This window comes from Spermophilus citellus (genome assembly GCF_964194105.1).
Source record: "Spermophilus citellus genome assembly, chromosome: 6".
Taxonomy (NCBI): domain Eukaryota; kingdom Metazoa; phylum Chordata; class Mammalia; order Rodentia; family Sciuridae; genus Spermophilus; species Spermophilus citellus.
The window spans coordinates 114706281-114850459 of NC_138187.1; the positions used below are offsets into that span (position 1 = coordinate 114706281).

Here is a 144179-nt window from a genome sequence, read left to right on the forward strand (position 1 = left end):
TTTTAAAGAGAGAGAGAGAATTTTTTTTAATATTTATTTTTAGTTTTCAGTGGACAAAACATCTTTACACAACATCTTTATTTTCATGTGGTGCTGAGGATCGAACCCAGCGCCCCGTGCATGCCAGGCAAGTGCGCTGCCACTTTAGCCACATCCCCAGCTCTTAATCACCAAATCTTATTGTGTAATGCTGAGTTTATCATTACCAAGCTCAGAGTTTCAAAGGCCTGGAAGACAAAGGGTTAAACTGGTCTTCCACAGGGAGAAGATGTTATACCCTTCCCTCCAGACCCTCCCAGGACCTCTGAGGAGACTTGAATGAAACATTTGTTTTCCCTGACTTAATTAGTGCCAATCTATCCCAGAAGAGCCTTGAGCAAGAAATAGGAAGATAGGTTACCCTTTAGTTTCTGATGCCATAGGGAAGTCAAAAAGTACCCATTTAAATTTGTTATTTAAGACCAATAATTGCTAAGCATTAATAGCATTGAAAAAGTAAATATTACCAGTGCTGTAAGAACTAAAATACACTGTGCAACAACAAACAAAATCAAAACATTTCCAGAGAGCAACTCACATAATCCTGCTGTATTTTCTTTTGTTGATGTAATTAGTTCTGTTTGGTGTTGGAAGTACAGCAACATTTGGTTCTACACTTGTTTGATAGATGATAAACTAGGCTGAGGCCAAACAGAGCCCCTGAGTATGCTGACGTGGAAGTGTTCTCCTGTGTTTGTCTTGTAGGGTGGGACGGGATTGAGTTGTGGAAAGGTCTGTAGGATTTACACAGTCACCATTAACAATACTCAGTGGCTCTCAAACTTGTCTTTATATTAGAATCAGTGAGGGAGCTTTGAAAAACATTCCAAACATGGGCCACAGTCCAGACTACTTAAATCACCATCTCTGGGGATGAGATGCAGACATCATTATTTTTTTAAAGGCTGCTCAGATGAACCCACCATGTAGACAAGTTTGGAGCCCAATGCCCTAAGAAGCGAGAGGAAAGAAACTGAAGTTGAAACAGAAAGTCTTGTGTGATTCAGTAACTTGTATTACAGAAAGCTTAAACAGTAAACTGGGTCCAAAACACCTTCCATGAAGGTTTCTTGCTTTCTGTTTCCTAAGCCTCCTTCTGCTCCACCCTACTTAAAAAGCTTAAATATAAAAAAAAATTTAAAAAAGGGCTGGAGTTTTAGCTCAATAGTTAGCACTTGCCTTACATGCATGAGGCACTGGGTTCAATCTTCAGCACCACATTAAATAAATAAATAAATAAACAAAGATATCTTATACATCTACAACTATAAAAAATTTTAAAAGAAGGATTTTAATCTCATTATAGTTGATTTACTCCTCTTAAGACCATCCAAACCCATGCATTTCCAAACCAAATAAAACATACATGTGCTCACATCCCATCCTTCACATATCTGGTTCAATCCTGTTATGTTGGCTCTCTAAATGAAACACTAGTCTCTGTTCCTCATAATAGTTATATACATCAAACAGACAGAGACATGTTTTAATTCAGAGGTTTTTAGGGAGGTTTTAAAGGAGCAGGGAAGAGATCTAGCTCACAGTTGATTTAGTAAATGTTTTTTCTGCCACCTAATGGGCGTTTTAGAATATACTATGCAGAATCCATCCTTGTCATCACAAGGCCTGTCATAGAAAGGGGGCTCTATAGCTGACTGAAATCTGTTTTCATAAACCTTGGGAGCACTGCTAACTTCACACCACTACCTAGACATGAATATTCTAGAAGTGCTCTTTCAGTGGACCAAATACTCTCTGTATCAAGCTCTTTTGACTTTAGTTTAGTTCTTATGAACACCTCTGCCTTAAAAACTCCAATCTAGGTTATCAAGGATAAAACATATAATTAGCAGATCGTATACTCTGTCCAACTGTACAATATTGGAGTAACCCAGGGCTCAGAGACTGGGCCTTTTTTCTTTGCATCCCTTGATGCTCCTCTTTGACCCTGTGGTTTAAATACTGTCTACACACAGATGACTTGGACAATTACATTCTCCACATCAGGGTTTTCCTCTGAATCTAATTTACATGTGCAACTGCATGCTTGACACCTCTTCTTGGATGTCTAATAGACTTTATGATTCTGATTTGTCTAAATCTTTGCTCATGTTTTGAGTGCAAACCCCTCCAATCCACCCCATCCCCCAACCTCCATTCACAGACAAATTTACATCTACTCCTCTGGCAGTCTTCCCATATCAATAAATGGCAACTCTATTCTTCCAGGTGCTATGGCCAAAAACATAGTCATTCTTGATTCTTTTCCTTTAATCACACCTAACATTAAATCTGTCAGGAAATTTTCTCAAATATTTCCAGAATTCTAATACTTCTCACCACTTCATTGCCACCACCTGCTCTAAGCCATCACCTCTCACCTATATTATTGCAATGGTCTTATTAAGCCCCCTACATTCTACAGTTAAAAAGCAGTTAGAATTGTTAAAATTACGTCAGACAGATCCTGCTACTTGTCTGCTTAAAACTCACCAGTGAGTCACTCAGAGTAAAAGATGAAGCCCTTATGATGGCCTACCAGGCTGTCATTGGACTTCCATCTTGTATGACTCTCCTCTTAGTGACATTTCTCCAACCACATGGCCTCCTTTCTACAGTCACTTGAGGGAACACCATTCCTGCAGGGACCTTTGTGCTCGCTGCTCTCTCCACCGTTCTTTTTTCTATTAGACTTTGTTCCCTTGTTTACTTCAGGTGTTTAACTCAAGTAGCACCTTCCCTGAGCTCCTGTAACTCCTCCCAGGCAACTTACCATTCCTTTCGCCACCACCCTCCACCACTGAACTTCTTACCTCCAGCTTCATTTTTCTCCTTAGTACTTATCAACATCAAACACATTTCACCCATCTTTCCTCCCTCTTCCCTTCCCTCCCTGTGCCCTTTAGCAGAGTAGGAAAGGTTTTTAATTGTATGTTCACTGGTCTATCTTCTGCTGCTATCTTCTGATGCATAGCTGGAACTCAGTGTACGTTTGATGAATGAATCACGTATTTAATTTTAATGGGTGGGAGAAGGTACTCTATAATAGGTTGGAAAAATAAGAACAGCCTTGCAACTGTTTTATTTCCTGATTTTGAAAATGAATATTTTCTCATTACATCTGTGCACTACTCATTTAACTCCTTTGCTGAAACACATAATTGTAATCTATATTAACACTATTAATAGTTCTACAGCTTGGCATTTAACTTCAAAGTGTAATATCTAAAATTTGCAAAGAGTTCTTTCAGTTTTATCTACACAATGTTTTCAAATGCATAAGGTTAAATTGCAGCAAAGAACCAGTGCCAGGCAATTTACACAAGAGCTCATTGGCACTGTTTGCCTGGGCTACCGCTGGCACCCCTTCTGGTTTCCACTTTTCCCTCTTGCCTTGAGATTGTCTTAAAGGTCTAACCTCTGTGAGAGCAGGGCAGGGACCATCAAAACCCCACTTCTCATGCTTAGACACAGTGCTTCAGAGACAACTGGCCCTAGGGTCTGTATGTGCATGTGTGCGCGCGCATGCACGCATATGTGCAGCAGCAGCAGGATAGTGACAGAAAACCCATGAAATATGAATAAACACAATGTATAAGCAAACCACTGCTGCTCACTCCTTGAAAATTATTGACAGAGTAGCACTTGGCAAGATTTTTTAATCTTTTTTTTTCCTTCAGTGTTAAACTGTGTACATGCACCAAATTACTTAACCTGCTTCCCCACTGGGGTGTTTCCCAACTTTTTCTATATGACACTATATAGAAAACTTGTTTGAAATTCTGAAGGTGACTAGCCTAGGAGCTCTAGCCACCTCAGGTCCTAGCCAGTTAGGCTCCCAGAAGGCTAAAAACCAACATGAAGATTCAAGATACTGGGTCATCTACCATTTTCTTAGGGAAATACTAAGTGACTATATGAGCTTAGGACTATCTCAAGTACATCACGGGAATCAGATGCACTGGGTTGTGTGACAGCTAAGGCCTTTAGATGAGCATGATCAAATATGTTTTCTGTTCTGTAATTCATAAACTATTAACTATTTAATTGAATTTAAAAAATTAAGTTTTAAGCAATTACTCAAATGACAAATAAAAAAGTTTTTAGACAGTTATGGTAACCCAATGTGACATGAGTTTACTATTATATATGAGATTAGAAATGCAGTATTTTCTGAAGCACCAGAATTAAACTCTGGAAAGTAAGGAAATATTTCCAAGTGGTTTTATTTAAATGCCACCTCAAGTGTGCAAAGTACAAAAGCTTTTCAACAGATTATGGCACAACAATGATAAGCTCCCCAATTTAGCTTACCACAGTACACAAATGCTGCATCATTCTTTATATTTTTGCATCAAAAATAAACAGGTCCATCAAAATCCTACTTTGAGATTAAGAAGTGATAGGTACCAATAAACATAAGTATAAACCAAACAGGTCAAGGAGTGATTAAGGTTTATTAGTAAGCACACAAAGCAAAAAACAAATGAATCTGTCATTTTTAAAAAAATTTTCTGCAATTCTGGGGGTTGAACCCAGAGCCTATGCATGCTAATCAAGCGCTCTACTACTCAGCTGTACCCCAGCTCTGTATTTGTCCTTTTAATCATTAATGTGAATATTAACATTTCACAAATTGCTACTGGCTTAGGAAGTATAAAAATATTCATCAAAAAGCAAAAATTCTGGGCTGGGGTTGTGGCTCAGTGGTAGAGCACCTGCCTTGCATGTGTAAGGCACTGCGATCAATTCTCAGCACCACATATAAATAAATGAATAAGAAAAGGTCTATCAACAACTAAAAAAAAAATTTAAAAAAACCCCAAAAAGTCCAATGAAAATGTAGGTAAAATTGCTTTTATTTTCATAAATAAAAAGATAATTCATTATACAAACAATACTTAGCAGAAGCAATATGTAAGCTGTCATAGCCTGGTATGAAATTTATGCAACGGTTAATACAAATAGTTACATCTCCCTCTAGCCTTCATGCAACTTCTTTACATTTGATCATTTCCAACACCATTTTCAAAAAATCTTATATATAATGGGGTATTAAAAGGATAAAATGTTACCTTTGCTGAGTCAAAAAATACTATTTGAACATGTCAAAATTGACAATTATTTATTTAAATACCAGTATTAACTGCGTTTTACAGAAGCACTGAGCATACTGCATATTTCTATTTCATACATGGTAGTATAATCCACAAAAATATCAATGTGAAAATTTAGTAACTAGGTTAAATAAGCACTAGTACCTAAGATAAATAGGTCCTTAAGTATGGTTTAAAATTGTCAGCAGATAACATACAGAAACAAGTCAATTTGTAGTGACTGTTTACAGTGAAATTTAATATTTCCCATAAGCAGCAAAATAAAACTATTCATTTATTGCTCCAAATATTCTGGAAACTGTAGCTTCAAATATTAAATATTTTATATACTGAAAATAGTAGTTAGCATTTCCACATATTAAAAAAAAAAAACAAAACTTGATTTCTATACAGCTTTTTAAAAGCGGTGAAAGCTATGATATCTGATTTAAGCAATTATTTATTTGAACACAATCTTGGTTCAGCTAGACATAATTTGTTCATTCTTCAAAATGAAATGCATATATTCCTATTTTGACACTTTATGCAGATTTTACATATTTATTAAAGGTGCGTTATGGTGTATCTATATATGTGCTCAGCACAGTGACTGGCACATAGTAAGCTCTCAAAATACACTACTTTTATTATTTCTGGTAAAAACCAATGTGTCATTTATAATAGCAAATTATCTAACACTCTAGGAGAATAATCAACACAAGATAAATCTACAGATGTGTGAATTTTGTTTAAGTATTATGCATTATTTCTCAATTCTGTGTATATACTAAACTGTTTCAAATGATTATAATCTTTTTCCCCCCAACAGTGGGAACTGGACCCAGTGCTCTAGCAATATCTCCAGCCTTATTAAATCCATTTTTTAAGATTATATTGTATCTGTTCTCTAAATTTTTGCTTTGGCCTTTGACCTAAAACAATGCAATTCTGATAGGAGATATGTATATAGATATATATATTAGAAAACCATATAAAAACAATGTACACTAAAATCAGCTAACAAAGGTATTTTACTAAAACTTCTCTAACAAAGTAGTAGTTACCAGTGTAATAACAGGACAACCTATCTCATTCACGTTTAGTTTTTTTTTATTATCATGCAATATTACTTCTTCAAAAAACATTCTTCATTCTTACTGTCTTCCCTTACATATAAACATTAAACACTTACAAAGTTCTATCCTCTAAGTAAAAAACCCATTAGAAAAGGTATTTGTAAAAAAACATTGTAGGGTTTTTGAGACTGAATGAAGCAGATACAAGAATAAGAAAAAGTTCTTAGAGGTCTCAACTTATTTATAAACACTAATTTTTGAGTAAATTATAGATTCCAATATATTTGAGGGATTTTGCAGGAACATTTTCTGATCTTCAACTATTAAGAGCTTTTTTCCCCCACCAGAAAAGATAAATGACTCAGAACATAACAAGTGTGTGTTATAATTAACACAATGGTGAGGGGAAAAAGACCATCTCTGCTCAAAATTCATTCTTGCCATTCTTCTGGTATCAAATGAGAGAAAAAAAATAAACATTTTTGTGAAGATAGAAAAACATACCTGAAAAACAATTCAGGCCTATAATACATTAAGCTGAAACTTACTAACCAGAATTCAAAAAAGATCTAACCCTCAAATACACCTGTCAGAGGCACAATATAACCTTTCAAATGTTGTCCTGATTAAAAACATGTCTACCACCTTAAAAATCAAGAATGAACTAAAGGCAGATTCCCTCTGAATGTAATAATTATGCTATAAGCTTCAGAGAAATCATTTCAAGAAATGTGTACCAAAGTTCTACAGTTTTCTCTTCTACTTGTAGAGTTCTCAGTTTTCTCCTCTACTTGTACAATTCTAAGCACATATTGTGTTTTAGGAGATGTAGCACCCCGTGTCTTTTTGAGGTTTGATATCTGGTTCTTTCACAGGTTTTACTTCTTCATCTGGCTTAGGTTTGGCCTAAAGAAGGAAAAATACAATATTAAGCACTTACATAAACTCAGAAAACAAACAGGAGATCTTTTCTACTTTAGACTTTCAAAAGGTACAATACTGAATGAAGTAACATTGAGAATAAAAAGCTGTCCCAGAAGCTACAAATCAACTCATTTTAAGAAACAGTTACTTTTGCCTATAGTCAAGCAAATGGTCTTCCTAACCTATACTCTCCAAGGAAGAAATGAATAATCAGTCTATGCCTATGGAACCCCTAAGTTTGGAATGAACTTATGATAGTAATAGGCTATTTCTTAAGAGTCTGATCAGGATATAAAGATTGTTATTTTAAAGAATAATGATTTTAGTATGGTAAGGGAATTACATAAAAAATGCAGTTTGAAGGGAGGAGCTATTCTTGCAAAATTATTCCCATTCTTTTTGTCATAGATTTCTAGTTTGCTGGCAGTTAAATCTCAAAATTTCCTCTTGAGCTTGATTTAGAACACCAAGATTTACTTAAATATAAATGAATAAAAGTATTTTACTCCTGGATGATTCATGGAATGCTGGAATTAGATACCCTGCAATATGCTAAATGAAAAAAAGAGTATTGTTATGGTAATACAAACAAGGATAATCTTTCCTCCCACTCTCTTTTAAGGAAGAAGCACTGACAAGTTGTAAAAAGGCAAGATAATGTGTTGATGTCATTCAGTTATGTTTAAAATCAGAGGCCACTGAGGATCTAAAGGCTTTATCTCACAGTGCTCTACAAAAGATTACACTATAATTAGCTGATTTAACATAGACAAACAGGTATCTATTTAAATAGAGAAAAACATCAAAATGCTAACTCTGAGTTAGCATTTTTAAAGTTTCGTGAGCAGAAGAAAAAATCTCTCTCATACACTGTCATCCTTAGGTCTCTTGGTGAGATCAAATGCAGCCAGCGTTTCTGGTGTCCAGTGAGCACTTGTAGGAGGAAATTCAAAAGGCACCGGTTCTACCAGCCCATAATTTGCTTTGAGTTCCAGCTGTGGTGCTTCTGTTGGAATTTTTTGAAAGTAACTGCAAAAAAGCAATTTAAATAGTGATTCATTCATTTATTCAGTAACTGAGCTCCTAATATAATCATCAATGTAATGAGGGGTCAGAGATTTCCCTGTCTCATGTAGTTCACAGATGAGTAGGTGAGAAAGTTAAGAAACCTTGTCAATACAATGCAGAGTTAACTGAAGCTATTATGATATAAAGTGCCATGAGAATACAAAGAGGATCATTAACACAGATTAGTAACTATTTCCAAAGGAAGTGATGAAATGTGAACTTGACATGTTTAAGAAAGTGCAAAGTTTGGAAAGATCATATGTAGAATATAAAGAGGAAAATGTACAGAGATTAAAAACAAGGACAAGAGCAATTCTACAAACCAACGAAGGTGGTGGTTCACAGTTTGAACACAAATAAGGGAAACTATTTTAAAGGAATAGGAAGGATTGGAAAAAATTAATTATCCTGCTTAACAGGTAGCCAAAACCAGAGTGAGGTGAACATGCAAAGGGAGTTGAGAAGATGTATAGTTGTATATGTATATGTATGTGCGTGTGTTTGTGTGTGGGAAGGTACACATAAAACATGCAGAGAAAACAAGAACATCATGGGAGTATCCTAAAGAAGTAAGCTACATGTCAGTAATTAAAAGGTTCTAAACTGGGCACAGTCACACATGCTTATAATCCCAGTGGCTCAGGAAACAGAGGTAGAAGGATTGCAGGGTCAAAGATAACCTCAGCAATTTAGTGAGGCTGTAAGCAATCTAGAGAGACTCCATCTCAACACAAATAAAAAGGGCTGAGAGGTGGCTTAGTGGTTAAGAGCCCCTGGGTTCAATCTCCAGTACCACAAAAGGTTCTACACACTTGAACTTTATCACTACTATAAAGAAGAAAAAAAATAATGCTAAACTTAAGTGCACTTTAACATAAACCCTTTGAGAACACAGACTAATAGAAACCATGATATTACTAATTAATATTTCAATATAACTATAAACTGATATAATGTTAATATTATATATTAAGTTAGTCTCACATAAATCCATTTTCTCGTTGACATTTTTCTAGGGTATTCTTCACAAGGTTTCCAAGTTTCCTAAAGAACAAGTGTCCTGATGGTTTGACTGTTGGTCCAGGTCCTTTAGTTTCTCCATATTCTTTACATAATGCTTCTGCTTTTGCATATACTGCATATGAAAGGAATAAAAGCTGTTTAATAATAATAAAACGTTCCTTATTTATGCTTAAAAAGCTTTAAATCAGAAGATAAGATTTCTGCTGCTTTCTCTTCCATAGAGTAATAGAAATATCAATAATAATACTCTAATGGAAAGATGGGCATTTTCTACATGTTCTAAGTTTGAAACACTTTTTCTTCCTCCAATTACCTCACCTGTCCTCATTCCCTTTCATGATCTTGGCCAAAACCTCTTAACCGCCTATTTATCCCCCTTTATGGTAAAATACCTATTTTAATAAAAGAATTAAAATTCTGATAGGAATACTTACATTTTTCTGCTTCTTGCAGAGACCTGATTGCTTCACCACATTTATCACTAGCCAACAAAGTCTGACCATGATAACAATAAGCCTAATAAAAAGAGAAACACGCTTTTATTCACTCTCCCTATCCTTATACATGTGTCAGATAAATGCCTTTATCCATTCTTTTAAGTATAAATAATCTATTAGATCTCTTTACTTGAGTAAGCTTTTCCCATCTCTATTCATATAAAAGATAGAATTATATCAAGCCTTTAGCTGAACTTAGCCTTCTAACCATTTCCTGAGATCAAAAGTTACTTGTTAAAATCTGTTAAATCAGGACATGGCAGATAAAGGAGGAAATTACTGTGCTAATGCAGAGCAACTGTTTTGAGGTTAAGGACTAAAGAAGTTTTAAAAGAAATGTATCAGCCTGAAAGTTTACTCTTTAAATGTGCAGAGATTACATGTGGTCCCAAGTAGTAAATGTAAAACAGATTATAAACTATAAGAAATAAATACATTTATTTAGATTTGAAAAAAGGGTTTTGACTCTCTCACATAGCACTTAATCAATAAAATAATAATTAAGTTTGGTGGCTATAATAAGCAGATAAATAGTGTGTAGTAATGGTTCACCAATCTAGGTGATATATAGTGTATGATATGCCTTAAGACTGGACTTAGTCAACTGTACTTGAGAAAATTTATGTTAAGCACATAGAAGGCTATAGGGAGTTTTGAATCAAACAGCAACTCCACTGCTATAATCTAGGTCTACAATTCTACATCATCTCTTTCCACCCGTGTTAGTTCACAATGGCTACAATGTCAGTGAACATTTACTGAGAACTGCTTGTTATTTGCAAAATGCTAAGACTTTCGTAAGATGAGAGACCTGGCGCTTAAGGGGATGGAAAGAGTAATTTACATCATATTTAGGGCTATTAATACTTACGTAAGCTGTGTAGAAACACATTTTCAAGTGAAGATATTTTCTCCATTTTGCAGAATATGCAGGCTCCAAACTGGATAAAGTATGATCTAAAGTTACATTTTAAAAAGCAAAATATAATTTCACCCTGATTCACTAGAAGACTTTTAGTTCATGTATTTTCATGCTAAAAGCAGAATGCCATTCAAGTCTAAGACTCAAGCATTTATAGATTTTAAAAAACCTTTATTAAAAATGACTTAGCTTCCCATAATTATATTTCAAGCTACATAATAGGGTTAGTTAAATACCATGGCATTTCTTTGATTTGATGATTAAGACAAAAACATAGATAAAAATAGATATGGACCAAGAATTTTAAATAATGTTGCTTCCAAATTTTCTCCTTTTCCAAAGGCAGAATTTTTTCTTAAGTGCTAAGTCAGCCTACTACTTCATGCAGCAAGCCTATCTCATACTGCAACCAGAAAGATCTTTCTTAAATTCAAATCAAATCCAGTCAGACTCACTGGTTAAGATAAAATGGATTCCAAATATCTATAGAATCAAGGCCAAACTTTTTAGGTAGGCTTACAAATCACTTCTTTATCTCACAAAAATGTATTTTCCCAATCTCTTCTCGTTTTACTCATTCTGTGTTTCAGCTACAACTGTCTGAAAGTGCCAAAATGTGCTAAGTTCTTTCTTAAATTGTAAATAGCACAAAATGTTCTATTCTCACACACTAATGCTTTCTAAGAAACATAACAAAAAGTTCTATGTGTATTTCAAAATGAGGCTAAGATGTAACCTTCCTTTAGAAAGCCTTCTCTAGCATGCCCAGACTGTTGAGGTTCTCATCTCACTGCTGTAACATCATCATAAAACTCATGATACAACAATGTAATTACATGTTTGTCTACGCCCCTTAGCTGTGAATTTATTCAACTTATCTCTACTCAGCAAGTAAAACAGTAACCATCTCATAAAAAGAAACACATGCAAATATCTTAAATTAGTAAATGAAAAGAATAATAGAATAATTAGAGAAACTGTGTTCTGGTCTCAACCTCCCACCTGCTAGCAGTTAAGTTTTGGGTTGATCATGTTAACTCTTTGGTTTGTTTCTCATCTAAGAAAGGATAGTAATTACAAGATTACAGTAAAGATCAAAAACTTAAAAGCAAAAGACCATATAGTTATCAGATGACTGGTTAAAAAGTACAGCACTGTCCTTTCCATTAAAAGTTATGTAGCATATTAACTGTGAGCAACTCTAATTCTTTAAACATCAATGAAGTAATGAAGATACTATTCTAGTTTTGCAAATAATGGAAAACTTAGAATCTTTTTGTTCTGTTTCCTATTCAATCAAATGCAAATAAATCTGAAAATATAAAGAATAAAAGTATAACAACAGAATTAGCTTACCAGCTTTTTGATAAAAATTGGCTGTTTCATATGCCAGTGCAGCAATTAGTCCAGGAGCATGTTTAAGTTCAATTGCTCGGGCAATTGTTACTAAAACCAACACACAATAAAAGGAACCTATAATTACATTCTTTTCCACTCAGAGTAAGTTCAGTTTTAATAGCAAAAGAAAGTCTGATAATCTTTTTGGGTTTTCATACAATTATTGTTAAGTTTTACTATGAAAAGAATAGAAAATGCAAATACAAACAGAAAACACAGCTTGTTGGCTCTGTTACCATTTCATTAAATAAATCAATAGCCAACTACTAGTTAATTGCAGAGAATTACTACAATGTAGATTGATATAAAAAATACTTTCAGAGCACTGGCATTTGGAAAAAATCCAAAAGCTTAGAAAGTTGTTTCCTGTTATCACATAAGTCCCACTGTTTCTTGCCACTGAAAAGATAGACTTCAAACTAAACCAAACAGTGGACGAGAAAAAAGAATGAACGTGGTAGTTGGGGAAACAAAGAGTTAAAGAACTAGTTTTGTATTGTCAGAAATGGCAGGGAATCAAAATCCTCTTTAAAAAAAAGAGTCAGTAAGTTGTAAGATCTGTTCCTGCTAGCTCAATGTCAAAGGTAGAATTATTCCTCCTGAAATTTCTAAAAACTGAAACTCAATTGCAGCTAATTCTGATTATTTAAAAAAAGATTAATTAAATGCAAATGTAGACTTTCTTAAAAATAAAAACAAGAAAAATCTTACAATATTTAGGATACCTTCTTGAGCTTCAGCCTGACATTGGATAATATAAGCTTCTATGAGCCGTGCCTCTAGATCCCTTCCCTTTTCTGCAGGTGTAATAAGTTTTGGGATATGGCTTTCCTGAAAGAAAACAGAAGATGCCAAATTTCATGTTAACCCGTTGTTAAGAGATGAAAAAATGAAACTAACGAGACATTCAATTGACAAATTTGCCAGAAATTTAATATACAAACAAAAATTGTAAAAAAGGAGCAACAGTAAGCTTACAGATAATATCAGCCCCTGTACACTAAAATTTAGCTTTTATAAGAAAAAGAAACTCAAGAGCAAAATTTTGGTTATAGTAGACTATTCCATATGTAATCCACACTTTCACCTCAGAAAATATTTCACTGAAATAGTAAACAAAATTCCTTTTTGTATGATAGCCTGAATTGCTCATTTATATTAATAATTAAAGATACAAAGAAAATACTACAATTTTCCACCTAAATTCAGTATCCTAGCTTTTTCATCACTGTAGACGCATCTTATTTTATCATGGGAAAAAACTCTGACATTGAGCCTCCATGAGTTCTTTAATAAATAGTAGTTTAATTAGAATGAAGAGAAGGGGAATTCTAGTTGGAAAACACATTCTTCTTTCTCCTAATGCCCACTATAGCTCCAGGCAATTTAATGTATGAGTGCCATAATCGCCTCTCCAGCATTTTCATTGATGTACTGAGAATATGTCAGAAGTTCAGTTCTGTGGAATTGTGACTGCTGCTGACACCTGCTTCAGAGAACAATGAGAAACGCTTTGTTTTTGTCTATAACTTTTCAGAAGAGACAGAAAAATAAACAGTGTATTACAACTGAAAATTTCTAATTGTAAGAGTCTCTGATGTTTTTAAAAGTAAAATGCAGAAACCGACAGTAATTGGCTGAACTCATCAATAAGGTACTATTAAATATGGAAAACAGAACATATGCAGTTAGCCCTACATATTCAGTTTCCACAACCACATCCTCACACACACACCTTGGACTGAAAAGATTTGAAAAAAAGACTCTGCATGTGTGCTGAACACGTATACTATTTTCTTGTCGTTATTCTCTAAACAACACAGTGTAATAACTACCGATACAACATTTGCATTTACATTGTATTAGATACTATAAGCAAACTTAAGATGATTTTTTTTAAGAGAGAGAATTTTTTTAATATTTATTTTTTAGTTTTTGGTGGACACAACATCTTTTTATTTTTTTTATTTTTACGTGGTGCTGAGGATCGAACCCAGCGCACCGTGCATGCCAGGCGAGCACGCTACCACTTTAGCCACATCCCCAGCCCTTAAGATGATTTAATACGAGAGGGAGTACATACATTATATGCAAACACTGTGCCATTTTATAAAAGGGACTTGGAACATCCACATATTTTAGCATCCCTAGGGAAAGGGAGCAGTTTGAATCCTGCAGATACTGGAGGGACAGTACCAGCTCTTTATACATAATGAAGTGTGTAAACATTCTTCCTCTCTTGCCAGAAAGGAAAAATTATTTAAAAATTAAAGCATTAGAAATTCTACATAAAATTTTATATTTTTACCTTTAAATGTTTGAAAATCCCAGCAGCAATTTTCAGGCTTCGATGGACTTCCTTTGCTTCATCTTCTGTTATACTTAAAGACAGTGTTAAATTGTTAGAGGATGAATTGAATTTCAGGTACTAGGAACAACAACTAACACATTATCATTAAGCCAAATTAATTGTTTGCATTTCTCATCACTAGTTTTCTTCCATTTAATTAAAATATCTAATCCTGATACTTTTAAGTGTCAAAGCAACAAATGCAAATGAGATCCAAAGAGAAGATGCTTCCAAAAAAAAAAAAAAGACCTGCCTAGATGTGCACTCTGAACTCTGAAATGAAGTCTTCTGGTCTTACCTTCAACATTCTTCTGTTATAAACAAGCACTTATACATATGAAATGAATGAAATGATAGCTATCTATATTCGCTACTCTACTAATTTTAATCACTTTAGAGATAATTTTATATCAGTACACAAGATTCAACTTCATTTTTCAATGGTATCATACTATTCCTATGTATGGATAAATTATAACAATTTTGCCAATTTCCTATTGCTCTAGACACTTTAGCTATTATAAAAAATTTCACCTCATTTTATTTTGTAATTCTTTTAGTCCTTCAAGATCTTTTCATATACTTAAAACCTTTTGCATTTCTTTTTCTATGAATAGCCTATTCATGTCCATTGCTTATTTGTAACTAATTTGATGGTCTTTGTTTATCTGTATGATTTGTAAGAGTATACATTTTAAGAAATGAATAATTTATCATAGGCATTGCAATGTTTTAACCAATTCTGTCACGTGCTTCTTAAACTATGTTCATAGGACTTCTAAGCGGACAAATATTCAATCCTTCCTTTTACAGTTTCTTGGTATGGAGTCTTATTTAGGGAAACCTTTCACATTACAAGATTATTTAAAAAATTTTTTCCTCTCTTAACACTAGGCTCCCTAATTCTAAAACTTAAAATATGTGCACTCACTCAACATGGTACTCTTTAATCAGCAGCCTAAACTTTTCATAATGAAACTCAAAATATTTGAAAAACATCATATTACATACATAAACCCTTTCTCTTTTAACTTACTTTTCTTTTCCCGCCAGTCTTGAAGCATATTTGGTATACCACAGAGCTACATTAAATCCCATGGAAATTAATTCAAAAACAGCATCCTGCTGGGCACTGAAATTAAAAACATAATTATTATTTTCTGTAAATTTTTTGTTTTTGTTTTTTTTTAACTGGAGATTTTACCATTGAGGGGCACTTTACCATTGAGCTACATCCCTGGGCATTTCTATTTATTTATTTTATTCTGAGACATGGTGTCACTAAATTGATGAGGATGGCCTCCAACTTCCAATTTTCCTGCCCTCCCGAGTTGCTGGAATTACAGGCATGTGCCACCACACCCAACTAAGTTCTATAAAATTATTGAGATATTGCTACATGAAGCCTATTGAATATCCAACTCAGAATTACAAAGATCTATATGCTAAGTGGTTGAGTGTGTGTTCATGTGTGAGTAGGAATAATGAAAATGGTTCTGTGTTTAATATAGATGGGGAGATAAGACCCAATAATTATCAATGAATGGCTAAATATAGTAACGCAATATGTACTATACAACTGAATAACATAAGAATAGTACTTCCCAAAGATTACTGTAGATAGAGTAGCTTTAAAAACACAGATTTCTGGGACTTACCCTCAAAAACTTAGAAAGTCTAGAATGGAGCCCAGAATCTATAAAATACTCAATTGATTCTGAAATGGATAGTTCTTATACCATATATTAAGAAAACAGAATTAAGAGGAGAGGTAGTTTTAGGCTAGGATGATTAAAAAAGGATTAATGGTATATATAAAAGTTGAATTGTGCCTTGAGAGATGATTAGAAGGGAAGCAAAAGACATTCTAGGTGAGAAACTTAAGCTGTCAAAGCACAAGAAAGTATAAAGATTTTTCTGATAAAACTGACCCAAACTGCTTGATTAGAGCAGAGAGTGTAAAAAGAAATGGATGAAAAGAAAGATGAAATGTCAAAATGAAGTAAACTATAGAAGATTTTGAATCAGTATTTTACAAAGGAAAAGGTCCTGAAAACAAGTATATGTACTTATTTCCTTCCTATTCTATTACTATAACATTAAAAGATGGCAAATGGCATTAAGTAAATGATATGAACACCAATTTATTCACCATCATTTTAAGAACTTGCAAATTCATTACACACTATCTCATTAATTTCAACTGGTGAAATAAGAAAGCAAAAATAGCATCCTTATGCAAAATAAGATAGATACTGAAAAGTTACCAAAAGGGAAAAGCTTTGAAGGATGTCTCTACTTTGTATTTTATTTATTGATTTTGGCCAGGCAAAATGGCACACACCTGTAATCCCAGGAAAAAGGATTACAAATTTGAGACCAGTTTGGCAAATTAGCAAGACCTGTTCTCAAAATAAAAATTAAAGAGCTGAGGATGTAGCTCAGTGTAGAGAGCTTGCCTATCATGTGCAAGGCCTTGGGGTTCCCAGTACCACAAAAACAAAACAAACAAAATTTATGAGGTGTGAGCCCTTGCCTAGTATGTGTAAGGCCTTGGGTTTAATCCCTAGCACCAGCACAACATACACACACAGAAAGCTAGAAAACATTGTAATTAAAATAAGTTATAGATAGTTAATTTATAAATAATTTTAAATATAAATATAATTTAATTTAAAAATTATAGTCATAAATTGATGTAATTTTCATGTACATTACATGAAAAAGTTTATGAACAAACCTCACAAAACAGTTTTACCATCTTAAATAAAAGTTATTCACAGTTAAATAGCTTATTCTTTTTGAAACTTGAGAAATTTCAAATGAATTACACCCTGTGATCTACTGTGTATTTCTAATTTATAACTTTACTTTTAAATCACATGACAGTTTTCTTAATTTACATGAAACCTAATGAATAACTCTTTTCTTTTTATACTCATTTTTTCAATCCACCTTGTTCCAAAACACTCCATTTCTGTGACACCACATCTAAGTAGCAGTCAGAGCATGTATAATCCAAGAAATAATTTTTCCGAGCAGATAAGATTCACAGCACAATCTCAGCTGAATAAGTAGAAATAAAGCATAAAGTAAATTAGAAATCTCACATGTACTAAGTTTTCAGTGTTACTTAAGGTTTTCATCACATAATTTTTCACTCTCTCATAAAATGCTAAAAAAAAAACAATAAATAGTAGCTTGCTGGAACATGGAATAAAAATTTGGTAGGTAGGCCAAATTTACACAATGCAAAACATTTTAGAATCTGCCAAAGTCTGTAGTAATAATAAAGGTTTGAATATTAACTTGAAACTATGAATATTTAGAAAGGATCCATCTTCCCTACTTCCTATCCAATTATGAATTCTACACGAGATATTCCCAAGGAAAAAAATGAATTAACATTTGGTGAATGTCTTCTTAAATGCCTGGCATTATAATGTTATTCACGTAACCTAAGTTTTCTTATTTGTTCCTCACAAAGTCTTATAATACCAAAATCTAGTTGAAGAAGCAGATGTTTCCTTTGCAGAAAACATGGAATAGCATCTAGGTATGATGCTATGCTACATACCTAGATGCTATGTGTAAATTCAACCTCCATTCTCTTTCTATATAATGCACTATTTGCCCTGTTCTTCCAGCAATTGTCCAGCCCTTTCTTTCTTACAAAACAGTAATTCTACAGCAAATTGAGATGAAAATATACAGGTATTTTTAACAATTCAAAGATGTTTAAAAACAAAAAAAGTAGTTGAATAAAGTTAATACTATGACATATTTCCTGCTATTATTTCATCTACGATAGTTTCAAGTGAGTGATGAGAAAGCTCTGAAGGAAAGTTTGTAAACAGAGTAGAAACAGTAAAAAAAAAAATAAAAAAAATCAAATATCTAGAATCAAAAGACTATGGAGTTAAGAAGACAGATACAGACTGACCAAAGTATTCTGAACTATCCCTTAGAAAAAGAAAGTAGGGGAAAACCAAAATTCTGCTTGGCTTGAAGGTAGGCAAAGACTGAAAGTCAGTTTAGGTTTCAAATTTCTAAAACATTCTTTGTGTCTTATTAAAATAAGACTGTTCAATTTTTATTAGTATTTGTATTGAGTTTATAAAAAATAGACATGCTCTGGGAGAAACAACTAATAATTTTACTTAATATATATATTAGAATTAGAATCCAATGCTTCTAATTAATTTCCTGACAAGAGAAAATGCTGATCAGACCTTATTTTTATTCTTCAAATACAGAATCTATGAGTTAATGGCTGGCTATATAGTTACAAAAACTGGCTTCCATTTAGTACATTAATATTGCTTACCTTGGAACATGTCCTTGTAACGTATCAGTCCACTTGAAATTTTGAATATATCGCAACTTGCTTTCCTGGGTAGATTCATCCAGTGAATTTATGAAACCTACAAAAAGATACAAGACATTTTAGATTTAGAATAAATATCATGTGTTCTATTTGGACATATTTTCAGATAATTACTTTTCCAGGTGCCTGAATGAATTTTTTTGGCCCCCTTCTCTCTTCCCAAATCCCACACCTTTTTCTGAGATAATGTAATATAAAATATGTACATATTTAATTCTCAAAATGTTAAACCACACACTACCATTACACTCTCACATTTTTGAAATTCAAGCATACAAGTATGGACTAGAAATTAAACTGTCCAAATTTGAAAAGTGTATAAGAGTTAAATATTAACTTCTGCATAATTTTTTATTTTTTAGCTGAGAAGTTCATACAAGTAACTGACCTTGTAAGAGTGAAAAGTATGAATCTGCTGCATTCTTCATCATTTCTGGATTACAGCTCAAATCGGTGAATAATTCAAGGAGTCGTGCCCTGGATGTTCTCAAGTCACTTGTACAAAACAGAGACAATAAAATTAAGTAAGCTGTACTACAATGACTGTGTAAAAGTGGCTTAAAGGTTTTAATGTAAAAGTTTTAAAAAAATAACACCCATCATCCTCCACTATCTCCTTTAAGGTATCATCAAGTACAGAGCAATAAATTTGATTAGGACTAACACTGGAGATAAATGAAGTTTCTAAAAACATTTAAAAAGTTGTACTAAATAAACCTAGTCCAATTTTTATGAATGAAAATTATGCAATAAGAATATCTAGCAAGTTTTAATTTATAAAAAATAAATCAAAGTTGGACATGGTGATGCATGCATTCATGCCTATAATCCTAGCTACTGTGGACACTGAGGCAGGAGGATCCCAAGTTCGAAGTCTGCCTCAGCAACTGGTGAAGCCCTAAGAAACTTATTGAGACCTGTCTCAAAATAAAAAAATATAAAGGACTGGGAATGTAGCTCAGTGGTAAAGTGCCCCTGGATTCAATTCCCAGCACACACACACACACACACACACACACACACAAAATCAATCAATCAATCAAACAAATGTATGCATTTAAGATTGACAGGAGGAATTAGAACTAAATAACCAGTTCGCAGAAGTTTCTTGAAATATGGAAATTTGACAGTCATATTTGTGTTTGATTTTAGTATCTCCTTAATCCATTTTTTCCAATCATTCCAGATTTGAAACACCTATAAAAACTTAAATACAGTATAGAACATGTAATTATGCAATATAACATAATATTAATATATAAGCTCTAGAATGTGATTTCTAACCTATTTTAAAGTACCTTTGTCAATTTTGTTGAAATGTTTACAGAATTAAAACTTGAGACTTAATGGTTTAAAATGGCTAAACTAGACATTACTCACAGAATGTCAAAATACACTTTATTAAGTAGAAAAGTTTTAAAAGTGAAATTGCATTCTGTAGTTCAATGCATAGAACATGTGGCTATTAATCATTTAAAAATGGCTCCCTACACTCTATTATCCTTTACTTCCTTGCTGCAAAACAAAACAAAACACCACAGATTTGCCTTTTCCTTCTTGTAATTCTTTTCTCCCATAATTCCAATGTTACTAAATTTTCCAGGTGCTCTTTTTTATATCTAAAAGTTCTCCCCATGTTTTTCTATGTCCCCTTCTTATTTCCACCTATGAAACTGTTCAATCTTGGGCTTTCTGGTTTTATCTTTTGAGATCTCATCTATTAGTACATCTTAAAACTACCTTTTATTCCTAGATCTACATTGTCAGCTCTAACTTGGTTCTGTCCATATCCACATCTAATCCCGAAGGCAAATAGCTCAGTCAGTGTTCCAGAAATCATATTACATGAACAATGACTGAAGACACTTAAAATGTGTGTTAAGTAACTGCTAGGCATGGTGGCACGCATCTATAATCCCAGCAGCTCAGGAGACTGAGGCAGGAGGATTGCAAGTTCAATTAGGTAATTAAAGACAGACTGGATTTAAACTGTGAGCACCAAGAGAATACGGGCTGCATACAAGAATTCAGTAGATAGCTAGGATAAAACACATATTTAAACTTACTTGTTGAGTGGAAGAATAACAGCTTTGCAAATACTTTCTTGAGATTAGGAGGGTTGTAACACAGTTATGATGTTTAGAAAAGAGCATGGACTAAATCCTGGATGAGGTGGATACAGTGCTTATTCATTAGTACTAATTCTGAGGAGGCTTATTTCAAAGTTATTATTAAATTTATTAATTTATTATACCAATAATTACATGTAGTTGACTAAAAATGGAATAGGCTACCTTATGAATATGTCATTGTTTGAGGCATCTAGATTTCACTTTATCTAGAAAATGAAAGAAGTGATTCCTAAACTCAGAAGAAATGTGAATCCTTAAGGCCTATTCTAGACTAAAATAATTTGCCAGAAATTTCCATGTAGGTACTCAATTATCACCTATAGTTCAACTTGGGTAAAATAATATTCATTTTAAAATTATAGAATTAGAGAAAAATGTAAATATCTGCTGTAGGGTATTTATTTTATAGATTAGGAATTAAGTCCAAAGAAGTTCAGGAACTTGTCTAAGGCTACGGAAAAAGCAATTGAAGTGGGGGCCTAGCCTCTTGAAGTCTAGATTCAGGGTCAAGAAACTATAATTTATTTTTGTATGGCCCACAGAATAAGGATGTGTTTTACATTTTTAAATGACTATTTAAGGGCTGGAGTTGTGGCTCAGTAGTATAGCGCTTGCCTAGAATGTATTAGGCACTGGGCTCGATTCTCAGCACCACATATAAATAAATAAAGGTCCATCAACAACTAATAAAATATTTTAAAAAATGACTACTTAAAAGAACAAAGAAGAATACAAAACAACATCTCTATGTGGCCAATATAGCCTAAAATAGTTATTATTTATTGCTTTTCAAAAAGTTTGCTGAAGCTGGGCACAGTGGCACATGCCCAAGTAATCCAGACTCTGGAGGCCAAGGCAGAAGGACAATAAGTTCCAGACCATCCTCAGCAACTTAGTAATTCCTGCAGTAACTCAGCAAAATTCTGTCTCAAAATAAAGAATAAAAAGAGCTGGTAATGTGGCTCAGTGGTTAAATAACCTTGGGTTCAATCCCCAATACCAAAACCAAAAAAGTTTGCTGATCATTGGTCTAGATTAATAAGACAAATTTTCCTGCCTTGTACTACAATCACTTCTTTCCTCCAACGCAGTATCTCTCCTGACTGTCCTATATTGGTATCACCAATATCTGAATTATTTGTTTTACATCTCAAACAGACTGAAACCTTTTCAATCTCAGAGCCAGTCCAGTCAGCTAACTGTTCCTTTGAAATACCTCTTGCATCTATCCTTTTTGCTCCAGCCAAATTGTTCTCTTATCCCTAGAACAATGGTTTCCTTGATAGAAATCACTCTTTTCACCCCTGTCTAAGTCAGGAATCCTCAAACACTTTCTATACAGAGCTAGATAGTAAATATGTCAGGCTTTGTGGGCCATAAGGTCTCAGCCAGAACTATTCAATTCTGCTATTGTAGAGGAAACCAGCCCAAAGGAGCTATAGATAATACATAAATAAATGTGGATCTGTGTTCCAAAAAAACTTCATTTACAAAAACAAGCAGTAGGCTGAACCTGTGGGAAGCAGTTTGCCAATCCTTGAATTAAGCCACAGAATTTATGTAAATTCCAGTTCAAGTTCTTTCTCCTATATCACTTTAATAGTCATTGCAAATCATAAGGATCTCTCCCTGCTCTGAACTCAGTGAACTTACTATCTGGCCAGTTAAAAATGTCCATATCCTATTTTATTGAGTCTCTTACACTATTGACTTTTTTGTCATTGCTTTAGACCCAGTAAATTTAAGATTCATTTACTGGTCTTAAATTAAGGACCAAGGGCTAGATGACTGCCAAAATTTAACTCTTCCTCTATCATTTGTAAATTTGAAAGTTAGGAACAACGTGTTACATAGTTTTGTATTACCATGGAACCTAAAGAGTACCATTTATCCAAGAGTGGCAAAAATACTTGTGAGTCTAACACATACTTGCAAATTTTTGAAGCAGGAGGACCAGCGGCCACACCATAGTAGTTAAAAGAGACAGGAGCTGTAGCTTTTAAAGGGTTCCTATGAAACCAATGGGTCATTTTTTCTGGATATTTTCTGTAAACAAAACAAAAATACATAAATTAAATAAAATATTTCATAAACAATGAATGTAGTATAGAAATAGTTATCTTTTAGTTGAGAGCTTACAATAGAATATGTTCATTTTATATATAAATGATATAGTACTTACATATATAAATAAAATACTTTACCTACACAAATCAAGTTTGTTTTAGGTGGTGGCTTATTTATAGTAGTCTATGTTTACATCAGGCCTATTAAAAAACAGAATTTGTGGCTGGGGATGTAGCTCAAGCGGTAATGCACTCGCCTGGCATGCGAAAGGCGCAAGGTTCAATCCTCAGCACCACATAAAATAAAAATAAATATGTTGTATGCACCAGAAACTGAAAAATAAATATTAAAAAAATTTTTAAAAACCCAAAAAACAGCATTTGGAAAGATGCTCACAGTAACGTTAATGTTAAAATATATCAGAGCAGAAATGTTAACGGGTGGGAAAAAAAAAATCACCTGAGGGTGTAGTGCTCTTGTTGAAATTAAAGTTCTAACTTAACAGTCTTGGAGAAAACCTGAAATGCTAATGCTGCAACTCCCCAGACTACTTTTGAGTAGTAAAGTACTAGACTTTGGTTGGAAAGCTGCAAGTAAGAACACAAGCTCAGAGGAATGAAATTTCCATAAGAGGTTGAAATGATGACCCTCATTTATACTGTTACGGATTTAAGCTAACTATATTTCCCACATATTGCAGACACCAATGGATAACTTATGTGTTTTATAATAAATGTATTTTTATAAAATAGCTGAGTCAATATTTTATAATAAAAATGTTATTCAATATTTGATTAATAACTGTAACCTAAAAACTTTTGAAAACCTACCTAAGTGAAATGCCAAATTAAAAAAAAATTGTTTCACAGCTTTTAAGTTTTAAAAAGAAAAGTATTACTGTATCTCTTACCTAAAAGTCCCTGGGTAGGTAGTGTATGTAATAATACAAGAAAGTCAAGCCAAAGATTTACATATGGCAATTAGATTCCCAGAAACAGTATTGAAAAAAATTCCCATGTTTACTTAATTTGAAAGCTGTTACACAGGTTGCCAATCAAAATTTTCTTATTAGAAAAAATACGTCGACTGACAGTGTATAAAAAACCTACCTTAAGCACTTCCTTTAAGATATTTATTCATGACAAAACTGGTTTTGAGAAGCACCGAATGATTTCGTGAACAGAATACCTTGTGCACTCACGGAAAAACTGAGCAGGTTCATTTACGACTTAAAACACTTAACGAGTCCTTTTAGAAAATGTCATCTAAACATCTTCCACATAAGCCTCTTTTTCAGCCTACAGACAGCATCTGCGTGCGCTTACTCCAAGCTTTCTCTAGAGAGAGGGCCACACTCTGGGCTTAATTCTCCGAGAGCATATTTTCTGCAAATACTGATTTTAAGTACTGTACTCTGCCTCTCCCCCACCGTTCCAACCTTTCGGTGACCTGCACTCTACCGTATTCAGGAATTCCGAGGGTGGGTGGAAGCGACGGCCCCCTCCGCAGGTGCAAGAGTACCTTTAAAAGCACCAACACAACATTCGAGTACGTCAACTAGCCCAGCAGCACATAAGACCACCAACACTAACGTGGGTCCCCGACAAACCTACCTGAGAGGGGTCCGGAGCTCTGAGAGTCCACTTCCTGTTTACCACCCAGCCTCTTCCTTCCGTGCCCCGTCGGGTTCCAGACAGCGGGCAGCACCGCTGCGCATGCGCCAACACTAGCGCGCCCCTTTCTTTGGGAATAGGCATTTTGGTGGAAAGCCGATAGTATCAACCCGAGAGGGGCGGGCAAAGGACTACCGAAAGAAATCCTACTTCGCTTATAAAACCTCTTAACAGCTAATAGAGATACTGGGCAAAGGGATTCGGCGAATCCAGCTGTTAATACCATTGATTCACGGGACCAATATGGGTTTTCTTTCTCTTCAAGGCGTTAGAAGGTGGCTTTTTTAGATCACCATCCAAGGATCTAAAGAGACCGGTGTAAAAGGGGGGTGACCCTAATGCTTGGACTCCAGGGAATAACAGAGAGAGGGATATTAGTGGGGAACGCCCGTCCTCTGACATACTTACCGGGGTTCTCAAGAGTCTGTACGGCACTCTTCCTGAGGAAAGAAAAGCAGTACTACAGTCCGCAAGAAAGAATAGGAGGGAATCGAAGAAACAAGAGTACTGAACTAGAGCGACTGGAAACCAAGCCCGGGCCGAGTCTGGGTCACGTGACTGACGGCCATGACAGCTACCGAGGCGGCAGTGCTCACCGAGCACGGGCGGGGGCTGCCTCACTGTCGCAGCCACCTCAAAACGCTCCTTTCACCGGACTTTTCTAACTTCTCCCTGGTCCTTCCTCTTGGGCTTCAATGTCGTCCCCCGAGAGGAAGGAAAGAGGTGGTGGGATTCCCAAGCCGAGAAAGGATGCCGCAATAGCTCCGGCGGCCCTCGGCGGAGTGGGGCGGCCTCAACCTAACAGGGGCGGGGCCTCGGGGGCGGGGCCTTGGCGGGGCGGCCGCTTCGGAGCCGCAAAGTTTGGCTGTGGCGGCAAATGGGCTTGGGCGGCTCCTCGGCGGGTGGCGGTGGTGGCCTTAGCGGTTCCTCCTGGCTCTGTTAATGTCGGGGCCAGGCCCGGGGAGGATGGCGCCCTAGAGCCCGGCCTTGCTGGGTAGGGGCGGGAGGGGACGGGGTGGGGACCGGCCATGTCGGAGGTGACCCGGAGTCTGCTGCAGCGCTGGGGCGCCAGTTTTAGGAGAGGCGCCGACTTCGACTCTTGGGGCCAGCTGGTGGAGGCGATAGACGAGTATCAGATGTGAGTGACTAACCGCGGGAGCGGGCCAGACCGGCTGCAGTGGGCCGCCTCCCCCTTGTTTCTGTTGGTGTCTCTCATCACAGTGTCTGCAGTCAAGGCTTCCCAGGGCGGGGCCCCCTGCACGGGGGACTGAGATCCCACTGGCCCCGCGAGGCTGCTCCGGAGGAGAAGGGTCCGCTCCCTGGGGTGTCTCGCCCTTCTTCCCCCTCCACCTCCACGAGACCAGTTCCATTCAACAGGTAGTAGTCCTTAGCTGGGGCGCCGGCTCTCACAGGCTACCTACTTAGCTCCTTTCGAGTGTCTCCCGGGGCCCCCAGCTCGGCAGTCAATTTCCTTTCCTCCGCCTCTCCCAGGTTGCCACCCCCCAATCTCTCTTTGAATCTCGAAGGAATACTTGTGCGTTCTCCGCCCACGTTCCAGGCGTGAGTGGCCTTGCTCTCTGTGTGTGTCTTCCTCCCTCCCGTGTGTAGGAGAGGAGGGAACTGGTTTTGATAGAGAGGAGTTGGGTACCCCCAGGAAGCAGCGAGGGCCAGGGATGCCTCTCCTTCTGCCAAAAGAAGGGTCTGCTCTTGCGCTCCTTCTCCACCCCACTTTCTGGTGAGCCGTGTTTTCACAATTCCACCTCGATTTCGTTTCGGTTTCTGGGACTGTTATTTGCTGGACTGTGAGTCCCACCCACCCCCTCGCTTGGTTTCTTTGGGTGGAGTCCGCGCAGGATGTGAACAGAAGAGAGCAAAATGTGAATTAATAGACCAAGCACAGGAGCTGCCCCTCCCTCCTAGGATCCCTCCTCCTTTTCCTGTGTATAATGTATAGCCTCAGGGTACATGTGGGTACCAGTTTCCTTTATCAACCTAAGACTGATTTTTTTTTTTGCCCTTTCTGCTTTCGCCCAAAAACTTTAAAGATGGTTTTAAAATGAAAAGACAAGATTTATGTATGTATAAAAACCTTGTTTAATTTCTTGAACATATTACTGAACTTAAGAACTGCCTACTAAAATGCTATTGTTTCCAAACTTGCCATTACTTGCTTATTGGTTTAAAACAAATTGTTGTTTGAGGTTTCATGGAATATGAAATCATGCACGAGTAAAATTCACCACCATCCCCCGCCCCACACACACCTTCTGGAAAGAATACAAAATTGGTACTTGGAAAATCCAAACTTCTGTTCTCCTGAACAATAGTTGTTTTTATCTGACCACCAACATAATTTAGATGTGTATATGTTTTCTACCCCATCTTTCTGACTTTGAATTGCCTGTAGTTTCAAAAAGTACCTGAAAACAACTATGCTCTGGGCTATCTGGTTGTGCCTAACAACTTTTGGCATTTATTTTTCACTTCCATTTGATTTCATTTGCTTTTACAACTGTCCAGTGAATATAATTATTTTCATTTTACAAAATAAGGAAACTGAAATTCAAGTTAACAGATTACTCACAATCGCAAAATGATATCACTGAAGTCTGGAATTTTTTTTTCCACTCCATATCTGGTGTTCTCTAATATATAAATGCTTAAGGTGCTTGTTTGATAAAGCATTGATAGAGTTATTCTGTAAGTGAATTGGACAAATTTCAGGATTTCTTTCATTGGTGAACATACCCTTCCATATGCTAACCAGTTAGCATGGATGTATACTTATCCTATATGATAATGAAAATTGCATAGCCTGAAATGTAAAGCTGCCTCTTACTTGTGATACTGTGGGACTTAGCAGCTGTGGGCACTGAGCAGCAGATTTCCCAATGGAAAGTGAAGAATACCATGTCTAATTGAAATTACAAAGGAAAATCGAATATGCAAGCTGTTTAGTTGGAATTTCTAGAAACTTCTGAATGAAGGTAATAGGCACATACAAAGCTATTGTTGGATCTCATCCCTATCCTTTGAACTCCAGGATTCGGAGTAGTCTTCCAGTTATAAAAACTGCAGTGTAAATTTCAAGAGAAATATGTCATGATTGACTTCAGTTTTGTAGACATACAGGCCACGTGTAAAATGAGTTTGTTTAAATTTTCGAATATATTCAGAAATAAAGGCAAATTATATCTTGCATTTGAAAGAACTATTTGGAAAGAAAGGGTACAGCAAAAGAGACCAATGAGGACCACAATGACGATGTGAATGATCAGTGACAAGATTTAGTCACTGGATATCTAGAGTGAAGGAGGAAAAGTCTAGGATAAATGTGACTCCTAATTAAGTAGGCAGTGATGACTTTATAGTCAACATGCCATAATGTGAGAATACTATAACTTAAACAATTTCATCATTGAACAATGAGGATTGGGAGGAGAAAGATGAATAAAATTTGGTATCTGACCCCAAAGCACTGAGTTTACTAGAACATTTTAGACCAATAAGTTACTTCAGTCAGTGAAGAACAAAAGTGAATGTTCCCATACTTTTGCTGTTTCCTGAAGCACACTTCTGCCTTAGGGCTTTTCCTCTTCAGGTCTATGTTCAAATATTGTTCTTTCAGCAAGGTCCTTTCTGGCCACTCTGTCTAAAAGTGCAAAGTCTCCTGTCCATCCCCACTCCATCCTCTGGCACCTCTCCCCGCTCCTGCTTTTTCTTTTTTTTTCCTTTCTCTTAATTTAGTCTGTTTCTTTCCACTGACCCTTCCCTTTCCCACCATTCCTCCCTCCCTCCTGCTTAATTTTTTCCTACAGGACTTATTACAATCTAAACTTCATCTAAAATGTATTTTATGTATTTGTTTTGCTTATTGTTTCCCCAAGGGACTATAAGTTCTTTGAGGGTTGGGGGCAGTATCTGTTCTGTTCTCTTCTGTAAACTTAGTGTTCCAGAGTACTATTAAGACATAATTTTTAATTTATATATTATATAATTATCACATTCTATTGAATGTATGGATTCAGGAGTACATTGTAGCATTAATGAGCTGATGCCAAAATACTATTAGAAGATTTAAAGAAATAATGTCAAATTAAAATTGTTATTCAGAATACACATGGCCAGTTAAAAACAATATCCCCATTCAGCAGGCTACCTCTTTCAGCTACCTGGGCATACATGACTCTTAACTTGTGGTGTAGTGGAATTGAAGCTTGTCCAGAGTAAGAGGTTCCACAGAATCACTCCTGAGATATTTCTCTAACATACGGATGCTCAATAAATATCTGTTAAATGAGTAGATGGATTTAAAGACTGAGTAATACCTGGTTTTAGTCATCTTTAGAAAGCTTTGTCTCTGCTGCTTACAGTGTAGTCCATGCATCGGGGCCGGTCCACAAACCTGCTGGTCTGCATCAAAATAAAGAAAGAAATAAAGAGTAAACATTTAGGAACTTTAAAGCAACTTGACATCTTGACCATATTTTTGTGTTTTACAAAAATATTAGCTTGGGACAAATTGAGAGGAAAAACTATGCTTTGCTGCAGGTTGAAAAGCTCTAATTTATGTGTCTGGAATCATGTGGGATTTCCATCAGTCACTTGTTTATGTATTTAACGTAATATTTAAAATTCCCCCTTGAGAATAATACTCTTTTACTTGTGAGAGGAGTCTCTAGAGAAGAATGTTTGATAGGTTTCTCACCTTTACCAGTAGAATGTCGACTCTTATATTTGCTCATCTGAATTCGAGAACATGTAGATTTTCTCACAGTAGACAAAATCAGGTCTCACTTTGTCTTAAAATGATATAATCTTTTGTGGATTTAGATTTTGAAGGTGGGGGGGGCGTTTTGCTGAGGCTTTAAAAAGTTTTTTCTTTAAACAACTCAGGTATGCTTTATATACCATGAAGTTCATCAGTTTTACATGTATAATTTGTTGATTTTTAAAAGTAAAAGTCATGCAGTCATCACCACAATCAAATTTTAGAACATTTTCATCACATTCAAAAGATTCCTTGTGCCCATTTGCAACCACTCCCACTATCTATATTTTCTCTCTATAGATTTGTTTTTTCTGGACATTTCATATGATTTGAAGCATCTAATATGTGATCTTATGCATATAGTTTCTTTCAGTTAGCATATTTCCACGTCATAGCATGTATTATGATTTTATTCCTTTTTACTGGTGAATTTACAGTATTACATTGTATGGCTGTCTCATGTTTTATGTCCCTGTTCACTCATTAGTTGGTTGACATTTGAATTTTGGTTATTATCAATAAAACTGCATTGAACATTCATGTGCAATATTTTATGTGGACATATTCTTCATTTCTCTTGAATAGATACCTATAAGTAGAATTGCTGAGTCATATGTTAAGTTTGTAACTTTTTACAGTAGCTGTCAAATTTTCCAAATTGGGTGTACCATTTTATATCTCTACCAGCAATATGAAGGGGTTTTCTGTTTCTCTGTATAGCAGCATTTATTATTGTCTTTTTGATTGTAGCCATTATCAGTATACTTAACTATAGGTTTAATTTACATTTTTCTAATGACTAATAATGTTGAATGTCTTTTCATATGCTTATTTTTCCCTCTGTAAATCTTGTTTGTGAAATGTCTGTTCAAATCTTTTACCTATTTTTAAATTGAATTATCTCTTACCTATTGAGTTGTAGGTGTTCTTTACATTTATGTGGTGCTGAGGATCGAACCCAGTGCCTTGTGTATGCTAGGAGAGCACTCTACCACTGAGCCACAACCCCAGCCCTGATTATTAGTATTTAAACAGGAGTTGAAAGCTATACTTTTTTTTCCTGACAAGAATCCTGCTTAGGGGCTGGGGCTGGAGCTTGGGCTTATTGGTAGAGTGCTTGCCTAGCAGGTGCAAGGCACTGGGTTCCATCCTCAGCACCACATAAAATAAATACATAAAATAAAAGGTATTGGTTCTAACTACAACTTAAAAAATAACAAAACAAAACTATTTAAGGAAAAAAAAGAATCCTGCTTAGGTTGATAGCCACTCTTAGCAAATTATATGTAGAAATATTCAAATAAAGAAACTATTACACTATAACTTCCCTGAACTCAGGGATGTATAGTTGACACTGCTAAAGGTGTATAGACCATGAATTCCTGTAAGAGTCCACATAGGTCAGCAAGAGTTAAAAAAAAAAAAAAAAAAGCAAATCCAGAAAAAGGACAATGGGCCATATTTATTTGTACCTTCTCCTGCATAAGAATTCATAAAAATGTGAGACTATGAGTCAATGAATGACATTTTAGAAAAATATATTGTGTGGTTTCCAGCTTTGGAAGCAAGTAAGTAAATGGATGAAATTTTGACTAAGTAACATGGTGGAGCTGTCTTAGCAAATGTTAAGATTTCTTGTAAGAATTTCTTGCTTAATGATAAAGGATGCAGACTTTTCATAAAGAGGATAGAGACCATTGAGAATACTACTTGATCTTTAAGGATATGATTGCTTAGAATAGAACTCCTATCTAGTACTTGTTTTTTGGAACTGTGATGAACTCTCTTCTTTAATTGCCTTTTCTAGCTAGCACTTGCTGCCATTCCTACTCCCATACCTCAACCAAAATAGCAATCTTATTTTCAAAATCTTTTGCTAGCTTTGTTCTTGCATTTTTTTAGCATATACCATAAAACTCACTATTTTAACGTGTACAGTGAAGTGGTCTTTAATGTATTCACAATGTGTTATAACCATCACTATTGTAATTCCTAAAAATTTCTCCCACTCCCAGAAGAAACTTCATACCTGGTGTCAGTCATTCTAAATTTCTCCATATCCTGGCAACCACTCATCTGCTTTCTTTCTCTATGAATTTACCTTTCCTGGACATTTCATATAAATGGAATCATATAACGTGACCATTTACATCTGACTTCTTTTATATAGCATAATCTTTTTGAAGTTCATTCATACTGTAGCTAGCATATTATCTGAGTTTCATTCCTCTTTATGACTGAATAATATTCTACTGAATATATGTACCACGTTTTGTTCATCCATTAATTGATGGACATTTTGGTTGTATGACTTTTTGATTATTACAAATAATGCTGCTGTAAACATTTGTGTACATGTGTTTTGTGTGAACATTTATTTTTAGTTCTTTTGGATATATCCATCTAGGAGTTTGATGGAGCATACAGTTCCTCTGTATTTAACTATATTAAACAACGGCTGGCACCAATTTACATTCCCATCAGCAATGCATGAGTGTTCCAGTTTTTTCCATACACTCCCTACGCCTATTATTTTCATCATCTCTTTTTTTTAAAATTATATCCATCTGCATGGGTGCTAAGTAATTATTTTATGATTCTGATATGCATTTCCCTGATGTCTAATGATTCTGAATATCTTTTCATGTGTTTATTGGCCATTTTTATATCTTGTTTAGAAACATGTCTAATCAAATACTGTGTCTAAAATTGGTCTTTTTTTTTCCTCTTTCTTCATAAGAGTAAATTTTTGCCTTTTGTTGTCTCAGAAATAGCTTTGGATCTTCACCGTTGAGCTTGGACTAGCATCATAAATTCATCCTGGAAAACTCACTTAAGGCCTACCCACCATTTTTAGATACGATGATAACTGGGCAAGCAATATTTTCTGGTTTTGATTGGTGGACGGCTTTTCTTTATTTTCCATTAAAAATGTTTCAAAAGCATATTTTGATGGAGTTATTGTCATGGCTGTAATTTGGATTTGGGCAAATCTTATTGGGAAATTAATTATGATAGAATGATAACGTATCTATGGTTGATACTATTATTGGTGCTCACTGGAAGTGTTAAAGTAGAATCTGGACAACTATTTATTGGTTGTTTATAGAAGAAATTAGTGCATAGTAAAGAAAGTTGAATTATGTGCTTTTTGAGCTCTAAGATTCTGAAATTTGTCCCAGTGAAATGGTATGAAAAGTATCTTATTTCATTATTATTTTGTACAAACTTTTTTTTTGTAAAAAGTTTGATTCTCAGGGTAATGTAGATTTGCCTTGAAAATGTGGAATTACTTCAAAAACAGAACAAAGTATTATGTACTTTATTGTTTTTAAGAGATTTAATTTGTTTTACTTTGTTGCAGTTGAGTTAGTTTGCTTTCAGTTCTAAAAAAAAAAAAATGTTTTCTTCTTACAGATTAGCAAGACATCTACAAAAAGAGGCCCAAGCTCAACACAACAATTCTGAATTCACAGAAGAGCAAAAGGTACCATCAAATAATATCTAGATATATTCAATTCCAAATGAAATTGCTCTTGAGTCCATTAAGCAGTAAAATAAACAAAAAACTGTTAAATTTAAGTAAAAAAAATCAGATTGATTATGCTTTGCCTAACATTAAGTGAACATTTATACAGATATATAACTTATCACTTAATGAATTTCTTTACTTAACTATTTAGGCCTTATTTAACTCTAATGGAAGTCATCCACACTTTAGTTGAAAAGCATGGGTAACCCAAAGACTGGAGTTTGTTCCGAGTCACTTGGAAAAACAGAAGGATTGGAAATAAGTGCATTCCACCTCAATGCTTAACTCTGAATTTTCATAACTCTTTATGTATCACCTCTCAAAGCAAAACAGAAAACACACACAAACCCCCCCAAACCAAAAAACAAATGGAAAAAAAATTAGCTCAAGTCAAGAAGTTAGCGTACAGATCTGTCAGCTAAATAAATATATAAGATTGCAAAATGTTTCAGTACTGTTCCTTCTTCCTTGAATTAAAATTTTTGTATGTCAAGTTGATCCCCTGATAGAGATTATGTAAAAGGGGATACTTTAAAGTAACTTTATTCTAAAAGAAGAGAAGAAATGGGAGGAAACAACTCCCATTTTCTCCTGGCTCAGAGTAACTAGTGTTAAGTCAATTTTTAATCTTGTAGATAGTGAAAAATATGTGCTAGTCTTTTCCTCATCTCTTAAGAAAAGGCAGTGTGAAAACCCTGGTGACCTAATTCACTCTTATTAATACTTTTCTTTTTTTGCACAAGGGGAAATGGGAGTAATTTTTTGCATAACTTTTTAATTAAACCTAAGCAAGTTCTTAGTCCATAGGCCTGTGTTTATTGATTCTTAGTTACAGGAGTTTGGGGAGAAAAAGCCCCCAGAGGGTTAGCCGTATTTCTTGCCCAAATATATTTGTATTTTTAAAATATTTAAAATCTACTTCAAAAAAATTATGTTACTGCAATTTAAAAGGGTGTTTTTCTTTTTTCCTTAATAAGTGTTAATATCCACAATAGATTTAAGAGACTTAGGATGTTAGTCCTGGAAAATAATTATCACAAAGGAAATAGCTGATATGCTTAAGGAAAGGAACAAAGACTATACACTATACCACTTCTGTAAGATTTGTGAAATCTATCTAGGAACTGATTAGGAAGTGATCAGCTGGCATCATTGAATTAAGACTTAAAATATCTAAATCTTGATGAATAGAATCTTAGATATCCAGGTACATAAATTAATAGTTAATGAAGTATGTTATGAATATGAAGACAATAAAAAAATGTAAAAAAGTTTTAATGATCCCATATTTTAGTCACCCGTTTGCCTTCAGTTAGTTAGATTTCTCCAGCATTTGTTGCTCAGGAGTAGAACCTGTGAGCCACATGGCCTGAGATTAAAGTCTTTTGACCTCCTAAAACATTCTAAAATTACAAAACAAACAGGTTAATATCAAAAAATGAACCTTGTTAAGTGATGAGGAAAAAATTAACTTTTTCTTGATTTTCTTTAGTATTCTGAGACTAGAGTTGGTGTTGATAATGCTATTGATTCTTTAATTTATAGCTGTTCAGCTTGTCTTTGGTTATAAAGACCCCCAGATCTTGTACTCCAAAAGATCCAGGAGGCTGCAGGACCTAGAGGAGAGAGCTGAGACCTAGAGTCAGAAGACTTAAGTCTTGCATCCTGGCTTTGGCTCTGGGCCTGATTTTCCTTATATAAGAAATGAGAGATTAGAGAACTCTTAAGTGACTTTAAAAGGTCTTTCCTTCCTAAAACTCCAGTGACCTCTACCTGTGAAGTGGTCTGTACTTCCTCCTTTCCTGGAAGCCTGATTTCTGAGGAACATATTATTTATAATACCTGCCCAGGAGGCATTTCTGGCTGCCAGGTGTAACTGCAGATAGAGCTTCTGTCTGCCTGTCTATTCCTTGGTCTTGGAGAAGGACCCCAAGTCATTCTGTTCTACTATATAAGGCAAGTTATATGCATTTAAAGGTTTAAATTTCTGTGAAAATGCAAGTGAAATATTCACAACAGACAGAAACACTCATACTGATGTATAGAACTTATATGATTGTTCCATAAGAAAAAAACTATCAAAGTCTTCAGTTAATAATGATTAGAAAAGAGAGGTCTTCAAGACATGTTCTGGGAAACACTGGCTCTTAAAAATTAATAGATTGGGCTGGGGATGTGGCTCAAGCGGTGGCGCGCTCGCCTGGCGTGCGTGCGGCCCGGGTTCGATCCTCAGCACCACATACCAACAAAGATGTTGTGTCCGCCGAGAACTAAAAAATAAATGTTGGAAATTCTCTCTCTCTCTCCTCTCTCACTTTCTCTTAAAAAAAAAAAAATTAATAGATTGTGTCTGTGTGTTGTGCTAAGAATGGAACCCAGGTTCTCATGCTAGGCAAACAAGCACTCTGTATATCAGTAAGCTACATCCCCAGCCCAATAGGCATTACTTGCACACAGTTTGTGACTTCTCTGGACTTTTAATATTCTAATGTGTATGTTGGATATTTTAAAGAGTTTGGTTGTGCAGTATTTTAAAAATTATTTGCTTTTGAAAAGCTCCCCTCCTTTCTTTACAGAATATTTCATTGGATCTAGTGTTCTAAAGAACATAATACAGGAAATTTTGACACATACTGTTAGATCTGCATTAAATACTATGCCTGTACATAAGCTGAAGAGAAAACTGAATTATATTTTTCTCCAAAAAGGAAAATAGAAAATGCTTTTAGCCTTATTCTTTGCAAAAATGTTGTTTTATTTTGAGTTATATTTCTTATGCTTATACTATTTCATGTTTTGATAGCAGTGACAAGTTATATAATTATGCCAACCATTCAGTAGTTAGTGGAACTTTGAAAAATGTTTTTGGTTTTTAAAAACCAATCTTATTACTAAAGTGCTTTCTTTATGAAACTTTTTGCTGTCTAGTTCACAGTGAGCTCTCAAATATATTTGATGAATAAATGTTTTATTGGATCTGTTATTGATATTTATTTTATATTTATTAAAATAAATCCTAATTTTTAAGAGAATAACATATTTTTCCAATATTTATTTTATATCTAAAGAATTCTAAAGCAGAACTACTAATCTGTCTAAGCCATATTAATTGGTGATAGAATAAAAACTTCACATTTATTTCCTATTTTTAATATTCTCAAAGATTTCTAGTTAAAACAAGAGTTTATGATTCTTACTTGATCCTCTCTCACGATTAGTTCACTTAGCTTTCATTTCAGTTTTCAATAGTTTTGTCATTATAACAACTGGGTTTAGTGGCCAACAAAAAGCTGCCAAAAGCTTTCATTCCATGGAATTCCCTACTTTGGTGTCGTAGATTTTCTCATGTAAGTTTCTGGACAAAATAGAACATCCTGTCTCATGACACTTAGAAAGTTTTTCCCTGTTTTGAGTCAAACTTGGTGGTAATGAGAATCCCAGCACTATATACTTGTTTTATGTTTTATCGATTCCACCTTTCTACTTCCACTTTCTCTCCACCCCAACAGCTAGATGGAAGATGAGTGGCTGCTTAAATATTTAGAAGTTAAGTCTGGATTAAGTAAGACTGTACTGAATTATGTTTATTTTTAAACTGATTTTATTCATTACATAAATTGAATACATTTTAGCAAAATTAATTTAGCTCATTAATTGTCCATTTTTATTCCATGTTTTCCTTTAACTGATCTTTAGGGCTCTCAATTTTCTTAGCAATGACAAACTAAAGTAGCTAATACTCTAAAAATGATACTGTTTTCTGTTTCTTATCATATTAGGTATGAGCAATTAATTTGAATAAAATGCTAGTGATTTAAGTCTTTCTAAAAATCAAACATCACTTCAGTGCTTGGTTTAATGTACATTAATTAAAGTAGTCAATACTTATACTCTGGCATATGTGAACTTGTGCTTCTTTATCACTTTTCTGAACTGTTCATTTTAAGGAAGGTGACACTGTTTCAGTAGCAAGCACTTGATTTTGACATCAATAAATTCTACATGTTTTAAAAGTTATTGCCACAGCTGAAATAATAGTGTTTCACTTCTTTTTTAATACTGAAGCTGGGTGTGGTCCCTTAAAATAGTTATGAAAAAGGCTGGTTGGTATTTTGCCATAGTTCAGTACATTTCTGTATAAAAAGCTATTGCCTTTGCTTAACTTGAAGAAATGTTTAAGTGAGAATAGTTTGTTAGTGGTCTCTTATTATTCAGCTACAACATTTTTATCTTAAATGTTTGAAGTATGAAATAAAATGTATTTTAAAGTCAAGAAGGAAAAAAAGCTAACTACTATTTTGAAGATTAACTCATTGATACATCTCAATACAAGCAAAATTCTTTTATAAAATCAGTTTTGAAAGAATATAGTAAGTCATAGCTAAATGGAATTGATGGAAGTGTGTGGTTTTATTGAATATCTTGTGTGTTGTATAGAAGGCATTGATGACTGGGACAAATTACTTAACCTGTCCATACTTAAGTTTTCACACCTGTAAAATGATCATAGCTAACTCAGAGTTGTGGGGAGGATTAATTAAATTAATGTTTATAAATCACTTAGGAGAGCCTATCAGTAAGTGCTCATTAGTTATTAATAAGTGGTTAATAATTAATAGTATTTGTTATTAATAAATTATTTGATTATTATATTTATACTTAATTATTTACTAGTTTTGCTGGAGTTGAGTGGTATATTTGAACAACAATGATTGGGGATATTAGACTTTATGTAGAAAAGATTGCTTACTGCTGGTTTCTATACATAGCTATTTAAGAGGATGAATAAACCTGAGTATTTTGCAAACTATGTATAAACATAATTTTCAAATGTAATCTCTTTTCAGATTAAAATTTGCATATTTTCTAAGCTTTTATATTGAAATTTTAAAAAGATTATAGAGATAATTAAATATTATTACTTGTGTGTCTGAGAGGCATATCTTGCTCAATAATAGGTTTTTTTGTGAGTTGCTATCCTAGCTGTTTGTTGAAGATACAGTAATTGAAGAGTGTCCACTAGCCTAAGCACCAGGGGCCAGGACAAAACTGTTACTTCCCTTTACTCCTCTTTTACCTTTCAAAGAACATTAACCAAACACAAAATCACCAAATCCCCAATTTACTAATCTTTTTATAAGTCATTCAGAAAAACATGTCAGTTTTTTTTTCCAAAATATGTCATTTTGTAAGCATTGTAAATGTTGTACGCAGTTCTTTGCTTTTATGATCTAGACTTATTCCTAAAGACATTTCAGAAATATCTTTTTTGGAAGGACCTAGAAGTCTCAGTAGCATTGTTCAGCTGTCTGCCCTGATAATTTCTTTTATGAATCTCATGAATCTCCCCTTTCCATTTCCACCTTAGCTATTCATATTCTTATTCTGAATATTGTTTAGACAGTTTGAAATAACTTAAATGATCTTTCCTTCAGTTTTTCCCCTTTCCTTTAAATTATGTATGCAATGCATACCTGTATCACAACAGTCAAGGGGTTTTTTGTTTGTTTTTTAGAAAGAGTCGCACTGTGTTGCCCACACCTGCCTTAAACTCTTAGGCTCCTGCCTTAGCCTTCCCAGTAGGTGGTACACATAACTATGCCCAGCTCACAACAGTGTTCTTAAGGGCATGTCTGTTAAAAAAAAAAAAAAAAGAACAAAAAAAAAAACCACACTTCTGTGTAACTTATTGTTAAAGAAATCCTAGATTCCTCATCAAGGAGTTTGTGGAAGGTCCGTTTCAGAATGCCTATGCCCTACTTCACTTTACTTTTCAAACCTATCCCTCTGCTTTCAGTTGGGGATTTTAAGTAATTGAACCATGACAATTTTCCAAACTCTTTGATTTGGAAATCCTCCCTAGTCTTTGGGACTGGATTCCTAATACAGATCTTGTTCTTTTCCTTTAGGACATAAAAAGAACTTATTTCGCTGAAGCTTATAGATTGTCTCTCTTTTTAATATAGTGATTTTGTATATGTTTTATCACACATAATAGAACATGAGCATATTAAAAGCAAGGACTGTGCCCTATCACATCTGTTTTATAGCTTATTTTATAAAACAGATTGACTGTAAAATTTGCACCATTCATCACAAATACTGATTTTGTTAATATTGCCTACGTTTTTAAACAAGTCAGAATTGAGCTTAAATCAGAATTAAATTAGACCATTGTGCTATCTTTCAGATATCTTTTAGTAAATTTCAGGCTTTATGAGAAGATGGTTGGAAGGGCAGATGTCAAAAATCCCTTTTCATTGCCCCCCCCTTTTTAATTTTCTGTTTTCTTTTTTAAAGTTAGTATTTTGGGGCTAGAGTTGTAGCTCAGTGGTAGAGTGCTTGCTTGCCCAGCAAAATGTGTGAGGCACTGGGTTCAATCCTCAGCACCACATAAAAACAAATTAATAAAATAAAGGTATTATGTCCATCTACAACTAAAAAAAAAAAGCTATTTTTTAAAATAAATAAAGTCAATATTTTAACTTACAGATAACAAAGATAGTACATATAAATGGGGTAACATGTTTTGATACATGTATATATTGTGTTATATTTAAATCCAGTTAACATTTTCTACTCACGTATCATTTCTTATGTTTAAAAACTTACAAAATTTTTTCTTTTTTCTTTTGAAATGTAGGATGCGGGCTGGGGATGTGGCTCAAGCGGCAGCGTGCTCGCCTCGAATGCGTGCGGCCCGGGTTCGATTCTCAGCACCACATACCAACAAAGATGTTGTGTCCGCCGAGAACTAAAAAATAAATATTAAGAAAAAAAAAATTCTCTCTCTCTCTTTCTCTCTCTCCCTCTCACTCTCTCTTTAAAAAAAAAAAAAAAAGAAAGAAATGTAGGATGCATTTATTTATCCCCCCACCCACCCCTACTGACTCCAACCCCTGGTAACTACCATTCTACTTTCAACTTCTATGAAATCAACTTTTTTGTATTCCACATGAATAAGATTTTGTGGGTCTTGTCTCTGTGCCTGGCTTACTTCATTAATATAATGATCTTGTTCCATCATGTTGTTGCAAAGGATAGGATTTCTTTATATTTATGACTGAATAGTATTCCATTGTGTATATATAACACTTTTTTTTTATCCACTTATCAGTTGATGGACTCTTAGGTTTCCATTTCTTGGCTAATAAGAATAGTGCTGCTATGAATATGGGAGTGCAGGTGTCTCTGCAGCTTACTGATTTCCTTTCCTTTGGCCATATATCCTGGAGTGGAATTGTTGGATCATATCATAGTTCAATTTTTAATCTTTTGAGGAACCTCCACACTGCTTTCCATAATGGCTATCTTTGTTGCCCTTTAAATCATATCTAGACCTATCACCAAACCAAACTTGATTTAGAATTGGTTGTGGCATATTAGTTTAGAAGAGAATATATACTCATCTCTCTCCCACTTCTCAGCCCTTTGTCTTCTGATTCTCTTCTCTAAAATCTACAAGGTGCTAGAAAAGGAATAATAATTTATTTAAAGAAGTATAGATCTCTTTTGTAAATTTTTTAAATTGTAGATGGACACTATATCTTTATTTTTTTTTATGTGGTACTGAGGATCAAGGCCAGTGCCTCACACGTGAGGCAAGTGTTCAACCACTGAGCTAAAATCCCAGTCCCTATAGATCTCTTATAAATAAAAATTCTTGATTTTAGTAACTGAGAATTAAAATTATCTTGGGATTTATATCATTTTTTTTCCCTACAGAAAACCATAGGCAAAATTGCAACATGCTTGGAATTGCGAAGCGCAGCTTTACAGGTAAATGGATTTTTTTAATGAATTATTCTAAATTGTTTTGATAAGATATTAGACATTCATGCCCAAAGCAATATTATCTCAGAAGGGTTTTATAACAATTGGAATTGATCAGTTGAACTCACACTTAAATGATTTAGTTCATACTTTGTACACGGTAGAATAAAAGATATGATTTTAATTTTTTCTGTTTCTATTAGCTTGAATATTCCAAAAATCAGTTTGAAACTTTTCATTTTCTACCTTTAAAGCAAGAAATATATTTATTTTAAATATTTTATTATTGCCACTTAAAAGACATAGGGTGCAGTGAAATCTTTGTAATGAAAAGATATAATATGCATATTTTAAATTTAGTCCACACAGTCCCAAGAAGAATTTAAACTGGAGGACCTGAAGAAGCTAGAACCAAGTAAGTTTTGTTTTATATTTTTTAGTGATATTCCTTTAGGAAGAGAGTTTTATCTGTTGTGAATATTAAGATTGTTTAGCACAGAAAGTGATTGGATTTATTTCTCTTATTTTTTGGTGCTTTTAAAATTCCTACAATATTTGCATTTTTAATTACCATTTGGATTTAATCTTTATTATAGAATATATATGTTGTACTTCATCTAAATATCCAAATTAACCTTTAATTTGTCTTAATGACTTTAATAAGATTATAATTATTTTGATAAACATTTTCAGTAGAGTCCAGTAGAGAATATAAGGTTACAGTCATTAATGCCCATACACATTACATGTTATTGAAAACTACAGTCTGAATGTTGGGAATGCATTACAAAGTGTTTTTTTGTTGTCTCCATTTTTTTCCCTTTTTCAAAACTTTTAAAAAGTAAAAAATTCCTTCAGTTATCTTGTTGGTTAGGATATTCCCAAATAAAGCCTTTCTGCTGTTTCAAATGATTGCTCTCTTAGAACTCTCTGCAGTATGGGCAAAGGCACAGTGTGAATAACTGAATGAATGTAAGTTAATGTAGCCTTTTTTAAAAATTTTTTTAGTTGTAGACAGATACAATACCTTTATTTTATTTATTTGTTTTTATGTGGTGTTGAGGATCGAATCCAGTGTCTCACACATGCAAGGCAAATGCTCTACCAACTGAACTATAACCCAGCTCCTATACTCTTTTTTTTATTGAGATAAGATTGCACATCTCAGTGCATTTATGTGACTAGGGAATAGTAGATTTTATTTATCCAACTAAGTAAGATTTTTAAGTAGGGAATCATAAAATCAAAGCATTTTCAAACAGAAAGGAGTCTCAGACTTGTGGTCACATTCTCTATTGAGAAAAGAAATGAAGTTATTTGTCCTGTTTCACTTCAATCCCCAGTAACTGAGCAGGGCCTAAATCTCAGAACATTTGTCAGTGTATCTCAGTTCACACTAGTGCAATCCTTTTAATGTAAACATGCTTTGAGTAAGAGGTAAAAAATTAATTTAAGAACTAAAGAGAGCCTTGCACAGTGGTGCATGCCTGTAATCACAGCCGCTCGGGAGGCTGAGGCAGAAGGATATCAAATTCAAAGCCAACCCTAGCAAAGCAAGGCACTAAGCAACTTAGTGAGACCCTGTCTCTAAATAAAATACGAAATAGGGCTGGGGATGTGGCTCAGTGGTCAAGTGCCCCTGAGTTCAATCCCAGTACCCCCTGCCAAAAAAAGAACTAAATAGAATGTTCCTATAAATTCCACAAACTGCCAATATCTAATTCATTATAGCAATTCTAACAAAGACATATATTATTGAGATAGCTGAAATGTGATTGTATTGCAGATCCAGGGTAGAAAAAGGATTCTCAGAGTATACTGAAGGGGATCTGATTTTCTGTTGTTTGGGTTGGAAAAGAGAAGTTAACAACAACAACAGACAACAACAAAGGAATGCATAGCAGATTTGTTGTGATTCTGGTGGCTTTTCCACAGTTTTAGATGATCATATTTCATTTCTTCAGAACACCATCCTTCTGAATATGGCAAGAATTCTGATGAACTCTGTCATTTTAATAGTTTTGGTTACTTTATGTAATCCAGATCATAAAGTTTTTTTTTCTTTGTGGTTCTGGGGATCAAACCCATGACCTCACACATGCTAGGCAAGCGTTTTACCACTGAGCTACATCTCCAGCCCTAGATCATAAGAGTTGGAGATGTTATAAGAGACACAACTTATATTCAGAAATAGTTCTTACGCCTATATCCAATGTATATAAGGATACTAATCAATGTAATATTTCTCACAAATTTTTTGGGTTTTTTGTACCTAAAACTTTATTTTTCAAAAGCATTAATAAATACTTTGTATAAATTGAGATATAATTTATATAAAGCACAATTCACCAATTTAACGTATCATATTCAATTTTTTTAGTAAATTGGAAGAGTTATGCAGACATCACCACAATCAATTTTAGGACATTTTTATCACCACAAGAAGAAACCCTATTCCCATGAATAGTCATTCACTTCTTGCCATCCCCCTAAAATCCCTTCCAATTCCCAGCCCTAGGAAACCATTAGTTTGATTTCTGTCTATAAATTGTCCTATTGTAGACATTTTATTTAAATGGACTCATATGATATATGATCTTTTATGACTGGCTACATATAAGATTATTTTGAGAAAAACACATTGATGGCTTTAAATAAAAGATTGCAACAGTTGTTTATACGGTGGTTCTACTGAAAATTATGTTTATGTGTGAGTGTGTGTGTGTGTGTGTGTGTGTGTGTGTGAGAGAGAGAGAGAGAGAGAGAGAGAGAGAGAGAGAGAGATGATGCTGGGGATTGAACCAAGGGCTTTGGGCATGTTAGACAAGTGCTTTACCAGTAAACTACATCACCAGCCCTCAGTTTTTTATGATAAAAATAATTAGGATTTTGGCTTCTTATTCAGTCACTATTTCCTATTAGTTGTTTGTTTCCAAACAAAATTTAAGAATCTTATAGATACACAGAGTGGCTGTAAAGACTGTGGATGTTTATTTCATATATTTATTATCTCTTCTCTTCCTCTGAGCATGCTCAAGTACTTCTATTGCCTCACAAGATCTTTCATTAATTGCCCTTTTTTTTTTTTTTTTTTTTTAGAATAGCATCTATATGCTAAGCACTCGAATCCTCTCAGTAACATTTTGCTAAGGACAACACCAACACTAGCTTGTAAATCCCAGGAATGAGTTTTAGGGTCACCTGGACCGGTTCTTTCACTATGCTGTTAGTAATACCTGTAGTGGTGCTGAACTACATCATTCCTAAGTACAGCTCTCCAGTTCAAATTCCTAAGAAATTATTGACCCATGTATTAGTTGAAGATCAGGTTAAAATCTATTACTTTTTTGGCTTTTTAAAAAAGATTTGGAGTAGAAATGGAAAGAGTATTTTGGAGATTCACTTTATTATACTTTGTATAATGTTTTTCATTTGTACTTTTCCCTTCTTGATAGTTATCTTTTTAGATGATTTTAATTTGCTGTTGCTTCTCAAAGAAACATAAATGAGTATTCTGTATTTCAGTAGGGTAGACTCTGTAATTTGGAATTTATCCAAGCAGGGCACTTGTTGTGAGTTAATTATTGAGTTGGAATTAAATATTTTCTACAAATTGGTATTTAGTAATATTTCAGATTAAGTATACTTATTCAAGCTTTCTTTTTAAAAAGTTAAGCCTCTTCTAAGGAAAAATAGTGAATTCTAACTTTTAATATGTTGAACTTAACTGGTTTCCTTTCTTTTAAAAAAATTTTTTTTTAATTTAATTTTGTGCGTGTGTGTGGTGCTGGGGATCGAACCCAGGGCATTGCCCATATAAGGCAAATGCTCTGCCACTGAGCTACATCCCTAGCTCTTGGCTGGTTTATTAGGCTGATGTATTCTTTACTTCAACATTTTGAAATCTTTTAAATTCTGTCTGAAAATACTAAAACTATGATTGTGAAAGTCTGAGCCATTTTTTCTTATGTTAATTGCAGTAATGTACTGCTGCTTACTCAAGCATATCTCCCCACCACCACCCTGCAAAATTCCCTTCTATTAAGCCACAAGGCTTCACAGAAATCCCACCTCTCCCTGAAAGCTTTCTCTGCTGTCTCTATAGAGGCATAATTAAACTCTGCCTCCTCTCCTGTATAGGATCATTTTAACTATCCATTGTCAGACTCTCACATGTGTTATTTTCACTTGTATTTGTTTCAGTCCTCAAAGAGATTATGAATGGACTCTTCCCCCACCCCAGAGCCTATTGAATGCTTTAAGTGTAGTATGAACTTGGCAAGATTGTGTTGAGTTAAATAGATTTGAATTTTTTGAAGGAATCTTTTCCTATAATTTAAAAAATAACCTTTCAAAATTGAGGCAGCTGCCCATTTTCCTACCACAAAAATGAAACACGTCAGTCACCAAAAGCAGAATGCATTTTGATATTTGCCTGTGTGTCATCTTTTGAGGGTTAGCTTCAGGAGGTTGGTAGGTCCGTGCTCCAAGAGAAAGGCTGGGAGTGCTGAATTTTCCATGGTGGAGTAGCATCAGATGTCTGCCATGTAGTGATCCAAAGTGTGTAAGTCCTACCAAATCAGCCAATGAATCTCCAACCCATGACATGCTTCATACTTATGATAATATCTTTTGTAAAATTCAAGCTCCTCTTCAGATCCTCCTAAGACATCATTGCTAGTATTGGTAGAAAGAAAACTCTATGTGAAGTTTAAGCTATTTTAAAAGAACAATAGAATCTGTTATTCCATAGTTGTTGAAAATGTAAACCTATACTACAGTTATAGAAAGTAAAATAGAATTTGTTTTAAAGCTATTTAAATTTGTTCTAAAGCTATTCACATAAATTAAATGTTTGATAATACTTTAACTTGTAAAAATAATATAACAAAGCTATTATTCTAATGCAAATACTTCCTCTTCAGAGCTTTGATACCAAAGAAAAGAAAATACTATTTAATTATTCTGTTACAATACAAATGCAAGATAACCACTGAGCCACATCCCCAGCCCTATTTTGTATTTTATTTAGAGACAGGGTCTCACTGAGTTGCTTATGCCTCACTTTTGCTGAGGCTGGCTTTGAATTCTTAATCCTCCTAAGCCTCTGGGATTACAGGTGTGCACTATCACACTCAGCCAAGATATTCTTAATAACCAAGATATTTTTCAACTTTTTTGTTTGTTTGTTTTTGACGTACTGGGGATTGAACCCAGGGTGCTCTACCACTGAGCTATATTTCCAGTCCTTTTTATTTTTATTTTTTAAAACTTTTTTAGTTGTAGATGGACACAATACCTTTATTTTATTTATTCATTTCATGTAGTGCTAAGGATCGAACCCAGTGCCACATGTGCAAGGCAAGCACTCTACCACTGAACTACAACCCCAGCCCTTTTATTGTTTTATTTTTATTTTGAGACAGGGTCTCCCTATGTTGCTTAGGCAGATGAACTTCTAGTCCTCCTGACTCAGGCTTTTGGTACCTGGGATTACAGACACATGCCACCATAACAGGATCAACTTTTAAAAATTATTGTTATATACATTTTTAATGGTTGATTTTTTTGCCCATTTCATTAAACTCTTATTACAATATGATCATTTCTGTGTTTTTGTTTCTGATATGAGTGAGACATGATCTTTTTGTTACCTGCTTCCCATTCTTGGTATCTATTCCATTGTTGTGTAAGTGATCAATATTTATTAATATTACTTATTAATATTGAGTTGATTTAATAATTTAGTAACAATGATCATGCAGAAGTATAGAAAAGATGTTCTTGTATTAAAAAATAAACAGTACTTCTTAGTGAGATAAGAAATATTAGGATTCTAGTCAACTAGATCAAGAAGGTCATGGAGAGAGTGAATGTCCATTTTAGATTTTCCCTTGCCATTTTGTATACATTTATTTAGGCTGTAATTCTCTCAATAGCCTGTAAAGGAAGTAGCATTCTCATTTTAGAACTGGGGAGATTAGAGTATTTATGTAAATGTTCAAGTTATTGTTGTAATTGTAGGGCTAGGTTTTGATTTAAACCTTCTACTTTGATCTCCTGCTGCTTCCCCTTTGCTTGTCAGACTTAAGTTCCCACAGTCCTTTCTGTGCCTTGAATAAGGCAAACTGTTTCCTACTTGGAACCTTTGTTGTTGCTCCAGCCTGTTCTCTAATACCTGGGAAGCCCTTATGCTAGAGCCACTTGTGGATGATTCCTCTCATCTCAGGTCTTGGCTCAAATGTCTTCTTACAGTTTAGTTTTGAAAGGCACCCTGTCTACCTTAGCTACTCTACCAAGTTCTCTCTGCTTTTACACAGCATCCTGTTTGTATCCTTCATACCACTGATCACATCTTACATTATCTTGTTTATTTGTTGGCATATTTATTGTCTACTTTTCCTTAGTAAGGTCTAAGGTCCAAATATGAGTTCTTGATTACTGTGTATCTTTAGCACCTAAAACAGTGATTGAAACATTGTGAGTACTCAGTATGCATTTGTTGAGAAGAAGAAAGAGATAAAGGATGAGGAAGAGCTAAATAAAGGGAGAGAGAATAAGAGTGAGTAATGAGAATCTAGGTACAAGTTTCCAACTTCTTTCTCACTGGATGATTGACTCCTATTGGAATAAGTTATGTAATTACAACCTGTTCTTTTTTAATTTCCTTATTTAGGAATCCAATATGCCATACTCCTTTTAACTGAAATCTGCAAGACTCCAAAATTAAAGTCTGAGTAATTAGAGTAAAAACCATGGGTTGCCCAATTAATAATGCTAAATATTCACCTTGAAATAATTGCAGATAGTCACTAGGAACCCATAAATTGGGAAATGAAACAATAAATTTCATAAAATACTTTTCCAGATACAGATAGAATTGTAGAACATCTGTCTGTAGGCTTACATGCCAGAAAGTAATCAACCAGGACACAAGAGGTGATAGCATTATGTTGTTTGATGACTTCCCTGAGGAGAAAGTCTGATGTGTGTGTGTGTGTGTGTGTGTGTGTATGTGTGTGTACACACGTGTAAATAAATATATATATATATATATATATACACACACATATATATATATGCATGTATATATGTGTGTACACATATACAATAAATTTCATCATAAAAGGAATATTACAATTATAACCTTGCTGCTACAAACCTTACCAGTGTGATAAGTATTGAAGGAAATCTACTTAGGATAAAGAATAAGATGTGATTATCTATTTCTCTTTAATTAGTCATCTTCAGTATCAATCTTTTAATTAAAATACTTCAGGAGAAGAGGTATTGTCTTTCACTGGTACCCCATATCACCTAGGACCTTGTACATTGGAGAACTATTTTATGGTTCATTTTCTATGAGGGCTCTGAGACTTTCCTTGGAGATCTTACAGTACTCTGAAAATACTGGTACCTGCAGTCCACTATGGACATTTTTACTTTGCTAAGACACTCAGTAGTCAATTGCAGAGTCTTGAAATGATAGTGAAGCTCGGAATTTAAAATACATATATTAATGTGTGGTTAATACACTATAAAATATGATTAAAAGTATCAATTTAAGATATAACATATAAGACTAACTAATATATAAGACTTATATAACATGTAAGACTAAGATATAAGACTAATGTTTGTCTATGTCTTTATTCTAGTCCTAAAGAATATTCTCACATATAATAAAGAATTTCCATTTGATGTTCAGCCTGTCCCATTAAGGTAAATAAATAGCATCCATATTTTGTCTTCTGATTTTATTATCTATTTTATGCCTGTTTTTCTAATATTTTTGGATTTTTTTCCCTATCAAATTTGGTATTGATGATATGACTGATACCATTGGTAGCAATGAGATGATTGACATTGACATTTATATCAACATTAACCTAATAATCAGCATCTTATCTGGGAAGTTAGTGGCTATGAGGGTTAGCTGGTGTATTAAGTGGAGTAGCTCACTAATTTTTCTGTCCTTTTTTATATAGGAGAATTTTAGCCCCTGGTGAGGAAGAGCATTTGGAATTTGAAGAAGATGAAGAAGAAGGTGGTGCTGGAGCAGGGTCTCCTGATTCTTTTCCTGCTAGAGTGCCTGGTGGGTACAAAAAATGTACATTATATAATTCAAGGTCAGGTGTTTGGAACTTACTTTTGTACTTGTTAGTGGCGGGTAAAACATCTCCAGGTTTGCCAATCTTAAGCAAATTATCATGGCCATTCTGTTAGCGGTAGCTATCGGTTTATTATGAAAGTATCTTACTATTTGTGTCAGGGATCCTCAAAACATCCCATGTTTAGTGATTGGCTAGGAAGGCCCACAGGACTTAGCATATAGCTGTACTCACAGTTGTATTCTGAGTCATTACAACAAGAAAACACAAGAACAAAATCAGCAAAGGGTAAAGGCACACAGGCAAATTCCAGAGGAAACCAAACTTCTAAGAGTCCTCTCCCAGCAGAGTCAAATATGTACTGATTCTCTCAACATTCTTTCACACCTGTGAAATGAAAAATATTGTCTATTGGGGAAGCACTGTAGAGATTCAGTGCACAAGACACTTATTGGGGTTAGCGTGAACCAAAACTACAGACTCCAGGAAGAAAGCAAGTGTTCAGCACAAACCATATTGTTTGCATGGACGGTTTAGGCACAGTGATCTTCTTAACAGAGCATGATGGGAATCCTGCTGAAATCCAGGTTCCCAGATGCTAGCCATGGACCAACATTTTAAGTAGGCTTTCTAGAGTAACTGTTTGCTATGTTAATTCTTTTCTTTATATATCTAGCTGTTCTTTAAATAATCATATATGATTGTGAAACCTGGACCTGGAGGAATAGATACTAAACAGTTGCCCTTAACCAGGGAAATAAAGAATACATAGCAAGTCCTTTTTATTTGTGGAAGATCTTGACAAGGTTGTAAAATACCCTAGTCAAGCACCCTGAGTAAATTATTTGCCTCTTCTACTTCTATACTTTCTTCTGTTCTTATACAGTGCACAGTTTTTACTTCTGATGAACTAGTTCATTTTTGGAAGTGTAGAAATAACACTGTACTATTGTGATGCATTTTTTTAAAAGACTCTATGCTTTATGGTATAATTAAATATAATATACATATCATCCAGAAAATTTTATAATTAAAGTCATAGTCCAGTAATTTAAATACTCTTTGGTAGAAGACGTTTGAAATATAAATAGTATAGGCTTAGACAAACAAGATACCTGCGCTTTTGAGTCTAACATCTGCCAATCAGTAGTTAAGTGACTGTACTTAATTCTTTATAAAAGGAGATGTTGACAATGCCTAATTCATAGGGTTACAATGAAAATTAAGGCACCGCATACAAAGCATTTGGCATGATACTTTTCATTTGCTGGGGTAGTGGTGGCTACTGTATTTTCATTATCACCTCTAAATGGTGCTAACAGTCCTACACCATAGGATTATTAGAAAAATTACAGTCACTATAAAATGTTATTGTTAGTGTTTCTTTGGTACAAGGTAATTATTTCCAATCTGCTTGTCCTTATGAAGAAAGAGCTATATTTTACTTGTCATATTTGTAGGAAATTTCAAGATTGCTGAGATGATGAGGTAAATAAATTTGCTAAAATTTTTCTGCATTTTTTATTTCCTTTTCAAACCATATGCTGTAATTGAAATAGATTCCAGTTCTATAAATTTCTGGTTTGGTTATTTGTTCACTAGCTATACTTCTGTAGCAAACAAGATCCTTCTTGAAGCAGATGATGTAAGTCATGAAATGGACAGATTAAGGTCTTTATGGGGTTCAGGTTGCTGAGTTGAAAAGAAACTCTGTAAATTAAGTCTATTTGCTATGAAAGATTAAGCCCAAAGTAATTAGATTTTTGTATTCTGATATAGCATTTTGGTATTTTATTTCAGAGATACAGAAAGCTCACTAAACCTTTCTATTCCCTGAATTATTTTCCTCAAAGTAAGAAAGAGTACATATAGTTCAATTGGCTATATTTGATTTTCGATCATATTTTCCAGGGCCTGTGTCATTATAAAATTGAAAATGTCATTGAAGGACAATTTAACCTTTAACTTAATTGTAGAATGGGAAAAAAATTGTTATACTGTGGACATCCAAGATTTCATTCGTGATAAGGCTGTTATGTCTACATTATCATGGCAGGGTGCTTCTAAGAATTATAACATTTTTATTACCTTTATTTTATGTAATTTATATAATTGTAAGTTTGTTGTACTTTTTTTTTTTTTTTTGGTACTGAGGATTTAACACAGGGGTACTTTACCAGTGAGCCACATCCTCAGCCCTTTTTATTTTTTATTTTGAGACAGGATTTCACTTAGTTGCTGAGGGCCTCACTGAGTTGCTGAGACTAGTCTTAAACTTGGGATCCTCCTCCCTCAGCCTCCCAAGTCACCTGGATTCCAGGCTTGTGCCATAGCATCTAGCTTATTGTGATCTTTTTAAAAAGATTTATTAAGGTGTCCCTTACATATATAAAAGGCATATTTTTTAGTGTGCAGCTTTATGAGTTTTGACAAATACACATGCTAAACACTACTACTGTTAAGCTAATGAGATGAAGTATAATATATGAATATGGTATGACCAAGAGTAGTTTATTCCCATTTAAAATCAAAAATGGATTTTTATCCAACCTTTCTTGAAAAGAATAAAAAATTGTTAAACCTTTCTTTGACATTAATATCATTTTCAAAGCCTTCAATTCTCATAAGACAAACAGTAACTTTTATGTACTGCTTTAAACACTAATTGGCTTAAGTCCAAATAGTAGTTTAATTTTCTTAAGGTAATCTCAGTAGATTTCATTTAAATAGAGGATAAAAATTTATAACGTATTATTTATTACCTGAAAATTTATTTATCATGTTGAATATTAAAGCTTCTAAATGATAAACCAAAGTAATACAAATTTAAAAAAAAATAGCTCGCCAGGATTATATGCTTATAATCCTAGCTACCTGAGAAATTGAGGCAGGAGGATTGCAAGTTTGAGGCCAGTGGGGGCAACTAAGAGAGACTTTGTCTCAAAATAGAAAGAACTAGGGATGTAGCTCAGTGGTAGGGTGCTTGCCTCACCTGTGTGAAGCCCTACATTCGTTTCCTAGTACCACATGCACAAATAGCCATGACACAATTTTAGACAAAATTAAAAAAAACATTTCTGAGTGACCTAAACATAAGCCTAGCAATCTCAACATTATTCTAGATTTGTATTGGTTATTCATCTTTTATATAGTCTTAGATATGTACAAAAAATGTTTTTTGAAACTCAAAATGAAGAGTGAATCTTACTTCTTTAATATCAAACCTGTACTTGTTTCTTTCCTGCATAAATATTCAATTCTGAGTTGAACTTGAGAGTTAAGCAAATATGGATTTCATTTTCAGCTAAAGTGCAGTTTTTTTCTTACCCATGCATATAGGAAGTTGAAAACTGCAACGAAATATTCATTGCTGTTCCATGAATATTAGGGCATCCTTATTTCACAGAATTTCAGAATATATCTAGGGTTAAGCAGTAAATACCACCAAAGTGTGCAGTTAGACTCTGGCTCTCCGAGCACTTCCTTTCTCTCAAAGTCTCAAATTCTCAGACTGAGCCGAATAGTCAGAGCCAGAGTCCCTCATCCAGTCATGTACTTATATTGAAAGGAAAGGAAAATACCATTCAATGTTATCTGGTAGTTCTCCTAGCTGTTTTTCAATAGTTTTAAGGCTTGTTAATATTCTATTACTCTCGAGCAGTTTTGGAAACATTTTAAGATTTCTTTTTTATAATTTGTTTCTTGTTTGTTTGTAGTACTGGGGATTGAAGTCGGGGGTGCTCTACCACCTAGCTACATCCCCAGCTCTTTGATTTATTTTTTTATTTTGAAACAGGGTTTTGCTAAGTTGCCCAGGCTGGCCTCTCCTGCCTTAACTTGCCAAGTTGTTGGGATTACAGGCATGCACCACTATGTCTGGCTCAGTTTTTTGTTTTGTTTTGTTTTGTTTTGTTTTTTAATCCATGAATCTTGTCACTTGAAGTCAAAAGGTTTTCTCCAGAGCTTTGCAGAAATTGGTTCATAGGAAATGTCTATTGAGTAGGCTCTTCATCAAGGCTCTATGCAACATCTGGCCTGCTTTTTCTTGAAAGTGCTCTGGCCACTCAAATTTTTAACCCAACACCTGTAGTAACTCTTTCTTGCATGCTAAATGGCATCTGTGTATGAAGCATATACCCACTGATTCATCTTAGGTTTTGTGAGAGTATTTATTATTTTTTTCCAGATATGATGGTGACACTTAAGAATTCAGCCATTATCCAAATCACATATTTCTGAACACAGAAAAATACATATTTCTAGTACCAGTCAATAAAGAAAATAAAAACAAGAATATACTCATATAACCTATATACAAACAACTTTAATAAAGTATAATTTTTGACAGACCTAGAAATATTATTGTTTGAATGCTAATGACCCCTAAGATTTTTATCAAACTTTTAATATAATTTCAAAGTGAACAAACTTCTTATGATTTTACTCTTTATCTTGAAAGGTTGGAGCAGTTCCTCAACTACTAATCAGTTACCAACCAAAAGAAATTGTGCATGTGTTTTCATATTTTCACACAATTTGTGTGTACAAATTGCAGATGTGCAGTACAAATTGCAAAATTTTTCTCTTGCTAGATTTTTAAGACCCATTTCATGTTTTGTGCCATCTACAAAATGTTATGACCAAATAATGATTTGACAATACCATTATTTTAAATTATGTTAAAATTATCCCAAAATAATAGAAAATATTATTTTATATATATCCTTTTTATTGGATTTTAAAATTACAAAGAAATGTGCACTTTAAAAAGTGTGTGACAGACTTTGAATTGGTAGTATCAAACATCTGAATTTAATTACAAGTATGATAAATCTAAAACAAAGAAGACATATATATATATAATCACATACATATGATAATGCTTAGTTTACCTTTTAGATATCAGGTTCATCTCTGTCCTAAAAGTATGGACAAAAAATTTTGTACTCCTTATTCATGACATTTAATTCACCAAGCACCAAGGCAAAATGAAGACTGACTCACCTCTTATTGAAGTAAATGCCTGTGACAAACATTTGTACAATATCATGTAAAAAGCAAATTCAAATCAGTGTTTTTAAAAAATATAATCTTTGGTAATTTTCCTCTTTTAATGTTCTGACCTAGACAATAATGTACTATTTTGGAACAAAGACTGTCATGCCATTTCCAATTTTGGACTAGAAATTGTCCTTATGGTATGAGATATAAACAATAGCAATTTTTAAAAAGCAAAAATAAAAAGTTGAAAGAAAAAAATGACTTCCTCTTCTGCATGTGAGGACAGGGTCTTAAGGATCCCACTGACCTTCATATCCATGTCACTCCAGACTCATCCTCAGGCTGGTGGTCCTTTCATTATCTGATTCTCCATGATCTCTATGGCTACACAGAGACTATTGAATGTGAGGCCATCCTACTTGATACTTAGACCTTCATTTTTCTCAGCATCCTCTTGGAACAAAGAAGTTATGGGCGGGGGGTGGGGGGCTTCAGATGCTCTTCCATTGTTTTTCTGTACCTGTTGCAGGTAGAGTGGTGCTTCATTGCTTGGTCTGTGTCAGTGCTGTGGGGTGCCCAGCAGAGGCAGAGGCCTTACTTGCACAATTCCCTTTCCTCTCCACAGTGGCAGTGGCTGTAACATTCTTGGCTAGGTCAGATGCTTTTACACAGTTTTTAAAACATTCTTGAGCGAACTTGTCTATGTTTAACAAACAGCCATTTGGGGGATCCATAGCTACCTTCATAAATTGTTTTCCACAGATAAAGCACAATGAAATAGAGCAACTTGAGTTTTTACCCAAGTACCACCTGTTAATAAACAGTTTCCATCAACAAGATGCACTTTTTGGTATCCCCTATTACAGTAGTGTGGTGAAATGGTTCCAAACCTTCTAATTCATTGTCATTACTTTATCAGAGTTCTCTTTAGGTTTAGGCTTAGAATCTTCCTCTCGCAGAAAATCACACTGAATTGAGTAATTCCTTCCAACTCTTTTTGACACTAGTGAGAGCATGCTTGCTCTGGTTGGTGCATAAGAGGTGGTTGGGGCAGATAAGTCAGAAAAAGACGTGCTTTCTGTGTTCAGTACAACTTGGGGCTCACCAGCTACCAATGGCTTCCTTTGTCTTGCAGTAAAAACTGAAAGTGGAATTAACCAAATGAACACAGTCCTGCTGCTCACTGCTGTATGAGTGTTAAAGACCTATCATATTGCTATCCGGGCTACTCAGTCTCTGTCCATTCCTGTGAATGTGCATTGCCCAGTGTACAAAGTTCAAATGTTACTCTTTTTTAATCACTCCCTTACTTGGAGTTCTTAGTGACAGCTCAATAACATCCCTGGGATGTTATTGAAAACTTGGTTTGGACAGCTGTAGCCATTTAGAGTTTTCCATATTTAAAAGTATGAGGCATAAATAGTGGCCTCACAAAAATGTCTATATTCTAATCCTGGGAACCTGTGACTGTTATGTTTACATGGCAAAAGGAACTTTGCAGAAGCTTTAGATGGGGAGGTTCTCCTGCAGTTCCTTTTAAGGCTTTAGGGACAATTAAAATAAAGATGTTAAAATGGGACATGATGGTTAAAAGCATGGACTCTGTAGCCAAACTGCTGTGTGATTATGGATAATTTGTTTTTCTATGCCTCACTTTTCACCTCTGAAAAATAGAACTAAACTATTGTTGTGAGGATTAGATGAGAGGATTAGGATAGTATGTGGCATATCACAAATACTCACAAGTGTTAGCTATTTCTTATTTACATAGCAATTCCATGTGGAAGAACATTTCTTCTGATCTTTGCTCTAGATCTGAGAGCAGATGATCTAGCTGGAATAGCACAGTTTACACTGGATTGTGTGTAGTGATTTCTTTCTTATCCTTGTTAGTCTTCGAATTTTATGAATGTAGTTGACTTGTTCTCATATTACACTATGTAATTGGATATGTTAATTCTTCACTTAGAAATCTTCCTTTTAATGCATTGGCTCAATTTACAACTATCATGGTTTTATCTTTGATGCAAAAACATGCACCCTTTTTCATCTACCTGGGAGCTATAGATGGTATGGTATTATTTTAGTATTTGATCTTTTATGTTTATTATTTCTTCACTCATTGATATAGATTCTCTAGCCATTTGTTTACTAGAGCATGATGACCTCTAGAACTGGAAATTCAGTCATTCATTCAATAAAATATTTCTTCAACAAAGATCTGTTTATTCCTTGTGCATACTACAAAAGGAACAGTTCCCACACCTTTCAGGATGCTTATTGTGTAGTCAGCAAGACAGAGTCAAAAGCACATGATTATGATTAGAGATGTGCACTAATGTCATAGGTTGGCAAAAAAGAAGGGCTGAGGGAGTTCAATAAATCTAGCCAGATTTAGGACACACTGAGTATGTAGGAGTTGACCATGCAGAGAGAGAGCACATCATAGACCATTCTGAAACACCTTAAATAGGCACCTTTCTATGTAATCTCTGATCTTAATTACAGTCAGCTTCCTTCATCATGGAACACAATGTTTGACATTCTACCTTGAATTAAAGAGGAAATTCAGACTTGAAATCACTGCCTCCATATTAAATTATTCGAAGCATAATGATTACATTAAACCTTACTGTGTAGTCTCAGGCAAAAAGATTGTTGGTAAGGAATGTAGCATCAGCCCTACCATTTCAACTGAAAGATCTAGATGATGACAGGTTATAAAATTGACTCACCCCAAAGTAACAACAAGTTTAATATCAACTTGGAAAAAAATAATCTTAACATCAAAAAGACTTTGAAAGTTGTAAAGCAATCATCTTTTGAATGTCAAAAAAAGGTAGTAAAGAGGTAAGACATAAAAGAGGTAACATTCTTGGGGTTTTTGGGGGTGAGGTGGGGGTGGGTTCTTTGTCTTTTTTAGAACTGGGGGTCGAATCCAGGATTTTGCAAATGCAAGGCAGACACTTTGCCACTGAGCTACATCCCAACCCAACATTCTTAATATATAAAGAAAAATTTTAATTGTAATAACCAAAGCAGAATACATGAGAGGAACAGACAACATGAGCGAGCGCTCGAGCGTGCACACACACAGACACACACACGTTTAAAAAATACCCGTTAAACATATAAAAAGATACTCAACTTTATTTTTAATAAAAAACATAAATTAAAGCTACTGTTGGTGAGTCTTAGGGGAAATAGGTACTTATTAATCACTGGTGGGAATAGAAAAATGGTACAGTTACTTTGGAAGGGAATTGAGCATTCTCTAACAACATATAAGTACATATTTTTTCCTTAGCAATCCCATTCCTGAGAATTTACTCTGAAGATGCACCCCCAAAATACAGGAAAAAGAGGGGGAAACATTTGCATATATACAAGATTCTCTGTTTAGGTGTTTTTTATAATGATAAAAAGTTAGAAATAATGTAACTTCCATATGAAGATTGACTGAATAAACTATGATACATAGGATGCTGTAGAAAATAATTCAGAAAATCTCCATGAACTAATGAGTGATTTTTCAAATTATTGTTAGCAGAATTTATCAAGGTAGTTCACATTAGCAGATTAAGGGGAAATATTTCATAATGTTGTCAACAATGCAGAAAAAGTTTTCAGTTAAGTTTGAAATACAGCCTTGATTTTAAACAATTCTTGGCAAAGAACAGAAAAACATCCTTAACTTGATAAAACATGGCTACATGACATTTACAGCCCAAAATCGTTTAATGATGAATTTGAACAAAACAAGAGTGTCTATTACTTCTTTTTATCAGCATTGTTTTGGAAGCCCTAGCTACTGCACTAGGACAAGAAAAATGAAATATAAAAGGGGGGATGTTCTTTATTTGCATATTTATGAATATATAGAGACTATGCAAAAAACCTATTCATAACTCATTAATAAGATAATGCGGTTCCTGGATATAAAATCTGTACAGACAAATCAATTCTATCTCAAACAAGTAATAGTTGCTTAGAAAATGAACTATTATAATATTTATAGTAGTATTAAATAATATCAAGGACCTTATTATAAATTCAACAAACGAAATATAAGAATTTTATGTAGAAAATAAACCTTTGTTGAAAGAAATAAAAGAATATCAAAAGGAAAAGGAAACTGGAGCAATCTTGAAATTAGGGAAAAAGATGGAAGAGTGACTTAATAATTGTTATGGTTGGTGAGATGTTGAATTGTACATTCTCTTACTTTTTTCATTTCTCTCGATTGAATTGTTTATGAGAATGCATTTTATAAAAACAGTGAAGTCATTATTCTTTTTTTCATTTGTTCATAATAGTTATTCTTGACATTAGATTCATTTGGACTAATTATAAATGCATGGAATATAATTTGCTCCAATTCAGTCCCTTCACCCTCCCCATCCTCCCTCCCACTGTTCCCTTTCATTCACTTTACTGATCTATTTATTTACATTTTTAAAAATTAGTATCTTATAGATATTCAAAATGATGAGTTTCATTATAGTATATTCACATATGTGCATTGGAAAGTTAGTTTGGGTTCATTCCACAGTTTTTCCCTACCCACTCCCCATTCCCTTCTTTTTCTTTTATTGATTTTATTTTTTTTAAATACACGACAATGGAGTGTATTACAATTCTTATTACACATATAGAGCATAATTTTTTACATCTTTGTATAAAGTATGTTCACGCCAATTCACGTTATACATGTACTTGTTTTTTTGCATTACAATTCTTATTACACATATATACCACAATTTTTCATATCTCTGTTTGTATATAAAGTAGGTTGACACCCAATTTGTGTCTTCAGACATGTACTTTGGATAATGATGTCCATCACATTCATTCCACATTCATTAGGAGGTTAATCCCCTGCCTCCTCCCTTTCCCTCACTCCCCTCTTCCCTATCTAGAATCCATCTATTCATCCCATGTTCCTCCTCCCTACCCTATTATGAGTCAGCCTCCTTATATCAGAGAAAACATTTGGCATTTGTTTTTTGGGGATTGACTAACTTCACTTAGCATTATCTTCTCCAATGCCATCCATTTACCTGCAAATGCCATGATTTTATTCTCTTTTAAAAACGTTCATAGTGTATATATGCCACATTTTTAAAAATCCATTCATCCACTGAAGGGCATGTAGATTGGCTCCACAGTTTAGCTATTGTGAATTGTGCTGCTATAAACATTGATGTGGCTGTGTCCCTGTAGTATGTTGTTTTTAAGTCCTTTGGGTATAGTCCAAGGAGAGGAATAGCTCGGTCAAATGGTGGTTCCATTTCCAGATTTCCAAAGAATCTCCATACTGCTTTCCAGATTGGCTGCACCAATTTGCAGTCCCACCAGCAGTGTATGAGTGTGCCTTTTTCCCCACATCCTCTCCAGCACTTATTGTTGTTTGTCTTCATAATAGCTGCCATTCTGACTGGAGTTGTATCTTAGTTTTGATTTGCATTTCTCTGATTGCTAGAGATGTTGAAATTTTTTTCATATATTTGTTGATTGATTGTATATCCTCTTCTGAGAAGTGTTTGTTCAAGTCCTTGGCCCATTTTTTGATTGGGTTACTTGTTTTTTCAGTGCTTAGCTTTTTGAGTTCTTTATATACCCTAGAGATTAGTGCTCTATCTGATGTGTGAGGGGTAAAAATTTTCTCCCAGGATGTAGGCTCTCTGTTCACCTCACGGATTGTTTTCTTTTGCTGAGAAAAAAACTTTTTAGTTTGAATCCATCCCATTTATTGATTCCTGGTTTTAATTCTTGTGCCATAGGAGTCTTATTAAGGAAGTTGGGGCCTAACCCACATGATGAAGATTAGGGCCTACTGTTTTCTTCTGTTAGACGCAGAGTCTCTGGCTTAATTCCTAGGTCCTTGATCCATTTTGAGTTAAGTTTTGTGCATGGTGAGAGTTATGAGTTTAATTTCATTGTGTTGCATATGGATTTCTAGTTTTCCCAGCACCATTTGTTGAAAATGCTATCTTTTCTCCAGTGCATGTTTTTGGCACCTTTGTCTAAAATAAGATGATTGTAATTTTGTGGGTTAGTCTCTGTGTCCTCTATTCTGTACCATTGGTCTACCAGCCTGTTTTAGTGCCAATACCATGCTGTTTTTGTTACTATTGCTCTGTAGTATAGTTTAAGGTCTCATATAGCGATACTGCCTGCTTCACTCTTCCTGCTAAGGATTTCTTTAGCTATTCTTGGTCTCTTATTTTTCCAGATGAATTTCATGATTGCTTTTTCTATTTCTATGAGGAATGCCATTGAGATTTTGATTGGAATTGCATTAAATCTATATAGTGCTTTTGGTAGTATGGTCATTTTGATAATATTAATTCTGCCTATCCAAGAGCAAGGTAGATCTTTCCAGAAATAGTAAATGAATTCAGCAAAGGAGCAGGATATAAATCAACACCCATAAATCAAAGGCATTTCTGTATATCAGTGACAAAGCCTCTGAGAAGGAAATGAGGAAAACTACTCCATTCACAATAACCTCCAAAAAAAAAAAAAAATGATACTTGAGAATCAACGAAAGAAGTCAAAGATCTATACAATGAAAACTACAGAACCCTAAAGAGAGAAATCAAAGAAGATCTTAGAAGATGGAAAGATCTACACATTCCCTTCTTAAAAGGAGACAGGGAGGAGGAGGGAGGGAGAGGGGGAAGGTGGGCAGGGTCAGATCAGAATATGATAGCCCAAAGGGTGGGGTTTTGGCCTGCCGAGAACTTCTAACTGAAGGAGATTGGAATCCCAAAAGCAACTTCAGCAGCAAAGCCTCTGCTCTCCTCCTGCCCTCCTGTCTGTTCATCCTTCTCTCCCAAAGCCAGTCATAAAACCTAGAAAGCGCTCGCGCTCGCTCTCTCTCTCTCTCTCCCTCCCCCTCCCTCCCTCCCTCCTTCTCTTTCCTTCCCTCCCTGCTATTCCCTTCCTGTCCCCCTACCCTCCCTTCCCCCCTCCCTTAAAAACCCTCATTCCAGACAGGACCTGCCTTAGGTCCAGAAGGAAAGAAGGCTATACAGAGAGGCCAAGAAGAATCTGACCAGACAGGGCTTGCTGGGACCCTGGCAGCCTTTTACCATTAGCTCACACCCCCTTTTCCAGTCATTTCTACATGGCCATCCATTCTTCATGGAACATAAACATAAAAACAGGAGTTTTCCCTGGATCTGTAGGTCTTTATTTCTGAAGGCTTTTAGGTCAAATAAAATTCTATTAAATAAATGTTATGATTTTTAAAATGTAAAGATATATACTAGTTCATAAATTAGAAGAAGCAGTTTATAAAGATAGACTCTTTCTGAAACTCATCTGAATTTTTATTGCAGTTCCTGGACCTTTTATACAGCTATAGAATTAAGATACTGTATTAGTGGTAAGAGGATAAACAGTCCGGTAAGACAGAATAGAAAACTCAGAAAGTGATTGCCACATGATTTATGATTGAGGTGGGACTGCAGATCAGTGGTGGAAAATGTCAATCTTTTTAATGAGTAGTGCTGAGACAATTGAGTATTTATGTGAAATTGAATGAAATTAAGGCTCCTACTATACACCGTAGACAATAATTCTGTGTGACATATAGAATTAAGTGTGAATGGCAAAACAATAAAATGCTTTCAAGATAATACCTTTATGATTTTGGAGTGGGGTAAGTTTTCTTAAATATGACATAAAAAGCACCAATTATAAAGGAAGATATTAAGAAATTTGATATTACTAGCAGTAAGTATTTATCATAATCAGAAGACACCATGGCAGAGAAAAGTCATTCTTAACATTCAAAACTAATATTTGGTGTTAGAAGTTAGCAATGGTTGCTATCTTTTGGAAGAGTGAATTGGATAGGGTGGGGGCAAGGACACTCCAGGAGGCTGATCATATCTTTCCTAGATCTGATACTGGTTATACAGGTGTATTCACTTTGTGAAAGTTCAGCAAACTGTACTAACAATTTGTACATTTTAAAATGTATATGCTCTACTTCAACAAAAAGTCTTTATAAAGGAAAACTACTAAGAAGCTATTTGTAAAACATTTGTCCAGCAAAATAATAGAGACCTCCTACAGCTCAATAAGATAGACATCTCAATAAAAAATCGAGCAAAATAATTGAACACACTTCAGAAAAGAGGAAATCATATATTTGATTTATTCTAAAAGGTGCTCAACCTTATTAATCTTCAGAGGAATGCAAATTAAAATGATTGATCTCTTTATACCAAAATTGGCTAACATGAAGAATCTGAGAAAACAGTACCTAGTGAGGATGTGGAGCAATGGGAACACTACTGCACTTGGGCTAGGAATAAAAATTGGCACAACCACCTTGGGAAATGGATTGTCATTACATAGTAGGTATGGAGGTAACATGCCAGGTGACTTAGTGATTCCTCTGTTTCAGAAATGGGTGCTTATGGGCACCAGAAGATGTTCAGAAGAGTATTTATAATAGCCTTGTTAACTATATCCAAACACTTGAAGTAATTCAAATATCTATCAACACAAGAATGTGTACATAAACTGTAGCATATTTATACAGCCATGTACTACATAATAGAATGAACTTTTCTGCAGAAAAATTCATATATGATATACATACATGTGAATATGTATGTATATAAATATAAATGTATACATATTCACATTTTTCATAAAATTTCAGAGGTGTTTCTTAACTCTCTGAAGTTCATCCCAGATGTCCAGGTACAAGCCCCTCTTCTAAAAGTACCCTCATTTGTCAATCAAAGAAGATGCATAAAAGGTATTATGTATATATTTAATGATATCAGCCTGAGCCCATTTAGGTTTGTTAATGCAACAGTGGAATGCAGCCTCCAGGCCTTCCCATTATTACATTTGTCTGTATTGTCTTCATATTTGTTTAAATTGGAAAGTTATATATTTTTAACAGCACTGTTGAGGTATAATTTGCATATCATAACATTTCCCTTCTGTAAGTATAAAATTCATCGATTTTTGACACCTCTATAGAGTTTTGCATCTGTCATCACTATACAAGTTCAGAACATTCCCATCACCTCCCAAATTTTCCTCAAGCCACATTTGCCATCAATCAAATGTGTATTTTCAAATGTAGTGTGTTGATTGCTTCATGTATTTCAAATAACTCATCATTAAAAGTAGCATAACACATTGTTGAATAGAAACTTGAAAAACATCAACCAAAATCTTTTGTTAAGTGTATTTTGAGGTTCTGTATACATACTTGATTAAAATCAGCTTATTTGCATCTGTTCTCTATTGGTAGTTTCAAAAAAGGGAACATACTAAACAGTTGATTTCTTCCTTCATATGTTCTTGGTGGGTGAATGTTGTCATGTTGTTCTGGGTGGGTTTTTAGTTTTAAAAATTTTAGTTGGTTTTGGGGAAAATGTTCAGTTATACAAATGGCCCTTTTATATGGCAGTCTGTATAGTACTAATTTCTGAGAGAATAAATCATACAAAATAGAATGAAGAATAGAAGTTAGACTATATAGTTAAATTAAAACATAAATATCAAATTGTAAATTATTTTCTTTATTAGGAGTAACTAAAGGGAAGAATGTATTGATCAACTCTGATATTAAATGTCTCAGACTTTAGAACAGTATAACAAGTATTTTAAAGGCTTTTCTTGTCTTTGTTCTACCACTTCATATTAAGATGCTGAGTATAATATAGAAGTACATATGGAATATAAATATTATGTGAGCATATTATACTATTATGTATAATTGGGCTTCCTCAAGTGATGTTTTTAACATACTTTTATTATACATACTATACACTATTATTATAGAAATTATTATTTCTGCTTAAAGGTGATTGTATGGTTGGGAAATGCAGATATATTATGTGTAAAATTAAATATTTTTCTAAAAAAGTATAACATCAGATGTTCATGAATTTTGGAAATAAAAATACATAATGCCTAGCTAGTTCCTAAGAGGTAGGCTATATCTTCTGTTTGTCAAAGTATTTACTCTGAATTATTGGTGGAGCTAACTTTTATTGAGGTTTCTCTGTTGCCAGGTACTTTATTACCAAGGTTGCCATCAGAACCGGGAATGACATTACTCACTATCAGGATTGAGAAAATTGGTCTGAAAGACGCTGGACAGTGCATCGATCCCTATATTACAGTTAGTGTAAAGGGTAAATAACTGGCAAATTGCATTATGTTTTTTCTCATATGGGACAAAGTTTTTGACAGGGGATGGTCTAGTATATGTGACAACTTACTTTAATGCATTCTATAATGAGGCAAAATCCTAGAAGAGATCATAACAGAACATAGTTCGAAAGACTTACAAAAAATATTTCCTACTTATACACTCACTTTTGCTTTTGAGTTTGTATAGATTTTTGCTCTTCAGATTCCATCTAACGTGCGGACTAAACATACACATTGTCCTTAACAGCAGGTACAGCCTTCAGGATGTAGATTAACAATAGCACCCCTCACCTTCCATGGGTGTGTAGTTTTCTACACAAAGCCCCATGTCCTGTTTTCCCATCTCTCCTGCTTCAGCCCCTCTTCTTCCTGTGCTACTGAGGTATCTACATAGGTGAGTCCTACAGAGGCAGATGAAAATCAGGGGACAGGGAAGTAGGGTGCGTCCATAACATCCATGCCCTGAAAGCAATCCCGTGGGATGATGATGTGATTAAGGAATAAATTATACCATTTTACAGAAATAACTATAGTTAGTACAAACGGCTTATTTTAATCTGTAGTTTTGCACCAAAGGAACAGATCGGTGCTGAAATTAAATGGAGGAACTTTTATCAATTGCAGAAATAAAGTCAGATCCAAGGGTTCATTAGTGCTAATTAAAACAAAAATATGACCACAAAGAAAAACATTTATTTAAAGAACATAATCCACAGCACTAATACTGGTACACTTTTAAATTCCGATGTTACCAGTTATCAAATATATAGTGTACTGGAAAATATTTACATTGTTTGATAGGCCATTTGTAAAACTGCATACTCATTCAGAAAGTATACTTAAAACACAAAAATATTTAATGATGTTGTAAATGTTAAATTACCTTTGCATATGTTAAACTGAAATATTTTTATGTAAATATTTTTTAATTATTAAATGTACTAAATTGTTTTTGAGCTTTTTGAGACACATAAATGAATAACACATAAACACTGAGGAGTTATTAAATGAGTCCATGTTGAATTTGACTAAACTGAGATTTTAAAACCCGGAAAATTAAAACTATATATAACGTACCATCTGGTTGTTGTAAATTCAGGGTATGTTGTAAACAGTATAACCAGAATTTAGATAATATATATGAAAAATTATTAACAAAAGGGTTTTTGTTGGCTGTTATCATCCATTTTTGGTTCTTAACAGGGAAATTATGATAAGGTTAGGTTTAAAGGCTTTTCTAAATAAGTCATATACTTGATCAAAGTTAGAAATTGGTGGCAGAGCTCCATTGTGGCAAATTATATACTCCAGATTTTTTTTTTTTTTTTTTGCATAGAAAAATATAGTGGGCTATTCCCTAAGGAAAACATGTTTGTTCTTTTTACCACTTCACTATGAAGATCAAGTTTTGTCCACTTGGCCACGTAAAGGCTTCCTTGTCCCCTTCATGAGGTCTCCTATCCAGTCTATATTCATTTCTCTCCACATACCCCATGAACTTCAACAACTCTCACATACTTGCTCACACCAAATAGGAATCTCTTAGCCTGAGAATCTCCTCTCAGCTCTTTCCATGCCTCTTTAGGAACTGTAACCTTTGCAGTTTCTATATTTTCCATCTGTATATGTGAATGCTCATAAGCAGAAACTTAATTGTTTCTCCAGATCTGAATGGCATAGATTTAACTCCTGTGCAAGATACTCCTGTGGCTTCAAGAAAAGAAGATACATATGTTCATTTTAATGTGGACATTGAGCTCCAGAAGCATATTGAAAAATTAACCAAAGGTTTGTAATTATCAGTTACTGACTTCTTAAGGACACAGTACTTATCTGGGTTTGTGTTCATAGTGTACTTAACACAAGATCTTATGTCACATAGTTATGAATATTGACTTAAAGAAAGTCAAATCAATTTTTTTTAAATATGAGAATTAGCAGTTGCATTATCTAGTTGTGTAATAATGTGGTTAAATATTATTTGATAGGGAAGTTTTTCTCATAATACAGAGTTAGGGAAGCAGGTTCCCTAATAATTACCTTAAGTCCTTTTAGGAACCTAATGATTACTTTCTAACAGTTAAAGAATTATTTTTTTTTCAATAAGATGCATTGGGTAAAAAGATACTATAACTGGCAGTTAGTTTGTAAGAATGTGGAAAGGACAATCTGGGCGTGGTGGTTTCAGGAGGGAGAGAAATGATATAAGGTAGAATTTTTTTTTAAAGGAACTCTTTTAAATTTCTATTCTATCTAATATAGGTGCTTATTGAAACCATTTCTATAGGTACTGCTGATACTTAAGTAACTTCTGTTTTTCTTGTGGTATTTAATATTTTATATTATTTGGTAGTTTATGATTCTACCTGTGTACATAACTTACATTCTTGCTATACAATTTTGTTGTACTTTGTAGAATTAAATGATATGGAGAAATGTCACTCAGACATGCTAGTACCAGAGCTTGGAGTGACAGCCACAGTGAGTTATCAACAGTTGTGTCATCAGACTGTTTGACACATGTTACTTTGTAAAATCATAGGCTTCTGGTGACACATAAGAAATGTGTGGTCTCTGGCTTATGTTGTTTTAATTCCTTAGGTGCAGCTATCTTCTTTGAATTCAAACACTACAAGCCTAAAAAAAGGTTTACCAGCACCAAGTGTTTTGCTTTCATGGAGATGGATGAGATTAAACCTGGGCCAATTGTAATAGAACTGTAAGTGATATACATATAGGATTAATACTGTTCTAATGGTTACTAGTTCATGTTTCTTCTTAGTCCCTCTTATCGAGAATGTAACATTGGAGTAGATCAATCATCAAAGTGTTTTAAACAATGATCTTTCTATTGTGGTTACAGATACAAGAAACCCACTGACTTTAAAAGAAAGAAATTGCAGTTATTGACCAAGAAACCACTTTATCTTCATCTACATCAAACTTTGCACAAGGAATGATTCTGACATGAGTAATGTGGAATTTCTGTGAATTTTACCACTCAGTAGAAACCATCATAGCTCTGTGTAGCATATTCATCCTTCAGGAGGCAGGAAGTGAGCCGTACCTATAGGCCAGTGAGTCCATTGCAAAGCTGTACCACAGAACTAAAGTCCAGCACCTCATTGTTATGACTCCTTTGGATACAGGTTTATTGTAGATTTTGAAACTTGTTTTTACTTTTCTATTAATTGTGCAATTAATAGTCTGTTTCCTAATTTACCACTGTTCCTACCCTGCTTCCTGGAACAATACTGCTGTGGTAGGTATGCTCATCTTCAAACTTAATACAGCAATAAGAATGTGCTAGAGTTTACACATTTGCTCACTTTTGCTCCAATATGGTCTTTTGATTTGAATTAACTTCAAACTTTTGAATTGAAGTGGGTAGGATAATACCAGATTGCTTTGAAAGGAAATTGGATCAGTTATGGTCTGTCTTATAGGCTGTTCCTTAGAGCTGGCCTAAATTCACCCTCATCTGATAGTTCTACTTAGAAATAGTGTGCCTTGATCAGATCAATATCTTATTATGGCAATGTTCCCCAGATTGTAGCTGTGATTTTTTTCCAGATGACCAGATTGTTTTTCTGAAAGTGAGCACATTTTTAGTCATGTTGATTAGTTGTTCTACATCACATTGCTATTGTTTCTAGGGTTAACATTAATGATTCTAGGGTTAACATTAAAACCATCTCTCAGAATAATTACAAATTTTTGGATGGGTTTACATCTTCTAAATCATGTCATCTAAAAATAATTGAGTGAGATGCTAATGAGATACTGCAGGAACAACTGCTGTTTTTCTGACAACTGATTGTGAAACCTTAAAACCTGCATACCTTGTCTTTATAAAGTGATGAGTATGCAAAATCTGGAAAGATATTCTATTTTTTTTAATATAGGTAGATATGACTGCCATTTATTTCCTATTTAGATATATTGACATTCATATGAAAATATGCAGGTCATTAGCCTATTATAATTTCACTATTTACATTACTTTTAACTTGATGAGACATAAATAAAACTTTCATAGTACACAAGGTGGATATTTGATACACAGAACATAAAGATTTGTGAGGAGCTTTTTTGTGGGTTACATGTAGAACCCACGTATTTTAATATTCACTATTTTAAATGAACAATGCATGAAGGGAATGCAATACTTGGCCTATTTTTAAACTAGTGTAAACCCTAATCATACCATCTGTTTGCTTTTTAAAACGAATAACAGTTATTTTAGCCCTTGCACTTCAAGAGATCTAGTCTTTAATTTTTCAGTTGTCTGTTAGGTCAGTTTTGTTTACTAGATGAATGTTAATAAAACTATATGAGCCTGAAAGAATTATCAACCAAATTTAGTCTTTTCTTTCATCTGGATTGGGTTAATTTCACAAGTGCAAAAATAGTTCAGTCTACAGTAGTTCTAGGAAATGAAGAATTTGCCTTAATAAAATGTTCACTCAACTGAAACTCTGAGTAGTCAAAATTTCCAGACTGTAAACTTCTCAAGAGAAGGGCCTCATCTTCTCCATGTCATGTAAACTTTCCAAGGTGCTTGGCAGCACTCTGTACCCTGTGGAGTACTCAGTACCTTTTTGTTTGATGTTACTGATGTTTGATGTTGCTCCCTTAAAATCTACTATTAAAATGTAGCAAAACTGATACATTGTTCTGTTTTCTCATACTATAAAACATGTATATCAAAGTGATAATTTAAAAAAAAGCAAACCTTTTTTTTGGTTGTAGATGGACACAGTACCTTTATATTTATATGTGGTGCTGAGGATCAAACCCAGTGCCTCACATGCAACCCCAGTCCCTCAAAGTGATAATTTATATGAAGAAACATTTAGCATCCTTCACATAAGAATGCTTTTTTTTTTTTTAACCTCTATTTATTTATGTGGTGCTGAGGATTAAACCCAGGGCCTTGCCTGTGCTAGGCAAGTACTCTACCACTGAGCCACAACCCCAGCTGCCACCAAAGAATGGAGTTATATGAAAAAAAAAAGAGGATGCTTTGTATGAATGTCTTTCATCAGCATTAAACAAACTTAAATTGAACATTGTCATCAGCTTAGCTTTAATTCATACCTGAATGACCAAACCTCCCCCCGCAAAAAAGGTGATTTTATCTTGAAGCAATTAACACAAAGCAATCTGTATCTCACAAATTAGTTGTTTAAATTTACTTTCTAGTGTGGGAGGGGATGAGTCACTGGACAATAATTACAACTATAGAGTAATACTTTCAGGTTGAAACACTACTACTTCACAAATGAAATGATTTTAGTAACTAAACTCAAACACAATTTGCTGGAGAGGACTTCTAAAACTTTTGAGATACAAAAGTATAATTGAATCAAGGGACAGTATTCTCTACACAACCTGTATATGGGCAGCTACCTTGGGCTTTGCTACAGAAGTGGTACAGTCAGATGGATGTAAGGAGAGGCAACTATGGGTGGGTTCAGAACTGCTCAGATAAACTACGTAGAACGCATTATAACTTACTAATAGAATAAATACAAAAAAGGCTTTAGAGGGAAAACTACTGTTGCTTTGAATAAAATAATAAATCTGCCTTTCCTTGAAAATCTATCTTCCTAGCTGACATCACCTTTATTTAAATGCTATTTTAAAATTAGAAGTTATAGTAACTTCAGCATTGCCTTGTGTCCTGTAGAGGTTGAAAGATACATTCAAAATGTGTTTGTGACTTAAATTTTATTTTACATGGTTAAAAATGGCATAAGCTATTATATGGTTTTTCCTCTTACACACAGCTGCTGCTTCTAATATTAAATGGAGGTTATGTAGATTGAATTCTTCCTAAAGGACTCAAATTCTTTTTGATTCTGAGTTATCTTCAGTAGTTTAGAGATTTTGTTTCACAGGGATTTTGTTTCACACTGAAGCTTTTGCCCCTATTTTGAGAATACTTAAGGGACATAAAAAGAACAATGATATGTTATGTTCTAGGTTTCAACAATCCTATTACTTTCTAGAATTTAAAAGAATGGAAGAATATGGTCTAGCAGTAAACAAAAGTACCAGGCTTTCATAATTTTATTTAAATCTTAAACCTCTTAAAATGTACTGTTAAAATTGCCGTAATTAAAATTACAGTTCTGGAGAGCTAGTTCTTAGAAACATTGTTTTAAAGACAGTAGTTACAGATTCAGGACTTGCTTTAATTGATTTTTAAATAAAATATATTTGAGTATCTATCAAAAACAAGAATTTAATTCAGCCCATAGTTGCTGATTAAAGACATTATAAGCCTTAGAGTTTCATTCATTCTTAGAGGATTATACTTTTCTAATTTTTTTATCATATTCCTTGAAAATCAGTGGCAAGGTATGGGAAAGAGAAGAGTGTGTTGTGTACACTTTTAAAAAGAAATTTCCTTATTTCTTATAGACACAACATACCACCTTATATTTTACTGTTATAATGCAATAATGGCAAAAGCAGTAGAACTTCAGGTCAAACAACTCTTGCTACTAATGTAAACTCATTCTCAGAAAACCATTCTCACATGGACAGTGGTTAGAAAAAAGTACATGAATGTGCTACAAAAATAGAGCCACAAGACTTCTCACAAGTAAAAGAAATCCTCTGTAGAAGTCCACAGTTGACCAAGGTCCAGCCTCCTTAACAGTAAGCAACAGGGAATATGCTGCCAAGTCACCATCTTCAGTTCTGAGAGTGAGTTTACATGCTTCCCCAATGGCACAAAGTCTCATGACGATCCAATGAATCAACAGACACTTGGGAAATATTAATAAACAATTTTTTATGAACTATTACAACAAAGAACTTCAGCAAGAAGGAAAATGAAGTTTATGATCTTTGAGTAAACATTTTTAGCGTAACAGTCTCTGCGACCAGATATTGAAAGAGAAAAAAATCAAGCTTATAAAACACCATTTCTCCGTTATCAACTGGAATACACTAAAAATAGGATAATGGAAATACATGTTCTTAAAGCATTTCCACAGGAAATGTCCATAATTATGACATTCTAAATCATTTAGCAATTGTATATGCTACATTAACTAAAACAAAGGTATTCCTTATTGCACATTTTAAAATTGGAAGGATACTCTAGCTTAAGTGGGGGATATTTAGGGAGAAAATATTTTGGCTCAAAATGTATACTGCACCAAGGCAGCTTCATTCTAAAAACATAAACCATTTAAAATAAACTTTTATATTTTGAAGCCAATAATCCTTTAACTTGATGAATAGTTCATAGTCCATTTTCTGACTGTCAGAGGTTAATTTTATGGGCCCTGTTTTAAGGCCTGTGAACAGCCCTCACTACTCTGAGAATTAGGTGTAGGTGGAGGTTCATCTTTAAAGCCTGAAGGCATTAAGTCTTTTGCAGCAGGTGGTGGCCCATAGTCTTGGGGACCATGAGTTGGAGGTGGTAATGGGGCACCAGGAATGAAGTACTCTCTTGGGCCAAATGAGCCTAAAGGTCTAAATGGTGCTGGTGCGGGTCCTGGAAAAAAATCAAGAGGGTCAAAAGGCAAATCCCGTTTTCCAGGTGGAACACCTGGTGCATATTCTCTGAAGCCTATTGGTGGACGCATACCAGGACCTGGAAAATAAAAAGGAAGTTATGTAAATACCCATAAATTTCTGAACTAGGGTGATTTCAAGTATGTTAATATAGTCTTTAATTTCTCCCAAGCCTAGAACATCAACTGGTGAACATCCTGACTTGCCAGATGAGGCAAACTGAGATGGAACAAGTTTAGGTTATAGCCTTTGACCAACCAGCCATGAAGCAACATATTAAGGATTTAAACATGGCTCTACCTAGCTCCAGGCTTGTCTTTTTTCTTTCCCTACTATATAATTGCAGAATTATTTCTATCTCACAAGAACTCCATTTATATTTGGAAGTACTATATTACCATGACAAGATGATAGATTATGAAATAAGAACTTTACTACATCAAAGAAATTTTGATAAAAGGAAATCCCACTATTTATTACTGTATCCATTAAAAATTCATGAAGTATTTCAGCATGGACTTTACACATGCCATCAGAATCAAGGTGCATGCCCTCCTGGAAAAGGCCTTCCACAGCCACCTAATTAAATCAGCAACATTTATTAGGTCACTGTTAAATCCTCCTCTTTAACACTTCCCTCTGACTTTTCTCAAGGTAAGGAGGGTTTGACTTTTCCTTTTCTATATTCTATAACTTACTGCTTATGCTTCCATTATGGGTGATTACAAACTTTATGTTATAGGATTTTCATATCTGTGACAAAATTTTAAGTTATGGCATGTGTCTCATCCACCTTTCCATCTATTGCAGTGCATATCAACAGATTTTCAACAAACATCTGCAGAAGTAATATTTCTGGCTTTTCTGTATATAGCCCCTTATCCTTGTCTATGAGAGATAGCTATTGCCTATCTCAGTATAAGATTATGTAGTGTCCCATATGTCCCAGAAAACTGGAGGAAAAGTGAAAATGTACTCAGCTTTATCCTTTCATTGTTAAGACCTGAGATAGCAACCGTTTTAGCAAGCAATAGAAATGAAAGATGAATGTGATTTATAAGTCAATCACTACTGTTCAGATCATCATACCAAATGGTGGAGGAATTGGCCGAGACCCAAAAGGCCCACCGAGCTGAAGTGGCGGTCCATACCGGATGGGAGGTGGTGGAGGCCGTCCCATCGGGGGGCCCATGAAGGGTACCCCTGAGAAAGGAGGGGGCCCTTTCATAGCCATATGAACCTGCAATTTAAGATTTGAAAGCAGTTAAAAGTTTTAAAATTTCTATATATTAAGACAAAGTACCAACACCGATAAAAGCTAAAACCCAAAACAGGCACCTGTCCAGAGAGCACCATCAGTGCAACAAAACTCTACCCACCCCTCCTGTGTATTCCCACTGACAGCTTACAGAAGTTGGAAGGATGCCAGAAGAGGGAGCAGTTTGTTACTGATTATATCTGCACAGGAAAGGGAAAGGCAAGAGGACTGGCAGAGGTTATTAACAGAGGTGATTTCTGACCAGTATGTCATGCTGTATTCACTACAATCTATTTCAAAGGGAGTCCCCCGCTCCCCATCACTTCCCTTTCATCACAATAGCTCATTATTTCCATATTAAGAATGAACAGAATAAAATGAAAAATCCATTCTCTACCCATGTAATAATAGCTACTATTCAGAGTATCTTCAGTAAGTCTTTCATATATTATTCAACCTCTGAGATCTTTAAGTAGACTGTCTTGTTTTAAATAAGAGGGAACAAAAGCAAATGGAATATCATAATTTGTTGAAGGCCACACTGCACTCAATCCCAGGTTTGCCTCCAAGCCATGCTTTTCCCACCTCTACTCCTCTCTAACAATGGGTCTTTGCTCTCTTTTAAATCTTCTACTACAAAGGGGTTTGGGGTCTAATCTAAGCTGCCCTTAGATTTCTCCAGAGATGTATATTCCTGGAATATATATACACTGGAACTTGAGAAGTATTTTCCATCACAGTGCTATATACACAAATTAGGAAGACAAGGCTTTAATATTTACTTTCATTTACTGTACACCATTTGAGATATTGATTTATCATTTCCTATGAGTAGTGGGTTTGAAACTAAACAATTAAAAATTTATTTTATTATAGAGCTGCAGAAGACCTACCAGATATAATAGCAACACAGTTACAAGAGAATACACTTACGTGAACAAATGAGACCATTTCTTGGGACTGGCTCAAGAGGTCATTTCAGATTATCATTGTTTCACTGAAACAGTATTTCACTTTCAGAAAATCTGATACCAGTCTAATTCAAATCACTCAAAATAGGGTTTGCACAAATGGAGGAATTCTTAAATAACATTCTTCCAAACAAAAATAAAAATGATGAATTATGTAATTTATAATGAATTTACTTTGCCTTAGAACATTCAACACAAAACACCATATTATAAAGTTAGAGTGATAACTTTTCACATTCTGTAGTTCATTATAGTTGTACACACTTAAGCAACATTCCCAAGTTAAGGAGAAAAGTAAGCTCAATATTGCATGCAGTTTAAAGCAAACAAGATCAGTGTCATGCTCTGAATATCCTTCCCAGAAATGCACAGAATAAAACCCAATTCAGTTCTCAACCTCTAAGTACTTACTCCAACTGGATGCTCAGTCAAAGAAGTAATGGTGGAGACTGAGGGGGTCTCAGGTTCTTGGGGAACAGTTTGCTTTTTAAAAAACAAATGGGATAGTACAAATAGAACACAAAGAAGGATAAAGCAAAGAGCAAGTACTGTAGGAAAGCTACATGATCCTGCATGACCACATGATTCACAGTAACTACAGAACTTACCTTGCCCTCATTCGTCACCTTAGCTGGAGAAGAACTTCTGGAGCTGCTGTTCATGTGAGCTGGACCACATCCTGGGTCTGTTAGAGATCAAAGAATGGATTCAGACTTATTCTAACATGAAAAGAATAAAAATCCTCCATCCACAATTACAGATTCTTTGAAATTACTTGGTCCCTTTACCAGAGGCAACGGGTTTCCCAGATGCCTCAGAAGACCAGTACGAGGTAAAGGTCCATCCATTGACCCTTGGGAAAGAAAGATCAGAGCCCTTGTATGTATTTTTCAGAAGAAATAAACCACTGGTGGACAGGTCAGGGTTCAACAATAACTAGAAAGCAACATGAAAAATGGGTTGCCCAGGGGTTGGGGTCATAGCTCAGTTGTAGAGTGTTTGCCTAGCTTGTGTGAGGCACTGGGTTTGATTCTCAGCACACATTTAAAAAATAAATAAAGATATCATGTCCATCTACAATTAAAAATATTTAAAAAAAATGGGTTGCCCAATACGTAAATCACAATTTATGAAGAGACTTAAGTAAAATAAAGAACTGCCTTGGGTTGATAGAACAGCAGATTAATAAGTACTGGTCCTAAACTTTAAGCTATAGACTTGAAGTATGTATAGGCTGGCTTTTCTTTAGTCTGGATAACCTGACTTCTAATCTTACCAAGACTACAGTCCTATTTAGAATTGGAAATAAGACTCAGTATTTCATGTTGGAAATATGTATGCTACATAAAGTTTAAGACTACTTTTATAATATTTGGGAAAGGAACACCATAGAGATTTAATTTAAAGATAAAGGTTTACACTTCACAGTGTAAAATTTAAAAGAAAAAAACAATACAGGGACCTCCAGGGGAAAAAAAAAAAAAAATGTTTTCTATTCTAGAACAGATTTTACAGAAAACATTCACTAAGATAAAGTAAGAAATTATCTTCTATATATTGGACAGGCCCAAATTCTATGTTTTCATTAGAATATTCAAAAGGGGAAAAAAAAAACTAAAACCTTGAAGCAGTTTACTATAAAGCAACATGTGAATGCTCACCAAATCCGTTTCTAGGCGTATCTTTTCGATTAAGAGTAGCAGAAGGAGGTCTCCCAGCTGGCTCTGTTGTCAGTGGAGGGGAACATTCTCCACCACTCACGGGGGATGGACCAAAAGAGCCATTATGGCTCAGTGGACCTAAAGACAACAATGCTGTGTTACTACTTTAAGGCAGCCTTCTCCCTGACACCAACCCTCACCTCCCGCTTTAGCAAATCATTCAGATTATTTCATAACCATTACACACAGAAATAAAAAGTAATTTACATACATTCTGCACCAAGAAATAAAATAGCTCCTTTTACAAAGTGCCCCCTACCTCTCCGAGGAGGATTTTGTAAATTTGGTCTTCCCGGCATAGGTTTTACAATCACGGGTTCATCTTGCCGCACTGCCATCTTTTGGGTCATTTCCAATAGTCTTGAATATTGAGAAAGAATGGGCTGAATTATGAAACAGCTTCATAGATAATATCTAGCATAACCTTAAAACACTATAAAACATATAGTAAGATACCAAAATCACATACTTCTGTCTCAAATTAGCAGCTTCCCTTTTCTCTTCAGCTATAGCTCTTTCTGCAGAACGAGCTTTGAGCTATTAAAGAGAAAATATTCAAATTCAGTTGTGGTAGGCTATGCACAAAATAAAGAAAAGGGGGAAAAAATCTTACCCAATTATCATGAGCTTTCTTCTCATGCATAGCAATCTGAAAAGGACAACACATTAAAAAAATATGTTTTTAGGGACTCATTATAATAGCCTATAATTGTCTGTATTAGATATCAAAGAATTCTGCAACTACAGGACAGTATTAATTACTACCTGGTTTTTAAATGAGCGCTCGGTTTTCTGTAATTCTTCTTCCATCTCTTCAATTCTCCGCCTAAGAATTACAACAATTGAATAACATTTGAAACATTCTGACCATTTTCCCTTTATTCCATCAGCTATACTTTTAAAGACTTTATCATACATAAGAAAAACATTTCTATAGTTATATGAATCCAGTGTGATCAAAACTAATACTACAGGCCAGGTGCAATGCCACATGCCAGTAATCCCAATGATTGGGAAGCTGAGGCAGGAGGATCACAAGTTCGAGATCAGTCTCAGCAATTAAGTGGGAACCTATGCAACTGAGACCCTGTCTCAAAGTAAAAAAAAGGTCTAAGGATGTAGCTTAGTAGTAAAGCACCAAAAATAAATAAATAAATAAAATAAAAACCTAATACTAATAACTTCTTTATCATTTAATTGCTAGAGATTCTGAATGATAAATTATAATTTCCTTAACTGTTCATCAGTGTGTTCTCAAGTAATTCTGCTAGAAATATCTTCCTCCTTAAAACTTTTTTTCTTTTTTTCAAATTATATCCATAGAAGATTTCCAAGGTCTATCAAATGCCACACTTTTGTGGGTCTTGATACATCACACAGCAAACTGATTTCTTAAAGAATTACTACAACATACAAAACCCTCAGAACTGTTTGCATTGACCAAGTTCCCTATGGTCTTGCCCACTGGGTATAAGTAAATTTTTGTTAACATTTTTCATTTGTAAAGTTGAAATTTATTTTTTCTCCTGTGTGAATTGAATGTATTCATATCCTCTGGTTATTTATACTTCCATGCTATTTTCTTCTATCTACATAATGTAAAAAAAGATTAAAAAAGAAAGCTAACACTAGTTCATTAGACATTGATACCCTCCTTTAGAAACTGAACTCACTTGTAATTTTTAACTTCCTGTACAGCGGAAACCACCTTTTCATCTGCAGCTGACAGCCGCTGCTCTTTTTCTAGTCTCTCATATTCTTCTTGGCTCAGTTTCCTAAAATAAAGCCAGTTATCAAATCAAAAGTTTCTCTCTGTGAATATCACTTCCCACAATTCTAAAAAATGCTTAGGCACATAAAATAGGAATTCAAACCTGCAATTTCGTAAATCAAACTCTGGCAAATCACTTACATTTTCTAACTTCTCCTCTTAATTCTCTACTTACCAGTAAATAAAATAAATGTGAAAACAACATGTGCCCCAAGGGAAAGTATCCTGTGTGTAAGATAATAAAAACTCACTTTACTTCAATGTGGAAGATCAGGACTGATCAACCTAACATAATTAAACATATTAGGATAAAGCAGGGGATAATTCTTTTCTCGTTTCTGCCATGGGTAGGACACTAAGTATATCTTTGTCATGGAGGAACTCTTTTCTCAATCCAAGACTGGTACCATAATAAAGATATAGTCAGTCGAAGAAAAAATCTTCTAGAATATGTCTTTTAGCTATGCAATTAACCACAGAACATTTTTCACACTTTAGATATCTATTTCAAAAGAATTGCAATTAAGCAAAAAGACAAATCTGAGTTTTGATAATGTCTGTCAACCAGAAAAAGAAGCCAAACTGATCAGAGTATTATCTACTGACAAGTTTTAACTCTGATCATGAAACTCAAGATGTTCATCTACTGAGACAAAGGTAGCCACATTTAATGATTTAAAAAATACTATTTTCTGCTATCCTTGTACTACTTTAGCCATAGTTCCAATTCAAAAGATAATTAACTTGAAACTTAATTTTCCATAAATCAGAAGAATTATAGTAAAAAAGGATTATTGATACCAAATAGAAAAAAGGGGATTATATATTCTTATATAACTTCTCATTTAATTCTTCAGCAAGTATTTCATGAGTGGCTATAATATACTAATTACCTTGTAAGATGCTAAAGAATAAAAGAGCTCACTGTTTCAGGTATAAATGATGCCTAAAGGAATATAATAATTTTCCCCACTGGCTTAAGAAGGAATATGGAGAAAACTGAATCTTGAAGGACAGAGAGAAGTTTGTTTCCAATTATCAAAGAGTTAGTCTGAGAGCACTAAGAACAATCAAAACATCTTTATAAGAATATAAAATTGTGTTTGAAAGGATCCAAGCTAAAAAGGCAGTGAAGATATATGTATGTGGCCAAGATCCATTAGAAAAAGGAATCTCAGAATGACAAGTAAGGCTGGCACTTTAAGGTACTTTTCTCCTAGGTTTACCCACATATTGAAGATAACACAAAGATATAATGAGTCTGAACTAAGCCTTCATCAAATTCCTGGGCTTAGAGGAAAAAAGAAGTGTTTGGGGCTACAAATAAAGGGACCCTTAATAAAAGCCCTAGCCTTTGAGTTTAGATTAGAAAGTACTGCACACTTAAGTGATGAACAGGCAAAAAATCCAAAAGGAACAATACTGAAACATTGAAAAGACAAGTCATTTTTGAATTATCTTAATTGCTGACCAAGTTTAAAGTGACAATCTTACTCAAGTAACCTCAACACTTTTCTATAAGAAGATAACTTCATCTTAGTCCTCAAATTTCATCTATAATTATCACAACAATGTTAGCCAATCAAAACTGACCAGGCACTCCATAAGACAAAATTCTGTGAGAAAAAATCCCACAGAAAAGGAAACCACCTAATGGGGTTATCCGCACATGTTTTAAAATCACTGTGCTTTCTGTAGTCAAAAAAGTAAAGTCAAGATTATGAATTTCAGGGCTGGGAATATAGTTTGGTTGGTAGAGTGCTGCCTTGCATGCACAAGGCTCTGAGTTCAAACCCCAGCACCACAAAAGAGGAAAAAAAAAAGATTATGAATTTTGTCAAAGGATTAGAAACTACAAAACCAAGAAATAGTTGGGTGTGGTGACCTACCTACAGTCGAAGATACTCAGGAGGCAGAGGCAGAATGATGAGATTAAAGATAGCTTGGAAAGCAGTAAGACACTAGTCCCTTATGAGAAAGAGCAAGGAGTCTGGGGAGGTAGCTCAATAGTAGAACACATGGCTCAAGGTCCTGGGTTTGAACTGTAGTACTGAAATAGGACTGGGGTTGTGGCTCAGTGGTGAAGCACGTGCCCCACATGTGTGGGGCACTGGGATCAGTCCTCAACACCACATAAAATAAATAAAATATTGTGTCGGGCTGGGGATGTGGCTCAAGCGGTAGCGTGCTCGCCTGGCATGCGTGCAGCCCGGGTTCAATCCTCAGCACCACATACAAAGATGCTGTGTCCGACAAAAACTAAAAAATAAATATTAAAATTCTCTCTTTCTCTCTCTCAAAAAAATCCTATAAAAAATAAAATATTATGTCCATCTACAACTAAAATAATATTTTAAACCCTGAACTTTTAAAAATCCTAAACTCAATGAATGATTTTAGCAGCAGATTTGGGAAGTAAAATAAATCCTAGCACTTTTAAGACAGGTCAGAAGAAAATATCTAGAGGAAATAAATCCAGAATGTAGGAGGCAGGGGAAATCAAATTCTAATATGCATTATTATAATCAGAAGAGAGAATGAGGTAAAATCAACATTTAGAAAAAGACTCGAAAATTCAAGAAATGTTTAATGGTCCCAAGCAACATAACTGCAAGAGGAAAATGTGGGTGGGGTGGGGAAAACTACACCTAGGCACTTCCCAATACAACTGTTAAAAAAACAGAGAAATGACTACAGGAACTAGGGGAGGGATAAGACCAAACAACAATGATAATGGACTCCTTAAAGAAAAAATTTAAAACAGATGGTAATTAATTGGATATTTTTAAATTGCTAAAACTAAGTAACAGTCAAAATTCAGTAGCCAAAAGAAAGATCCTTCAAAAATGGAAACTGGTTTTAACTCTAATCATGAAGTTCATGTCAATCTAATACAGATTATAAAGGTAGCAATATTTAGTGGATAAAATACTATTCTCTGTTTATCCTTGTACTACTTTGATACACTAATCAAATCTATCATTAAAGGACAATGTTCAAATAGAATGAAAATAATTTCAAATAAGAAACCAACTGTGTAGAATGCAGAACTACAGAAACTTTAAATATGTGTATAAATTGAATGAATGTCTTGTGGAGTTCACAGTATATGAAGTACTAACATACAATGCCACAACAGTTATCTGATTCAGGAGCTACTTAAAGCCCATAAAAAAAAATAATAAACCTATTAATCTATGTCAGGTTTTTATTAAATCCAGAATATATACCATGGCCTTTAAATTATGAGAAGATGAATAAAATTATAATTATATAATTATAATTCCATTATAATTTATGATTACATCAAGCTTATACAGGGGATGAGGAAAATGATTAAAAATATTTAAACTATTAAAAGGATACAAGGAAGAAAAAAAGAACAGGTCATCAAATAGAAAGCAAATTCTTCATAAACCACAGGCACATATTGACATGGACAGACTTATATTTTAGAAAGTCCACTCAAGCGGCTATAGAGAAAATTACTAAGAATTTGAAATAAATTATATAAAAATATAAATAACGGAGAATGAAGACAGATCACCTAGGTTAGAAACAGAAAAGATGACACAGGCATGAACTAACATAGTACCTGGGGATGAGTAAAAAGAGTACAAACCACAGATGATGACTGAATGAATTTTGGAGGAGTTGAGGAAAATAGTGCTACAATTTAACTGCATTACAAAGAAAATTAATTGCCATTTAGGTCATTCATATTACTAGTAGGGACAGAGAAAACAAGTGTTCTTTTTAAAAAAAAGTGATAAAATGAGAAATGTTTCTTTGAAACAGGCCAGGCATTTAGAACTGGCCTGAACAAAAATTCGAGATTCTAAAAAGGTCGCTTGGAGATCACAGAATTTTAGAAAAGTTAATGGGAAGGTTTCAATATTTAATGCATTAATTAGGCAACAGAAGTCAAAATACCTAAAAATAGTTAGGTCTGTAAGAAGGTCTGTCTTTGCTTTAACAAGATTATATATATATGCCGAAGAGTAAAATCAGGTGCAAACAAATAAAATATGACACAAAAAACCTATTTTTAGAGAATTCAAGTATTTTTGTGTATTAAAAACTTCAAATGAACTTTCAAAAAATAACTAGCTCCACACTGAGAAGATTAATATATATACTACAAACAAGTACTTCTGTAATCATAACTCCTAAGGTCCTTGCCACAGTTCAATTTTTAGTGTGAATATCTGAGATATTCAAGTCCAAAATTTGTACCATCAATAAGTAAATATTATTCCTTTTTGAAGTTTTTATTCTACTAAAACATGTCATTCCAAATCACTCAGTATTTTTAAAGGTCCAGAGTTAGAGATACAAGTTCAAAACATTAAGGAAAGAAAAATGCAACTTATAGGAAACAAAACACAAAGGAAAAAAGACAAATCTCTACTTATTACAACTAGAAGAAATTGTAAATAATCTTAAGAAAAGATAAAATTATCTGTTAGTTCACACAGTGATAACAATAACAAACAATGAAAATCTTACTTTTGTAATGCCATCTCATTTTGCTGGTAGAGTTCATTTAAAATCTCCACTTTCTGCCTAAGAGTTTTGCATTCCTCTTCCAGTCCAACTTTAGAAGACCGTAGTGAATTGCAGTCACTTTCTAATTTCTTTATTTGGTCTGTAAAGGATAAAACAGCTTATCTCTATATGTGTACAAGGACTTAAGAACTTGTTTGAGGGAGTAGTGCCAAGAAAAGTAAGAAGCATGAAAGCAAGAAGCCATTCTTTATCTTTCCAATAAAATTTTAAGTCTTTCCAACATGGCAATTTCTTCTCAAGAAGAACCCACCTTCTAGATTACATTTTGTGGACATCGAGGCTCTTAGCTTAAGTTGTAAAAGTTTTAGATCCTCTTCAACTACTGATATTGTAGTTTGTGTCTAAAAATTGCAGAAAAGAGAGGTATTCTTAAAAGTGAGGCACAGGAAGAATTCACAGGCACTATGGGACTCTTACAAAGAACTATACCCGAGAGACATCCATCATCTGCTTAATTTGATCTTTGATCTTCTCGTTCCGATCACCTAAAAAACAAAAGACTTTAGCTTTTTCTTTCCTTACTTTTAACTCTATATTCTCCTAACTTCCCCAAACTAAAGAATGATTGTGTTCAAACACCAGAAGAAAAAAAATCAATTAAATAATTAAACTGATTAGACTAATGACTTTTAAGAGAATTGCAAGCTTAGATTTAAAAAAAAAAAAAGAGAGAGGTGAATTTCAGACTGGGGTTGTGGCTCAGTGGTAGAGTGCTCACCTAGCATGTGTGAGGCACTGAGTTTGATCCTCAGCATAAAAATAAATAAAAGTACTGTGTCTTAAAAAAAAAAAAAAGGTGAATTTCTAGCTTGCACAACTAAAATGTTATCTATGCTATTCTTGTAAGATAAAAGCTTTTCTTCTCTCTCAGATCTATCTTCACCTGGGCAAGTAAGTGTCTTGTTTAGAAAGATTCAATCCTCTATTTTCTCCCTGAACCAGGTGTGGTTTGAAATACTTGCTATGTAAGCAATATCCAACTTGGGAGAAAACATCTGGAAATATTTTCCTCATCAGTAAACACTGTTACACTCCCTCTCTAGCTTTCTGATAGTGTCTAGCCTCTGTTCTCACAGCCTTAGTTTATGGTTCCAACTACCTCCGGACTCTTAAGACTGACTGTGGACCTTAAAACCACAGAGCCATAGAGATGATGAGTATCAAAATCAAGTATCATCTGCATAAGTTAAGAAATAAATTTCTCTTACTGTACAATGTTCAATACTTAGAGGTATAGGATGTGACTATTGTAGCTGCAGTGTACTTACTAGTTTTCAATGGGATAGAAAAAGTCAGTGTTCTTCACATGCCTATTGCTACATTATACCCCAGCAACCCACCTCTGCCAATGCAACAGACATATCTATAGATCCAGTGATATGTCTACAACCCTGAAGCTTAAGAAGAAATTCAGCCAGCTGAAAAGTAGCATCTGTATACTTAATTAAAGACAGGAAAGCAAAAAAGGATTCAACCTCCCTGAGACTGATCTTACCTGCTACCTCTCCATTGGTTAATTCATCTGACTCATCTCTACTTTGATCCTCAGATTCAGATTCACATTGTAACTGATTCAACTGTGTGATGTAATTAGTCAAAGCCTAGAAAAGAAGCAAAAGGTTGGAAGACTCTCAATTTTAATTCAGAAGATTTCAGGAGAATTCATGAGATGAAACATGTATTTGGAGTATAAACTTACATTAATAGTATCATCTTTGTGACTAAGAGCTACTTCTAAATCTTTCTGGGACTTCTCAAATGATTTCATTTGTTCACTGAGCTCAGCGTGTGATGTACTCCAGTCTTTGACTTCCTGCTGCAACTGAAAAGTCAAAACACATGAATTCCTATGGGTTAGGGAGGGGTTTCTGCACTGGATATATCAGGACTACAAGACTTAGACAAAGAAATAGAGAGCCATACTCCTCAGTGGCCTGCCTCAATCGAGGGGGTTGAGACCTTGGTTAAGGAAGAGGGCAGAGTGGCCCCAACTCTCACAGCTGCAGTAAGAACATCAGAGCTATCAGGAAGTTGACCCTGTTTATTGCATTCCCCAGAAAATTGCTGCCAATTCAAATAATTTACCTCCAGCAGGAATGGCTGGGCACATATGACTGTCTCCTAAATTTAGATTCCTTATCATGTAATCTTCCCTTGGCCGGTGAATCAGTAACTACTCAAAAGAGGATCATAAAATACTTAATTTTCTGGTTTAAAAAGTTTCTTTGAGGCTATGCAAGTTAATAACTGATTGACATTTGATAAGAAAAGCAATAATCCAAAAATCCAAAACAGATGGAGACCATATATATGCACTCAATTTGGGGAGCATTGCATATCTAGAAAAGGTCCTACATGAATATTCCTTACCTCAGAAACAGATCCAAGAAAGATACAAGATAATGATATTCACTTCTCTAGTTTACATTATGTATGACATCAAATTTTCTTTACCTGTTCTTTCTTCTTCTTAAGCATGGTATTTTCTTTCTGAAGCTGACAGCATTCCAACTTCACCTTCTCTTCACGAAGCTTAGCTTCATTAAGGACAATTTGAAGCTAATGCAAAACACTACAGTTAGTGAATTAATTCCAAAGAAAAAACAAAGTTATACTTTCCCAAACCAGACATCATATAGTTCTCATTTTTTGCACATTTTAGCACACCTCAAATTTTTGGTCTGCAACAAAACTAAGATGTAGTATTAATATCCGTTAGCAAGAGTTGGCAGCTTTACCTCTGAAAGTTCAGAAGTATTCACTGAAATGACATCTTTAAGCTTCTCTATAGATTTCTTATTTTCCATTATCTGCCAGGTGAAAACAGAACACAAAATATGCATTAGGATTTCAGTAGAAATACTGATATATATATATATGTGTGTGTGTGTACACACACACACACACACACACACATATATATATACTAAAAAAGATAAACACAACAAAATTTTTGTCAAGCCATCCCATTACATTTCAGGTAAATGCAGGGGATCCAGCTTTGGACTAAGCAAAAAATCAAGAACTGAAAGAGATGAGGGAAAATGAAGTCATAAATATTTCATGGCATCCACAACCTTACTGTTTATGAGATAACCAGAAAAAAAGGTCAAAGTATAGAAAATCATAATGCAATAAGTAAATAAAATGTTTTAAAGCATAGAAAATTAACTAATTAATTACTGTTTCAAGTAAACCAGTTCAAATTAGTAATTTTTTTTCTAGTGATAGAGAAAAAAATTTCCCAAGATCATTTTTAAAATTTTCTTATCTGAAGTAAAAAATGATAAAATTTAAGGAAGAATAGACTAATCTCACATACAGAAGAATTCCAAAAAATTTATAAAGATACTCGCTCCTTAAGGAAGTGGACATAACTCTGCAATCTTTGTTTGTAATGCCTGGGATTGAATCCTTGGCCTCATGCATGCTAGGCAAGTGCTCTACCATGAGCTGCATCCTGAGCTTGTAACTCTTCATACTTTAACTGTGGGCTGTGCATGGTAACTTCCAAAGAATACAATATGAAAAGGATTGGAAAGAATGTTTACAGTGGAGAAATCTTATAAATACTACCTCAGCTAGGTGATCAAGCTTACTTGGGGGTAGGATATTTCAGAACACACTCTCTACTACCTTTTGCAACTTTTATGTAATTACAGAAACTTATAGAAATTGAAAATTAAATATGTAAGTAAAATTTTTTTAAGTACAGAAAATTGATTAATTCATTACTCTTTCAAGTAAAAAGTAAACAAATACTGTTCAACTGGACAATAGTTTTTTAGTTGTTCTGCATGTTTCCAAGGGCAGAGCAAAGCAATATGAAAATTATCCAAGGTTGAGAATAAAAATATTTCCTAGGCCCATAAAAATAATTTGTTGTATCAATACTTAAAAGTTCCACAAAATGGGCAGAAGTGGGTTCAACTTCCTTGACTCCTAATCTTACTTTAGTTAACAGCTGGACTAAGTTCAACTTAACCAATTTTACAAAATATTTTAAAAGCCAAATTGCAGTAACACTTAGCAGCAAAACTCTTACCAAGTCCTGATTCTTAGCTTTCTGTTCTCTCTCAGATTCTAACATAACATGAAGACTTTTAGCTCTCTCATCCAGAAGTTCTTTAGCTTTTTCAAGAAGCTTCATTTTATCCTGGAAAAAAAAGGTGTCAAGAATACTCACTCATTACATTTACTTTTGAGTTTAGAATGTAATTCCCCCCAAAGAAGAGATTTTTACCTTATATTTAGTTGCTTCATCAGAAAGAATCATATTTTGTTTCATGGTCTCTTGGACCTGTTTCTTTGATTCCTTCAACTATGTAAATAAAGCATTCAGAATTAAGATACACAAATTATAGTGCTACTATACAAGTCACTTCCAAACAAGTGACCCTTTCTAGAAGAAAGCAGTACTTAATACATATGACTGCTTAGAATTTGGATGATTTGTAGGAAATAATGAAACAAAAATTTTAAAATATAATTTTTAAATTAAAACAGGTAGAAATGATTCAAGCTAGAACCAAGGGAGAAAGAAACAAAAAAATAATTATACCTTCTGTTCATAATTTGACAATTTCTGCATTAGTTCTTCATTTTCTTTCATGAAATTGTTCACCTTTTTGGAAATTTGCTGTTCATTGACTAAAAGGGGGAAATACACAAGATTATTACAATCACTAAATGAAATTCAATTACTCAATCTACTAAAAGCAAAGACATGTTATATGGTACTATGAGGAAATACTTCTTAGCATAACTATTATGCTTTTAAAAAGCAATCTATGCTTATTAGCAATAAGAGTATAAAAATTATTAAAATTTAAGAAAAATATAAGAACAATGATATTTTGCTGGGCGCAGTGGTGCACACCTGTAATCCCAGTGGCTCAGGAGGCTGAGCTAGAAGGATCCCAAGTTCAAAGCCAGCCTCAGCAAGATCAAGACACTAAGGAACTAAGTGAGACTTGGTCTCTAAATATAGGGGGTTGGGGATGTGGCTCAGTAGAGTGCCCCAGAGTTCAATCCCAGGTACCCCTCCCATCCAAAATGATATTTCAATTTAAGCTTATTTCACAGATGGGAAATACAGTAAAGTGTTATAGCTTGATATTCCTCCCTTCTCAAAACACTTTCTTTTCAGAAAATGGAATCATTTAATTCTTTGCAAAGAAAAACAGAAATGAAAACATACTGATTCACATTACCGTTCTTTAAATTATCTACTCAATTACTTAATGCATGATTAAATCATTAGCATAGAAATACTCTTCAAATGTAATACCACCTGCATTACATCAATATTCAAAGTTAATCTGCCCCAAATTAAAACTTATCATCATCTCCCTATCCACAATTTGTTCCTCCTCTTTATCTCCTATCTCAGAGCTGGAACCATCATCATCCACTCTATTATCCATGCTAGCAACCTAGGAATAGTAAAATTTTCAGGAGGTAAAAAATATAATAGACATTAAAAGTCACTGTATCTACTTCTAACATACATAAAACACACATCAAACACCAATACAAAGGGTTATTACAAGTTTAAGAAACCTAAAAATTTACCTTGATATACTCTATCTTTTACCTAGAAGAGAGAAAAAAGATTAAATTTGATGTCAAACATCTGCTCAATAGAAACAGCATTCCTAAAACAACAGTCAGAATCATAACCAAGTGAGAATTTAATAACATTCTGGTTCAGGATAATAATTTATAGGATTAAAAATAAGTAAAGGTTAACAAGCCTTTTAAATTTAATTGGTAGTGATATTTCATAAATAGCCTCTGACATAAAAACACTAAGATATGTACCTTATTTCACAGTAAAGATGTGTGTGTGTGTGTGTGTGTGTGTGTGTGTACTCAAAATCATTTACTTGACAATTCTAAATAACCAGGATAAAGTCTAGAAACAATGACTATTCAAAAGGAATCTGAGGAAACAATATTAAAGGCATAATCTTTGTACTAAGATATGCCACTTTCACTCACCAGAAAACATCTTAGAACTCCAATTTAAATTTGGCTATTGGCTGAATTTAGAAACTAAGAGGCTACATCATCTTATTTCTGCAAACCACTAAATATATAGCAAGAAATCTGAAAGGGAAGACTGCTAGAAGAAAATGTACAAGCAACAAGAGAAATGACAATTAACATATTCTGGAAAGGACAAAAACAATCATTTCCAAAAGACAGCAATAAACTGCCTGATAATAAAACCTAAGCAGAAATTTTTTTAAAACATCACTAAATTTCTTTGTAACTTAGCATATTACTTTCAAATGTTATAAATGGTTATGGGATACTCAGATGTGTCCATGGATCATCCATGGGATCTTCGTAATAGGAAATTGCATTCAGAAAACTCCAACACGGAAAGAAATGAACATTTCTTTAATGTCATAGCCTTGCTAACCTTTTACTCAAAATGACAACAGAGGAAAATGGGAAGTAGCATAAAAGCAGTCATCTAAGGTAGGGACTAAAGTTCCAAAGTCAAATGCTGAAACTGAGGAGCAACAAGCTAGGAACCAGATCCCACATAACCTAGTGAAAAGAGAAACAGGTACCGGGGTTCTTGAAATGAAAGAAACAAGAGAGAGAAATATAAAATGTTTTCATGTTTTTCCCTTCTCTTTATCCTTCTATTTCCTTTTTCCTTTTAGCTGAGAAAAAGTTCAATGAAATTAGAAAATTCCTCACAGGAATCCAGGCAAACGATTCTTCTATTTAAGAAGGGAATACTTTTTAAGAGATTTTACACTCAATTGTACAAGGAGAGGAAACTTATCTTAACAATGATATGTCTGAAATAATTAAGAAATCAGAAAAAGAACACTCATATTTGAAAAGATTTGTATCCAATGCTTTTGGCCTCTTTAACTGTTAGGCTTTTCATATGCAAAGTCCATTTACCTAAAATAATTTTCTTCCAATTATGTTAAACAACTATGAAACAGAATGACCTACAGTACAAATATAAGTATGTATAAGTGCATATATATATATATATATATATATATACACACACACACACACACACACACACACACACACACACTTATACATATATGTACACACATACACAGAGATAGACTAATTCTGCTCAGGAAAAAAAAACTTAATGAACAAAACATTTAATGGATTTTTGGACAACACATAATCTGTACTTCCAAATAAAAAGGTATTTTCTGAACATATGATCAAATCATAAAATCTGGGAAAAATTTATATAAAAGACTGGAAAAATTATCTCATCTCCTTTTTCTCATTTTACTGTATTTCTTTGCAGCATTTCCCCCTGTTTATATGTGTTTATATTAACATACAGTTCATCAACATTTAAATCTTAGTTTCTGCTTTTTTTTCCCACTTCACATTTAATTGTGAGCATTTTCTGTACCTCAAAGCTTTGAAATAAATAAATCTGCCTACTATTCCATTAATCGAACATACAATAACTCCTAAATGAATTATGTTGTGCTAAGTCTTCAATCTAATACACTGTTCCATTGAAAAAACATTACCAAAATCTTCAAAGCATAGTTATTTCTTTAAGATAGATTACTAGACATATATGCTACATAAAAGGATATTTATCTAATCTATCCCATCTTTTATCCCACTTTTAAGACTTCTGATACATATAAAACTACTGGTCAGGATGGCTGTAAGAACTACCAGTTCTACCAACTGCACCCACACTAAATTATTTTATAAGGTTAGTTTGACTTAAACCACTAATTTGTGTTTTAGCAACTGAAAAAGAAAAAGGGGGGGCAGTGACTATATAAAATAATCCTTGTGCTTATGTGCTAAGGTATAAGTAAGTTAATTTACTCACAACAAGAGCAGTTCTCCAAAAGAAAATGACAAAGGATACAATCCCAAAGAAAACAGTGAAAACTACAGGCTTCCATGGTAGTCCATAAAAATCAGTTCCAGGTTGAGTATCATCAGGCAATGTAGTAAACAGCTGAAACAGACAAATTAGAAGAAATGGGAAACCTTAAATTTATAACAAAACAGTCACAAAGAATCATGGCAATTCTAAACCAACCTCCCCATCAGAAATCCACCTCCTCAATATTTTCCAATAGCTTCTTCAAGAGAGAGGATACTGGCAGTCTCATATTTTTTGTTTGCTTGCAGTGTTTTCAAGTATAATGAATCTAAATACTTTTTTAAAAAATATTTATTTATGTATCTTTAGTTTTAGGGTGGACACATTGTTTTGTTTTTATATGGTGCTGAGGATCGAACCCAGTGCCTCATGTATGCTAGGCAAGCGCTCTACCACTGAACCACAACCCCAGCCCAAATCTAAATACTTTAAATTGAGCATACATTTCCAGTTTGTAACAGGCCCTATATCATCACATTGTCTAACACCTGGCTAGAATCCCTCTGGATCATTCTTTTCTCTTAGATAACCTGGTTTTTATAATTTAAAAAATTCATTTAAGACAAATACTTAAATATATGAAAGAACTAATTAATTTTATGGCAACAAATAAAAACAATGATATGTATAAGATTTTAAATCTTACTTCCATTCCACTCTTATATAAACAGATAAGTGACATGTAATTTCAGACAACTCTTGAAAACTGGCTTAGATAAACTTCTCTGAATTTAACATCCTTCTATAAAATTCAAAGCCTAATTTTAAATGGTTGCTCAAAGGCAGTGCAGTAAACACCTGCCTGCTCTTCCCTGTTTTCACCGCCCTCTACACGTAATAGGAGATAACTGTCATTTGGGCCCAATTCCCCAGCAGTCTCCGTAGGGAAAAGACCTGTAGTAACGTTAGCTGTTTGGATTGTTGGCTGCATTTCGGAACATACCATGAGGTTGTCACCTCTATTCCGTCAAAAAAAAAAAAAAAAAGTGCAAGTGGGGAAAGCTCAAGTACACTCTCACCGGCCTCACTTAACAATACAGTCACGTCCTGCCTGCCTTGGGCCTGACACACTCCATTTCTCCGTCGCCGCGACAGTCAGTGCACCCACTCTGCCAGAACTCAGCCACCCGCCTGCCAGAGCTGGGGTCCCTCCCTGGAAATAGGACCGTCACCTCCAGTAGCTTGGCTATGAGGGCTGCGTAGAGCACCGACAGGGGTCCCAGGAGCTCCGGGTCCCCTGGGGAAGCAGTGACAGAAGGCACAGTGGCAGGTACTGAGTCCATGGTGTAGGGACAGCTGAGCGGAAGCGACGCTTCCCTGCAGAACAGCACAGGACCCTCTCTTTCACCGTTTCCTACTTCGGTAGGACCCAGCGCAGGGGGCGGGTACTGGGAGTGAACTTTGCCTTCCTCCACCGCAGGTGCTTTCCGCCCAACGCACGTAAAACGCGTCATCAGACGAAGCCCCTGGGCGGACTGCAGTGAGCAGAGGGAGGATGCCGAGGGGCGGGGCCGGGAGCGGAAAGAACCAACTGCGGAGCCCGGCGGGGGACAGCGCGAGGAGCGGAAGAGTCCAAATGAAAGGACTCCAGAAGGAAAGAGGCTCACCTGTCCCCTGAACTGGGAGAGGACGGCAATTTAGAAGGCCCTGGAGGAAGCCAGGGAACTAGCAGAAGGGGATTATAGGCAGAGACTAGGAAAAAGGAGAAAGTCAGGCCTCCCAGCCCTTCTCAGAGCAAAACCCTTTTGTCAATGTGTTGAGACACCAGGTACCTGCCCCAAAAGTGCAGACAAAGAGGAGAAGCTTCTCCTGCTCCCTTCTAAAGGACTATTGCTCGGACTGGGCTTTCCTTCCCTGCTCACTCCAGTCCTGTTACTTTCTCCAATTGTGGATGACACTCTTTTTAAAAAGCCTTACCCTAAGGAATCATGTCATTATCACCCCACGCCGGTGGCTTCATTTCTGGATGCCACATTTTAAGGTTGCATGACTTGTGGAAAAGAACAGAATCATGAATAGCCCCCGAAAAGCATGTGCTAAAAATTGAAGAAACTGGGGACGTTTAACTTGGGGAGGGAATGAACATCTGTGGATCTTTAAAAATCTGTCATCAAGTTGAATATAGTCAATTCAAAAGAACAAGAATAAGCAGGAAAGCACTGAAAAAGAAGAGCAATGAAGGGTACAGGGAGGGCAGACTATATAATTAATTCATGTACCCTCGTCCAAGCCCAGGAATACATAGAGATTGTGGGACAGAATAGAGAATCCAGAAACAGAGACAACTGGACATTTGGGGTACAATAAAAGTTAGTTTGGGGAAAATAGACTTTCTAATAAGTAGCGTTACCACATGAAAAATTATAAAATTGGATTTTTCTCTACTTATTCAAAAGATAAACTACAAATGGATAAGAAACATGAATGTAAAAATAGAAAATAAACAAGTACTAGAAAATATTGGGTGAAATTTTCTATGTATTATGAGTGGGCAAAACCTGCCTCATTGAAAAAATCTTTCCTGGCTGTATCTAAACCTGCTACACACACACACACACACACACACACACACACACGCAGTTTGACAATGACAACCTGAGAAAAAATATTTGCAACATATTATTGTCCAAAGAATCTTGTTCCTGAAATATAAAGAACATTATAAATAAAATGGCCAGCAAACCTATACAAAAATGGGCTGAAGAAATAAACAGATCTCAGGAAAAGAAATGCAAATAGCTATAGCATATGGAAACATGCTCTGCTTAGCTCATAATGAACAAAATACAAATTAAACCACACCAAGATACCATTTCTCACTTGCATTGGCAAGATCCAAACGTTTGACAACATACTCAGTAGGTGAGAGAATGTGGGGGAATACAAATTCTCAGACACTGCTGATAAGTATACAAAATGATACAACCCTTATGAATGAGATTTGGCAACATCTCCCAAAACTGCTTATATATTTACCTATTAACTCAACAATCTCACTTTTTTTTTTTTAACTTTTTCAGTGCTGGGGAAGGGTATCTAGGGCAAGTGCTCTACTGCTGAGCTATAGTCCCCCAGCCCTAACTTCTAAAGATACTGGGAATACAACAACAAATGTTTAAAACTTGTATTTACAAAACTATGTTATTCAAGCATTAATTATAATAATACAAGATGGTCACAAAAGGCTGAAACAACCGTCATCAATGAAAGTTGTTGAATAAACCAAAGAAGAAAGAAAATAATTTTAAATACTGCTAAGAGCTGGTTTCCAGAATACATTTTTTTAAATGAAGTAGAGAAAAATATTTATAGAATACTATTTGTATCTTAGAAAGTGAAAAAAGATGAATATATTATTTCTTATAGCTTTGAGGTAAAATTGACATGCAATAAATTACATGTATTTAAAGTGTGCAATTTGATAAATTTTAACATGAAATTATGAAATCACCATTATAATAAATATACACATCCTTTACTTCCAAAAATATTCTCATTCTCTAGGTAATTCTGCCCTTTGTCACCCTTCCTTCTTGCCCCCCACTTTCCCATTCCTCCAGCAAAATGTCTATCTTAATAGATTGCTTTGTATTCCTCAAGTTTTATGTGTATGGGATAATATATTGCATCTTCTATGGCTTCTCTTATTCAGCATAATTTGAGATTCATCTACATCAGTTTATCTATCATCTATTTTTATTGCTGAGTAGCATTTCATTATATGTACATACCACAATTTGTCTATCATCTATTGATAGACATTTGGATTTTTTTCCAGTTTGGGGCTTTTACAAATAAAATAGCCAAGAACACTGATATAAAATTCCTCCTATTGCTATATAACTTATATTTTCTTTGGAAAAGAATGGTTGGATATGACTGGTGTATGTTTACCTTTTTAAGAAGGTGATTCTACCACTTTATATCCCCACCAGCTGTGTACCCATCCAGTTCCTCCATCTCTTCTCCAACCACTCAGCACAATTGTCTTTAATATTAGATATTTAATAAGTGTGTAGTGGTAACTCTTATGCTTCAAAATTGCATTTCCCTGATAATTATGTCAAGCATTTTTAATGTATTTACTATCTGTTTATCTTCTTTGATGAAGTGTTATTTTACAGGACTATATTTTTTCTAATGAGTTCTAAGAGTTCTTCATATATTCTTGATGCAAGTCTTGATAAATGCTTTACAGTAATTTCCTCCCAGCTTGTGTTTTGTCTATTTCATTCACTTCAAAGTGTATTTTGAATTACAGAGGTTTTAGTTTGATGAATCCCACATTGTCAAATCCTTTTTAATGCTTTTGTTGTCAAATTTAAGAAATCTTTGCCGAACCTAAGTTCAACAAAAATTTTTCTCTTATTTTTTTCCTAGAGGTTTTGTAGTTTTGAGTTTAATATTTAAGTCTGTGAGTTAATTCAGGTGTCTAATGCAAGGCATGGATCAATATTTTGCATATAAATATGCAGTAATTTCAGTACCATTTGCTGAAAAAACTTTCCATTCTCTACTTGTCTTTCCATCTTTATCAATGACTGTTGCCATATATATTGTGTATCTATCTCTGAATTCTTGGCTCTGTTCCAATGTTTTGTCTGCAATCCTGATTACTGTGGCTTTAGAATATTTTTTTTTTCTTTTTTTCCTCTTCGTATGGTACTAGGGATTGAACACAGGACCTTGCATATGCTAGGCAAGTGCTCTACCACTGAGCTACATCCCCAGCCCTAGATTAAGTCTTGAAGCCACGTATTCTAGGTCTGTTGCAATCAGCTTGTCATTTTCTACAAAACTCTGCAGGGATTTTGATTGGAATAATGTTGACTCTGGTGATTAAACTGGGATGAATGGACACCTTAGTCTTCTGACTCATAAATTAGGTATATCTCTCCATTTAGGTTCTCTTTAATTTCTATCAGCAATATTTTATAGTTTTTAATATATACATTTTAGTTTTTGCCACGTTTATGTTTAAATACTTCATATTTTTATTCTATTGTACATGGAAATCTTTAAAATTTCAATTTCTAATTATTCATTGTTAATATATAGAAAATATAATTGCTTTTAGATGTAAATTTTATCTGTCAACCTTACAATAGCTTTTTTCTAGATCATACCAGATTGTATCTATATATATTCATGTTATCTGAAAATAAAGAGAATTTTATTTCTTCCTTTCCAATCTGAGTGCATTTTATTTCTTTTTCTTGCCTTAGTATACTAGCTATTTCCTTACTGCACCCCAGTACAATGCTGAATAGATGTAATGAGAGTGGACATCTCTGTTTGGTTTCTGATCTTGGGGAAAAGTATTCAATTATCAACCATTAAGTATGAGGTTAGCTGCATTTTTTTCAGAGGATGTTTTAAGCTCCCTTCTATTCCTAGTTTGTTGTTTGTTTTTCTACATCAATAATCAATGCTGAGGGGCTGGGGTTGATACTCAGTGGTAGAGCACTTGCCTAGCATGTGTGAGGCAATGGGTTCGATTCTCAGCACCGCATATAAATAAGTGAATAAAATAAAAGTCAATCAACATCTAAAAAAAATTTTAAATAATAATCAGGGCTGATTTTGTTTTTACATGTCGATGGGATTTATTGTCACCTACTTGTACATGCACACAAAATAACAATATAATTTGGCCAATATTACTCCCCAACATTTCCCCCCTCTGCTATATTTTTTAAATGCTTGTTTTGTATCTCTTGAGCTAAACACAAAGATTGTGCTTTTAGGTACATCAATGTGGTAAATTTCATTGATTTTCAAATGTTAAATAAATTTTGGATTCTTGACATAAATCCCCATCATCAGTCTAGTTTTTGTCTATGATGTATTTTCCTTTTACATATTGTTGTATTTGACTTAAATTTTTGTTTAGAATTTCTGTACAGATTCATTGGAGATCCCATGAGAGGTATGTGGTTTCCATTTCTTGTTATATCTTTGTCTTGGTTTGGTGTAGTGATAACACTGGCTTCATAGGAGAAATATTTCCTTGCTTTAATATTCTACAAGGGTTTAGTATTACTAATACTATTAGGAATTAGTATCATTTCTTCCTTACAGGTTTAATTGGATCACCAATAAAGCTATCTGGGTCTTATATTTTTTTCTTTGTAGAAAGGTTTTTACCTATACCTTCAATTTCTTTAACAGTCAACAAGGTTTATGAAATTGTCTGTTTTTCTTGAGTGAACTTTTGCAATTTGTGGCTTAAATAGAATTTCTTCATTTCATCTAAATTGTCAAGTTAATTAACATAAACTGTTCATAATATCCCCCATTATCAGTCTAGTATCTGTGAAATCTGTAGTTATATCCCTTCTCTGATTGCGGATATTGGTAATCTGTGTCTCCTCTTTTATTTCCCTCACTAGATGTAGATCAATTTTATTCATCTTAAAGAACTAGCTTTGGGTTTAATTGATTTTCTCTTATTTTCCTTTTTTAAAATTTTACTGACTTATGGTCTTTATTATATCTTTTTTTCTTGCTTACTTGGAGATTAACTTATTTTTCCTTTTCTAGTTTCTCATAGTAGGAACTAAAGTCAATGACTGGAGACTACTTTTTTAATAAAGCTATCTTGGGCCTGGTAGTGCTATAAATTTTCCAATAACACTTTAGTGACATTGCACAAATGGATATGTTGTTTTCAGTTTTATTCAACTCAAAATATGAATTTCTTCTCTGATTTATTTGACTCAAAAATTATTTAGCAGTGGGGGCTAAGGTTGTAGCTCAGTGGTAAAGTGCTTGCCTCACATGTGTGAGGCACTGGGTTCAATCCCCAGCACCACATAAAAATAAATGTACTGTGTTGTTCATTTATATATATATATATATATATATATATATATATATATATATATATATGTATTTAGCAGCCTGGCACTTAAGTTTTCAAATATTTGAGAATTTTCCAGATTTTTCCATTATTGATTTCTCATTTTATTGTGTTCAGAGAATAAGCTTTGCCTGACTTTGAATACTTTTATATTTACTGATAATTTTTTTAAGATCCAGAATATAGTTTATCTTGGTAAATGTTCCATGTGCACTAAGCTCCTTGGGGGTTTTCTATAAATGTCAATTAATTTCAAATGGATGGATTGATTATGTCATTCACACTTTCTACAACCTTACTTTTATTTTTCGTTTTCTGCCAATTGCTGAGGAGAGGATATTGAAATCTCTAAATGTAATCTATAGGATTCATCATTTTCCTCATAATTCTATCAATTTTTATACTTCATGTATTTTGAAGGTCTAATATTAAAAGTACAAGCATTTAGGCTTATTATATAATCTTGACTGATTCGTTTATCATTAGGAAATAACTTTCTTTAGTCCTGATGATATATTTTGCCCCACAACCTCTTTTGGTTTAATGTAGCTACTCCAGATTTCCTTTGACTAGTGTTTAACATGAGATACCTTTTTCAATCATTTTAATTTTGACTTCTTTGTGTCTTTCTATTTACAGTGTTATTCCCTTAGACATCTATTTGGGTCTTGCTTCTTTAGGCAATATGACAATCTCTGTTTTTAACTGATGTATTTAGATACTTTCCACTTAATAGGATTACTGCTGTGCATAGGTGTAAGCTTAATATAATCTTCTATTTGTTCCTTCTGTTCTTTGTTCTTTTTCTTTTCTTTCTGTCTTCTTTTGCAGAAATACCACTATCGGTATTTTTAGTGATTCCTCTATTGGCTTATTAAGCTATAACTCTGTTTTCTAATCTTAGTGCTTCAGGGTTTAGAATATACATCTTTAATTTGTCACAATCTACCTTCAGAGGATACTATATTACTTCACATATTCAATAAGAACGTTACAATAGTTACTACCCTTCTGAGATTTATACTGTTGTCATGTATTTTACTTTACATGTTTTCTAAGTCCCATACTACACTGATATTTGTCTTTAAACAGTCAATGACTTTTTAAAATGTTCAAATAAGAAAAATTATTTTAAATATTTATGCACACAGTCACCATTTTCAGTGTTCTTTACTCCTTTATTCCATTATTTCCATCTGCTGTCTTGGTGCAAGTGTAGGGTGAATTCTTTCAGCTTGTATGTCAGTACAAGTCTTCATTTTAGAAAGATATTTCACTGGGTATGATATTATCAGCCAACATTATTACTCTTCAAATATATTAAAGGTATCACTCCACTATATTCTCTTATGCCTAATTTCTGACAAGAAATCTGATGTCATCCTTAGTTCTTCTCTACATAAATGTCTTCTCTAACTGCTAAGATTGCTCTTTATCACTGGTTTTGAGCAATTTATTTATGATATAATATACCTTGATATAGCTTTATTCATGCTTTTTGTACTCTAGTTCCATTTAATATCTTGGATCTGCAGATGTACAGTTTTCACAAATTTTTGAAAATTTTTGGCCATCATTTCTTAAAATATTTTTCTGAATACCTCTCATCGCTCAACTTGAAACTGTCCCACAGCTCACTGATGTTCTCGTTCACTTTTCTTTAACAGAAGAAATTTTCCCTGTGTTTCATTTGTGGTACTTCTCCTGCTATGTCCTCAAGTTCACTAACAATTTCATCACAATGCTTATTCTGGCATTAATCCCATCCCCTGTGTTTATCATATATATTTTCAACTCTAGAAGTCTGATTTTCTTAAAATATATCTTCTATATCTCTTTTTACCTTTTTAACACACAAAATATAGTAGTAATAACTTTTTAAAAAAATGCCATTACCTCATTCTAACATCTCCGCCAGTTCTCAGTTGGCTTTGATTGGATGATTCTTCTCCTTATCATTGTGGATTGTATTTTTCTTGCTTCTTTGCATGCCTGGTAAGCTTTGATTCGATGCCATACATTACGAATTACTATTCTTAATATTTTGTATACAATTAAATTACTGGAAACAATTTGATTCTCTTGGGTCTGAATATTTGTTAGGTATGACATAAATTGTAATAGTCAGTCCGAGGTAACACCCTTCTGATTATTCTACCCAACTTCCTTAGATAGTTTTTTCCAGGTGCTATTCTGGTCCCTGTGTTAGGACCTGTTCCTTCTAATCACTTAAGATTGTTTCTCTGACTTGCTAAGCAGTTTCATCACACTTATGTGCAGATCAATACCCTGCTGAACACTCAGAGAGCCTTTCACAGATTTCCAGAATTGTCTGTCAATGTAGCAACCTTCTTTTGGTACTCCACCCTGTGAATTCTAGTCACTTTGGTTTTCCTGGAATCTCAGCACCATCTCTCAATTCATGGTATCCTCTGGTTCTGCCTGACTTTCCCTTCTTTGTCATGGCTTGGGAATCTCTTAACATAGTAAAAGCTGGGACAACTAAAGAGCTCACAGCATTTGTTCCTTATGTTACCAGAATCATTCTTTGTTGCTTGATCTTCAATGTTGCTGGATCTTCAAATTTTATCTGTTTGTGGGGTTTTTTTCATATTTACTTTAGTTGTTTCAGTTGGGAAGCTATCATAAAGCTATCATAGCTAGATGTAAAAATCATTTGCTTTTCTTTTTCTTTTTATGGTGCTGGGGATTGAACACATGGCCTCATGTATGGTAGGCAAGTGCTCTACCACTGAGCTACATATCCCTTTTCTCATTTGCTTATTTTTTTAATAGCAGAATACATAATGAAATAAATTTTAAAAGTTAACTATAAAAGAGAGTAACATCAGTGTAGACAGAACTGGGACAAAAGCTAGAGTTCTTTCAAAATCAGGCAGGAGAATCACAAGTTCAAAGCTAGCCTCAGCAACTTAGCAAGTCCCTAAGCAACTTAGTGAGAACTATCTCTAAATAAAAAATAAAGAGGCTAGGTATGTGGCTCAGTGGATAGGAGCCCTGGGTTCAATCACCAGTACCAGAAAACAGAAACAACTTATTTTTACAAATTAACTTTGGCTCTTCGAAATATTTAAATAATTGTAAAATAAACAAAAAAATATTTAAAAAGTAACACCTAAATATTGAAAGCAAAAATGAAACAACCTATGATATCATGTTGGTGACAAACCACAGAAATGAATTATTTCAAACATACCTTAGTGGGATATAGCTTAAAGACAAGAGAATTTCATTTCATTTCAGGAATACATTCCTGAAAGTATTTTAAATAACATAAATATAGTCATGTGTTGCTTAATGATGGGAATAAATTCTGAGAAACACATCTTAGGCAATTTCAGTGTGTAAACATCATTGAGTATACTTATTCAAACCTAGAAAATATAGCCATTTCCACACGTAGGTATTCATATATGGCATATCATCGCTTTGGGGATAAAAACCTATAAGATATTATTATACTGAATTCTGTAGACAATTGTAACATTGTAAATGTTTATATATCTAAACATATCAAAACACAAAAAAGATATTAAAAATACTAGGTGACAAGAATTTTTTAGCTCCATTATTATGCACTAATGAACAAAATGTCATTAAGTGGCACAAGACTGTAAACAATTATATTGATGTCATTGAAAACTGGAACTCCAACATCAGAGAAAGAAAACACAAATCTAAGATAGATGAAGTGAAGTAAAATCTCTCTAGCATCCTGAATTTTCATGGGAATTATCTAAATGACATGATGAAAAATCCCCATATATTTCTGAGCTTTGTTCACTAAAAAGGCCTACAAATGACAGTCAATTTGAGCAATAAGCAATCCTAGTACTTGGAATGTAGCCTCTAAATATCATTTCCTATTGAAAGGAACTAAAGTTCTTTTAGAGAAATAGTTTAAGGGACAGGGAATGTTTAAGATGAACTTGGAACATCTCTCATAGTTCAAAAGCAAGGGAAATAGGTAACAATGACCACTAGGTGGTGGCAAAGGGCCCCAGGAGCCAAGATAAAGAGGCTTCTACAAGGTAAAAGGGGGAGAAATTGAGCATCAGGTAAGAACAATTACTATTCCTAACTAGATTAAACACACCAAATATTTTTAAATGCATGACATCATATTGACTCTTAAATAAAAGTTAAAAAGATTTCAAAAGCCCCTTTGGGTATCATTTGATAATGCTAGAATAATACCTTACTATTCTGAAAAGTGTTTAAATGAAGAAAAGGAATCAAATGTTTATCTCCTGCCTTAACTATACAAACCAAATATCTGTGTAAAGAATAATCAATCATAGCCAGGCGCCGTGGCACACACTTGTAATCCCAGTAGCTTGGGAGGCTGAGGAGGGAAGATAGCAAGTTCAAAGTCAGCCTCAGCAAAAGCAAATTGCTAAGCAACTCAGTGAGACCCTGTATATAAATAAAATACAAAATAGGGCTGGGGATATGGCTCACTAGCCAAGTGCCCCTGAGTTTAATCCCCAGTACCAAAAAAAAAAAAAAAAAAAGAAAGAAAGAAAGAATAATCAATCATAAATTTTTATTTGTATAGGCATCCCAGCCTTTAAATGAAGAAAGAAAAATCCCAGCAACTCAGACCATTGCTATTTTGCAACCTGTAATATATTAGCAAATCTCACCAAGGTCACTGTTGACTAGTAGTCAACATCAAAGGAGAGGATATGCAGATGTCAATGCAATATTTCCTATTAAGTTTTCATAAGAAACAGAATTGAACCTAAACCTGACTACCAATTTCCAAGAAATATAAAGCAACAGAGAGAGGCTGAGGTTGTTAGCTCAGCACTTGCCTAGAATGCATGGCGCCCAAGGTTCAATCCCCAGCACCACCAAAAAAAAAAAAAAAAAAAAAAGGCAATAGAGAAAACAGGTTAAATTGTTGTACCAGGGGGATGTCATTTATTCACCCAAACTACAATATATCCTAGAAGTCCCACAAACATATTTTTTCAATTATTGCAAAAAGTTACAACAAAAGGAGAAATCAATAGAGAGTAACTTATATGAGACTTGTTCTCCCACTGAAAGCAACCAGAAAGTTGGAATATATATATATATTTTTTTGGTACCAGGGATTGAACTCAGGAGCACTTGATCACTGAGCCACATCCCCAGTCTCAGCCCCATTTTGTATTTTATTTAGAGACAGGATCTCACTGAGTTACTTAGCACCTCACTTTTGGCTTTGAACTCGTGATCCTCCTGTCTCAGCCTCCCGAGCCACTAGGATTAAGGCATGTGCCACCATGCCCAGTCAAAATATATTTTTAAAGGGCTATTTTTCAGATAGAAAGCCACAAGGGACATGCAACTGTCACCCCTAAGAGCAGGAGAACAAATAGGTGAGCATTCTACCTGGAGGCACCCTCTAGACCTCAGTTTGGGGAAGGGGAACCCAAATGGGGCATAACAGTCCCACTGAGGAGAGAAAGACCAGAGTTCCAGGAGATTAAGCAGCCAAAAATATGTAGAGAAAACTACCAGAAAGATGGGAGCCACAAAGAAAAAGAGTTCCAGAAATCTGCATGGAGGTGGTCTTCAGTTTTGGGGCTACATTCTAAGCAGTACCTTCGAGGGCCAAGAACAACTGTAAGCTAACCAATCCCACAGTTGGCACTGAGCTGGGAGACGTCTGGATTCCAGCTAGCCAGAGAGAGTTGACATACAAAAACAGTATGGTCAACAAGCTCATTAAGAAGTATTTGATCCAGGCATCATGGCACATGTCTGTAATCCCAGCAACTCAGAAGGTTGAGGCAGGAGGATCCCAAGTTTGAGGCTGGCAACTTATCAAGGGCCTAAGCAAGTTAGTGAGACCCTATCTCAAAAGAAAAAAAAAAGTTCACTCAATATCATTAATTATCAGGAAATAAACTCACAAAGACATACCCACTAGAATGGCCCAAGTGCTAGTGAAGATGAAGTCAAGTGGAAGTCTCCTAAATTGCTGGTGGAAGTATAAAATGATTGTGGTCATTTTTTAGCATGGCTTGACAGTATCACATAAGATAAAAACATACATTAAACGTAGGAGGCAATTGCACTCCTAGATGTGAGTCCACTTATAGTGGCATATATATGAAATAGTACTGTAGGAAAAATGAATCTATAGTTTAAAAAAAAAAAGTTATCAGTGGTTGCCTGGAACAGGTGGTAAAGGAACTCACTGGGAAGGATCCCAAGGAAACCCCTTTTCTAGTGAAAAAACTGTTCTATATCTTGATTATGGTAGTTTTTACATGGGTATCTACATTTGTTAAAACTCAGAGTGTGCTTGCTTTGGCAGCACATATACTAAAATTGGAACAATACAGAAAAAATTAGCATGGTCCCTGAGCAAGGATGACACCCACATTTGTGAAGCATTCCATAGTTTTGTGGAACCAACCCTTCAGCAGATGAATGGATAAAGAAACTGTGGTACATATATGAAATGGAATATTACTTATAGCATTAAAAGAGAAAAAAATTATGGCATCTGCGGGTGAATGGGAATATCAGGTTAAGGGAAGTAAGCCAATCCCAAAAACTAAAAGCTGTATGTTCTCTCTGAAAGTGGATGCTGACCCATAATGGGGGTGAGGTGGGTGGTAAGGGGCATGGAAAGAATGGAGGAACTTTGACTGGGCAAAGGGGAGGTAGGACAGGTGAGGGGGCATAGGGATAGGAAAGATGGTGGAATGAGATGAACCTCATTACCCGAGGTACATGTAGGACTACACATGTGTTGTGTACAACTAGGAAAAGTTTTGTTCCATTTATATACAATGAATTGAAATGCATTCTGCTATCATGTATAACCAATTAGAACAAATTTAAAAAAACTCACTGATATTGGCTATCAAGGAATTACTGTTAAGTTGGGTGATGGCCCGTGGGTTCATTATACTATTCTCTATGCTTTTCTTTAAAGCTTTTCTAATTAAATTTATTTTTTAATTAGTACATAGAAACAAACATTATAATTATTGAAGTAGGTAACATGACATTTTGATGCATGTATACACTATGTAACATTTAAATCAGTTAAATATATCTACCTCCTCAAACATCATTTCTCTATGGTAAAACTTTCACAATCTTTTCTTCTAGTATTCTAAAATATACAGTATGTTATGGTTACCTATAGTCCCCTACTATTCTCTCTGCTCTTATTTGAAAGTTTCCATGATAAAAATACTAAAAATAATTTTTAAATTAAGATATAACTTCAAATATTTAAAGGATTTCTATGTAGAAAATAATTCAATTTTATAGAGGAAATCATGTGGAGAAAAATTTGGAGTCAATACAAGGATGAACTAGACAACAGAAGAACATATAGCCTTGTAAGAGAGTGACTCATGCTAGGAAATACTGGTGTACAGGCCTCATAACTACTCGTCAGGGCCACAGTAAAGAAAATAACTAGCAATGAGTGAGAAACAGCCTTCCAAGGTTTCTTCTAACACTAAGATTCTACTAAGATTCCATTGATCAATGAATCTGATTGATGCACATCTCCCAAACACATCAGAGCCTATTACTCTCCAGTCCTATCAGATATCATACTACTTGTTTAAGATTTTACATTGACTTGTTCATAATTTTTGCATATATTTGTTAAGTCCTTTTCTTAAGGCTTTCAAAAATCACAATCATGCCTTACACCTGTTAGACTCCTTTAGTCCTTGCACAATGTCCTGTATATACTGGGCCATCAAAATGCCTTTTTTTTTTTTAAAGAGAGAGTGAGAGAGGAGAGAGAGAGAGAGAGAGAGAGAGAGAGAGAGAGAGAGAGAGAATTTTTTTAATACTTATTTTTTTTAGTTCTCGGCGGACACAACATCCTTGTTGGTATGTGGTGCTGAGGATCGAACCCAGGCCGCACGCATGCCAGGCAAGCGCGCTACTGCTTGAGCCACATCCCCAGCCCTCAAAATGCCTTTTTGAAATCTCCTTTCAAATCAGTCTCATAACATTGTGTCTCTTCTTTGCCACTCACGTCTATGTCTTACCTATCACCATACAATCACTGACCATACCTGCACCACATTCGTGTCCCCCAACCTAGACCTAGAGGAGGGCTCTGTGCATACCTAAAAATATGAATAAAGAAATCCTTCCCATATCGTGAGGCTGTTAACTTTCCAAGTGATGCTGATTCATTCTGATAATCAAATTATGACTGTGGAAGACTGCTTTAATCACTGGAAATATCATTATTCTAACTGCCTGGCTTGTACATACCCCTTACCCAGGTGGCTGCCACCATCATGAACAAACATGGAGCCAACTGAAAAATGATTTGTTTCTCCCCACCACATCTTTTCCACCCTGGTGGTCTTTCCTCCCCAGGTATTCATTGTCTTTATACCACCTTCTGACTGCCTACATGAGAATTAGGGGGTGCGTGGGGGTAAAACCCTTCAAAATGCCAGACACCTCACCAGACATTTTACCTTGTCAAATCATTTAATTCTTATGATTGGAGTAAGCATTATCTACATTGTTCAGATGAGGAAAACTTTTTTCAAAAGTTTAGTTATTTGCCCAAACTTCTAAATGATAACCTTGGGATTTGAAACCAGATCTACCTGGCTTCAAAATCTATACATTTTACAAGGAAAACAAGAACATCTTTCTTACACAAGCCTTGAAATAATACAACCTACAGGAAACAACTTCAGTTGAGGAGGATTACTGTCACAATGGCCCTAGGACCATCTTATCCTCCAACCTCTAAAAGCTTTCTCATTCCTATAAATAAACTCTAAAAGTCCAATATCAACAAATACCAATGGGGGGGAGGTAAGTCCTAAAATGCTTAGATAAGCTTCTAGACAGATTAAATGTCTTGTTTGGATCATGATTTTCTTTAGAAAGATCAGCCTTAAGTGACTCTTTCTAAGAAACAGATCTAACCTAATTCCTTTCATTCTTAAAACTTTCTAAGGATCCCCACTATTAATGGTCTAATGCTACTTTGGCTCATGACTTCCTTTAAGATTTGCTGGCCTCTCCAACAGGCCCATCCCCCTCCAACTTCACACTTTACAACACCAACTATTCACATTCTCCTGCCCTCCCCAAATATCCTTTTCTTCATGTTTCCATTTCTCTGAACACATTTCTTCTGACTGCCAGCTTCCCCCACCACCCTCCACCCCAGCCTGTCTAATCAACAACAAACCACATGTCAGACTCCTGTTTGCCCTTTGCCTGTGTTTCAAACACATCTCAACTACTTTCTGACCTTACTGATCACCCTTCCAACCATAATAAATGCATTTATGGGCAATAATGTTCTACCATCGAATAAATACCTCTCTTTCTGCCATTATCTTACAGTGTTTCAAGTGAATGCTGTTATCTCCCTGCCAGAATGAAAGGTTCTGAGGGGAAAAACCAAGTTTTTACAGGTGTGCAAATGTCCAGCCTTGGTAGACAGCAAATCTTCCTCATGTGCTAAACCAAGTAGCCATTAAAGCCACACCCCTACGGCTTTTGTTTCAGGAGCTATCTACTCAAAGGGTCAGGAGTCATTTTCATAAAGACATTTTAAGTTCTTCACTTCATGACCAGAAGCCACTTAAAAACTAATAAATAATCAACATTCTAATTGAAGAAACTATGTCAAACTTACCATCTTAGACAAATAAAGCAAGAATGAATATAACAAGAAAAGTATGTTGTCCAAAAGGGTGGCATCTGCTGGCTCTTCCACCTTTATCTCTAGTTGGTTTTCTGTATCAGCAGCATCAACAGGAGTACCTTCTGTTATAAATAGCTCTAAAATTGAAAGGGGAAATGGCTATTTTATTTTATGCTATAGAATAAGAATTGTCTCTCTTCAGTTTCAATATTCATTGAGTGTTTCACTAAATATATGAGTCACAGTGCCTGGAATATGTGGCTCTCCTAAAGACAATTAACACAGAGAAGAAAACTTCAAAATCCTAATTAGAGCTTTCAGACCCTTCAATTATAAAATGAACAATCTCCAGTCTACTCTCCACTACTTCCATGGCCATACAACTGCTACCAGAACAATATTTACTCAAGGAAAATTTTTAAAACCAGAGATATATAGACAGGGTCACATTCAACAAACATGGATTTAGTGCTGGTGAAACTTTGTGTTTAAAATTTTAGGAAAGCTAAAAGAGAGGGAGTCTTGGTTTGTAGATTTGCAGGTGGAATGAGCCAAGGCTTAACACAGTATCTGGCACCTGGCAGAGATACTCAACAATTATTTATTGAATGGACAGATGACAGCTATTTAAAAAGAACACAGTAATACCAAGAGAGACTAAAGGGAATTGGGTACAGACCTGCATTGAGGCTCTGTGAATGAGGTAGAATTCCAGTTAGACCTGAGAGCTTGTAGGGGTGGAATTTCAGTATGAGTTACATGAGCCTGGGGTATGTTTGATTAAACAGCAGGAGTCCAACATGCAGTTATTAAGAAGCTGGACCAGTTGCCTCTAAGGTCTTTCTCAACCCTGAGATTCCATTCAGTACTATTTTTTTAAGCTTTTGCCTAATTTTTTTTTTTTTTTAGTTTTTGATGGACCTTTATTTTATTTATTTGTATGCAGTTGTGAGAATCAAACCCAGTGCCTCACATGTTAGACAAGCGCTCTACCACTGAGCTACAACCCCAGGCCCTCCATTCACTATTGGTCTATGAATTTGACTGCTGGTGAAGTCTGCCCCATTGGCTCAGCATCTCAGCACCTGAGACACATTAAATGACATTTGGGAAGATTTTACCTATAAAGGTCATTGACATCATTTTGTGGTGGAACCTAAAAGGCCAGGGAAATAATTCATTCTTAATTTTGTAAGCCAAGTTTTCCCTAATCTTGAAAGTTTTGGAGCATGAAAATAACAAATCTTAATGGTGCATGATTCATTTTCAGAACCTTATGGAGTTAAAGACAGTTCAGAAGTCAGTAGTGTTCATATATGGATGCAATGTCTTCTGGAAAATGGGAGAACTGATATGTTATTCCTTCTCAAATTAACTGAATCCCCCCACTGCTATGAGTTCTCCTACACTCTGTGTGTGCAGATGGTGGTGGTGGGGGGGGTTCAGATCAGTGCTGCCAAGCCCTGCACTGGTGCAGGATAATGCTATAGCTATGCTTACAGACTAGAACCTTTAAAAACACAAAATACAGTAATTATGGCTTTATAGCACCATACTGGATGGATAAAATAAAACAATTAGTCATCATCTAATTTACTGATAAAATGAGAGTGAGCAACACAAAAGTAGAATGCTGTTGATGCCATCATTGGGGATTTTTTTGAAAAATTGTTTCTCATCTCCCACTGGATACTGCGCACTATGATGAAGTATTCACAAGTGTCAGTCTAAAATGGATTGCAGTTCTGTACTGTTTCCTGTAAGTATATAGTATAAAGATCTGGACCATTGACTGCATTTGAAAAAGTTTAATTACCATGTCCAGGAAACAAGTCAAAACAGGACTTGAGCTATATTACATTCCATTTAGAAGAAAAGGGAAAAAACACAGAATTTATGAGACTATGTACAGTGATTATTCAAGCTAACTTGTACCAGGCCAGACTTTCCTGGAAGGCCTGCTAAACACAGATTGTGGGTCCCACCCCCAGAGTTTCTGGTGCTGTTGGTCTGGTTGAAAACTACAGTTTTAGAGCATAAGGCCTTTGAAGAATAATATTTTAGTTGTAAATGGTTTACACAAGCTTGTCATAGCTAAACATTTGCTTTTAGGTGAGTTACAGTCTCTGGCCTATTTTTGATTTCTAGTCATCTTTATTCTTGCTTTTCTCTCACTTAAGAGATTTTTTTTTAACTCACATGTACCTATATCACTCTCTGCTCTATTTCGTACCTTTGGCAAAAATATCCTTGAAAGCCTTCATTATGATAATGCCTCTACTTTGTAGAGAAAAATTGGCAAGCTTTACCTGGGTCTACTTTCTCAGTATTTGGGATCTGAGACACTTCTGAGACACCCATGTCCTCAGTCACAGGTTGACTCAAGAGGCTGGGCTCTTCAGGATGGTTCACATTAAAATGATGATTCAGGAGGTGAGGCTCTTCATGAAGATTTCTATTAAGATGATTTGTGTTCTCTTTAGGAAAATCATCTTCATGGGGTGGCTGCATCTCTACAAGGGAGAAGAATGCATTGAGCCAGATGGATGACACTATCTACCCCCACTTAAGCCCAATGATCAGCACTCCCCCTCAGCACACAGCTCCAGATACCTCAACACTGCCCTCCATGTCCTGGCATGCGCCCATGAGAACAACTGGGCAAGGATACGGGAGGGTTAATTGTTTTCATCCCATTTAAAGGATGATTGAACTATACAGTCAAATTTATAAAGAAGCCTTTAATCCAAAGTATTTCATAAACAAATACATTTATGATAGAGGCTTCAATAACTTACCTTCCCTTGGCAAACCAACATACACCCACATGAATAAATGTGCAGAAGAGAATTCTGGTCCAGAACAAAAATGTGAAATGTCTATTCTGCTCAGAAATAACAGGAACTCTTTCATCTACAAGTGTGCTGGTCTCAACGAGCCAGTATAGAGAAGGGAATTCCATAAGTCTAGCTTGCTTTATGTGCCTTTCAAATATGTTCAAAGTAACCTAGGAGCCAAATGGTGAACCTATCTCCTTCCTGAGCTCAGGACATAGACTAATAGGATCCAGAGCAAAGATTATCTCTTTACAGCTTAATATTCTACCCTGAACATTCACTTGCACTTTGCATTCTTATCCAAAATATATCTGCTTTGATTAAATGTACAACTGTTTTCTTTCCCCAATTATCAGGTAAAATTAGCACTCTTGGGAAGTAAATTTTCCAATGGCTTTATGTCCTTCTGGAATTCTTATCATATACTCTCAGTTGAAATATTTCATTTTGAAAAACAATGGATAGAGATGATCAAATATGAAACCAGGAAACAGAAAGCTTTTATCAGGATATTGGCTCATTGTCAGCTTGACAAATATTTAATTGAAAGGCTTCTATGTGTCAAGCACTACATTACAAGGCTTGTCCTCCTGGTTCCATCCTTGATTAATATGAATGCAAGGACCTTAGAACCCAGTGGAGTAAATCCAGAATAAGTGACCTCTCCCCCAAGAGACTGGAAATAGCATGGTATCCACAAAAGATAAATGCTGGGGAGGGGAATTCAGGCAAGCTATCCATTAAAAGTTATTCTAGGGCTAGGGTTGAGTGGTAGAGCACTTGCCTAGTGCAGGTGAGGCACTGGGTTCAATCCTCAGCACCACATAAAAAGAGATTAAATTCTAAAAAAAAAAAAAGGTTATGCTAGTCACTCCACACCCACATGATCTAGTACAGGTATTTTATGATTAAGAAATTATGTTTAATAAAGCCCTTTTATAATTTTAACATAAAATGTGTACTGTTAACAGGTCTACTTTTGTGCATTAGTTTCTCATTTATATCTTTCTCTTTAGCTTTTTATAAAATTTATTTTTGAACATGCTAACCAATCCCAACTGTCCTAAAGGAAAAAAAGGAATAAGCAATGTCCTTTCATGCTCTAGCCCAAAAGAATGAATAAAGGAACATATGGGGCTCCTGAGTCAGCCTTCTTTCTCCTTTAGGCACATGGAAACTGAACAGAACTTTACAATAATACACAAAAACATCTGGAAGAACAACTCCTTTTCTCCAGCCCAAGCCGCAGGCAGGTATTTACCTTCAGCTTTAGCCCAGATTTCCTCTAGAGGAGGCGCTGTTATCAATGGAGCAGTCTCCTCCACTGTGGAGTGCTTGTACCTCACAAAATAGATCAAGTCTTGGATATCATCAAGCACTGCAGCCTCTTCAAATATGTTACTCTCCTTTATTCCTATGTCTGTATTATCATTCACACGATTATCAAGCATTTGCTCTGCTACGCTCAAAATGTGTGACTCAGAGGCACGGAAGACCTTATCTAGAACTTTTTCCACGTTATAGGGCAGGCTCTCCTGCTGTGCTGACTTCAGCTTTAAAGACATTTCTTGCAACATGGCTTCCAGTTCTTGGACATCAAAGTACTTCAGGAAGCGTTGCAAGGACTTTTGTTCTGTAAAGAAGCTGTGGATTATGGGCAAGTCTTTCTCCTGATCGCTAAGCTCTGGCTTTAGGGCTATATGTGGACTCTGTGGGAATATATCATCTTCAAAGTCTGCAGAAGCAGGACCCTGGCTTTTTGCATCCGTGATATGCCCTATGTCCTCAAGGTCCTCTTTTGAGATTTCTTTTCCAGTTGCCTTTTCTGTAGACCCTAAAGTGTTTAGATGTTCCTTAGGGTTGTCTTTTTCAAGATCGTCAGAGTCTTTATCCTGAAATACTTCACTTATCCCTGAAGTCTGAGTGTTTTCCTCGTCACTTCTGTCAAAGACTCCCTGGGCTTCCTCATCTGCCAGAGGACTTTCCTCCTTTCCCATTTCCATATCACCTCGTTCCTTGTCCATGATGTCTACCCTTTTGGCTGTGGTTTCAGTTTTCTTAAAAATCTCCCAAATTATACTCATTTCTTGTTTGTTTTCTTTGGTTTCTAGATCAGGATTGATAGTCTCTAAAATTGCTTTCTCAAGAACATGCTGGTTAACATTCTGAATCCCAGAATGTTTTTCTTTTGACTGTTTTGCACTTACAGCATTTTCATCCTCTAGTAATTCTTCAGGGGGATAATAATCCTCCTCTACTGCTGCTGGCCTTTCAGTATGGAGACCCGGTACTTCTGCCTCATCAGTTTGCTCTGTTTTTTTAATTTCCTGAGTCCCCTGTGTTGCCTTATGCTGAATCAATTCTTCAGCCGAGGACTGCTCTTTACCCTCGTCCTTAGAAAGCCCTATCTTCTCATTTACTTGACTAACTGTAACAATCACATCTCTTTCTTGTTGCCAAGAAAGATTTTTTCCAGGACTGGGGACCTCTTCTTCCGGTTCTCTTAACAAACCAATTCCATCTAGAGAGGAGAATCCAGATTGATTTTCAGTTTTCAGAACTAGTCCCTCTTTAATTTCCTGAGGTTGATGCTCCACTGAGTCTATGTGCAGGGTTGATGTATTTACTGAATCTGGTTCCTCCATCCCATCTTTGGATGCATCATTTTGATTATCTCCTAGGAACGTTGTAATACCCAAGGATTCTGGTGGTTTACTCTGTTCTTGGGTCATCAGAATCTCAAAGCTATCTTCCAAAATCTTCTCTCCAGGTGAAGAGAGTTCTTCATTCACTTCTTTTGAGTCTTTTGAGGTACGGATAACTGCTTCTTTTAGGTCATCCTCTTTGTTTTCAAAGGCTGATTTTAATGTGTCCTTGCCCTTTTCAACAGCTGGTAATGAGCTGAGCTTATTGCTTTGGGGAGAAGTATATGCAATCATCCCTTCTACCTTCTCATCCTCTAATTCTGAAACATCTTGCATCAGGTGCTTCTTAGGCTCCTGAACATCTGTTTCTTTTCCTTTAATATGAAGTTCGATGTCCACTTTTGGCTCTTCATCATTATCTGTCTTAGAGGTTTCCACAAAAAGACCATATTCTGCACTTTCAGGATAAATATAATCTGTTGCTGCTTGTGGTTTCTTCTGTTTTTTATCTGGGACTAAAGCTTCCTCATCTTCTTTTTCTTCTTCTGAATAAGAATTCTCCAAATCCATCGTATCTGTTTTCTTGTCACCACCTGTGCCAATAAATAAAGTATCCTCCAAGGTTGTCAGTATATTTTTATCATCATCTTTGATGCCTGGGGGCAGAGTTACCTCAACCTTATCTTCTTCATTTGAATTCTGCTCTTCACCTATTGAATCTTTCTCCACTCCAAACTCCACTGTGAATTTCATGTCTTCTTCATTTATAAAGGTTAGTAACGGGAGCTCCCCAAAGCTTTCCTCATTCTCCTCTTCTTCCTTATCAAATGCATAATAATCAGCATCCAATTCCTCGTCATCAAAATCATCTTCTAATGAAGTCACCAGTCTGGTCGTCTCATCATCAGACACAAGTGCATCAGCAGTAGAGCCAAATTTGGTTTTCAAGTCTAATGTCATTTCTTTTTTCAAAAGTTTATAAGCATCAGTCTTCTCCTGTTCGTTTGAGACCTGAGAAATGTTGCTGGTTTTGTTGTTTTCACTTTCTGGCACTTTCAATTTATCTGGTAGTATTTCTTCAAAAAGTTCAAATGAAGTTTGTTCACCCTGAGCATTATCTGTTTGACTATCTGCATGAGGATGGTTCTTCTGAGCCAAAAATTGTTCCTCAAGATCCATAGTGTTTTCTGAGAATGCACTTTCAATTTGCTCTGAGTTCGAAACTACTGGTTTAGGTTCAGGTTCAACATCCTGGGAGACTTCAGGAAATTGTTCCACTTTTTCTATAGCTTTCTCAGAATCTTCATTTGCAGAATCATACAATTCCAAAAATCCTAGAAGTTCTTCTACATTATAATTATCAAAATCATCTCTTCCACCATCAAAACACACAAAATCTGTCTCCTGTAAGGAAAAGAAAACCATTAGTGTGTCAATAACAAAGTGTCACAAAAGCAAACTCATCCATGCTCCCAAATTCAGGATTGGTTCTAAAGAATCTTTGGGGTCAACCAGATTACCCTCCTCCAACCCCCATTGGCTAACTCCATCTATGGCTGAGTAAATCTGTCTTTTTCTAGACTACAGTGTTAGAAAGTCTATTATTTCTTTCTTTCTTTCTTTTTTTAACATGGGTCATATTCTTTAAAAAGCATAATGAGTAAAAATGGTGACAATTTGGTCTCCAACTGCCTGACTCTTGGGTCTCTCTCAATTTGCTCTGAACTTAAGTAGGGAAAGGCAAGGTATCACTTATAGGATCCTCCAGCTCTTAATATCTACACCTATGTTTCAGAAATTTAACTCTTTTTTTTTTTTAAAGAGAGAGTGAGAGAGGGAGAGAGAGAGAATTTTAATATTTATTTTTCAGTTATCAGCGGACACAACATCTTTGTTTGTATGTGGTGCTGAGGATCGAACCCGGGCCGCACGCATGCCAGGCGAGCGCACTACCGCTTGAGCCACATCCCCAGCCCGAAATTTAACTCTTAATCATTTGCTCAGGAGAAGCTGGAAGATCCTGCAGCATTGAGAAAGATGAATCAGTTTTAAAGTATCTTACTGAGATACAAGTACATTTGATGGAATAAAGAATGATATTAAGGAGGCTCCTCACATTATTATTACCACAAAAACAAACTGAAAACAAGATTCAACAAGGTATACACCTTTCTCTTCATCAGGGTTTCACAGTCACTAAGATCTCTCTCAGGACTATCTATATATTTATCTAGTCTTCCTTCTTGCCACTAGTAAGCAAATTGATATAAAAGAAGCCATAGTATGAATGGAAATTAAAAAAAAAATTCCATCTCCTAATTAAATCTTCCTAATATTCTGTGGGGGTTCCGGGGGTGGGGGAGGCAGTTCAATGTAGTAGGGATGAGTGATTTCCTCTCCCCATCACATGCATTTCTAAGCCATGAGGGATGCATGTAATGGGAAATATAATGAGAAGGCAGAGTTCAAAACAAATGAGTTCTCTGTAATCAGTGAACTGCTGTCACAGCTTAAATCCCAAGAACTCTCTTTACCAACAATGAAGTCCAACAAGCAACAGAAGTGATTTTATGGCCCCTGAGATTATGAAGAAATTTTAGGAACAACAACAACAAACAGGATGACTTTATCCATTCAGCCCATCTAATCTAAGAACTGTCCTAGCCTAGCAGCTTGCATATTCTACAGCCACTACAAAGAGCTGCCCAAAGATGTTTCAGTGTTGGTGGGCATCAATTACTATACAATTTAAAACTCTAGAAAATAATCAGCTGAAGTGAGAATTCTAGAACACGAAATCCTTTCAGTCACAAAATCAATTTAAGTCAGAGCACCACACAGGAATGTTGTATAAAGGAAGCAGTTGGGGCCTTAAAAGATCTGAGACTGAACATCACCTGAAACTCTCAGGTCCCCTTTTTCAAATCTATAACATGACTATGATACCATAAATGACTAAGAATAAGAAAACCTTTGTAAGTACATATTTCTAGCCTAGTATAAAAGTTAGAGTTTATTAATTTAACCTAAATATACTTAAAATGTCTAATAACTATCCAATGAGTTTTGCCTGTAAAATGAAATTATTTACCTCTTAAATTTAATAGCCAAGTACAAATATATTAAATTATTTATTTTTCACTTATAAAACAGAAGAGAAAAGCCCTATAGTTGAGTAAACAGCCTTCTACAAGAATATCTGTTTCAATATATTAGACAACTCTCAGATAATAATATAATCACCCTTGAATGCCTTTCAAACTTTTTTTTTTTACAGGTAGTCTGATTTCAAATGAAAATCTGATACACAAATGTTAGATTGCCCCCCAAACACATTATAAAACTTTCAGAAGCAGTTAACTGAATATAACTGATGGATTTATAAGCCAGTTTACAATTGAGAACAAAAAAGAAATCCATAACTTACATCTGTTGGAATTTGTAGCTCTTCTTTAGTATATTCACGAACTACCTTGATGAAATCTTTTGGAAAGTATCCAAAAATACGGCCAACCTATAGTGCAAAAGAGATAAATATCAAATAAATTCTGTACAAGGAATATAAAGAAGAGATTTCTCAGAAGTGGCAGGAAATATACTAATAGATAGGTATATGATATAACCAAGAAAGAAAGTTGCTATAACAATTACACTGAGATTATTATTCCAAATAAAAATTAAGTACAGAACTGTTAAAACAACATTTCCAACCACTGAAGTTTTCTTTTTTACATTTAGCTTAATTCTCAAAACAGAGCATATAAAGTTAAGACTTCTGAAGTAAATAAAAGATCTGCATAGGAGATTATTGTATATTATATGGTTAAAACTATGTAAATCAAAGCTGGTTATAAATGCAATTCCAAATAACCTCTAGCAAGAATTTACCTGTACATTTTGTAGCATTGCTCATAAACCAATATTTATGTCTTTCTTAACCAATACACAATAGTCATAAAAATTAATAAGTAAAAACAATACAAAATCTCTAAAATGTATTACCACTATAGCAAATGTATTGATAGTATATGCTTTCCTAGCTTTTTCCAAATCTACTTTTACAAGTACTTGGGGAGAAAATAAAATTATAATATAATGCATATGAAACCACATATCAAGCTTCAGTTTCACCCAAAATAAATCCTCTGCAGAAAAGAACCCCATTTATTTTCAGCACCAACAGCTAAATTATATGAAGTTACAAAAAGTGTACAAAAGGTTACAAGTGTACAAGTTCCCCTTGAGAAAGATACTCTTATTACTAACTACTGACTAAAAGGAACAGAAGATTCTTGCCTATAATTAAAGGAAACTGATAGGCAAATCAAATGCCCAAAAAAGAAAATTAAAAGAGGCATCTTATCACTACCTCTAAAATATCCCCGTTCATGAATGTTCTTGTTATATCTAGAAACCATCTGAGAGCCAGTATTAGTGGTAGAATACTGCCATGAAGATTAGATAAGACGGAGCAATTAAAAGCTTCATCACTGCAGATAAAGTCTGAGACTCTAGAAAACCAACAACATTGCAGAATGAAAACTAAAAACTTGAAAGGAGAATCATGTTTGAAAACTAAAGAGTTTTTAATTTCTTAAGTATAACAACACTCATGACTTGAGAGGCAAGTCTGAGGGGAAATACACTTTTCCCTTCTGATGAAAATTCTATTAAGGTTAAATTTGGAAAAGGGAAAGAAACCAGAGATGTATGGAGAAAGGAAACACATTTATCTCTTCTTAATCTGTGTCAATTAAGACCATAGATTATATAAAGCTCCATAATTACACAATGGGTGGTATCCCATTTCTTGTGATATGAAAAAAAAAATGCAGAATCATGGAGGCTCATGACTGGAAATAATTTTATATCTAATTTTGCTTCCATACATCATCCCTGCCAAGGTGCTGTTGATTTGATTTGTGGGTGGGGAGCAAAGAACTGCCACAAGAGAACAAATTCTGCATAAGCTACTGTCAGAACAAATGTACTTAAGTGCCACTGCCCTGAAAGGAAATATTCAAAAGGAAGATGGATTAGACAGGGGTCCTTTCCTAACTGAGCTTTTCACTTTATAGGGAGCTAAGATAAAACACAACCTGACTGAAGGCAAAGAAGACAAATGAATGCCACAGGAGCAATGCAAACAAAGTGCCACCCAAACACTCATCAGTCGGCAAAGATCCTTTCTGGTCAGGTGCTGAAAGCAGGGCTCCTCAGGAAGACAGGATGAGTGCTGCCACCCAGAATGGCAAGAGTCCTAGGGATGAACATAGTTAACAGGCTACAATGTGACAGGAGAAAATGTAAATCAAGCCCATTTATCCAAAAGCTCAAAGAAGGGCAGAAAGACGACTACTATATGAAAAATGCCACTTAGGTACATGGAAAAGCAGTTCCAAGTTTAAAGGTTACCAATCCTATTTGGTATACTTGAAAGAAACAATAGATGGTTCTTTATATGGAGTACTGCAACTGGGACTCTGTCTAAATATAAAGTTTGTACCTAGAGGCACCATGTTTCAAGATCATTCCCTAAGAATCAGAAATGGCAACAAAATGAAACTAGTTTTCCCATAGGGATTACTCTTATTTTCTGTCTTATTTTCTGCTGTGTGGTGTTTTATTTTGGGGTGAGAACTTTCAAGGATGCAACCCGTAATGTCTCTAAACTGGAACATTCCTACAGTCATCAAAGACCCTTGCTACTATTTTAAGTAAACAATCCACATATCACATTTTTTTAAATGAAAAGGACAATACTCATAAGCCTCTCAATGAGGTCACTGCTAGTGAATCTCCCCATTTAAAATATCAAAGCATGATATAAACAATGTCATGTCTTTCATTAGAAGATCCATACAACTGGCTGGAAGTAGAACCCCTGGGGGAACCTTCAGGCATAGAATATAGGAAAAGCAGGAAATGGATGACCCAGAAGTTGCAAAAAAGAAAAAAAGGGGGGAAAAAAAGCACATAATGAACATAATATTCTGCTTTTTTAGAGTAAAAACATCACAAATTATTAGGTAAAATACACAAAAAATCAACTTTAAATATGCATGCCTGAGTTACTATCTCAGACTTAATTTACAGGATTAACTCTAATGTCCATGAATCCTTCCCTTTTGAAGCAGCAAAGCTAAGAATTGTCAGGTTTTCACCATGACAACCTTTATGATGTGTAGAGCCTTCTGGAACTTGATGTGAGGGGTAGCAACCACAACCAGTTCAGTTCTGTTTCAGAAAGTCTCCTGACTTTCTATGCTGTGCCAGGCCTAAGGTGTGTTAGGAGCACAGGGCCTGGCAGAGAGGTCAGGTTAACTCTACAAAGACCCCAAGAAATCAGTCATTTAAATCTACACTGCTGAAAAACCCATAAAAAGTAAAATATAACACCTGTCAAACTTTTACTTACACTTCCGGCCCAAAGTTCTGGTGATACCTCTGCAAGTTTATAGTAGACATATACAGGGTCACCTTTTTTAAAATTCACAAAACGACAATCTGGTCCTCTGAAATCTTCAAGAGCTTCACCTCGATACATTAACACTGTATATAAACATTGAAAAAAGAAAAACATTAGGATTTGATTTTTCACAGTCCATATTGACTCATCAGGAAATATGAATCCCACTATGAACAAAAATCAAGTTTTTCCAGTACTCTCTGGAATCACTTTTAATTCACCTGCTCAAAGTATCTAAAATCCTTAGAGATTTTATTGCTATAAAATACAATATTCCCTGCAATTAGACAAGGGAAAAGGAAGCTTCTCTATTTTTCTCTGTGCTGAGAAATAAAAAGCAAAGTGGCTACCACCAACCATGGCTGGTTTCAGTGAAACTCTTGGTTCTTGCAGGCCTCAATTTTTTTCTGTTTCATAATCATAAAAGCTTCATTTTGCAAATATGTAAATCCAAGTGTAGACACGGACAGGCGTATGGCTTCATGCAGAGGTAATAGGGAAGAGGTCAGAATATCCAGGAACCCCCAAGGGGTTAATTAACTTGAACTAACCGCTAAAAGACATTACCTTTAAGTGGCTGCAAGTGCTACCATGCAGCCGTAAACACTGTCAATTTCATTTGCAGCAGAGTTGCTGTCTCTGTGTTCAGGATCTGGGTAAATTACCAGGAAATGTATTTTCTCTGAGCAAATATTGTTGACTATATCCAACATTAAGATTGTTTCAAAACATCCTCATTTTTTTTTTAATAAACAAAATCAAAAGTGGGTATCCTATCTGACAAGGAACAAGTTTAACCATGAGAAAAGGTCAGGCAATACCTTCATGCTTAAAATGCAGGACTAGAATCACAATTGATCTAGAAACTGGTAGAAGCAACATTTTTCTTTTGGTTGACCAAATACACAGTTTCTGATTTAAGACGAAATGGACAATAGATGTATATAAAAAGCACAAAGAAATGGAAATAACACTTTTTCTAAAAGCCAATTAGCAGTAAAATGCACAAGAATGTGTGTTTTATAAAAATATATGTCTGAGGAACAAACACAGATTTGGAGAGGGTAACTTGTTTTTTTGAAGCTAAAATAGGACTATTTTCAGAACTGTCAGCATCCTAATTCATATATAATTAAGAGGCCAAGTTGAAGGTGAGAGACAATTTAAAGTGGGGAATTCTCATCACAAGTGGAAATTGCAATGTTTCTCTTATTCCCCCTTAGGTCATAGAGGATTTACAAATCAGTAATATATTAGGTGACAACATAATGCATACTATGGAGCACCTATTTAGTTCTTTTTTTTTTTTTTTTGGAGCACTTATTTGGAAGGCACACAAGGACACCTGACATACACACCTCACTACTTCCTACAACACAACACAGACCCACCTGTTGTGTTTGGTCACATCTGTTTGGACACAGGCCATTTCTCAAGTTATGTTACCCCACTGAACCTTACCAACACCATGTCTTAGTACTGAGGAAGCATCAGTGATGAGATTGTCCAGGTAGCCCACGTAGGATAGCGCTCGATAGTAAAGAATAGCAAAACTGAAAGGAAATATCATGGCAGCTGCTTTGCTTTTTTGAGTGTTTATTTACTCCAGCCTTAGGGTTACCTCTAGGAACTGCTTAACATATATTGGAGACATCTTTTTTCTTTATTGGAGTGGAACAAACAATTCAAATTATAAAATTTGTTTTTGGTAACACCAATTTAGGCATAAAGAGCTCAATGGTAAACTTCTTGGCCTTTTTAGCATGAATATTTTAAAATATGTACTGCTTACAATTTATGGACAACACAGTCATCAAGTTGCAAGGTTACTAGAAACCAAGCGGGAGGCCATAAGAAGTATTCTGGGCCAGTAAATATATAGAGGAAAGAGGTTCCAACAACACTAGCGACTGAGTCTAAAACTGAATTGGCTTATAAAAATCTTGGAGTATTTATTATTGTTATTGCAACAAACCTCTTCATCTGAATCTGAATGGCTACATCCTCCCCACCGCCCACCTCCAATCCAGGACTGGGCAGCAATTCTGTCCGCTTCCTGCGCACAGAAGAGGCTGCAGTTCCCAGGTGGCTGGTGCAGATCCTTGGCCTCTTTCAAAAGCAAAAGATTATTGGCCCACCTGCTACCCTACCTCAAATATGAAGGGAGGCTTCTATGCACAGAAATGACAGGATTGAAGCAGAGTTGGGGCGGAGACCTCGGAACACATTGCGTGCCTGGACTCGGTGCTCTTCCCAAGCCTAAACTCTAGTCCCTGTTAATAGGCAAAACCAGCCCAATCCCCAGTGCAGCAAAAGGACGAAGGGGCCAGTGAGCCTTTCCCAAGGAGCCCCACCATCAACCTGCCGCTGGGATTAGGGCCACCGAGCCCTGGAGAGCATCTGCCCTGATACCACACCGGCCCAGGTCCCTGTGGAGGGGGCAGAAAAGCGCTCTGCTACAGCCTGGAGAGCCCCGGGTGCGCGGCGCACAACCCCATCACCCACTGAGATCCTAGGCGAATCCTGGAAGGGAAGAAGCTGTCCCTGGGGAATCGTGTTTCCCAACCCCGCCTCAGTCAGTAGAGAAAAATAAAACGCTGGCAACAAGTGGGAGTCGAAGCCCCCCGCAACCCGAGCGGGCTGGCCGGGGCTCCGGCAGAGCCGGAGGGGACACACGCAGGGTCCCGAGGCTCTGTCACTACTGCGCCCCACCCGTCATCCTGCGACCCCCTAGCCCAGCCCGCGGGGCTGGGGACCAGGGGATCGGAGCCCCATGCGGCCCCAAAGAGCCACCGCGGAGACCCCGGCCGCCCGCCCGCCTGCGCACTCACTGCTGCATTCCTCGTCTGCACAGAGTTTGTGCTTCGAGAAGCGCCGGCCGGTGCTCGGGTCCGGTTGGCCCAGCACTCGCCAGGTCGGACAGAGCACGAACAGCCAGAAGAGCAGCCCCGGCGCCGCAGCCATGTTGTGGTCACCTCGGGAGCCGGTGACGCGGTGGAGTAGGCTGCGGCAGGCGTCGGCAGGCGGCGCCGGAGGCGGGGCTCAGGGGGCGGGTGGGTAGCAAAGCGCGGAGGGGTGGTGCCCGGGAAGGCTTAAGCCTTTCCCGGGTGACACGTCAGCAGGGATATCTGGGGGTCAATCCACAGACTCTACTGGAGAACGCAAGGAGCCAGAGCTCCCTCCTTCTCTAGTGGAGACCTTCTCCTCGACTGAAGACCTTCTTCTCTAGTCGCTGCCTTGGCAACTAGGACTCTCCTTCTCGTCCAATCACCTGCCTTTGCTTCTGTGCCCTCACAAGCGACCCTCCGTGTGATTCTAGTCGTCACCCACCCATCCCCCCCCACTCCGTCAACCGGTCCTTTCTGGCTTTCCTCAACATCTCATTTCTGGTCCATCCTGAACTAGCCCACTCCACCATCACTCCCATCCCCCATTCCTGGTCTGGTACCTCCTTTTCTGAACTACCAAATCCCACACCTGACTTGTCATAGCTAGTCTATGGTTCCAGGCTCCCTCCCCTTCAAACTCCTAAAGGTTCCTAGAAGCCCCACCCCAAGATCCCTCTGACTAGGAAAGGGGAAGGTGAATGGAACTGTGAGTGAGGGTGTAAACTGGAGACAGTGGCCTGCTTTATTTTTTAAGGCGGGGACAGGTGGGGGCAGAGAGATGGACATTAGTCTTTGGGCTAAGATCTTGAGATTCTTATCTTTATCCATAAGGGAAGAAATCATTTAATTCAACAGCATATTTTTAACTTTCATTTTGTGCTACCATTCATGCCAGACGCTGGACAAAGCCCTAGCATGGTGTGGGAGTGGATGAAAATCAAAAGACAAGATATCTGGTCCTGGTCCGAAAAAGTCCACAACTTAGTGGGAACCAACTGACAAAATCTATTGTCAGAGAAGAAAGCTAGTAGCTAACATTTCTTGAACGCTTTCTTTATGTCCAGTTGTTATTCTGAAGGTTTTATACATATCAATTCATTTAATCTTCAGAACAATAGTACCTTACAGTAGTAGTAGGTCCTATTCCAATCCTTTTTTTAGAGTAAATTGAGGCAGTCACACATCCAGTGAGTAATGGAGCTAAGTTTCAAGCCCAAGGAGTAGACTCCTTTTCATCACAAACTATCAACTAACAAGCAATTGTACTTTCTGACAAGAGGAACAAAATCTGATTTAAATCATAACATAGCTGAATTACTGATATGTACAGTTAAGGGTGGGGAGGGGGGAGGCACAAGCTAGCCAACCCAAGGAAGAGTGTCTGCAATGCTCCCATCCTGGGTGGAGCCATTCTCATTTGTCTGTGACCAAGGGCTTGTTACTATAGTCTCTGCTAAGGTTATTCATCAACCTCCAACAATGAACCCATCAGTTGTTTCCCCAAATTAACCGAATCTTTAAAACTTAGAGAAAAGAATGTAGTCCACCATGTTCATAATGTTAAATAAAGAAAACGATGGAAAAAAGGTGTGCACAAACATTTGTCTACAGGGGCCATGAGAGGTCCCCGCTGGTCCAGTGTACTTCTGCGCTTTCTGGAGAACCAGTGGATCATACAGAGAAACTGTCTATCTGAGTCATTCTTCATTTCTTTTCTACCACGTATTTATTATGTTATAAAATGTATCTAGTAGGCATCTCTAACAACATGTTGAAAACTGAACTCATTTTTCTCTCAAAATATGCTCCTTTCAGTCTTCCCTATCTCAGAAATAAGAATGACAATTTAATTCCCATTATCCAGGTGCTCAAAGCCCAAAACTTACAAACCATCTTTGATCTCTTTTCTCTCACATTCCAACTCCAGTCCATTAGACAATATTATGTCTTTATTTTTATAATTTTATTGAGATATAGTTGACCTACAATAAATTGCACGTTTAAGGTGTACGATTTGATAAGTTTTGACATGAATATACCCATGAGACTATCACCAAAATCAAAAGAGTATTTCATCCTTCTTTGTAATCCCTCCCCTCTCCTTTTCTGAGCTGTCTCCAAACATCTCCTGTCATTATAGATTGTTTTGCATTTTCTAGAATTTGATATAAATTATACAGCATTTTATTTATTTATTTTTCTGACTTCCTTCTTTCCAAATAAGCATTTGAAACATGCCCAGAATCTGACCACTCCTCTGCATCTGCTAAGCCAATATACAGGCCAAACCCACATCATAAGTCACCTGAATGATTCCCATAGCCTTCTTCTGTCCTTGCTTCTGCCCTCATTTTCCCCAATATCTATTGTCCTGATGGCAACTAGAGTGATATTCTTAAATATAAATTTGATTGTGTCTCTCTGCTCAAAATCTTCCTATAACTTCCCATTTCCAAATAAAAGGCAATGACTTTAGCCAGGCCTGGTCATACTCATCTGTAATCCCAGCAGCTCAGGAGGCTGTCAGGAGGATCCTGAGTTCAAAGCCAGCCTCAGAAATGTAGTGAGTCCCTAAGCAACTCAGTGAGACCCTATCTCTAAATAAAATATTTTAAAAAGGACTGTGGGTGTTGCTCAGTGTTTAAGTGCCCCTGGGGGTTCAATCTCTGGTATCAGGAAAAAAAGCCATGACTTTATTATGGACTGCCCTGCCTTATTATGGACTGTTCTTATTCAATGTGACTCCCCTCATCCTTTTCTCCCCATTTCCTAACATTCTTCTCTTGTCTGTTAGTTCCATTTAAATACACCAAGCCCACCCCTGCTTCAGAGCATTTACACTTGCAACTTTGCCTCAACCTTAACTCCCCAAATCATCTGACTAGCTAACTACCCCCTCACTTTATCATGTCTCTGTAACAGTGGCATTTCATGTGATAAAGGCCTTCCCTGGCCATCCTACACAAAATAGAGCCTCTTGCCATGACTATCAAGCCCATTACCCTGCCTTTCTTTCTCTTCAGACTTGCCTTACCACTTTAGACTTCTCTTACCACTTGCCTTACATTTGTTTATCTACTTGACTGCTGACCCAACCTCAAACACAATTTCCAACACGAGCAGGAAATTAGTTGTTTTGTTCACTACTGTTACATCAGTGACTAGGGAAATGCCTAGAATGTATGAGAGAGTTAACAAATGATTTGTTGGATAAACTCATGGTTCCAATGACATTATAAATATACTACACTATTAACCTAAACACATATATTAACTATTAAGCCCCCATATATAAATAGTACTGAGAGGAAATAAGCTATGAGAACAAGGCATTTAAGGTTCACCTCTCAGCAGCATGCATCCTCAACTCCAGGAATGTACCCCTGAATGTGTTTGTTGTTGAATAAAAACATACTTGTGTGGAGAGTAGTTGTTTGGTTACATGATACTGGAATATTTAAGTAGATCTTTTAAAACTAGTTTTAATTTTTTCTTATTTTTCTTATTATAGAATATGGTATGTTGTAGAATTTTTCTTATTGTAGAATAGAAATTAATGAAAATTCATTGGTGGAAAAATCAGAATAGCAAAATGATCTAATTGCATATTATCTTCTTGATATTTACTTTGACTCATAATCAGATATACTTTTATATGCATAGTCAGTGCTTCCAGTTACTGAAGAACTAGCTGCTTAGTTTTTAGAGTTTTCAATATTTTGATTTATCAGTATTATTTTTTAAACTTATTGCCTTAAAGACATATTAACTAGTCTGGTGGATAATGAGAAGAAAATTTCTCAACTGGCCACAATAAGGTACTGGTAGTTCTTTCTACCAGGATACATACAATTAGTGGATTAATCAGCATTCACCTTTACTCATAGCATTTAAATATGTGGCATTGATGTTTAACATGATGTTTAATATAAGGTTATATTAAAAACCTTCAGAAAAGGAACAGGATAGAATGTGGTGGTGATTGTTGGCATGGAGATAAATAATCTCAAGTGCATTATTCTTTAATACCTCAAAGGGAATTCTTACGGGGTAAGGGTTGAGTAATTGTTAAAGGTAAATGTGACCAGTTTGGGTGGAGGGGACATAAAATTCTAAGATATGAAGGGTTCCTAATGTCAGAGTACAATCTAAATGAGACAAGAAAAACATATCTGAAACAAATAATTGGCAGCATAATAACATATACCATTGGAAACTTGTGAAGGCACTTGCCTAGGAGAATTCAGTAGGCCTAACGCTGCTGTTACCAGGAAGAACCTCATCTATTGTAAATGATGTGCCAGAGAATAGTGTTAAACATTTATGGAAGACTAAATCTCTCCAAGAGGGGCAACAGATTTACCCTTGCATATGAAACATTGGAAAAAAAGTGGACAAAATACAAACAACAGTTCTCAGATATTAGATAATAAGCAGCATAAGAGTGACCTCTAAGATAAAGTTAAGCATGAGAGATGAGTGCTAGGATTATCCCAATTTTTCAGGACACATCCAGAGAAGGGAAACTCAAACAGAAAATCTCCTGAGTTGAAGAGATGGATTTTAAAGTCTGAAGAGACCGATGCAGCTAGAAGTCCCAGAGCAGAATAAAGGAGAGAGTAGAGAACTGCAGAGGGAGGGAGAGTGTGTACATGCACTAGCTCTCTAGACATCTATGGAGGGTTCCCCTGAAGTCTGTGGCTATGTAACAATGGGCACACATGTAAGGCCAGAGAAAGAACCTTCAGAAAGGAACAGAATGGAAGGTGGTGGTGATTGTTGGCATGGAGATCAATTTTTGTAATCACCAGCTAGAATGGAAAATCTATAATAAAAGGACATCAAGTAACATAGTCAGTAAAAGGGAAAAATTAGCCCAAGATTGAAGGTAACTCCTGTCTAGCAGAATCTTAAAAAGATAAAAATGTTTCCAAGATAGTTCAGAAAAAAAGCTGTACACAGCTCAAGAATATTTAAAAGAATACAAAATATGTTTCCAAGATAGTTCAGCAAAAAGCTGTACACAGCTCAAGAATATTTAAAAGAATACAAAATATCCAGTACTCAACAAGGTAAATTCACAATGTTTGGAATACAATAAAAATGTATGAGGCATGCAAAGAGGTAGGAAAATATAACCCATGTTGAAAAGAAAATTAATAGAAATGATCATTAATTACACTGTGATAGAGTTATTATACAAGGACATTAATACAGTTGTATACCATATGTTCAAGATGCTATGGAAAAGCATAAGCATGTAAAGGAGAAAAAAGAAGATATAAAAATGTCTGAATTAGATAAAACAGATAAAATTAGATAAAATCAGATAAAACAATGGCTAAGGTGAAAATTACACTGAATGAGATTAACAGCAGATTCGACATTGAAGAAGTCAATATCAGCAAACTGAATATGCAGTGATAAAGACTCCAAAATCAAACACGGAGAAAGAGACTGAACTGAACAGAGCATCAGTATGCACAGCTTCAACCAGTCCAATATATATTTTATGGTAGTTCCTAAAAGAGGTGAGAAAAACACATTTGAAGAAATAATAAATAAAAATGTTCTATATCTGATGAACACTCAGATTCAAAAAGCTCAATGAATAAGAAAAATGATAAAGATGACACAAATATACACTAAATGCTTAAAACCAGTGCTAAGAAAAAAATTGAAAAGCATCTACAGAAAACAGATACCATTATGTACAAAGGAGTGAAAGTAAAATGTCAAAATTCATTCAAGAACCATGCAAACCAGAAAACAGTACACCAACATTTTCAAGTTCTGAAAGAAAAAAACACTGACATCCTAGAATTGCATTCCAAATGAAAATATATTTCAAAATGATGTAGTCTTTAATGCAAAAGAATTAAGTTAAACCCTACCCCACATAAAAATTACCTCAAAATGGACCACAGACATAAATGTAAGAACTCAAAATGGACAACACATATATATGTAAGAACCAAAACTAAGTGTAAGAAAGCATAGGTAAATCTTGGAGTAGACAATGACTTTATAGTTAAGACACCAAAGGCCCAAGCACCAAAAGAAAAAAATAATAAAGTAATGAACTTCATCAAATTTAAAACTTTTAAAGGCTACCATCAAAGAAAGTGAAAACACAATCATAGAAGAAAATATTTACAATTCATGTAGTTAGAATATAACTATCTAGAATATACAAGCAATTCTTATTGTTCAATATGAAAAGACAAATGGCAAGAAATTAGAATAGACATTTCTCCAAAGAAAATATGCAAAAGCCAATAAGCAAATGAAAGGATACCCAGCACCATTTGGGAAATGTACAACCTCAGTGAGATACTACTTCACATCTATTAAGATGGTTATAATCAAAAGATAATAATAAGTTGCAAGGATGTGGATCAATGGGAGCCCTCACACACTACTGGTAGGAATAGACTACAGACCTAAATGTAGCAGCTAAACCTATACAACTTCTGGAAGAAAATATAAAAAGCTGCTTGGCAGAGACTTTTAAAACTAACTAGCTCTCTCTGCCTCATGCTCTCTTTTTTCTCTCTTTCCTCTCAGAAATAAATCAGACTTAAAAACTTTGTCTCATGCTGGGCGTGGTGGTGCATACCTGTAATACCAGTCGCTCAAGAGGCTGAGGCAGGGGGATTGCAAGTTCAAAGCCAGCCTCAGCAAAAGGGAGGCACTAAGCAACTCAGTGAGACCCTGTCTCTAAATAAAATACTAAATAGGACTGGGGATGTGGCTCAGGGGTGGTATGCCCCTGAGTTCAATCCCCAGTACCAAAAACAACAACAACAAACTTTGTCTATTCTATATTCATTGTTATGAAAATGGAAAGGTAAGCTGACAGACTAGGACAAAGTATTGGCAAAAATATATCTCTCAAGAGAATGATATCTAGGATATACATATGATTCTTACAATTTATTAATAAGAAAAATCACCCAATTTGAAAAGATGGGCAGAAGATTTTTTTTCTTCACCAAAGTAGATATAAATATGGTGAATATGCACATGAAAGGATATCCAACATAAGTTGAAATGTAAATCAAAACTGCAATGTTATTACACAAACAGTAGGATGGACAAAATTTAAGACTGATCATAACAAATGTTGACAAAGATGAAGACTATGGTATCTCTCTTAGAACTGCAGACTATAACATGTAGTACAAACAATGGCACAAACTGTTAGAAAACTGTTTGGCAGTTGCTTTAAAAATTAAATCACATCTGTCGAGATTTTTACTCCAGAGAAATAAAAGCATAATCCACACTGAGACTTGTGCACAACTATTCATGGTGGTTTTATTTGTAATAGTCAAAAAATCCCCAATGTTGGACTGTGGGAACATGTCTGTCTTACATGCCTCAGAACCCTTATACTCATATTAACCATATAGTAGGCATTTGATTACTATTACATGAATGTAGAGATTGATTTTTTTACTGTTAATAGAGCTTCTCTTTTATTAAATATAGCAGACAAAGAAAATCACATATAGCACAATGAATTATCACAAAGTAAACATATCCACTGAACCCTGTTGAGAGCCACAGCCAAAGGGGCCCCAGCAAACTTCCAGCTGCCAGCAAACTTCAGACTGCCAGCTGATGATTGGCTCATCATTTGGCATTACTCATATAACAGGAATCCCATACAATCCACAGGGACAAGGCATAGTTGAAAGAGCTCATCAAACTATTAAAATGTACTTATTAAAGCAAAAAGACGGAATTGGGAAGGGGTATATATTCCCCAAAGATAAACTTAAAATAACCCTTTTTACTCTAAACTTTTTAAATTTGGATTCATCAGGACTTAGTGCTGCAGAAAGGCATATGTGTCCAAAAAATGTAAATAAGCCCAAGGTACTTTGGAAAGATATTCTAACAGGACAATGGAAAGGTCTTGACCCAGTAATTGTCTGGAGTCGGGGGTCTGTTTGTGTGTTTCCACAGGAAGAACAGCAGCCGATTTGGATTCCGGACAGATTAACTAAAGTCCTGACCCAGTGATTGTCTGGAGTCGGGGGCCTGTTTGTGTATTTCCACAGGGAGAACAGCAGCCGATTTGGATTCCAGAGAGATTAACTAAAGCAATTTCTACAGACCAAAAAGAAGATGATTTGGCTCAAATCCATAACAGCTGATATCCAAAACTCCAATTTGGCTATCCTTACATCTGCGACAGAACCAGGATGCTTTTTTCAATATCTATTTTATTATTGCCCTTTCCCATATCATGAAGTTCTATTTTGTTTTTTGAGCTCATACAGACCTAGGTTAATGTTTTGCTGATCAGTTCTATTTTTTTTTTTTTTGACTATAGAGTTTTTAAACATTGCAATGGAGATTTCACCTGTAAAAAGTTATAAGGCCTTTACTATTATGTTATGTGTTGTATGTATTATATTATGTGTGCACACTTGTGTTTTGTGTTATATGTTTGAATGTACGTATGTCCATATATCATATATGAGGAGCGCTCATGAAAAAATGGATCCAAATATTTTTTTTTATTCACGTGATTTAAATGGTTTAATTTAAATTGGGTAAATAACTATTAATAATTGTTTTAATATGTAAACAAAAAAGAAGGTTAACAGATCTGTTTGTTTACTTTCACCTTTCCTTTTCATTATATTTAATAATTCTCTTCAAGATAATGTAAATTGTTAAGAAAATTGTTTTCTTTTAGTGCCTTCTGGAATGTTACATAATTTTTTCTTTAGCCATTATTGCCAGAATTCCTATCTTCATCCCAGTGCCAGTGAAGACAATGTAAATTGTTAAGAAAATTGTTTTCTTTTAGTGCCTTCTGGAATGTTACATAATTTTTTCTTTAGCCATTATTGCCAGAATTCCTATCTTCATCCCAGTGCCGGTGAAGACAAAGATAAAACTAATCTACAGTTTCTGCAATAGCCATCACTGAACTGCTTGCAGAACTTGCCTAAACTATGTGTCACTTGTATGCATTGTGAACTCACTTGTATGCATTGTGAACTATCTGTTGGTGCAGCGACTTGTGGTAGTGTTGGGGTATTTTTGCTGATGATGTCATCAGTGGTACAATTTTTCCAACAAGAGCCATCAATTGGCTTGGTGTATCTTCCTCCCTTCTGCTTGTCATGACAAAGACCTCTCCACAGGTGTGGCTGTACTGGACCGGTAATCAATGACGGGTAAGATCCAATTACAATGGTACCAACCTAAGACAGGAAGCTGACGCCCTGAGGTCAGCTCATCCGAAGATGGGTAAGGACCATATGTAGTATTGGACAACCTAAGGCAGGCATGGTCCCTAAGCCACATGCTTGTTGTTTAAACAGAGAGGGGGAGATGTTGAGAGCCACAGCCAAAGGGGCCCCAGCAAACTTCCAGCTGCCAACAAACTTCAGACTGCCAGCTGATGATTGGCTCACAGCGGCCCCAGCAACATCTAGCTGATTGGCTCCTCTGCGGTGATGTTCATTGGGCTGTTTCCCTGCCCTTCAGACTGCCAGCTGATGATTGGCTCACAGCGGCCCCAGCAACATCTAGCTGATTGGCTCCTCTGCGGTGATGTTCATTGGGCTATTTCCCTGCCCTTCAGACTGCCAGCTGATGATTGGCTCACAGTGGCCCCAGCAACATCTAGCTGATTGGCTCCTCCACGGAGCTGCTCATTGGGGGACTTCTTTGGCTCCGCCCACACGACCCAGCCAATCAGCCTCAAGAGCAGGAGGATTGTGGGAGGTGGTGAGGTTGGTGTGGGGGTGAGAGGCTTGTGGGAAGCCGGTGGTGGCAGTTGGGCTCTGAGGGTTTTTTCCTGAGGAGCTGTTTTGCTTGGCGTTTGTAGTTCTAAAAATAAAGTTAGTTTCTTTTGACAAGTGGCTCCTGAATTGTGCCCAGCCAGACTGCGGCAGAACCCTAACCCAGGTCAAGAAATTGGACATCAAATGCACCTTCATGAGCCCTTTCTCATTGCTCCCCTAATTATTCCCTCCACTCCCCCAGAGTTAGGCACTATTTTAACTTCTAATAACAAGGATTAGTTTTGCCTGTTTTGTTACTTTATACAGTGTAATCATACACATGTGTTCCTTGGTATGTGGCTTTTTTAGCTCCATATGTATTTTTATAAGATTTATCCAAGTTGTTGAATGTGAATGTACTTCTTATTTTCATTGCTTAATAATTTTCCATTGTATAAATATAATCTGGTTTACTTAAAAAAAAATCCCCAATGTATATCAATAGGAAAATAGATAATAAATTTTGGAAACATACTTAGCAAGAATAAAGAACTATTGATAATAGCAAAAACAGGGAGATTCTGAATGAAATAAACTAGACAAAAAGTAATATGCATTGAAAATTCTTTTTTTTTTTTTTTGTACTCCCTAGTACAAATATCCAGGGGTGCTCTACTGCTGAGCTACATCCCCAGCCCTTTTTATTTTATTTATTCATTTATTATTAATTTTTTTTGCTAACAGAGATGGAACTCTTGGGAACTCAACCACTGAGCCACATCCCCAGCCCTCTTTTGTATTTTATTTAGAGATAGGTCCCACTGAGTTACTCAGGGCCTCGTTAAGTTGCTAAGGTTGGCTTTGAAATCCCAGTTCTCCTGTTTCACCATTCTGAGCTGCTGGGATTATGGGTGTGTGCCACCATGCCCAGTTTAGTTTTTATTTTGAAACAGAGTCTGGCTCAGTTCCCCAAGTTTACCTCAAACTTGCGATCCTCCAGCCTCAGCCTCCTGAATATCTGGGATTACAGACTCTGCCACCATCTTCCAGCAGATTCAGTTATATTTAAAGGTAGAAAGTTATAAACCAGGTGAATCCTAGTAAAGGTCTTAGTAAAAAAATAATAAAAATAAAAGCACTATGCTTGGTCACAATATGGTAAGTCAGAAAATGACAACAAATATCCATTTTCTGTCAGGTTGACCAGAACAGTATCATTTCTCAATGGATTTCAAAGGGTTTCCTTCCTTCTTTCCCCACCTTTCCTTCCTTCCTTCCTTCCTTCCTTCCTTCCTTCCTTCCTTCCTTCCTTCCTTCTTTCCTTCCTGAGTTTTGGTGTGTGTGTGTGTGTGTGTGTGTGTGTGTGTGTATGTGTGTGTGTGTGTACATCATCTTCTGTGCCAGTGTAAGAGGTTTAGGCAATGGGTCAACCTTTACACCTGTGCCAAAGGACCCCAATCTTGGATCTATCTCCAAGGGTGGAGGTGACTCTAGATCCTCATTATAATCTCAAGAGTGGGAACTCCTAAAAAATAAACAGGTCTTTCTTGGTAACACCAGTTTCCTCCTTGGTAAAAGTTAGTGTAGTGGGAGGGTGGCAAGGGCCCTACCCTGCCACAAAATAAATGCTAAAATGTATTTTGGTACAAATTGTAAACACTAAAGAGTTAAAAGTAAGAGAAGAGTCTTGGGATTTGAGCTAGACTTGGATAAGTACATAGGATTCAGATTCTAAAAAGAGAATAAAAGGCAAGTGAATTAAATAGCATAAGAAAGACTCAGCAGAAAGAAGTATGTTTAAAGGACAGTAAGGACACCTCATTTTGCTAAGAGGAAAGGATTCTATAAAGGATGACATATTTGTGTGCTTAGGTCAGATTATGAAATTCCTTGAAAATCAAGCATAAGGATTTAGACTTAATAGCATAAAATGCAGAAACTATTAGACTTTAAGTAAAGGGATCATATAACTTAAGTGGAATTTAAACAAGTATCTTGTCCTTAAATCCAGGGAAGATGGAGGTTTAGGCTGGGCATGACCAGTAGGGCTGAGGCACTCCCCACAATTAAAAAGTCATGTCGAAGAGTACTGTACTAATGGAAGTGAGTCATATACAAGGCAAAGTCTTCTGCCAGCATCTACTGTTTGTCTAGCCCTGACAAATATTATTCCACTTTCAACTGTACAAAGAAAGAAACTCAAACATCTGAAATTGCCACTAATATATGGCATGTATATGAGTTCCTGTTTCTGGTTCTGCCTAATTTACCTTGGCATTCTTTTCACGGAGGTCAAATATTTGGTGTGTTGAAATAAATGCAGAACAGATATTGGGGACTTGTGGCCTGCACATCTCAATTTCAACAGTGCACTGTTGGGCTTTATCCATTTAGTTTTCAGAAATATAAATTACTTCCTTACCAGAACAACAGCAGAAGTAAGGAATATAGCCAAAAGTATTGTAGTAAGAGTCAGAAGTCTAATTGTGTGACTATAGGCAAATCATTAACTTTTCTGAGTCTCAGATATTTCATCTATACAAATATGGGTCAAAGTTAAAATTTTATAATTCATTTTTTAAGAAGAAAATGAGATAATATATGAAAGATTGCCCATTTATGTGGTTTAAATAATTAAACAGCAAAATCCTGGCAGTTACAGCCAATATAGACAATTGACAAAGCAACAAAAGTCTTGGCAATAAATGCTTTCATCACTAAGGAGACATTTTTAGATAGTGCCTACTCTGGAAACTGTTCTCTTCTCACTGAAACAAAGTAAGGCTGATAACATCCTCCCAAAGTGTGCTTGGAAGATCACAAGCACCTCTTGGAGGAGACAGGGAGAGTGGAGGAGAAAATATGTTCTTTGGGATAACATATAGTCTACCAGAGCATACACTGAAGCAAAGCAAACCCTCCTGAATCTTCAGCATTTTAACTGATGCATGCAGTATAAAAATTAGAAACAGGACCATAAACACTATTATGAAGACTATACTCAGTGGGGGACACTGAACAAACATATATGGGAAAGTAAGTTCTCTGCGATTAGTATGAAAGCTCAGTCTTACCCAAATCCACATGAAATTTGAAATGGTTTGGAATACATAAGAGGATCAGTGAATGACATCAAACCCAAATGATGAAATAGAGAATCTGAACATGATCTTTCTCTTATTTCTCACTGATCCCTTAGAACCACCAATAGAAATATAATATTAACTCTACATGTAAATTAAATTTTCTAGAAGTCATATTTTAAAAAGTAAGACAGATGAGCTTCATTTAATAATACATTTTACATAATTCAATATATTAAAAATGTCATCCTTTTAACTTATAATCAAAATAAAAAATATAACTGTTATTTTACATTCTTCATAATAAGTCTTTGATATCTGACTTATGGCACATCTCAGTTCAAACTGGGCACATTTAAAGACAGTCACAGCATAAGAAAGTAGGGATTGTAAATTAACACTAGGCCATATCATATACTTGCACTTATTTTAAAGAAAAGCCAAGTTTAATAGTATGTTTTAGGTTTTAAAATATTTTTGGCCAACCTCTCTTGGTACTTACGCAGAAGTGAGAAAAGATGATTCAAGGTATCTCAACATCCCTCTTTTTTTTTTTTTTTTCACTCAGAGATTAAGATTTCTGTTGCAATAGCTAGGGATTGCATTGTCATTTCAGATGAATCTCAAGTCTGTACTCAAAAAGTGTAAGTCATCATTAGGTTCCTACACTTGTCATTCTTTTATTATTTTTCATTGTTATCTTAAATATATTTACTTCTTGACAAACATAAAGAAATAAAGAATTATATTTAAATGGATAATAAAACAATTTGACTGCATAAAATCCCTTTTCGTTTTAGGTAGACCTACTGGTACAAACAAGTCACCTGGGTGGTCTATTTTTCTTTGGTAACAGGGATTGAACTCAAGGGCTCTAGACCACTGAGTCACATCTCCAGCCCTATTTTGTATTTTATTTAGAGATAAGGTCTCACTGAATTGTTTAGGGCCTTACTTTTGCTGAGGCTGGCTTTGAACTCACGATCCTCCTGCCTCAGCCTCCAGAGCCACTGGGATTACAGGCATGCAGCACTGCACCAGGCACCTGCTCTGTTCTCTTACTTAACTGTAACCGTGTTTTCCTTGGTAGATTACTTCTTTGCACCAAGGTTTCTTGATAGAACTCTATTGGTACTTTGGTTTGGACTATTCCTACTAGCTGAAGGTTATATACTATCTATGGGCCTGGCCAAAAAATGTTAGTAGTTTCCTCAGTCATGGTGAAACAACAACAAAATGCCCCCAGGCATTTCTAAACTTCTCTTGATAAAGACTAGTATCACTCTCCCAGTTTGAGAGTCACTGCTTGAAACGTTGGTTAAACTCTGATCATTTAACAAAGCACCTTTAGTTGTAAGTATCCTATATTTTGTAGTTTGCAAGTATTCTGTATTTTGTAATTTCTCTTATCAGCTAAAAAGAAAGGATTATAAAATCAACATTTAAAGCCCGGCTTCATGATGCACACTGTAATCCCAGTGGCTCTGGAGGCTGAGGCAGGAGGATCTTGAGTTCAAAGTCACCCTCAGCAATTTAGCAAGGCCTTAAGTAATTTATGGATTTCCTATCTCAAAATAAAAAAATGTAAAAAAGGGCTGGTGATGTGGATCAGTGGTTAAGCACCTATATTCAATCCCCTGTGCCCATCCTCCACAAATCAACATTTTAAAAACCAGAATCACTAAAACATCAAAGAAACTCAAAGGCCCTTGTAAACACAACTGACTTTGCTTCAAAGGTTTTTTGCTTTTTGTTTTCCACTTCAAGTTAACACTACCTTTTAAAAAAATCACATTTTTGAATTTATTTTTTCTGACCTCTAAGAGGGATCTTACATTTTTCTACTTCCCTTTCCAAGACTATTCCCTCTTTTGCACTGTGTAATCTTGAATTTAAATCTGAATTAGTTGCATTGATTTTCCCTTGTGTTAATAGTCAAATTATGATACAATTTGAATTATTGAAATGCATATGGAGGGGTTTCTTTTCTTATTTTTAATGAAAACTCATGTTATTAGCACCTAGGGGACTATAGGTGGAGACTTAATATGTAGAGTCATCAGCATGATAATTGTAATTAAATAAACACAAATCAGTTCATGATAGCTGATTTCATTTACTATTATAATCAGCTTTCTCCTCTATAAAACAGCACAATTAGTCCTAAATTGGCATTCACTAATTGTATATTAGAGTTTCAAGGAAAACAATGAAGAGTTAGTGACTATCATAATGATTGAGATGTGTTTTGACATCAGTAATTATTATTATTTTTAAGATGGGGGTCTTGCTATGTTGCCTAACCTGATCTCCAACTCCTGGACTCAAGCAATCCTCCTGGCTTGGCCTTCTGAGTAGTTAGGACTACAAGTCACCAAACCAGCCCAGTAATTATTGTTTAGTAGATCTCTTTTTGGACACTAAAATCACTACTAATATGATTGTATATGTTTGAAATTGGTTTTATGAGCAACATACAAATTTGATGCAATTCCCATCAAAATACCCACGAATTGGTGTGAATATACTTTGTATACAACGAGAGATATGAAAAATTGTGCTCTATATATGTAATATGAATTGTAATGCATTCTGTTGTCATATATAAATTTAAAATAATAATAATAATAATAATAATAATAATAATAAATGTCATTTTTCCAGAACTAGAAAAAACAGTCCTGAAATCCATTTAGAAGAATAAAATATTCAGAATAGCCAAAACAATTCTAAGTCAATAAAGCAAGCTGGAGGCATCATCACAATACCTGACTTCAAATTATACTACAAAGCTATTGAAATAACCATTGCATGGCTCTGTCATAAAACCAGATACATAGACCAATGGGAAAGAAGAGAAGACACAGAAAAAGATCCAACACAGTTAACAGTCATCTGATTCTTGACAATGATGCCAAAAACATATAGGGAGAAAAGACAGGCTTTAAACAAATGGTGCCAGGAAAATTGGTTATCCATATGTAGACAAATAAGACTAGACCCTGTACAAACTTGAAAGAGATCAAAAGCCCAGGAATTAGACCAGAAACTATGCAAATCCTTGGAAGAAAATATAGGTTTGAGACTCCAGCATATAGGTACAGGCAATGACTTTCTTATTAGAACTCCTAAAGCTCAGAAAATAATGACAAAAGTTAATAAACAGAATGGCATCAAATTAAAAAGCTTCTGCACAGCAAAGGAAACAATTAGTAACATGAAGAAAGAACCTACGGAATGGGAGAAAATATATTTGCTAACTACTCTTTTTTTTTTTAAAGAGAGAGAGAGAATTTTTTAATATTTATTTTTTAGTTTTCGGTGGACACAACATCTTTGTTTGTATGTGGTGCTGAGGATCGAACCTGGACTGCATGCATGCCAGGCGAGCGTGCTACCGCTTGAGCCACATCCCCAGCCCTGCTAACTACTCTTTTGACACAGGATTAATATCCAGACTATATAAGAAACTTTAAAAAACTTAACACCAAAACCTCAAATAACTTAGCTTAATTGGGCAAATGAATTAAACAGATACTTACTTCTCAAAAGAAGAAATAAAAATGGACAACAAATCTATGAAAATGTTCAACATCATTAGCAATTAGGGAAATGCAAATCAAAACTACAGTGAGCTTTCATCTCACTCTAGTCAGAATAGCAGCCATCAAGAATATGAACGATATGGGGCTGGGGTTGTGGCTCAACAGCAGATTGCTTGTCTAGCACGTGCGAGGCCCTGGGTTCGATCCTCAGCACCACATTAAAAATAAATGAATAAAAATAAAGGTATTGTGTCCAACTACTTAAAAAAAAGAATATGAACAATAATAAATGCTAGAGAGAATGTGGAGAAGAAGGGACACTTTTTTCTCTGTTGATAGGATTGTAAATGAATATAACCACTATTGAAATCAGTATGGAGGTTCCTCAAAAGACTAGGCAGGAAACCACTATATAACCCAGCTATACAACTACTCAATGTTTATCCTAAAGAATTAAAGTCATAATACTAGAGTAGTACATGCATACCCATGTTTATAGCAGCACAATTCACAGTTGCCAAACTATGGAACCAAACTAGGTGCTTATCAAGGATGAATAAATAAAGAAAATGTGGCATATACACACAATGGAGCTTTATTCAGCCATAAAGGTGAATTATGTCATTTGCTGGAAAACAGATGAAACTTGAGAACATTCTGTTACACAAAATAAGCTGAACTCATAAGATCAAGGGAGCATATGTTTTCTCTTGGATGTGGAAGCAAGAGAGGAAAAAGGAAAAGAAAAGTGAAAATCAAAAGGAGATCAGTAGAGTGTAGGAAAGGGACCAGGAGAGGGAGGAGTGAAGGGAAAATACTGGGGAATGATATTGGCCAAACTGTAGTGTTATATTGTGCATGTGGAAATATGTAACGACAAATACTGCCATGATTTACGACTATAACGTATCAACAAAAAAATGGAAAAAATAAAAGAAAGCAAACAAAAGAACAAAATTGCTTTCATGTATGTATGTATGTATGTATGTATGTATACAGCCTAGCCAAACATCTATTGTGAGCATAAACATTAATACTCTGGAACAGTTATGAGCAAATCATAGCTGTCAGCCTGACACTGTTTTTTTAAATTGTTCTCTTTATTCCTTTTTTCTTTCTTTCTTTCTTTCTTTCTTTCTTTCTTTCTTTCTTTCTTTCTTTCTTTTTTTTTCTTTCTTTCTTTCCTCCCTCCCTCCCTCCCTCTCTCTCCTTCCTTCCTTCCTTCCTTCCTTCCTTCCTTTCTTTCTTTCTTTCTTTCTTTCTTTCTTTCTTTCTTTTTTTCTTTCTTTCTTTCTTTCTTTCTTTCATATTTCCCAGGCTTGCCTGAACTCCTAGGCTCAAGTAATCTTCCTGCCTCAGCTTTCTGAGTAGTTGTGACTGTTGGAGCACACCACGGTGTCCAACAATAACACTTGCTTTTGTAAACACAGTTTTATTAGAACACAGAAGCTTATATTATTTACCCACAGTCTAAGCTGTTTTTGTGCTACACTGGCACTTGAGTGGCAATGAAGACTTGCCTACAAGTCTAATATATTTATTATCAGTCTCTTTTCAGGAAAAGTTTGTTGATCCCTGATTAGATTATAGATTAAAGTCAGCAGAATAAATACATAAACATTTCTTTTCTTACGACTAAAATTGGCTGTATGTAATGAGATAAATGATCTATTATTTGCCAAGATAAATGTCTCTTCCCTATAGAAAGTGTGTATTCAGGACTAGAAATCTTGGCACTGTGTCATGTCAAATGTAGGAAAAAACCTGGAAGTTCATTTTGATGAGACTTAAGAAATTTCTTTTCCAGGGCATTTTGAGGTGTATCTAAACTTTGTAGATAATACAGGGAAGAACATTTTAATCTGCAAATAGATTATGTTCATTATTAGTTTGTAATCATTTCACAACTATCATATAATATTAAAGCATCATAAGAGACTGCCTATCATAATAGAAACTTTTATGACTCTAGCCATTAACTTGTATTTTTCTAGTTATTGTAGACCCATACTTTTAAGCTAGTGCTATTGGTAAAATATATGATTATTTAAGTCTGATTGCCTTACTAATTTTGACCAGTTTATTTTTCAGATATCCATTTTGGGGTTTACTCTTTCAATTAATTTTGGGTTCCATGGGCAATGACATTGTTGTTGAGTATGTAAGATGTTGCAGTTTCTATGTAAGTTCACCTAAGTGCCTCTACCACTATTGATGGGCAAGAATATAAGTAATTTAGTACTTTTACTTGAAACTGTTATAGATCTACTGTACTGGATTTGTTTTCCTGACACAAAAGAGTATAAAACTAGAAAAACTAAACATTTTCAGGTATTAATTTCAGACATGACTGTAGGCCTGGTGCACAAAACACAATTAGGGAGATGAAGCTCAAGTAAGATGGTGGTCATACTGAGTTAAGGAGAAAATTATCAAAGTGCAAGATTACCATAGTGGTTGGAATTTTGTGGACAAGAATGTCTGAGCTATTTATGGTAGGTGCAATGTGATTACGTGTGTGTGTTAGAGAGAGAATACTAAAAGCTGGAGGAAATGCATTTTTTATATGAATGTACCAGATGAGACTCTTTAAGGCTTAGCAGAGTTTGACTGCTATAAAGGAGACTGAAGATGATGCTAAATGGCAATGTTGGAAGAAATTAGGTTTCCAGCAGAGTCAGGTTGCAGCAGCTTCACTAATGTATCAGGTACTTAATTAAGAGTTCAGAAATCAGCCTTAGCAAAAAGAACCACACACAAAAGAGTAAAGGGAAAATGGTAGACCTAAATTTGAAACCAAAATTGATTCATGCTGAAAATGTATGTGGCAGCCAGAAAGGAAAAAGGAAAAGAAAGGTGTGTGTGTGTGTGAAAGGAATCTGACGACATTCAAAGGGAGATCAGTAGAATAGAGGAAAGGGATCAGGGGAGAGAGGAAAGCAGGTAAAAGAGAAATACTCCAGAATAATATTGGCTAAGTTTTATCACTATATTGTACATATGTATGAAAACATAACAACAAATCCCACCATTATGTACAAGTATAATGCACCATGAAATATGGAAATAAAGAAAAATACCAAACCTAGTGAGGCACGGTGGAATATGCCTATAATCCCAGTGACTCAGGTGGATGAAGCAAGAGGATCACAAGCTCAAAGCCAGCCTTAGTAAATCGAGGTGCTAAAGCAGCTCAGCAAGACCCTGTCTCTCAATAAAATACAAAATAGGTCTGGGGATGTGGCTCAGTAATTGAGTACCCTGAGTTCAATCTCTGGTACCAAATAATAATAATAATAATAATAATAATAATAATAATAATAATAATAATACCAAATCTAATATGATCAAAACAATTCACCAGTAATTAGCCTGCATGACACATAAAACAGAATATCCTTTATAGGAAGACAACATAATCCAGACTTCCTATGATGTATCATCTATAAATGACCAGAATATAATTAAAAAAAATTTTTTTGGTACCAGGGATTGAACCCAGGGGTGCTTAACCATTGAGCCACAACCTCAGCCCTTTTTTGCATTTTATTTAGATAAAGGGTCTCATTGAGTTGCTAAGTGCATCCCTTAGTTGCGGAGGCTAGCTTTGAACTCTTGATCCTCCTGCCTTAGCCTCCTGAGTCGCTGGGATTATAGGCATGTAGAATATCATTAAATTTTGCCAGGGGGCTGGGGATGTGGCTCAAGTGGTAGCGCGCTTGCCTGGCATGCGTGCGGCCCGGGTTCGATCCTCAGCACCACATACCAACAAAGATGTTGTGTCCGCCGAGAACTAAAAAAAAAATAAATAAATAAATATTAAAAATTCTCCCTCTCTCTCTCTCTCTCTCCCTCTCCCCTTTCTCTCTCTTAAAAAAAAAAAAAGAATAAATTTTGCCAGAATGCAAAGAAGATAGAAAAATGAGAACCACAAGAGAAAATATCACATATAAAAAAAGTTCTGTGAGCTGACCCAGATGTTAGGATTAGCAGAAAAAAAATTTAAATAGTTTTTATAACTAATTTCAAGGAGTTAAAGAAAAGCTTAATCATAATGAATAAGTAGATATGGGTGTCAACATATAAATGAAAAAATTTTTTTAAAAGAAATGAAAAGTATAGTATTTGAAATGAAAAATTCATGAAACAAATCTATCATCAGATTGTATAGTGCAAAAACAGCAAAAAGTTAACTTGGAGATAGACCAATAAAAATTATCTGGTCTAAAAATCAGAAAGAAAAAAATAGAGACTTGGTTACTATCAGTACAAAGTGACCTAACATACATATAATTAGATTTCTAGAAGAGGCATAAATTGTACAGAAAAAAAATTTAAGACAATGATGGCTAAAATTATCCCAAATTAATAAAAAAGATGTTAACAGATTTAGGAAACTCAGTGAATACTAAGGTTAGTTACAAAGCAAATCACATCTAGATGCATCAGAGTCAACTGTAAATAATCAATTAGGAGGAAAAAGGTCTTGAAGGCAATTAGAAAAAAGTGGTGTGTTATGCATTGGTAAAAATGACTAAAATGATAGCTGACTTCTTATCAGAAATGAGAGGTTAAAGTTAATGGAAAGGTTTAAGGTGCTAGAAGACAAAAACTGCTAATCCAGGATAACTACTCTTCAAAATTGAAAGCAGAATAGACATTTTCAAATAAATAAAAAGTAAGAAAATTCAATACCAATAGATCTCTACTATTAACAATGCTAAAAGAAACTCTTCAGGATAAAAGGAGATGATCCATCAGGTAGAAACAGATGCACTGTGTAATAAACTTAATGGTTTAAAATAAAAATTCTTTGTTATTTCTCCTTATTCTATGATTTGGCTTTACATAACCTGATGGGTCCTTTGCTCTAGGTATTTATTACTGCTTATGTGGTTTCCTTTAGCAGGGATTGTTTAACCAAAGGTAGAACTGACAAAATAGCTTCGTTTACATGTCTGCTAGCTCAACTGGTTGGGTCAGGCTTATCTCCCCAAATGTTTTTAGTCATTGAGTCATTCTAAAATTTTTTATTTGTTGATTAGATTCCTAGAGGATAAAAGTAGAAGGTATATACCTTCCCAAGGTGTTAGGTCTAGCATTGGCATGGCATCACTTTCACCAAAAATATATTTTGTTCATTAAAACAAGACAAAAGACCAGCCCAGACTCAGCGGGTGGGAAAATAGATATTACTTCATAATGAGAGAAGCAACATGATACAGGAATGTGAAGAATTTGGGGCAGATAGTTTTAAAGACAATGCACCATAAACAGAAATGAAAAGTACTAGAAATAGTAAAATGTAGGTAAATATAAAAGGCAATATGTATACATATTTATTCTTTTAATTTCTTGGAAACATGACTAAGGTAAAAAACATAAGGTATACAGCTGTAATATGTATGACGACAAAGCACAAAAGACTTGGGGAGATGTGAGAAAGTATCACAATTTAAACTATGAAAACTGTGATAAATTAAAGAATGCATTTCATAATTCCTGGAAACATCGCTAAAACAATCATGTAAAGCAATGCAGCTAAAAGCTAATGGATAAATTATATACAATTTAATTTTTATTTAATGTAATTTACATTAAATAAAAATATGAATAGAACGAAAACAAGAAATAGATAAAAATACATCATGAATAGTAAGCCAAGAAGAATGCAGAGGCTATACTAACATCAGATGAATTTAAATTCAAGATAAAGAGTTTTATAAGAGATAAGAAAGACATTTCATAATACCATAATGTGTTTTTTAAGAACACAGAAACATGACACCATACAACCAAACATTTATATGCCCCAAATATATGAAAGCTGACAAAACTGAAGAGACAAATCCATACTTTGAATTTTTAACACCCTTTTTTTTAACAACTGATAGTAACACTATAAAAAAATCACTAATGATACACAAGAGTCTGAACAAAACTATCAATCACCTTAACCTTATTGACATTGACTGACAATGCCCAACAACTCCAGAATATATATTCTTTTCTAGTCCTCATGGAAATTTGCAAGATAGGTTATATTCTTGGCAAAATAATCAGTTTCAAAAAATTTTAAATATTGAATTTCAGTTTGTTTGCTGATCACAGTAGAAATAAATGGGGTATTCTTTAATAAAACTGGTCATTAAATAAAAGCCCTGCAAATCATCAGTAAACAGTGTTTTAGTTATCTATTGCTATATTTTTAAAAATTCCAAAATTTAGTGGCTTTAAAAAATAACCATTTGCCAGGAGTGGTGGTGCACACCTGTAATTCCAGTGGCTCGGGAGGCTGAGGTAGGAGGATCGAGAGTTCAAAGCCAGCCTCAGTAATGGCGAGGCACTAAGCAACTCAGTGACACCCTGTCTCTAAATAAAATACAAAATAGGGCTAGGGATGTGGCTCAGTGGTCGAGAGCCTCTGAATTCAATCCCCACTACCAAACAAACAACCATTTTATTTCTCATAATTTTGTAAGTCAAGACTTTAACCAAGGTTCTGCTCCAGTGTCACCTAGGCTCACTCATACAGCAAACGCCTGATTTAGACTACAAGGTCTGACATGGCTTTGTATGTCTGGAACTTGCTGACTGTTGGCTTTATGTAGTCTCCCTTTCCATGTGGTCTTTCA

At 35.3% G+C, this 144179-nt stretch overlaps 3 protein-coding genes across 10 annotated transcripts; 1 reads left to right on the forward strand and 2 right to left on the reverse strand.

The window, feature by feature from the left end:
- Positions 1-4874: 4874 nt before the first annotated feature.
- On the reverse strand, positions 4875-25443 carry BROX (BRO1 domain and CAAX motif containing). 3 transcript variants are annotated; one of them, XM_081298103.1, is made up of 15 exons: positions 25249-25442; positions 25061-25092; positions 24593-24720; positions 22842-22958; positions 19169-19275; positions 18721-18817; positions 15430-15525; positions 14352-14424; positions 12769-12874; positions 12002-12091; positions 10595-10680; positions 9661-9742; positions 9188-9338; positions 8005-8164; positions 4875-7117 (listed from the first exon to the last, which is right to left on the reverse strand). In XM_081298103.1, the coding sequence occupies exons 4-15, from the start codon at positions 22940-22942 to the stop codon at positions 7031-7033; spliced, it is 1236 nt and encodes a 411-aa protein (XP_081154229.1). In that variant the 5' UTR covers positions 22943-22958; positions 24593-24720; positions 25061-25092; positions 25249-25442; the 3' UTR covers positions 4875-7030. The 3 variants fall into 3 exon arrangements, with proteins under 3 accessions (XP_081154229.1, XP_081154228.1, XP_081154230.1); XM_081298102.1 differs by having other exon boundaries at positions 25061-25442; XM_081298104.1 differs by lacking the exon at positions 24593-24720 and having other exon boundaries at positions 25061-25443.
- Positions 25444-25533: 90 nt separating this feature from the next.
- AIDA (axin interactor, dorsalization associated) lies at positions 25534-68705 on the forward strand. 2 transcript variants are annotated; one of them, XM_081298105.1, is made up of 10 exons: positions 25534-25790; positions 32841-32910; positions 40681-40734; positions 41089-41143; positions 48387-48450; positions 48717-48823; positions 63896-64018; positions 65703-65825; positions 66639-66756; positions 66901-68705. In XM_081298105.1, exons 1-10 carry the CDS (start codon positions 25681-25683, stop codon positions 66995-66997), a joined length of 921 nt encoding a protein of 306 aa, XP_081154231.1. In that variant the 5' UTR covers positions 25534-25680; the 3' UTR covers positions 66998-68705. The 2 variants fall into 2 exon arrangements, with proteins under 2 accessions (XP_081154231.1, XP_081154232.1); XM_081298106.1 differs by lacking the exon at positions 63896-64018.
- Positions 68706-70823: 2118 nt separating this feature from the next.
- MIA3 (MIA SH3 domain ER export factor 3) lies at positions 70824-121311 on the reverse strand. Of its 5 annotated transcripts, XM_081297230.1 has the most exons (28): positions 121108-121311; positions 118226-118359; positions 115235-115321; positions 110424-113211; positions 108635-108838; positions 106317-106462; positions 89722-89853; positions 87438-87459; positions 86425-86513; positions 86107-86184; positions 85909-86019; positions 84602-84673; positions 84318-84422; positions 83563-83685; positions 83359-83464; positions 82293-82348; positions 82114-82204; positions 81804-81942; positions 77197-77298; positions 76289-76349; positions 76137-76172; positions 75993-76060; positions 75783-75883; positions 75464-75601; positions 74411-74487; positions 74214-74285; positions 72663-72813; positions 70824-71652 (listed from the first exon to the last, which is right to left on the reverse strand). In XM_081297230.1, the coding sequence occupies exons 1-28, from the start codon at positions 121238-121240 to the stop codon at positions 71333-71335; spliced, it is 5742 nt and encodes a 1913-aa protein (XP_081153356.1). In that variant the 5' UTR covers positions 121241-121311; the 3' UTR covers positions 70824-71332. The 5 variants fall into 5 exon arrangements, with proteins under 5 accessions (XP_081153356.1, XP_081153358.1, XP_081153357.1 ...); XM_081297232.1 differs by lacking the exon at positions 86107-86184; XM_081297231.1 differs by lacking the exon at positions 74214-74285.
- Between the last annotated feature and the right edge of the window lie 22868 nt (positions 121312-144179).

Excerpts from the sequence above, each read along its gene's own strand:
- AIDA (XM_081298105.1), top strand. The coding sequence starts at position 25,681 with ATGTCGGAGGTGACCCGGAGTCTGCTGCAGCGCTGGGGCGCCAGTTTT. Across the intron at positions 25,791-32,840 it reads GCGATAGACGAGTATCAGAT|ATTAGCAAGACATCTACAAA; the intron begins GTGAGTGACTAA and ends TTCTTCTTACAG. Across the intron at positions 41,144-48,386 it reads CCTGAAGAAGCTAGAACCAA|TCCTAAAGAATATTCTCACA; the intron begins GTAAGTTTTGTT and ends TCTTTATTCTAG.
- BROX (XM_081298104.1), bottom strand. The coding sequence starts at position 22,942 with ATGACCCATTGGTTTCATAGGAACCCTTTAAAAGCTACAGCTCCTGTC. Across the intron at positions 19,276-22,841 it reads CCTGCTTCAAAAATTTGCAA|TGACTTGAGAACATCCAGGG; the intron begins GTATGTGTTAGA and ends GTTTTGTACAAG. Across the intron at positions 12,092-12,768 it reads TCAGGCTGAAGCTCAAGAAG|TAACAATTGCCCGAGCAATT; the intron begins GTATCCTAAATA and ends TGTTGGTTTTAG.
- MIA3 (XM_081297230.1), bottom strand. The coding sequence starts at position 121,240 with ATGGCTGCGGCGCCGGGGCTGCTCTTCTGGCTGTTCGTGCTCTGTCCG. Across the intron at positions 82,349-83,358 it reads AACCAATGGAGAGGTAGCAG|GTGATCGGAACGAGAAGATC; the intron begins GTAAGATCAGTC and ends TTTGTTTTTTAG. Across the intron at positions 75,602-75,782 it reads ACAAAATCCTCCTCGGAGAG|GTCCACTGAGCCATAATGGC; the intron begins GTAGGGGGCACT and ends TGTTGTCTTTAG.